Here is a 144,179-nt window from a genome sequence, read left to right as displayed (position 1 = left end):
GCTTTAATTTGCATTTCTCAATTAGTGATTAGACCATTTTTTCATTATGGTTATTCTTCTTTTTAAAAAACTATTTAAAGCTGTTGCCTATTTATCAATTTGGGAATTGCTCTTAGTCTTATACATTTGAATAATTTCTTTATTTATCTTGGAAATGAGACATTTATCAGAGAGATTTATTGCAAAGATTTTTCCCAGCTACCTATTTGCCTTTTAATTTTTACTATATTAGATTTGTTTATGCAAAAATTTAATTATATGTAAACAAAATTGTCTATTTTGCCTTGTTTGATCCTTTTTATTACTTTATTAGTCACAGATTCTTACCCATTTGTAGATCTGAAAAATAATTTATTCCTTTTCCCTTTAATTTGTTTATGATATGTGACCTTTTATACCCAGGTCTTTTGGAGCTTCATTTTGGTATATGGTGTGAGGTGGTGGTCTACATCTAATTAATTTCAGACTACTGTCCATTTTTCTCAGTGGCTTTTGTCAAATAATGAGTCCTTCTCTCAGTAACTAGGGCTTGGGGTATTCTCAAATACTATACTATTGTGTTTGCTTCTGCATATTGTATAACAAGTTCCACTGATCAACTTCTCTCCCTCTCCTTCTCCCACTCTTCTCTCTCTCTCTCTCTCTCTTTCTCCTACTAGTGTCAAATTATTTTAATGTTTACTATTTTGTAGTACAGTTAGAAATCTGGTACTGACAGATTCCCTTCCTTTCTACTTTTTTTCATGATTGCCCTTCAGATTTTTGACCTGAAGTATGAACTTTATTATTTTTTCAGGATCTATAAATATTCTTTGTACTAGATATGTAAATTAATTTATATGGTATTGTCATTTTTATTATGCTGGTTTGATCTATCCATGAGCAATTAATATTTTTCTATTTAGGTCTGTATTTCTGTAAAAAGTGTTTTATTATCATTGGATTTATAAAGTTCCTGGGTGAATAGATACACTCCCAAACATATTATTGCTTCTGAAGCAATTTTGAATGGAATTCTCTTCCTAGTGCTTCCTTCTGGTTTTATTGGTAGTATGTAAGAATTCTGATGATTTATGTGGATTTCTTTTATATCCTAAAACTTTGCTGAATTTATAGTTTCAATTAATTTTAAGTTGACTTTTTAGAGTTCTGTAAATATATCATATCATCTATAACAAATTAATTTTCTTTGTCTATGCTTATTACCTCAATTTCTTTCTTTCTTTCTTTTTTGTCTTATTGTTATATCAAGCATTTCTAGCGCTGCATTAAATAGTAGTGGTGATAATGGACATTCTTGCTTTACTCCTGATCTTATTGGAAAGACTTCTAACTTTGTTTCCATTGCATATAATGTTTGCCCTTCAATTTAGATAGATATTATTTGCTAAATTAAGGAAAGGTCTATTTATTCCTGTGACCTCTAAAATTTCTAATGGGAACAGATATTGGATTTTGTCAAAAGCCTTTTAAAGCATTATTTACATAATCACAGTTTTTATTTTTTATATTATTAAGATATTGATATTTTTAATCTTCCTTATGTTGTATCAACCATGAATTCCTGGTGTAAACTCAACCTTATTGTAGTGTTTAGAATATCTAATGTGTTGTAGCCTATTTGCTAATATTTTATTTATAATTTTTGCATCATTGTTATTAGGGATAATGGGCTATCTCTTACCTGGTGACACTGTTAATGGTTTTTTGTCTTCAAGATCTTCTTGTTGTGTTCATTCTTTATTGTTGAAGAAGACCATGGCATCAGAGAAATGATGACATGACTTGCACTTGACTTTGTTTTGAGTGAGGGAGGGCTATGCAGGTCACCAGCCTCACTTCTCCTCCAGAGCCATCTGAATCCAGTGACCAGATATTCATCAGGATGACTGGAGATGACTCAGGATGCATTGGGAGACCTTGGCCCCTTTAGACCAAGGTCTATTCAGGTATTCACCTAGGGTGAGGCAACACCCATTCATTGAATAGGCCTGTTTAAGAAGTCGCCAGGGAGTGGCCTCTTTAATGAAGCAAAGAAAAATGAAGACATCAGGCTGGGAGGGAAACAGCAACAGTTACTATTAATAGACTATACAGCAGATCTAGTAAAGGGCCCTTCTCACTAGAATGTTCAATGATTCTCTGAGTCCAATACTATATCATAGTCATTATATATACAGATCATAGATAGATTTCAGAATAAAAAAATCGTAGAGATCACTCAGTCCAACACCCTTATTTTACAGGTGAGACAATTGAAGCCTAGAGATGGCAAGTGACTTGCCAAATCAAATCACCTCTTATGTGTTGGAGCTAAATTGTACAGGCTCTTCATAACAAATTGTTAAATTTTCAGGGTGAATATTTACATTTTGGAAATCAGCAAACCCTGCAAATAATGAATTAATTTATTGTTTTGCTGATTTTATAGATAGGAAAATGTTGGAGAAAATATTAATGCAGATTAGACTTAAAAGTATATCAGAAATACTTTTCTTTTCCCAAGAAAGCCAGTTGTTAAACATTTATCAACATACCTCTTACACGTAGGAAGTAAATAAAGTATGGAATTGTACTTTCTAGCCCCAAAGTGGAACATAGACTAGATGATAATTATTTTGTACTGTCCAGATAAAGAAATATAGGAAGGGTTTAAATTATGTATATTTACAATATTTTTTGTTACATCAGTACTGGTAGTTGTTATGAAAATCTTGGCCTAGGGATCAGAACTAACTTTAACAGTCGTAAAGTGTACAAAGAAGCCAATTTAGAAGTAATTTTAGGAAAGCTTTTAAAAAATTAGAGCTCTTTTAAGTGGAATGATATGCTTCAGGAAGTAGGGAGTTCTCCATCATGGAAGGTCTTAAAACTAAGATTTGTAGGGTATGATTTTAGGGGGAACTTTTGTTCAAATATGTATTGTTAGGTTAGATCACCTCAATTTCCTCAAATCTGAGATTCTATGTGACATAAAGGTCTGTTAAACAATATTTGATAAATGAGTTTAAGCTTTTATTTAGGATTTAGTTATTATGCCTTGTTCCAACTTCCATATCGTATTGTTTGGCAATTAGAGTTAGATCAATATGTCTGCTATTATTTAAGTAAATGAGAAGCAGATGGTGGCTCAGGGGAGCCTGGATCAGGAAGACCTGAGTTCAAATCCAGTCTCAGACCCTTGCTAGCTATGTAACCTTAGGTAAGTCACTTAACCTGTGATTACCTGACAAAATAGACCCACTGGATCTACTGGATCAGGAAATGGCTCTCTTAATGACCCCAAATGAGGTCATTAAGGGTCTGACATGATTGAAATGATTGAACAAATTACCTTTGCTAGAAAAAGAGTCAGCTGTGAGAAGATTGTATGTATCTACTTTTCATAATTATCCATGCTTGAGAATCCCATATTATTGGACATAAAAATCATCCCAAAGTGTAGGGAAATTGCTTAGAAGGATACAGCTTCTATAGAAGTCACTTTCTGAGACTCAAACAGGAGTCAGAGTTTACAAACAATCCTTTTCCTTCCAACATTCCCCTCTTTTTTGTTTTTTTCCTTTCTCCCTTAGCTATGAAACGGTACTAAAATACATTAATATTTATTTTATAAAGCTGTTGTTTATAAAGTTCTTGTTCTTAGTTCACTTTTTCATTCTTTCTTTTATTTCACTAATTCTCTAGCAAGCTGTGGCAAAAACCATATCAAACTGACCACTTTTTATACAATTTACTTTTATGTTATCCATGGCTAACTTTTCTGTGGATCGTTGGCCCTTAATATGAGAAGGATTTCGCTGCTCTTTTCCTATGCTCTCTCTTCCCACGTCCTTCTGTCCCTCTCTTCCTCTCTTCACTCTCTCCATATACCTCTGTCAATACATATATGTATATATATATATATTTATATTTATATTTTTGCTGCAACTTACTAGAAAATTAATGTGTTAATGAAAGAGCAAAAAATTAAGAAAAAATAAACTAATGGGAAACATACAACTTTATAAAATTAATTTTAATATACTTTAGTGTCATATTATATTATTATGGCAGTGAGGTGGCATGTTGGATAGAGGGCTGGACTTGGAGTCAGGAACACCTGGATTTAAACCCAGTCTTAGACATTTACTAGTGGTGTGACCCTGAGCAAGTCACTTGAACTTGGTTTGTTCGTTTCCTCATCTATAAAATGGGGATAATAATAGCCCCTACCTCCCAGGGTTATGAGGATCTGATAAGATAATAAGTGTAAAGTATTTAGCACAGGGTCTGACACAAAGTAAATGCTATTTAAATGTTAGCTATTATTATTACATACACACACATATATTTCTAGTTAAATTGAATAATATTACTTCCTATATTTTTGGAAAAAATTTGAATTTATTTAATTATATGAAATTCTTCTAAGTCAAAGAACACATTTCTGAATATACAATAACACAAATTTTCTCTAGGACTATAAGCTTTTGTGAAGTTTCTGTTAAGCTTTGCATGTTCAACTTGGATAAAGGCTATCAAAACATTAATTTGTTTTTCATTATACTATCATATGACATTATTGGAGAAGCCCTATAGAGTGATTTTTAATACTCCCATTATTCCCCATTGGACTGGCGAATATTGTGTGTGTGTGTGTGTGTGTGTGTGTGTGTGTATGCGTGTATGTGTGTGTGTATGCGTGTATGTGTGTGTGTGTGTGTGTATATATATATATATATATATATATATATATATATATATATATGGAGAAAGAATGTATATATGTATATCTGTGAGGATGACAATTTCCTTCTTTATGTTACACAAAATCCACTGTCTTTGCCTCTTTTTGGGGTACTTTTCCACATTTGCTCTTTTTACTATACACAACGGTCTTCCAAGCAAAAAAATATGTTTTGGTCATATAGACCTCTTGGTGGGAAAGGCTTTATTCATTTATTTATTTATTTAGTGCAATGTTTCATTGTTGAAGATTGCTTGTGCAATTCAGAACTCCATTCTGGGAATTGTTTGTTTCTGCTGAATGAAAAGAATGATACATAGCAACTGCAATAATGTAAATTAAAGCAACACTAAAAAGCATCAAAATTTGGTCAAATGCAAGAACCAGTTTTGGTTCTAGAGGCCTGATAATGAAACATCCTACTTTCTTTTTGGTAGAGAGTGTGGTGAACCACAGGGACAGAATATAGTTGCTGTGACATTTTGTTTTGCATAATTGTTTTTCTTTATTGTAAGAAATGGGCTAAGAAGTGTTGTTCATTGGGAAGTGAGAGTGATACAGAAAAAAAACAGCATGCTTTTAAAATGTTCATTTCTCCTTCATGGAACCATCATGATTCTTCTGTGACATTTAAACAATGTAAGTTTTCTCTAGTAGAGTATCATTGATGCTATAAGGAAATGGTCTCAGGATTTTCTAGATAAATCACTTCACTCCTCTGAACTTCACTTTTCTCACCTGTAAAATGGGGACAAAAATATTTTCTAAATCATGAACAAGACTGAAACACAAACACAAAAAATTTTCCACCATCTACTGCATGGAAAGAGATTCATAGCCTGCAAGGTGCTTTAGATTTTTGGGTTTTTATTATTTTTATAAGATAGGTGGACTGGCTATGTAACAAGAGCAAGAACCAATGGATGGAGGAATTCAAGTTCTGCCCTGGTATCCATGAAATAAAAAGATCTAGAGAAAGAAGTCTAGCACAGCAGGTGGATCTTTTGAAAAGACCTACAAGAGAACGTGGATAAGCATTTCACCATGACTATTAAACAGAGTTGAATTATGAATTGCATTGTGGATGAAGTTGTGAAGGCTAAGAGGTGTAAAGTGCCACTCATGGTCAGTAGACTCAATAGGTGTCAGCTTCATGAATAAGGGAATAAATGATGTGAACCTTAAGGGACATGTAGGACTTCATCAGAAAAGAGGGGATTAGGTGACTTTCTAAACGGGTCTCCAAAGGTGGAACAGGTCTGCCTTAGGAAGTAGTGGGTCTTCAAGTAAATGGGGAAGACCACTTGTCAGGTGTGTTGTACAGAAGTCATTTGTTTGAGTAGTGGAAGGAGAATCTGGTTTCTTCCAGTTCTGAGATTCTGTGGGTGGACAGAATGCTAGGTGTAGGCAATGGCATGAATAAAGGTGAGGAGGGAAGAATGTGTAGGATGTGTTCATACTGAACAATCCAGTTTGATTGGATCACAGAGTATATAAAGGGGAGTAATGTGAATTAAGGTTAGAAAGGAAGGTTGGTGCCACATAATGAAAGTCCTTGAGTGCCAGGCTAATAAATTTATACTTAATTCAGTGGAGATGAGGAGTACCTGAAGAGTTTTGTTTGTTTAGCAGGGGAGGGATATACTGTGTATTTGGAAACTAGTGCTATACAGAATGAATCGCAGAGGGAATACACTAAAAAGAGAGAGACTTGCGGTGGATGTTTCAGTAATCCAGGTAAGATATGAATGAAGACCTAAGCTAAGGAGGGGCAGGAAGACGGAAAAGAAGAGACAGATGTGAGGTAGATTTCATAGGATTTGCAGCTCATTTTGCTGTGGGTGTTGAGGAAGTGAGAGTTACAGTATATCAAAAATGATACTGAAGGCAATATTACAAGAAAGTCAACAGGCTAGGATCCTGGGAAATATTTCTGAGAGCTGAAATGATTGAATGACAATCAATCAGCTAGGTGACACAGTGGATAGAGCACTGGGCCTAGGGTTAAGAAGACATGAGTTCAAATTTAGCCTCAGACAAGAGCTGGGTGACCTTGGGCAAGTCACTCGACCTTCGTCTGCCTCTGTTTTTCTTCATCTGCAAAATGGCAGGGGTTGGGGGGTGGGGAAGGGAAGATAATAGCCTCTATCTCCCAAGCTTCTTGTGAGTCTCAACTGAGACAATATTTATAAATGACTTAGCACAGTGCCTGGCAGAGAATGGGTATTTAATAGATACTTATTCCTATCCCACCTTAAGCTGAATTAAGCAATTTACAAAGAGTTCTTCATTTGCCTCTCGAGATGTAGACATGTCCAGAAACAGTATGGGCTACCTTGGAAGGTGATAGGTCTTTCCTGGCTGGACATTTTCAAGCATACCCTTGATGACCACGAAGACATTGGATATTGCCATGGTTTGGACTAGAAGTCTGCTGAGATCTCTCCCAACGCTAAAATTCTCTGATACCGTGACTGTGAAATGGAAAGATCAGGCAAATTGCTCAAGATAGGATCATAAATTTAGAGCTGGAACGACCTTAAAGGCCATCTGGATTAACTCACTCATTTTTACATATGAAGAAACAGCTTGAGAGAGATGAAGTGACTACCAGATCTTGCTAGTAGTAAGCAGAAGAACTAAGATTTGAACTCCACATTCAGAGTCCTTTCCATTATTGCACCATATTGCCTCCAGCGTTGGATAGTTCTTCTGGTACGAGTGGAGCTCTTTAACAGGTTTTTGTCTGGCTCAAGTGAGATGATGCATGCAAACCACCATTCCAACCTTAGAGTGTTATATAAATGTCAGCTGTTATCACAATTGTTGCAGTCTGCCAGTCTGTGAGATTGAGGCACTGAAGGGCTAGGAAGAGAAGAGGCGGTGTCACGGCTGTTGAATCTCTACCCTGTTTTCTCTGTAGTGGATCATCTGATAAAGGGGAGCAGTTGGTTGCTCTAGCGTTAGGAGGGGGCCACATGTGACCTTCTAAATCCTTGGCCTTTAGATTGAATCCAAATTTGCAGCCTTTTGATTGAATCTAAATTTCACAGAACAAATCCTTTTATTAAGCGGATTTGTTCTGTGAAGTTTTGATTCAGTCAAAAGACTGCCCTTGAAGGCCTAGAGGGCCACACGTGACCTTGAGGCCACAAGTTCCCCACCCCTGCGCCTTTCTCCTAAGGTCCTTAGTTGGCTGAGGGAAGGAATAAGCATTTATTAAGTACTGTGTACTTGGCTCTGTGCTAAGGGCTTTGCAAATATTATCTAGTTTGATCCTTATAACAACCCTGGGAGGTAGGTGCTATTATTATCCCCATTTTATAGTTGAGCAAACCGAGGCAGGCAGAAGTAAAGTGATTTGCCAGGGTCACCTATTTGTTAAGTAGGAAAGATCCTCCTCAATCACATTATTCAATCAGAGGCACTTTTAGTAAAACAAAAACAGCAAAAGATCCTACTTTGCTTGCCCTTACGTATCTGAGACTGGATTTGAGTTCACATCTTTCTGATCCTAGTCCCAGTGCTCTAGCCACTGTACCATCCAGTGCTCTAGCCACTGTACCATCCAGCTGTAAGCTAAGAACCAATGTGACATGGTGTTAGAATGCTAGACTCAGAGTCAGGAGGATCTGAGTTCAAATTGCAACTATTATCTTCATGACCCAGGTAACCTTGATATGCCTTAGGCAATTCACTAAGGCTTAGGAAGGGTATAGGAAGGCAGTTTGGTGACAGGTAGAGACTGGCCCTGGTGGGGAGAAAGCATAGGGTATTTGATGAGAAGCAAAGGAATGCATAGCAGCATAGATTGATACCTTCAGGGTAGCTTGCTTCGTGGGCTGGAGTGGGGAAGATAGAGTGGAATTGGGTCCTATCCCCTTGTGTCATTATAGTGGTGTATTAAGTGTCTGTGGATGTCTTGTGGTGTCAGTCAACAAGTGTTTATTACGTGCCTACTACAAAGCAGATAGATGCTGAGCTCCGAAGATACAAAGAAAGGGCAAAAACAAACAAACAAAAAATGACCAATCTCTGCTGTCAAGTCTAATGGGAGAGACAAAATATAAACACCTCTGTACAAACAAACTAGACAGATAGGATAAATTGAAGAAAATCAACAGAAGGAATCTGGGACTTGAAGGAAGCCAAGGAAGCCAGGAGGCAGAGATGAGGAGGGAGAGCACTCCAGGCATGGGGCACAGCAAGGGAAAATGCTCAGAGTTGGGAGATGGAGTTTCTGTTCAAGGAACAGTCAGGAGGCCCGTGTACTGGATTTCAGAGTACATGGGAAGAGGAAAAAGGCGCAAAAAGAATGGAAAAGTAGGAGGCCAGGCTATGAAGACCTTTTGATCCCAGAAGTGATAAAACAATAGAGTTATAAGAACAGTAATAGAATCACTGGAGTTTATTGAATAGGTGGTGACATGGTGCTTTAGGAAGATCAATCTGACAGTTTAGTGGAGGATGGACTGGAGTGGGGAGAGACTCGAGGCACAAAGAACAACAAGTAGGTTATTGCAATAATCCATATGAGTCCACCTTCATAGTTTGTGCTGCTTCAATAACTGCACCCAGCAAACGTGACTTGCTGATATTAAAGAGAAATAGAAAAAAAAATCTCATTGTGGTATGGAGGCTTTCAAAAACTATATTTCTCAATAGAGCCCAAGCTCCAGCAGGTCCCATCAAACTGGAAAGAGCTTCAGTAGCAGGTCTGCTGACTTTGGGTGTGTGTGTGTGTGTATGTGTTGTACAAGGACCAACATGCAAAGTTCAGAAAGGCTGATCACCAGTTTGGTGCTATAATGAATAATTTCCAGGTATTGCATCTCTTAAAGATCATTTGCTAGATTATAGTAGAGATATGATTGTGTCAGTGGTAAGGGTCAAAGACAAGAAGTCATGAAATATTTGTTTTTGCTTTATAAATTCTTGATTTTTCATAAAGTCATTAGCTTCCATCAGCTCCATTATAATCTTTAAGGAATTATTTACTTCAATGAGCTTTTGGACCTCCTTTTTCGTCTGGCCAGTTCTGCTTTTTAAGGCATTCTTCTCCTCATTGACTTTTTGGATCTCTTTTGCCATTTGGGTTAGTCTACTTTTTAAGATGTTATTTTCTTCAGCATTTTGGGGGTGCACTTTAGCAAGCAGTTGACTCATTTTTCATGATTTTCTTGTATCACTCTCATTTTTCTTCCTGATTTTTGCTTTGCTTCTCTTACTTGATTTTCAAAATCCTTTTTGAGCTTTTCAATGGCCTGAGACCAATTCATATTTTTCTTGGAGGCTTTGAATGGAGGAACTTTGACTTTTTTGTCTTCTGTTTGTATATTTTGGTCTTCCTTGTCCCCAAAGTAAAATTCTATAGTTTGATTCCTTTTTATGGTTTTTGCTCATTTCCCTAGCCATTTACTTGACTTTTGAGCTCTTTGTCAAGGTGGTTCTCTGCTTCCAGTGGGGGTGGGTGTACTATCAGGTGCTCAATCTCCCCACAATCTGTGAGCCTAGAGCTCTAGAAACAGCTGCTGCTGCTGCCCTTGCTGCTGCTGTGGCTGCCTTGGGTTCCTCCACCTCTTCCTCCACTGTGGGACTGGGGCCCAACCGCTTTACTCTCTCACAGGGGTCCAACAGGTTTTTTCCACTGACCTTTCAATTTGTCCTTGTCATTTTAAGGTTGTGAAGTCTGGAAACCACCACAGGTGCCAGAAATTTGGTCCCCCTGAGGCCTGCTCAGTTCCCTCTGTGCTGGTGGAGTCCACATTGGAATGCACTCTGCTCCCAGCATGGCATGATAAATAGTCCCTATTACCCTTCCAGGCTGTCTTTGGCTGGGGATTTCCTTCACTCTGTCATTCTGTGGGTTCTGCAGCTCCAGAAATTGTTTAGTGTCATTTTTTTATAGGTATTTGGCTGGGTTTGGAGGGAGAGCTCTAGAAAGACTCATCTTGGCTCTGCCACCCAGGCTAAACAAATTTTGAACAAGAATATGGTTGATTAGACTTCCAGGACCCAAGATAGTGGAGTAAGCAGTAAGTGGCTCTCACTTTCCCTTATGATCTTGAAAAACCCAGAAAATATTGCCCCCTGAAAAATCCTGGAACAGTGAAACTGGCAGAAATACAGGATGCAGCAGTTTTGTTTTTTTTTATCCCATGAAGCTAAGTAGATTAAAGGGAAAGGGCCCTCTTGCTGTGACTGAAGGGGACCAGTTCAGGATGGAAGGCATCCCAGTAAGCCAGCAGCAAGCTCCACCTCAGCAAGCCAGCAGGAGATCCTGAACTACAGGGTGGTAGAGTGGGCAAGCCCCAACAACAGACCCCCACATACCTTCACGTATCCAGAGGAACCAGCATATACCAGCATTGAGAACTACCACTTATACAGCAGACAAGCATCTACCAGTGGCTGAATCTACCCACACACTAGCATAGCTCCAGGTGAGGAGGTGGACCTCCAGTGGCCAGACAACCCCACCCCCACACTTCACCCCTTGAGTTTCAATGTAATTCTGGGGGAAACACAAAAAAACTCCACCTTGCCTTGGTACACACCAGTCACCACCACCAGCTCCAGCTCAGCACCAGGTAAGCTGCAACCTCTACAGTCTCTAGCTGCCAGAACTGGAGGCCCCAGCACAAGAAGCATGGGACAGTGCCCCCTGTGCCACAGAAACAGAGATCAACTTTAAAAGCCAGGAAAAAAACAAATACCATGAGCAAGAAGCATAGAAAAACAAAGACCACAGATTCTTGATTTTCTTTTTTAAAATTTAATTAATTTATTTGAAGACCATAGATTCTTACTATGTAGACAGGGAAAATCAAAACCCAAATTCACAAGAAGACAGCATCGTCACTATACCCACATCTGAAACCTCAAAGGGAAATATGAACTGGTCTCAAGCCCAAAAAGCCTTCTTGGAAGAGATCGGGAAGGATTTTATAAGTCAAATTAGAGAGGTAGAAGAAAAGTTGAACAATTCCTTTAAAAATATAATTGACAAAATGGAAAAAAAAACACTGAAGAAAACAACTCCTTAAAAAGTAGAACCGAATGAAAAAGGAGATACAAAAGCTAACTGAAGAAAGCAATTTGCTAAAAGCATATAGTGGATTATTATGCTATAAAGATTGACAAATATGAGGAATTTAGAGAAATGTGGGAAGATATATGAACTGATGCCAAATGAAGCCAGACAAGAGACCAACAAGCAGAATATCTATAATAATATAAATGAAAACAACTCTAAAAGGCAATCATCTCTGATTAACTGTAATGCTCGCAAAGAATAGATGATGAAACATATATCTCTTCTGAAGGTAGGTGGCATAGTGTGTAAGAACACTAGACTTGAAGTCAAGGAAGGCTATTAGTTTAAGTCTTCAGTCACTCACTAGCTATGTGACCCTGGGTAAGTCACTTGACCTCTGACTCAGTTTCCTTATCTGTAAAATGGGGATAATAGCAATAGCACCCACCTCACAAAATTGTTGTGAGGACCAAATAACATAACAGGTTCAGCACTTTATAAAACTTAAAGTGCTATATAAATATTATTGTCATGGTAGAGAGATGAGGGAATACACAGTGTTTTAAATTCTGTCTCTTTGTTACAAGGTAACAGTTCATTAGAGGAGGGAAGGAGTGCATATTTAAAGGGACCATGCTATAAAAAGCAAAAGGTATTGAGAAAATATTTTTTTAAATACCAGCTATCAAGTTAATTCTTCAGAATGGCTACCTAAATCTAGTATGCTGTTATTAAACTTTAGTGTGCTAGTTGCACATCCAAAATGTGGTATTTTTTGTATATCTCTTTTAGAAAACAAACTGAGGTCAAGGGACAGTCCAACACTATGGATCTTTTTTCATAACAAAGAGACAAATTTGAATCCACTGAAGCTGTTACCAGTTTTCATTGATTTTAGAAAACCACCAAGTTCAAGGCCTACTAGATATATTTAAAATGAGATTTATTTTTTAAGTTGGAAAATGTTTTAAAAGGTGATATTATTAAATGACAAATACTTTTTATAAGTACCAAAGTGCAATAATAAATTTAAAATATTTTGAAAAATTTTATGGCACTATATGTATGTCAGTTACGATTAATATTATTGGTAATAGTAGTAGTACTGGTAATAGTAGTATCTCATTGCTCTTTGTCTACAGTCTGTCCAGACAAAGTCAAATATTCATTGTGATGTGGGATGTTGCCAATTGGGTAAAATATAATGGTCCTTAGTTTTCCACCTCATTTCTTTTTAGTCTGGACCTGTGGTTTCTTCTATGGAGAACTCCTCTAGTAATGTAGTTTGGCAATTCGCACATAAATTTATTGTCCCTGTGAGCTGCCTGGGGTACTGAGAAATAGAAAATGACTTCCTCAAGGTCACCCAACCAGTGTGAATTAAAGACAGGACTTGAGGTGAATTCTCTGGAAGAATCATTCCCCTCATTCACTCTCCCAGTGTCTTCCCTCTGAGATTATTTCTGAATACATCTTGCACATAGTTATTTGCATGTTATCTTTCCCATTAGAATTTGAACTCCTTGAGGGTAAAGATTATGTTGTTACTTTTTCTTTGATATTTGGTGCTTAGCATAGTCCCTGACGTAGTAAGTGCATAATAAATCCTTCTTGACTTGACTTTACCACTTAGATCATTCTTATAGTTTCTGTCCTCTGTGGATTCTGCTATCTATAAAGATGTGAATTTTAACTGAATATTCTTCCATATTCATCCCATATGTGGGATTTTTTCCCTGTGGGTACTCTGGGGTGAATATGAAAGATTTTTCCTTGGAGACAAGTATTTTTCATGGCTCCTAGAGAGAAAAAGCTGTTTTTGTTTATTTGTCTTTGTACTCTCAGTGTCTAGTACAGTTCCTGGCATGTAGTAGGCACTTAATACATGCTTCTTGCTTGTTTACTTGCTGGATGGATCATTGACAATTTTTCTCCACCATGTGAGTTTTCAGGTAGATGATGTTGGGATTTCCAGATGGAAGTATTCTTATGTTATGATATTTGTAAGGTTCCCAAATGTCTCTCTCAATTATCCCTTATTCAATGTCTCAGTTGTCCATTTTGGCCTTTGTTCTACAAATTCTGCACCATTACTTCTGACTAACCATGTGCCTTCCATCAGTTTCACTAAGTTGGAGTTGACTTTCTTCAGGAAAATAATGTTTTGTTTTAAAATCAAGGTTTATTATTCTCTTCTTCTAGGGGTACCATATGTCTAGGAAAGAAGCTAATTTGGGTACCACAGGTGTACCAAGTCATGGAAGATGTGGCAGCTGGTCCACTTTACGATGTTGTTAAAACATATGACAATATAGGAAATTATAGGACAATTTGTTGTATAGTATCATATACCCGTATTCAGACTTGCAAACATGCTTTATGAAACTGTAGTGCTAGGTGGGAGGCATTTATTTTTCATTCAATCTAATTTGAAAACACTTACTAAACACTTGGGCAGGTAAGAGGCACAATGGATAGAGCACTGGACTTGGGCTCAGGAAGACCTGAGTTCAAATCTGGCTTCAGATACTTATTACCTGTGTGACTCTAGACAAATCACTTTACCCTGTTTGACTTCATTTCCTCATCTGTAAAGTGAGCTGAAGAAGGAAATGGCAAACCATTATAGTATTGTTGCCAAGAAGACCCCAAGTGGGTCACAAAGAGTTGGAGTTGACTAAAACAACAACAACAACAACACTTGCTGTGGGCTATTTGGTCATCTTGTATACTGAATGGAGAGGTGACCATGGAGCAAGGGAGACCTGTGTCTAAGTCCTGCCTCGAACACCTGCTGGTTTGTGAGATCTCAGTTAGTCTTTTAATTTCTCATTGCCCCAAAGAGCTCTCTAAGACTATAAATTGAAAAAGAATGCTGACTAAAATCAGCAGAGTGGCTCTCTTCACTGTAAATTCACTACACCAATGACATCCCACGGCTGGACCAAAAGTTCTATGCTAGTCAGTTTGTCAGGTACCATTTATTAGTTAAATATCTGCTATGGGCCAGGCACTGTGCTAAGTATGGGGGATGCTGTAGCACCAATGAGATACTCATAGCACCTACGGCAGCCATGAATATCCCAGCACAATTCTGAATTGTGAAATACCACAGACTTTCCACATGGAAGACGGAACCAAAATATTTATTTAGATATCAGAAAGCCAAATTCATCATGGTAACAAAAATCTATACACAATAACAATACAGAGAACACTACCATCCCCAAACCTTCCCCCTGCTAGGCTTCCCACAGCTCCATTTAATAAATCACAAGCTGACTCCCTTATAAACAAAATCACAAACAAGCTATTTCACTCACACTAGCCAGCTGCCTGCTTGCTTGCATCCTTTCTAGCTCTGACTGCTCTCATGACTAACTCCCTCTCAGCTCTGAACCAGCCCCACCCCTTCCTGTTCCACCCATTCCTGTTCCATCCATTCAGCAGACTCCTCCCACCACAGACTCCATGTAACTCAGACTTCCTTATGACCCAGGTAGGCCACATGGGCCTATTAATGAATGGGAAAGATATTCCCATTTAAATTAACATTACAGATGCAAAGAAAGGCAAAAATCTGTCTCTTCTTTCAAGGAACTCACATTCTAATGGGGAGACTACATGCAAACAACTATGTACAAACAAGACATAGCCAGGATAAAGTGCGAGCAGCTTCAAAGGGAAGGTATTAAGATTAGGGATAGGGAAGACCGGGAAAGGTCTCTTGCAGGAGGTAGGACTTCATCTGAGACTTCAGAAAAGCCAGAGAAGCTGAGGTGGAGATGAGAAGGGAGAGAATTACATGCATGGGAGCAGTCAGTGAAAATGCTTCCAGTTAATGGTTGAGGAACAGCAAGGATGTCAGTGTCACCAGATAGCAGAGTAAAGTGAAAAAAGACTAGAAAAGTAGGAAGAGACTAGATTCAATGCTTTGTATCCATGGTGTTGTGTAGAAGAAAAAAAAAATGGAAATAGCCATAAGATCATAAATTCACTCTAGAAGCCACCTCAAGGTCATCTAGTCCAATTCATTTATTTTACAGATGAAGAAATCATGATTTGCTTAAGCTATTCCTCAATTGACTACCTTGTTTCAAGTTCTTTGCTATTATAAAAATCATTACCATAAATATTTTGATGTATATAGTGTCTGTCTTATCAATAACCTCCATGGATTATAATCCTGGCAATGGAATCTTTGAGTCAAAGGATATGGAAGTTTTAGTCTTTACTTACATCATTTCAAATTGCTTTCCGAAATGGTTGAACTGATTCACACTCCACCAACAGTGATTTATGTGTAAAGAGGCACGTGAATGCCTCTATAACATTGATCATTCCCATCTTTTGTCATCTTGTCAATTTTCAAGGTGTAAAGGGAAACTTCATGGTGTTTTCATTTGTATTTCTCTTATTCATGATTTGAAGTATTCTCTAGTGTGGTTATTGATATTTTGCAGTTCTTTTTTTGAAAATTATTTGTTCATTTCCCTTGACATTTATCTGATGGACATTAAGACTTCAAACTCCTTGTAAGCTATAAGGATTTAGAGTGTAAGCTCCTTGAGGGCAGGGACTGTTTTATTTTGGACTTTATGTCCCCAGTGACTAGCACAGTAATTGGCATAGAGCAGATATGTAATTAGTGCTTGTTGAATTGAATTGAATTGAAGAATCAGGTCAGAAATCCTATTACTAGTGGAATCTGCAACAAAATTGTCACAATAACCTCTTTTTCTTGGCAGTCTTCCCATAATCTTTAAGGTCACTCTCCAGTTCTAACTCTACAATTCTCTGATCAATCTTGATTTGTCTTTCTACAAGCACTTGCAGACGTTTTCATGTGCCCTCACAGTAGCCAAGACCTTAAGAATACCTGATACTTCCATGAATAGGGTGCTGGGGCAAGCTTCTTAGTCAAATAAGAACTGAAGACATTCTATAGAATCTTTTTCTTGGATTGAATATAATACCTACCAAAAATGGAGCACCTGTACAGTAAGCTTACACTGAGGCAAAAGGGTAATGACCCTGGAATGCTGAATCTAGGGCAGAGAGCTCAGTGAAGACAGCTTATGATATGTCTTGTCATGATATTATTAGGAGACACCCTGTTTTCCAGAGCCAAGGCCCAGCAAGCAGGCTATGGCCTAAGAAAACACGGCAACAATCCTTTGTACCCACCCTCTGGATGAACTGAGGTCCCTGAGCTAGGGCAAGTGTCACCTACAGGCCCAGACATGAAGCCCTGCTACGAAGGGACTTTTGGTCACTAGACAACCTCACCTCACTGTTGCTGTTGTGTCTTACTACTGTTGCTACACTACGTTATTTGACTCTTTGTTTAGACATAAGTATATAAATCAGGGTTTAGCCACACTAACATGGTCCCCTCCACTAGGGACAGCACCCCCAGCACACGTGTCTAATCTGCTTCCTTGCTTGCAAGCCATTTCCCTTACTTTAAAATCAAACTTCTTGATTCCTGACTCTCCTGTATCTAGCCTATTCTGTTTGGCTCTGACTATCCATAGGTTAGAGACTGGTTCGGTCTGATTGATGATCTATAATACCACCAGGAATAATGCTATAGGATTTAATCCAATTGCCCTATATCCCAGAGGCAGGTAGGTATAGCAGTGGATAGAATACTTGGCCTAGAATCTGAAAGACCTGAGTTCAAATCCATCCTCATATAGTTATTGGCTCTGTGACCCTTCTCTGCCTCATTTTCCTTTTCTGTAGAATGGGGATAGTCATAATACCTCTCAGGCCAGTTTTGAGGATAAAATGAGATAATATATGTTAAGCTCCTTGTAAACCTTAATGTGCTTTATAAAGCCTTAAAGCTATATAAATGCTAGTTATTATTGTAATTATTATTATTATGGCAGCTAGGTAGCATAATGGCTAGAGTGCCAGGCCTGGAGTTAGTGAGACCTGAGTTCAAATCCAGCCTCAGATGCTTACTAGCTGTGTGACCCTGGGCAAGTCACTTAACCCTGTTTGCCTCAGTTTCCTTATCTGTAAAATGAGCTGGAGAAGGAATGGCAAACTACCTAGTACATTTGCCAAGGAAACCTTAAAAGGGGTCATGAAGAATCAGACACAACTGAAAAATGACTAAGAACAATTATTATATCTATTTTTCTTTCTGATGCTTGGATAGGAACTTTGTTCATTGACTTGTACTTTGAAATGTCAGAAGATTAGGGAAACCAATGTCATGAAATGGAAGGAAAGGTTGAGAGAGGATAACTCCTTAGGTAAGGCACAGGAATAACAATGAAAGGTTCAAACAGCATTATGAGGCTCTCCTTCAGTGTCTTAAACTCTGGTTAAGAGACATAAGGCTACAATATACTCTGTATCTCTGGAAAACCTAAGCTAGCTGTCAGATGGAAAGCCACAGCATGCAAGGAATTGAAGACTAGGAGTTCTGCCAGTCTATAAAAACAGCACCAGAATGAGGTTGAGGGGGGGGGTCCACTAAAAATAAGGCATCTCAATCATTTCTTGCCTACAAGGGAACTGGTGGGAATACTGAGTAAAAGGAATGTTCAATGAACAGGGAATGGGAATGCAGAAGAGCCAAAGGATTAAATCTTGTGAAGGTTCACTCCGCAGTTGGCAGTCAGACAGCTGTCTCTGGAGGAGATTCAATATGGAGATTGGCCTCTGTCTAGATTCTATTTACTCTGAGACTGAAGTTATTTGGAATATAATATTAGGAAAGATAGACTGTCACATGGCCTCTCTTGACTTGTATGTTATAACTTTCTTATCAGAAGAGAGAAATCAAACCTAGAGGCTATGACATTTCTGCCTACCACATTCCTGCTGGAAGTGCTGGGGAGAGATGAGCCACATGGAGAAGCTGCTCAGTTAGGGGAAGATGGACAATTTCATTTTGAAGCAATGAATGCAAGGGACTCTATAGTGGACATCCCCAGTGAGCCTCAGCATAAACTGGCCTAAACCTTGTCAAATCCCTGGCCAATGTCTGAAAGCAGCTTGCTTTGAGTAAATGATCACATCTCTTGGCCTTAGAATCCTTATCCATAAAATCAGGGAGCTAGACTAGATACCCTTTGCGGTTCTAGAATCCTATAATAAAGAGACAAAGAGACAAAGAGACAAAGCATCTGAAGGGGGCAATAAATCACAAACAGAAGTGTTTGGATTATCCACCCAGTGACTAGATACTTAGTGACTAGGTTAATATACGATGCCCTAGGATGCGGTGAATAAATGAAAAGACATTTACAATGTTCAAAGCACTATGGGATACATTTACAATTTTTTATATTTAGAAAAGCCGACAAAGAGTTCATATTCTGTCCTTGGGGAGTTTGTATTCTAATAGGAAGAGACAGCATAGATAGGAGGTTTCAATGGCAAGTCAGATGAAAAGACCACATTGTCCTTGAGTTAGAGCAGCAAAGTTATAGTTCCCCTGGGTGCATATTCTTTAACAGAATTTCCATGGATAAAAATCATATCCATTTGTATCCATTTCTGAGGTTGAGTCATTTGACAATGTCAAGGACCGTGGTGGTGAGAAGTTTCTTTTCTTTCCCAGTCTTCAGCAGCTGTGGCTGCTGCAGATGTTGTGGCTGTAGCATCTGCAAAGGTAGTTGCTGAGTAAGGTCTCCAAATGAGTTGCTCCCCTGGATAATGGCATTGGGCACCGAGCAGAAAGCAAGGCCAATGGTCTTGAGGGGTAGTGGTGCTGCTATTCCATGGTCTCTTGGGCACAAAGTCCTAGGTTGCTTTTCTCAGGGTCTGAAGGGAACTGGTGATGGTAGAATTCTAGAGACTGAGAGATCAAGAAAGTGTGACCAGATTGCTTTTATTGGCCTTTGGGGTGACCCTCAGCTAGTCATTCCTTAGGAGTTCTTTGTGTCCTGTCAACAAGGAGCAAGTGGACATGCCTGTATTTCTATTGACAGGCCTGTATTTCTATTCAGTTGGCTCCAAACAATGGCCATTATCCTGATGATACCATTAGGCTGATTAAGAAATTCCTAACATCAATCAGGAACTTCTAAGATCTACACATCTCCTCCTTCAATATACTCATTTCTTTGTGAGCTCAGCCACTCTCAGACTTAACCTGGCACACTTACATGGCAGTTCCTAAATTTACATCTCCAACCAGTCAGTTCTTCTTTCCTCTCCTCCAGCTGCCTAAATTCTTCCCATTCTTCAGACTCTTCCATTTAGTGGCAACTGCTCTCTCCAAAGCTACCAATCATCTCTTAATTGGCTAAATCCAATGGTCTTTTTTTCCAGTCCTGATCCTTTTTAACATTGATCTTGACCATTGATCACTTCCGTGTCCTGAATATTTTTGGTGAGTTTTCCTGTTACTGCTCTCTCTTGGCTCTTCTACCAGTTTCCTTTGTTGCATCATCTTTATTACTCCTCTACCTGTGGGTGTTCCCCAAGCTCTTACTCTTGGTGCTCTTCTCTTTTCTTTCTATTTTATCTTTCTTGGTGTTCTCAGCTTCGATGGACTTTAATTATTATCTCTATGAAAATGATTCCCAGATCTACATATCTAGTCCTAGTCTCCCAAGCTCCATTTCCTCATCCCCAACTGCCTTTTGTGCATTTCACACTTGATTTCCTATAAGTATCTCAAATTCAACATGTCCTAAACAGAACTCATTATCTACAACCCTCCTTCCCAACTTTCATATTACTATTAAGGATAAGGATACTTGGGGTGTAGGGTGTGTTCAGAAAAGAGCAGTATCTTTGGTGTGATGGCTGCTGAGCCCTTTGTGGGGCTTTTTCCACCTTTGGTGTCCACCTGTTCCACCCAACTCTCACCTGTGGCTCCAAGAAGCTGCAGCATGCACAGAAGCCACACCTGGTAAACTGTTTCAGCAGACAGGCCAAACCAGGTTGAGGGTAACCAAGGGGTCTCAAACCCATTGATGAGTGCATGTGAAGACTTCCTCTGGTGGAATGTGTGGATGAGAACAAATTGTTCCAATGGCCATGAAAGCAGCTGAAGCAGGCAATGTGAAGAGCTTAGAGCTTGGTTAGATACCCAAGACGCGAAGGTCATCCACTGCATCCTGAGTTATTGCCAGTCATCTTGACTCTGTCCTGCCACTGTACCATGATGAGTCAGGAGGAAAGAGTGAGACTGACAACTTCATGCAGCTCTGCCTCACTTAAATCCAATTCATACACGAATCAAAAGACATTACCCATTACCATTTTACTATTGTACCTCAAAGTCCTGTGGTGACAGGCAAGTGATAAAGCTGTAGGTGCGGATACACTGGGAGCTGTAGACAGAACCCTGCACACAGGCAACCCAGTCCATAGGGTCGTTTCTCACTGGAAGCAGCAGTGGGACTTGGCAGCCATTGGGTGTCTTAGCAGCCCTTTAAGGATCACACTGCTCACCTCCTGGTATGAGGAAGGGGGCTTGAAAAACATTGCCCTAAACATTGCCTGCTTACCTAACCCTGGCCTGATTATTGTGGCAGGTAGGGAATCCCACTCTGCCATCAAAACATAAAAAATGTACAAAATGTACAAAAACATCTGCAAAGATGATTCCACTCACCATGGGCACATGGAACATGCTCACACTTATAGACAGCACAAAATTCAGTAGACCTGAAAGATAACTGCTCTTGTTGCAAGAGAACTCAACAGGTATTGTATCCAAATAGCAGCCCCAAGTGAAACAAGGCAGGCAAATGAAGGCCAGGTTACTGAAGTTGGAGCTGAATGGTGCAAAATGTACGCTTGCCAAAAAGACTATTTTATGGAGAACTCACATTAGCAGGAGATCACATGGTGGTCAGAAGAAGGGATACAAGGACACGTTCAAGGTCTCTCTCAAGAACATTGAATTTGAAAATAAATAAATTTTTTAAAAAAGAACTTTGGATTTAATTGTGCTACATGGGAGACATTGTCACAGGACTGTTCAGCATCAGAAAGGGTGCTGTGCTCTATGAGCAAAGCAGAATTGAAACAGCACAAAGCAAACATAGCATGCACATATTTGGAGTATCCACCCCCAAAATTCATACGAACTATCTGGGTCCAACCTGTAGTAGAGCATTCCGAGCTCGTATTGGTCTGATCAGCCACACTAAAGCTTCACTTTGTCATGGTGATGTCATTTTGATCCTTGTTTGACAACAACCAACCAACCAAGGATACTCCCATTGACTCAGTCTCATGGTTTTGCAACCTTGGAGTCCTCCCTGACTCCTCATTCTCAATCACCCACATTTCCAATCAGTTATCAAATCTTGTTGCTTTTCCTTCACAATGTCACTTAAATACTTTCTTTTCTGTCCACTCAAACAGCTACCACTCTAGAGTTTAAATCTCAATCACTTCTTACCTTTGCTATTTCAGTGGTCTTCTAATTGATTTCCCTGACTCACCTCACCCTACAGCCAGAATGACCATCCTAAAGCATGACACACCTTGTCATTCCCCTCCCTATTCAACAAATGCCAGGCGTTCCTTATTACCTCTGGATTCCAACATAAAGTCTTCTCTGGCTTTTAAAGTTCTCCATAACCAGGCCCCCTTTTACCTTTCCATTCTTCTTATTCTGGATTCCCCTCCATGCATTCTCTAGTCCCATGATACTAGTCTACTTGTTCATCATACAAGATATGTCATCTCCAGTCTCTATGCTTTTGCACACATCTCCCAAACCTGGTATGCTTACCCTCCTCACTTCCACCTTGAGACATTCTTGATGTTTTTTTTTTTGTTTTTTTTTAAAGACAACACAAAGAACACCTTCTGCAAGTTACTTTTCCAGGTCCCTATAGCCTTTTGAGCCTTTCTCCCTAAGGCTACCTTCATTTTACTCTGAATTTTGTATACATCTATTTATTTAAATGTTGCCTTCTCTCTTTAGTATCTAAGCTCTTTGAGGGCAGGGACCATTTTTTTTTTTTTTGCCTTTCTTTATATCCTCACTGCTAAGCTCAATAAGTGCTTAATAAAAGCTTATTGAATGAATGATTTGAGACCAGTTCACATTTTACCTCCTCTAGAAAACCCCCAACAATTCCAGCCTGCACTGACCTCTTCTTCTGGACTGTGATTTCACTAAGATTTTAGTTACTCCATGTGTCTTAGCCTTGCTTCTGCTATTATCTTCTAACTTTTGCTAGGGCAGGATCAGGAATGAATGAAAAAGTATTTATTAAGCATTTATTATGCTCCAAGCAATGTGTGCAGCTCTGGGGATACAAAGAAAAAATAATTTCTTCTCCCATGGAGCTCATATTCTAATTGGAAGAGATGACACATACAGAGGGCTTATCTGTAGGGGTGATGGCAAGGCCCAGGAGTCCTTAGGATAGATGGGACATCTTCCCTGAAGAGCAGGTCTAGAGGCTACTGACACATTATCATTGGGAAGGAGGAAGTAATCCTAAGGGTAAGAGTGTTGTAGGATTGGAGGATGGAATTATTGCTAAATAGAAAAATATCATTGGTAGGAAGGTTGTGGTGTGGGGTCTGAGTGGTTCTCTTAATTCCAGCTCAGGCTGGGACCCTCTAAGCCTCAAGATCTGGGTAGACTAGGGTGGTGGAGGGGAAGGAGGAAGGCAAGAGTTGTCTTACTTGGCTTGTAAGGTCCCTTCTGGCTCTAAATTCTATGAGTTAAAAATTGGGGAAGGTGGTTTTAGTTCCTAATTTGTCTTCTATCCTATAGCCCATCACTGCTTTCTCTTCTCATCTCTCCATTCCTTGCTTCATTTTTAATACTTATCTGTAGTCTTAAGAGTAACCCAGTGATGAGTATATAACAGGACTTAATACATACTGATGAGGTTTAGGGTTGCTGGGGACCCCAAAACACCAACAGTCTGGGTCCTGCTTGAATGAATTCAACTCAAGCCTTCTTAAAGCCAAAGAAAACAAAGTTTATTAAAGATTTGCCAAATTGGGTTGGCTCTTAAGGAGCCTAAGCATTTGTGACTCTTGTATTCACAAGCGGGCCAGATAGAATCTCAACTAGACAGGGTCTGAGCTGGATTGCATCTGAGCACCTACATGGAGGTAAGGTGGTTCTAAATACAGAAAAGAGTATAGGAGGGATCTGGCGGGGGAGGGGTCTGGTAGTCCCGATGATGGGAGGAGGCGTTTAGAGAGGGTCTTGAGGAGAAGTCCTAGGAGAGAATCCAAGGAGGGTCAAAGGCTGGAAACAGCTGGAGGCAATCAGGAGATATCAGACAATGGAGGGTTTGGGTGGGAAGCAGGTGGGGCAATCAAGAGGTAACAGATAATGGCCACAGATTTGAGTGTGAAAGGCCAGGTTCTGTGGGGAGATTCCAGGAGAATTCAATTTGAGTCTGAAAAGCCAGGTTAAGAGGGGAGATTCAAGCTCAAGGAGGCTCCCAAAGTCTGAACTCCATCACATACCATACTGATATCTAATGTAGTATGAGGTATAGAAGAAAGGGATGTCTTCTGACAAGCTGTGTAACTGTGGAGAAGTCACTTCACGGAATTGCCGTCTTATCATGTACGGAATAGGGATGGTAGCATCTATAGGACCTTCCTCGTGTGGTTGTTCTGGACTTAAATAATAGGTAGCACTTATGCAGCGTTTTCAGGTTGGTGAAGCACTTTATACAGGTTAACTTTCTGATCCTCACAGAAACCCTGGGAGGTCAGTTGTCATTCCCATTTTAAAGATAAGAAAACTAAGACTGAAAGATATTAAGTAACTTGCCCAGGCTTTACTCTGCTAGCAAACACTTGAGATAGGATTCAGACTCAGGTTTTCCTGACTTTGAAGTCCTGTGCTCTATCCACCGAGTCACATAGTTGCTCAGTGAATGAAATAATATATGTAAGGCATCTACACATGCTAGTTATTATTATTCATTGTTTACTAACCAAGGAGTGTCCTCCCTATTCTTGAGCATTGGGAGGAATCTTGAGGAATGGGAACATTTACACGGAGGAAACTTTGCTCCCACATTGTTATCTATGTGCACTTTTACTCCTTCTGCATAATAATGCTCCATGAGCTTAGTCATTTGTGCTTCCTCCTCTTAGAGGTTTCCCTGTCTAAACAGTAGTAGATTGGGAATAGACAACAATTTGTATTAAAAAAAAAAAATCTGGTGGTTTTAATGGACTACAAGCTCAGCATGAGACAGATGTCAAGAAGGTCTTACAGGATCCTGGAGTCACAATTTTCAGGGATAAAGAGGCAATAGCCTATTATATAGCCCGGTCATCTCACATGTGGAGTATTATGTTCAGTTTTAGGCACTGCTGTTCAGAAAACACATTTGTAGGTTGGAGAGCACCCTGAAAAGGGAAACTAGCATGGTGAAGGACTATATAAGGGTCAACTGGCACTTGATCAACTAGGTGGCACAGTGAGTAAGAGCCTTGGATTCAGAGACCTGAGTTCAAATTCTGCCTCATACTCTTACCAGTTACGTTACCCTGACAAGTTCAATTAACCTTTCAGTCTCAGTTTTCTCATTGGTAAAATGGGGATAATAATAGCACCTATCTCACAGGGTTGTTATGATGATCCGATGAGATGACATACAGTGATTTACAAACCTTAAAGCACTATCTAAATGCTGTTATTATTATTATTTTTGATTGAGGGAACTGGGGATGTTTAGCATAGGGAAGACACAATAGCTATCTTCAGGTGTTTGAAGGATTATCATATGAAAGGGAGATGAACAGTTCTGTTTGGCCTCAGAGATTAGAAGTAGCAGGGGAAGTTGCAATGTGTGTTGGGAGGGAAAACTTCCAGACCTGTTATTGGCCCTCTCTAAAAGTAGGATGGGATGTCTTGGGAAGTGGGGAGAGCCTTGCCATTGAAGCTCTTCAAGCAAAGCCTTGAAGACTAACTAGCTAATTGAATGATTGATTGGTTGATATACTATAAAGGGGATTCTTGTTCATGTGTGGGTTGGAGTAAGATGACTTTTGAGATACCTTCCAACTCCAAGGTTATGAGACTCAGTGACTGCCATTTTTTCTGTAGTCTTAACATAAAGTGATGCCCTGCCAACCCTCACTTCTACGCAGCAGATGTAGCAGCCATGTGCTGATAGGAGTTGGGCCAGCCCTTCTCATCCCAGCCCCCAGCCACAGCCACCCACACATAAGACAGATGGGAAGCCTGAGGGTAAATGCACAGGAAGGACTGGAAGAAACTTCAGGGTTGGCAGACCATGTGGGAGGTGAGTGACTAGAGATGTTACACAGGAGAGGATCAGGTGCCAATACAGACAGCCAGAGTCATGCAGAGAGTGTAGGAGTGAGGCTAGGTGTGGATGGGAGCAAGGGAGCTCACCTGATGACTGGTACCATGTTGAGAGTTGTGGACCTGAGTAGGGGAACTGCACTGACCTATCAGATGCTTAGGGAGAGGCACCAGATGGGAGACTGGTTCAATCTCAGGATGTACTCAGATTAGAAATTTTGCTAATTGCTGTTGTCTGAGACCATGCTATGAGACCATGAACAGAATCTCTGAGAAGGGAAATGGAGCTCACTGGGAGGAATTTTGCCAATTGCTTTGTTAAGGGCTCAGATATGAGTCCTTATTGTTTTAAACCACTCTAATAACTTTGTTAGCCTTAATGCTTGCAGAGGGGCTGAGAGCCCTAAGAAAAAGACATGAACTAGATTCTTGTGTTTGCAGAGGTAATGATGAGTAGGGGTACAAGCAATCAATATTTTCAATGGGGGGAGGGGCTGAGACTGACCCCAGTCTGTTTCAAGATCTTACACAAAACGTACCCAAGGTTTTCTAATTATCAGGTGCTATAGCATGGAAGTCTTTGTTCATACTTGTGCCCTTCCTCTGAGGCACATAGTTGAGATTAATAAATGTGTTCAGTCCCCACCCCTTTACAAAAGGAAGCTGAGTCAGGGCACGGGAGATGAGAAAGAACATAGTACCAAGGTGGTTTATTTGCAAAGCTGTATACAAAAATACACAGTATCTGCCCAAGTGGGAGGGAACCCCTGATATCACACTCATCCTGTCCTTTTCCCCAGTTCCTGCCTGGGACTCTTACTGTTCTCAAAGGATAGACTTCCCTTCTAGAGACCCCAAGGCTTCTTTCTCAGCCAGAGGACCACTGACCTAAAAGAGAAAAGCCCTGACTCTTCTTAATCAGGAAAAGAGACTAAAAACATTCCTTTGGCTTCAGGTTTTCCACTCTGAGCCCAACAAGCTGAATTCTCTTGCAGTCTCCAGTTAATGCTCCCTTCCTTCTTTCCTATGCTGTCTCTATTAACCTAACCCAGATTAAAATGGGATTTCTTCTTACTAAGAGCCCCTTAGTCTTAACCCCAGATTCCAGAGAGCCTTGGAAACCATGTTAAAATACCAGCTCATCCACTGAAGGCAAGACAGCATCTCTCTCCTGATCTCTTTAGCATATCACCTTAGAGACCACAGATGATAAGTGAGACACTGACAAGAAAGGGGCCAGACATGTGCTCATCTTCCAGTTCTATGGAGTGGCAGCAGATGTAGTAAGGGAAGGACCGGACTTAATGTTCAAAGATCTGGATTCCACTTCCAGCTCTGCTCCCTCTAAAAGCTCTGTGACCTTGGGCATGTCACAACCTCTCTGAACCTCATTTTACGCATTTGTAAAAGGGGTGAATAGTTGACTCGCTGACTTCATGGAGTTGTCATAAGGAGACAGCGAGGCAGTGGATGTGAAAGCACTTCATAGATGCATAGTATAATGCAATAATAATAATGTAAACTCTTATGGCTACTAAAGATGGGATGATGACACTGGCAAGATTCTATCCTGCTCTCCCCACCCTCCACCTCCTTGCATGGCCAAAGCACTGCTGAGGACAAAGATAAGGAGCATTGCAAACCATTCTGGACCATCGAACATCAACATTTTACCAGTTGGGCCTTTTGGGGACAGGAAAAAAGAACCAGAGACATGGAGTAAATATTCCATTTGTAATGAAGATCAAAAGATGAAGGTAAAAACACACATATATGTGGGGCATGGGGCCCACACAAACAGTGGATCATCCCACCTGTTATAGGATGGAAACAATACACCTGCCGAGCATGCCTCCCTCTGGCCAGCTTAAAGGTTTGAGGATCTTAGTTTCCACTTCCATACTCCTCTCCACCCAGGTACTTTCCACTTTGCCTCTAACTTCTATTCCCCTGGTTTCCAACATCCTTTTTGCCCATACCCACCCACCCTGAAGACTTGTTGGTCCAATGCTTAATGCCCAGCAAAGAAATGGGAGAAAAAAAAAGTATGGAGGATGTAATTCTGAGCTTCTCTAGGTGTAATAGCTGTGAGGGCCCCACGGGGGTCCCTCTCTGACCTTCTTTTTCCAAGTCTCTTTCTCTCCCCTCTCCCACCCCATCATTGTTCCCCAGAAACAAATAGGATGGCTTCACTGGTCAACTCTTTACATGTACAAACAAAGAAAGCAGAGGAAACTTCCCTAGGCCACTACCCTCCCCCTCCCCCCCAAAAAACCCCCAGTTCTGGGAAAGCCGCCACCGCTGCTGCTGGAGCTGCTGGTCCAAATTCCTTCTTGCCTCAGGGCCTTTACCTGGAGGCCTCTTCCTTCAGCTCCTTGTTTTTCCGTACCTCTTCAGCATGTTTATCCTGAAAAGGAAAGATGGGAAGAGAGGGGTTAAGTGGCTCCTTCTTTAAAGGCTGTAGAGTAAGAGAATGGGAGACCAGGAACAGGTTCTATAGAAAGAGTGGCTGAAGTCATTTGAATTGCTATCCTAGCAGGGCCCTTGAGAGCCCAGGGAGCAGGCATGCCACCTCTGCCCTGTCTTCTGGCCACATCTCAGTTTGTATGTATACTAGTCTCCTCATCTGTAAAAATGGAGATAATGGCACACACCTCATGGGTTTGTTACAAAGATCAAATAAGATTTTATATATTGTTGTTGCTTTTATTCAGCTGTTTTAGTCCTGTCCAACTCTTCACTACCCCATTTGGGGTTTTCTTGACAAAGATACTGGAGTGGTTTGCCATTTCCTTCTCTAGCTTATTTTACAGATGAGGAAACAAAAGCAAACAGGGTTAAGTGACTTGCCCAGGGTCACACAATTAGTAACTGTCTGAGGCCAAATGTGAACTCAGGAAGACGAGTCTTCCTGACAGTGAGCCTGGTACTCTACCCACTGTGCTGCCCAGCTCTCTGCCCCTCGATTCTATCCATACATATATAATTTTGCAAACCTTAAAGCACTATATAAAGTCTGATTGTCATCATCCTTATCATCCTTATCATCTGGGTATAAAAGTCACTGTCCATTTATTCTCCCATAATCAGATTTTCTCTGTTATCTATCTGTTTATCTACTCTCTCCTCATCCAGGGTCAACCTTATAGGATCATCAACATAGAGCTAGAGGGGACCTTTGAATCCCTCTAGTTCAAACTTGTCACTTTATAGATAAGAAAACCAAAAGGTAGTAATCATCAGATGTGGAATTTGAACCTAGGTCATAGGATCATGGACTTTGAAATGGAAGGGACCCCAGAAGACTATGTAGTCCGATGCCCTCATTTTACAGATGAGGAAAGTAGGGTAACCTCTAGTAACCTCCAAGGCATTGGGAGCTAGGTCACATAACTAGGATTTGAGAACCTAGCACCTCCAATTCTAGAATCAGTACTCTTTTCTTTACATTACACTGCCTCTTGTCTGCTTTCGATCACTCTTCTACCTACCACGACTTCACCATCTCTCACCCTCTTATTCATTTGTTCTTTGAAACATTTCTACCTCTATGTATATACACATCTAATATGTATGTAGTAGATAGGCATGTGAATGTTTAACTGTTGTTGGGAGTCTTTGGGAATAATGAGGGTAAATTTGTGGGAATGCATGGGGAAGAAGTGCATAGTTTGTGTACCTTCTCTCTCTTGATTATTTCAAACTCATCATGTCTATAGCATGTTTGTTTTCTCCCTTGAAAGCAGGGACTACGTTTTACCTTTCTTTGTAGCCCTAGTGCTTAGCACAGTGACTGGCAAATAGCAGGCACTTAACAAAGGTTTATTGACTGACCCTATGTCTATATATTCAGGATACATGTTCTGCACTAGAATCTTCCTCCAATATCTCATCATAGTGTGGAGATGACTTTGGGTTCTCCAAGGCTATGCTAGTGGAGGTAATTTCTCACAAGTCCTACTAGACTGGAGAATCTTCCCCTATGCACTCAGTGACAGGTGGGCCTCTGATGTCTGAGGACAGAATTCCACAAGTTTGGAAAGGCTCATCACTATAAGGTTGGCTGTGTGTGCATGTGAATTTTTTTGTTTACTGAATTGTGAACTGGAGGAAAAACTGCCATCAGTAAGGGTGGGTGTGATAAGCTTTGAGTGAGTGGTGGGCAATAGGACTAATTCTATTAACAGAAGGATGCTACTAAATCCTTCGTGGAATTGTTAATGAGATATTAGTATTAGTAATAAGTGAGTACCACCTACATGTGACCAACCCAAGCATGTGGGTGAGGGATTGGCAAACATTTAAAAGTAATAAGACAACATTCTGACCCTTTTTTCTTCTGAGATTGTTAACTATGTGGCAACCTCAGCCTTGTGAGTGGGAACTAAGGTTGATCTGTCTCATCTTTCAAAAGTGGGGTACCAAAGTAGCACCGTGGTTTAGAGGACCAATGAATATTGACTTGAGTGGCCTCTGACTCATGTATTATAGGTGTACAGCATACTCCTGACTTAGGCCAGTGTTATAGCTAGCTAGCTAGTTTTGGGATGCCTCTGCTTGGCCTCATGGGGGTAAAGTTGAACTGGGGTGAGGACTGATGTAGGGATCAATTTCCTTCCTCTCTCTAGAAAGATTGTGAAGTGTGCTGGGGCAGGGTGGGGAGGTAATTACATATTCTGCCAGTCAGTCACTATACTAGATTCTTTGCTTAACTTTTAAGGAAAGTACTATGGGAGGACAATCGTGAAGTGATTGTGACATATAAAATAAAATGGATCAACAAAGCATATATACATATATATTTAAAAGAAATTGAAGTAGGGCAAGCCTGTCAGGTAGCCACTTCATGACATTTCCATCAGAACCAAATTACCATAGAGATATGTGAAGTCTTTTAGCAAGGGAATGGTTCTGGTCATTCTTAGAGAATAGGAGAACTTACATATGGCCTGAAATAACTTTCAAAAAAATCTTACTTTATGAATGGTTATTATTTTTTACAGCACCTTCATTTTAAAATATATCCTTCCCAATTCCCCACCCAGTAAGCCATCCCTATGAAACAATCTGTTGTTGTGGTTGGTGCTGAAATCTCTCCAGGTAAACGTTGTGAACAATGGCAAAGCATCTTGTGAGATAGTTTCCCCTCTTTCCTTCGCTCCCTGGCACCCCTCCCCTCCTCCCCTTCTCCTCCACTTTTTAGGCCATGAAAAGATGAATAAAATGGGATGTGACAGTATGACACCTCAGAACCAAGAAAAACTTGAGGGGTTTGGGCAAGAACTAAGGTGGCAGAGGTGACTGGCAGAGGCTGTTCGTATGGAGTCAGTCTTTTCAACAAGCATTTATTAAATGCTTCCTAAGTTCTAGCTACTGTCCTAAGCATTGGAGATCCAAAGAAAGGCAACAGCATGGTTGTAATTGACTGGGATCCCCCTGGGAAATCTAGTGTCATCATCTACTGTGAGTAGAGAGGCCATGGTAACCAGAGGGGCACCCAAAAGCCTGAGTGGAAGGTAAACACCTAAGAGGTATTTTCTTTCTACTTCCTATTTTCCCTACTCGCTATCATTCTACACAGAGATTCAACGTGAACATTTTCTGTTGCTTTTCTGCTGATCTCTTACTGAGCAGTGGTGTTCTTTGTTAAGCTTGATTCCTTGGGCTAAAAAGAGTTCATTTTCCACTGTCTTGCTGAGTATGATCTTAAATGCCTTTGGAGTTCTCTGTGTATGTGGAGAGTGGGGTGTAGTTCTGTGGAGATTTTATATTTTATATTTAATTAGTTAGAACCCCCAATTCTGGCTTGGTAGGTTGTTTTGCGAGACATTTATTACATATATTTTAAAATTACTCTTCCAACAAGCAGAGCCTTAAAGCCTAAATTCACGTGATCACTTTAATTATCTCTAGGAGAAGTATCTGGTTGTAATTGCAATGGCCCACCTGGAGAGTAAGATGCTGAGGGTCCCTGTGGTTTAACTTTCTTCTCACCCAGACGTAGGAGGCAAGGGCAAGGCATGAAGGGAGGGAGGAGCTAAAAGGATCTAGAGGACAGAGTCCAACTTCTAAAATGACCCAGAAGGCATAAACCGGAATAGTCTGTGAAGATTTCAACCCCACCCCTTTCTTCTCCTGCAGGGGTTTTGGGAAGGAAAGATGCCCGGCCAACGTTCACATTTGCCCTGTGAGATTTTGACACAGACCCCCTAAGTGTTGTGTTGCCCTTTTAATAAAGAAAAGGAAAAAAAGCACTTTAGCAAAAGCAATCAGAATGTTAACTGTGTCTAACACTATATACCATATGAGATCACTTTTTCAGTAGACCAATAATCACTTTGGACTTAGCACAGACACTCTGAATTAGCTGAACTTTCTTAAAGTCTAAGTTAAATGTAAACACAAATCTCTTTCTAGAAAGGTTTTAGAAATCCTGAAGCTCTGAAACAATATAAGGACCCCCTGGTGTGAGCCTCAGTGTAGGGTAGTAGAGATGACATTCATTCAATATATACGCATTCATTCATTCATTCACCATCCTTATATCGGAGAATGGGAGGTATGGAATTAACAGGGCTGAGCTGCTTCCTTCCTTTCCTTCTCCCCCTCTTTTTGTCTGTTGTGAATTCAAGACGGTGCTAGATCTCCTCATCTAATCTCTCATCCCAGAGCTATCATGCCATTTTATACATATTTCTAGCTATTTGGTCTTGAATCTACTGTCATACCTAAATAACTCCCTCCACCATCTGGAGTCCCTGAACATTCTTGGAATAATAGGACCCTAGGGATATAGATTGAGATCATCTACTCCAAACTGGAGTCATCTCTCCAAATGGATGCAGAAACTGAGCCTTGAAGTGGTTAAGTGACATGCCCAAGGTCACACAGAGAGAAATCTGCAGAGTAGGAATTTGAAACCAGGAATTTGATTTCAAATCTGGCCCTTTTCCAGTTGTCCTGTGCTGCTTCTGATCATTCATAACCTCCATTTCCAGAACTCCTCTTCACAATCACTGTTGCATCAGGTTGACAGGATAGCTTTGGGCTTGTTTTCCTCAGGCAGAAGACAGTCTAGCACTGGTCATTCCTTTTCTATTTCCTTTGAGAAGACCTATCTTGTTCTTCCCCATTGATTTCTTTCTCTAGGTGGCATGTTCCAGGTCATACTGCTGAAAGCCTGGAACAATACCCAAGTCTTCTACATACCCCTGGTTGGAACCCTCATTACCTTCATAAGATGAGGTTTGGAGCCTGCACTAACATCCCACAATGTCAGGCTCCTCAGGGGCCCAAGTGACATTGGCATTTTGCTTCCTTCAGAGAGGAAACAAACTCTGGCTATTGTAGCCAGTGGTAGCTATGTAACTTTGGGATCAGGTAGGGAAGAATGAGGGCCACGCTGCTCACCATGGGACGAGGCCACCGATCGGGTCCTGGGAGTCACCGCGCAGCGGGCGGCTCCTAGAAATAAAACACATAGCTGGAGCTGTCTCCTGGGAATAGCAGGAGGCTCGAGGTCAGCTACCCTAGCCTTGAGACCAGGGAAATGAGGCCATTATGTTCTTAGGCAGAAAAGGGTGCTATATAGGGTTTTGAAGCTGGAAGGGACCTTAGGGATCATCTATTTTCAACTCTGCCATTTTTCACATGAAGTAACTGAGGCTCCAGGAGATAAAGGGCTTTGTGCTAGGCCACACAGGCATCAGGTATCAAGGCTTTCTTAATGGAGTCCTCTTTCTGTTGGACCCCACTGACATGTGAGACCTACCTACTAACTCTTGGATTTCTCAGCTTTTGGTAACTCTTTCCTTTAGTGACCAAAGGCAGCAAATTGCAAGGACCTGTTCTTACTTCAGCCTACTTCATCCTGTTCTGAGAGAAATATTTTTCCTGACCTATAGGCACCTAAGATCATCATTCCTTGGAATTAAGCCAAGAGCTCAAGTCAGTTCAATATCTTTTCACTGATTCCATCAGGTTATTTATGGCTAGAGATGGGACTGAAGATCTGATAAGTATCTACTGCATAACTATACCTTGAGAATATGACTCTCCATGCCACTTTAGGAACCATGAAGATTTAAGTGCAAAAGGGGAAATGGATATCTTATGCATGTCCAGTATGTTTTAACCTATTTAGGAATATACTTTCATTATAAAATTTGTTTTTTTAATTTGTGAAATAAAATAAACATTTCTATAACATAGAATTTTTTCAAAAAAAAGGTGATTGCACATGAAACTGCAAATCTATTAAGTACAACTTCCTATTCCTTTTAAACGTATAATAAAGTTATCATGTAAATTTCTTTTTCCCTTTTTATTCTTTCCTCCCCCACTCTTACCCTAGAGATATGTGTGTGAGTATATAAATACACATATATTATATATATCTATATACATATCTATATGTATATATATAAAATAGGAATATATTTTTAATGGAATGCTCAGAGAATTCCACTTGCTTAAAAAATCCCAGTAACTAAAAGAGGTTCTTCCCTCACTCAGTAGGATGGCTACTCACCACATATGGAAGCAGGCTGCTGTCAAAGGCACTACAAGTTGCATTGGGACCTACTTACCTTCTCTTGCAGACGTTCCAACATAGCAGCAAGATGGGCTTCCCTGTTCTCCTTATTGGATTCCATCTTCTGTGTCAGTTTCTCCTTTGCCATCTTGATGAAGTTGTTATTTTCCTCAATGGCTTTCTGGATCACCTCCCGCTCATGCTCTCGCTTCTCAGCTAAGTGTTTCAGGAGTTCAGCTTCTTGGTACTAGGGAAGCATGATAAGGGGAGGTGGCACATGAAAATTAGTATGCTAACGCTATACCTGTTTGTCCTCACCTTAAACACGAATACTCCTGACTTTGAACCTTCCCTTTTGGCCGAAATTCAGAACAACCAGATTTATTTCTTGGGTTGTCCCACCACCCATGAACTTCACATCTTGCTGCTTCTTTTATCTCATTCTCCTTAATTTGCCCAGCTTCCATATCTCATGAGCTCTTGCATGCTTTTTTTGTTTTTCCAGTTTCATTATACCTTCTCTAACATGTTGGACTTTTCCTCAACCCCTTGTTGTCTCCTACAAGGCCCTATTGAGACAAAATATGGTAGAGTGGCTAGACCCCAGCTTTGGAGTCAGGAAGCTCTAGGTTTAGGTCCTGCTTTTGACATCACCAGGCGAGCCTGGTCAAGTCACTTATTCCCTCAGTGCCCCACTGCAACTCTGAGATTATAAATCACAGATGAGTGGCTGTTCTGAACCAGTGGAGAGAGTTTCCACACGGATGAAATCCTAGATCCAGAACAACAATGACAAAAACAGCTGAGGTTGATCCTTCATTTGGCACTCAGCCTATACAAAGACAGGAAGAATGGTGATATGAATAGAATGCTGAACTTCTCAAAGAAGTCTTCTTCTGACACTAGCTGTTTGACCATGGTCAAGTCAATTAACATCTGAGCCTTAGTTTCCTTGTCTGTAAAATGGTAACAATAGTATCTATAGTACTTTATTCAAGGGTACTTTTGAAGCTCAAATGAAATCATGTATGTAAGGTATATTGCAAACTTAAAAGCACTGTGTCAATGACAATTTTACCTATCTACATACACATATATTGATTATATATATATGCCTCATGTAGAATGACCCAAAAGTCTTAGTGCATTTTAAGCTTTAATAATTTAAAAATTTTAATCTATTTAAACCATTTTTAGCTTTAATAGCTCAAATTTTAAGCTATTTTAAGCATTTTTTAGCTTTAATAGCTTAAAATACACTAGACTTTGGAGAGACTGTATTAGAGAACATATCTATTAAAAATGTTGTATGATTGCTTTTTACTTGTCTATATCCCTTCCTTGATTACTTCCTAAGCTCTGTGAGAGCGGGAACTATGGCTTATGTTTCTCTGTATCCCTCCTCACCTTTAGTCCTGTGTCTCTCGAATAATAGGTACTCAGTAGTAAATATTTATAGAGGCAATTAGGTGGCATTACAGTAGGTAGAGTGCCAGGCCTAGAGTCAGGAAGGCTCATCTTCCTGAGTTCAAATCTGACTTCAGACACTTATTGTGTGACCCTGGGCAAGTCACTTCATCCTGTTTGCCTCAGTTTCCTCATCTGTAAAATGAACTAGAGAAGGCAATGGCAAACCAATCTAGCATCTTTGCCAAGAAAACTCCAAATGGGTCACAAAAAGTTGGACATGATTGAGAAATGACTGAAAAATATTCACAGATTGATTCTAGTTGAAACCCAGCCCTATGCCATCACTTCAAATCTCTTTTCTACTTCCCTTGCCAATCTTTTTGATTGACTCAGTTTCCTCCTCTTCTCTGTTCTAGGCTGAGTTTTATTTTTTTGTTTTCATCTATCATTGTGTGACCTAATTCTTCTCTCCTGTTCCCACCCCAAATATCCCTGCCCTTAAAGGGCACCTTTCTCCTAACTTTCTATTCCTTGGAGGGAGGATGCAAGAGGTGAAACTCACCTTCCGCCTCTCCTCTGCAGCTTCTAACTTCTTCTGGATCTCCTCCAAGGATGGGTCTCGCCGCCGGGGCAGTGAGGCATTGAATTCAGGTACCCCATCGAAAGAGGGTGGCTTCAGGATGACCTCAAAGGACTGGCCCGAGGTGCACTTATTCAGTTCTATGACTTCCATGTCAGAAATGACACACCAGTTCAGAGCCACAGTGTCTGCTGTAAGGAGCAGAGAAGGTGGTAGTCAGATGCTATGACCCAGCCATACTTGAACATACTGTTGTGTATGGTGTGTGCGTGTATGTGTTTGCATATGTATGCTCTTGTGCATATGCACACCTGTATGCCAGAAGACTACTGGGGGACCAAGGTAGTGATTTTTAACCTCCAAGAATTTCTTTCTGGTTTCCTGCTCGTAAGAGTTCTTAGATGTTTACTGCAACGATTTCGAAGACCTGATTCTCCTTTGCTTGTGTGTGGATTCCCCCTAAAACACCTCTATAAATGCATATGTGATCAATCAACCAACCAATAACAAACATTTATTAAGTTATTCCTATTGGGTATGCAAAGATGAAAACCAAACAGTCTCTACCTTCAAAGAGCTCATTTTCTAATAGGAGAAATAATATGTGTCTGTGTACATATGTACATACATATATATTTATATCCATATCTTCAAATAGCTTACTTTGTAATGAGAGAGGAAACACAATACACAATACATGTAAATACACATATGCAAATATAAAACACATACAAAACAGGAACAAAGTCAGGAATAAAGACCTAAGACATTTCTCTTTAATTTTGGTCAGTCTTGAGAAGCCGGGATACAAAGCTTCTAACCTAACCCCTCAGTTAGATGGATCTTAGGGAGCTAGGAGAGATTGTGATCAACAGAACGTAAACTCTTTAAAGGCAGGGACATTTTGTTTTGTCTTTGTACTTGTCCCTAGTAGCTAGCACATAGCAAATGTTTAATAAATGTTTGTTGAATGCTTTAAATCAGAGAAAAGTTTTAACCTGTCAAAGAGGAGCCACCTAGTCATCAACTGTGCATGGGACCTAAGCATCCCGAATCATGACAAATATCAGCATCAATGTCAATCCCATCAGCACCTTTTTTAAGCCTTTCAAATGTAAACTCTCCATGACATGGGCCAGCAAAAAACTCTGGTCATACACTGTGATATAGTCAACACTTGCTACATTTTTCTCCACCCACCATTCATCTACCTATTGTTTACCAACCAATCCACACACATCCTGGGTGCAATACTTCCAGCTTTTCCTCCTACTCTCTTTCCATTGTCTCCTTCTTTTTAACTCCCCTGCACCAACCTAAGATGGCTAGAAAAATCTTATCCAGTTAAGGAGGGCTGCTTCATCCAGTCTCTTTCTCTTTAAGCTAAATATGATCTTTCCTCCCTCTCCCAGAAACCTTGAAGATCTCTCATTGTCAAGGAACTGACAATCTCTTATGAATTTGTTACCATTCACCTCTCTTTGAGAGAGTTTAAAAGGCAACTTTGTTGGGACTTCCTAAATATTCCCTAGTACTATAGGCACACATTTATGTCTTCATCATGCTCTCTAGACTCTCATACTCAACTGGAATTAGAAGCAACCTCAGATACCATTTCGTCCAGCGCCTTCAATTTGCAGATGAGGGAACTGAGACCCAGAGGAGTTAAATAATTTGTCCAAGGTCACCCAGGGTATAAGTATCATAAACATGATTTGAACCTGGGTTCTCTGATCTGAGAGCCAGGGCTCTTTTCACTCTGTGTGGATGATATATATGTGCATGTGTGTATACAGGTGTGTATAAGTGTGTATGATGTACATATGTATTTATATGTATGTCACAGGGATTTGACTGTAATTTGGCAAAAGAAGAAGGCTATAGTATAGAATTTTGCTATGACATTGGGGTGAATTATAGGGGTACAAAGATCTCCAGGACCCTTGGCCATCGGCTTTCAGATTCAGGGTCTTGTCACTTACCATCATATTTATAGGAAGATTTATTCAGGGGATCAGCCAGGAAGCAGGAACAGAAGAGGGACACTAGGGGGAGCTCTTTCATCTTCTCTTTATAAGCTGTGGAAACATTGGCCAGGAATTCACTGAAATTGCAAAACACTTTGCAAGGTCTTCAGTCTAAGCTCAAAGTGTCCATGTGGGATCAAGTTGAGAGTAAATTTCCCCACACCCAGTAGCTCTGCCTTACAACTGCCACCCCCACATCCCCCTATCCCATCTCCTGCCATTTTGATTCCCCAGTCTATGAAATAGAGCTCATATGGTGAGTTTAGGGTTACCTCCACCATTCCCCAACACACATGCCTTTGCTCGCCTGTTAAATATACCCGAAATCTCAGAAGGGACCTTAGCCATCATGCATTATGATGAAGGAGAATCGCTGACTTTGGGTTCAAATACCAGCCTGGACACTTGCTACCTACGCCATATTGGGAGGTTTCCTCATTTGTAAAAGTAGACTAAGTGACCTTTGGAATATCTTCCAACTCTAAGTCTATATTCCAACACTGTCATTTCACAGACAAGGAAACTGAGGCTCAGAGAGGGAAGGTCCTACACGATGAGTAAGGGATCTTAGAAATGATTAGACTAGATGAATCCTCCTTCCCCTCTGGGCCTCCATTTCCTCAAAAATAGAATGATTGTTTTGGATCATAGATTTATTTAGATCTGGCGGAGATCTCCTAGGTCATCTAGTCCAGTTCCCTCATCTTATAGAGGAGGAAACATGCTCAGAGAGGTTGTGACTTGAGGCAGGACTGGAATGTATATCAAGTCCCTCAAGCTCCAAGGCCAACACTTTTTACTATTCCCCAATGAGTAACTGGCAGAGCCAGGCCCCTTTATGTTGCACTTTATTGTCTTCAGCTTACTGCACCTTCAGGGGTCCATCAGACACATGAGCTGTTGGGTGTTGGTGAGAGAAGACATTTTTCTCTTTCTTTTTCACCCCCTTAACTCTCTTCCTAGAGCCCCTTGCTTATTCCCTGGCAACTACTCTGAAACCCAAGCTTCAGAGTGGGGAGTGGGGAGCATCTCTGGGAAAGGATATTGAGATCCCAGGTCCTCACACCAAATCTACAGATCCCTACTCTGCTCTCTGGGCCTTTTTAGCCTGAATACTCCCCAGCCCTACTAACTCTGCTAGGAGGTCCCACTTCCTCCTTTCTTTGCCTTTAGGTCCTTAGGACAAGAACCTCATTTTGCAAGATACGTACATTTAGTCTAGTTCCTAGGGACAATGTACAGTTACTGTGGGATGTGTGAGGGGAGGAAAGTTCTCACTCCATTTTCATTCCTCTGTGGCTTGTAAGTCCCAAGAGTCCTCTGAGTCTTCCCTAGTGGGAAAGAGTGGGCCATAGAGTCGATGCTTATAAGGGGAGTGATTCTAACCCTACCCATTTGCTGAACTTGACACATAACAGTTCTGGCAAATGTCAGGAAGACATGTGAAAGACAAAGATCCTTCCTTTTCTGAACCCACAAAGTTCGGTTTTAAAATCTTTCTTCTGTCATTTACCAAAAAGCAGCATGGTGCCATGGGTACAGAGGGCCTGTAGACTAGTTTCTCATCCCATCTCTGACATATGCTGGCAATATGACCCCGAGCAAATGACTTACCCTCTCAGTTCTTCAGGCAACTCTCTTAGACTATATGTTACAGGAGGGTTGCTGATCTGCATTGGTGGAGGGAGTTTCCATACAAAGAATTTCTGTACACCAATAAAATCATAGACCCAGTCTATACCCTGTTACTTCCTCATAGCACACATTACATCTACCTGGCATCATAATAGTTATTTATGTACATATCTTTCACTCCCTGACATAGATTTTATGCATCCTTAAATTCCTCTCAGTGCCTTGTACAGAGTAGATGCTTAACAATTCTTTGTTGAATAAAGGACTTGGCGAGCTGTTCTGATCACTCATTGCCTTTAATGTAACTTGTTTAAATTAAGTTCATTACACATGTATTAAGCACTAGCTATGCACTGGGTGATATGGATACAAAGAAAAATGAAACAGCCTCTTCTCCCAAGAAGAATATTAGGAAAGAAGTCTATTAGGAGAGAAAAAAAAAGTCCACAAAAGAGCAAATGTAAAATATATAGAGTAAATAGTAAAGCATTTGGGAATTGCTTTTTGTTTGGTTATAAAAGCCAAGGTTGAATTTTGCTACGAGTTCATCCCTGTTCTCCTCTTGGGGTCCTGCATAGCTGTCACTCACCCTCCCCAAGTGGATAGAATCAAGGAGTAGGTAGGCCACATCTCACCCAATCCTACCCTAACCTATCCAATACATCTTTGCAAATTACCTCAGCATCTCTCTTACACTTCCCTTCATTTCCTATTTATCCTTATTGTATGGTACATACCTGCAAGAGTCATTTTATCCAGGGGGCTTGAGGCTGTTGTCTGCAATGGAGGGTCTGCCACAACCTGAAGCTGCTATAGCAACCTGAAGAAAGGAGAGTTTTGCCTGTTGGCAGGTTATCCTCATTTGTAAAAGTTAATCCATAATAAAGTTAATAGCTTCATTCAACACTATTCACAAAGGAACACTGGTTTCAAATAGGGGAGGGCTTCCCCAATTCCTCAATCAATCCATTAAAGAGCATCTATTAGGCATCCACATGCCAAGCACTATGTTAGGTGCTAGTGATACAAAGACAAAAGTAAAGCAGTCCCTGTCCCCAAAGAGCTTATGCTTTAATAGGGGACACAACATATACGTAAACAGTTACATACAAGATAATAAATCGAAGACAAGGTAACCTTTCAGGAAACGGTATTAACAGGCAGGAGGACAAGGAAAGGACTCATGTTGGAAGTAGCATTTGAGCTAGTGGTGGAGCATTCTAGGTGGTGGAGGGGAGGAGAGACAGTATTCCAGGCAAAGGGGGCAGGCAGTGCACAGGTACGTAGAAGGGAGATGGAGTATGTGAGGAATTGCAGAACTATAGAGGATATGAAAAGGAATACTATGGAAGAAGATTGGAAAGCTAGGAATGGGCTCTAAGTGCTAAGCAGTGGAGTTTATATCTGATTCTAAAGGTCATAGGAAGCCATGGGAGTTTAATGAATAGGTGAGTGACATGGTCAAACCTCTGGAGACTTTCTCTTTTACATACACCAACCCAGAAGCCCCAAGATTTCCTTCCCTCACCAACTATCCCTAATAAACCTTCATATCCAGGCATGAATGGGGCTTGCAGAGATGGCTACACTGTTGGTCTATTCCTAGGTTCTTCTTCCTAGTCTCAAACTCACAAGCAAACACTGAGTCCCTAAATCTTTACAAATTAAGTGGTATCCATTCTACTCCCTAGTAGAATGCAAGGTCCTTGAGGGCAATCACTGATTGCTTTCTTTTGTCTTTGTGTTCTCTATACTTAGCAAAAAAGGTGCTTAATAAATGCTGTTGGATTGGACTAGATTGCATTGGATTTGTAAACCCTGCATTCAAAACTCTGGTTTGCTCAGAAGCAAATGTTGGGAGCTGAATTAGAAGCCTGAATTGGCTCAAGAATTGACTCAAGAAAGTTAAATAATGGTAGAACTGGTAGATCCCAAATGAAAGAAATTGGGGGATATCTCCAAACCTGAGATAAAGTCCAGGCTTAGCTAACATCAAGCTCCTTCTACTTTCTCCATTATGCAATCTTACTTTCTTAAGTATAATTAACATCAAGTATAATGTCATTTTGTATAATGTGTAAAGTATAATGTCATAATGACATTAAGTATAATGTCATTAGTTATGAGAGTTTGAAACCTTCAGCTGGAACTTAAACCTAAAGGTGGCTTAAACTAGTTTAATATAAAGGTGTTTGTAATACTTGTAACAATGTCATCCCTCCAGTAGTATTTACATTTTAAAAGAAGACCAATAAAGATCATAATACTATAATATCCATAATTCATAATATTCATCCAAAGGGATGAATCTCTAATCGTAGTAATGAGGATTATAGTGGGAACTGTATCGTAAAACCCTCCCATTCATGAAAGTTAGGTTAGTTTTTCCTTAAAAGGTATTAAAACTGTCCTTGAAATTTGATCGGCTAATGACAAAACCTCCTGCTTACTTGGGTACAAAATATCCAGGACATCTAGAACTTATTCTTTAAAACAGCAATGTGAAGAAAAACAGAAAGCTGTCCTCTACTCAATCAATGTTTTTTCCCCAGTGAAGATCCCTTTCCTGCTCTGAACATCCCTACCCTGCTCTGGCTAAGTAAACCTCTTTTTATTGCATGTTAGATGGACTATAAGTGTCTCATTTTGTTCTGGTTCCTCACCAAATTACCAAGTGACTAACTTGAGTCAGGCTCAGACATTTACAATGGGAGGGAGACATTTAAGGAGCAGACCTTTCAAACCATCATAGAATTTTAGAATTGGAAGGCTTGAAGGCTCACATGAGAGTCCAGTGCTATTCATTTTAGAAATGAGGATACTGAAGCCCAGGAAGATTAAATGATGCATGAATTTTGGATAGTTGAAGGGTTGTCACATGGAACTGGGATTAGATTTGTTCTTTTAGGCCCCAAAGGGAAAAATGATGAGCAGTGGATGGAAGGTGCAAAGGGCAAATTTAGACTTGCTATCAGGACTAAACTATCAAGAGTTACACTTGCCTAGAGGTGAAACGGATTGTCTCAAGAGGTAGGAAGCTCATTCTCCTTGAAAGTCTTCAAGCAGAGGCTAAATCAGCTCTTGCTAGTTATGTTGTAGGTTTTTTTTGTTTGTTTGTTTTATTTTTCTGGAATTGATTGGACTAGCTGTCTCCCTTCCAACCCTAAAATCCTATGATTCTGGGATTCTGTGACTTGTCTAAGATGTTAGAGCTAATAGGTGGAAAAGAGGAGGCTAGAACCCAGGGGTCCTAGCTCCCAGTCCAGGACCTTCTCTATAATGCACTACAGCACTCAAGTAAGCAGCTATCTCCTTCGCTCATGTATGAAGTTGGCCCTGCCAACCTGGACACAGGGGCACATGACTTTGAAGAACCCCGAAATGCACTTGCCGATGTGTGATATCACTTTGGTCATGATGTTCTCTTTATACAATAACTGTGTTTATATAGGTTAATGAATTAACCTAATTGTTGTTGCTATATTAGTACAAATATAGGCCACTTCTGAAAAAGGCAGTTCTCTTTAAAAAGAGGGAGATTTATCATATGCATATGTGCTATAAATAAAAATGATTTAAAGCCCCACTGGATTTTAGATAAGCTGTGTTAGTGAAGCCACATAGAGTGATAGAAAAATTGAGGGAAGGTGAAGATTGTAAAAATAATAGACAATAAACTGTTTTATGATTTGTAAAGTGCTTTACAGACATTATTTTATTTGACCAGCTTTGAAAAGAAAGTACCTTTTATGAAATACCTAAGAACTCTGGTTCCCAACTTAATGGACAGACCAAAAATAGGAAGCAGGTAAGAGGCAAAGGGTAGCTAGGAAAAGAGGAATGCTTCAATGCACTTGCCATCTCCTATAGAGAGTATTTCCCAATTCCCCTAGTTGCTAGTACCTTCTTCCCAGAAATTATTTTTTTGTTTTATTTCTATAGATTTTATATTTAATTTTTATGTGCATATTCTTCCCCTTGCCCCACCCCAGTATAATACAAACACCTCTAGAGCAGGGGGTCTTTATATCTCTGGTGTTATGCATAGGTCCTAATACATATTAAGCCCTTGATGGGATGGACATCTGGGACTGACTTTGAACCCAGGTCTCCAGTAGCCATCCGTGAAGCAGTATGGTTCAGTCAAAAGAGCACTAGATTTGGTGCTTCATAAATGTTTGTTGAATGAATCAAGTGAAGGAGTGTATGCATTGAATTCATTGTGTAGGAGGAGCTTGAGACCAGGCTAGACTTCTTGCCTGATAAACTATGGCTTAAACTTTGCTTAAATCAGGAGCAGGTGATGGAGGATTTCATTGGTGGTTAGAGAAGTTTAGGGGGGAGCTCAGCATCTGAGGAACATGGTGGGGAGAAACAGAGGGAACTAGAAAGAGAACACAGATACTGCAGGGCTAGCTTAGGAAGACTAGCCCTAGGGAAGAGAGGAAACTGTATTAGATTTGGATGTCAATAGATTTCCGTGGTCAAGGGATAATGTTACTATGTGGTTTTCTAAGTCAATATGGAGTCTGAAGTGATCTTTATGTATGGTTCAGTGTCCTCAATTTCTATTTGAGTTTGACCCCACTGATCTAGACCTATTCAATTGAATCAACAAACATTTTTGTGTAACACCCACTATGAGCCAGACTCCCAGCTTGTAACATATAAGTTCCTTGAGGGTAGAATGTTTCATTTTTAATCTTTTATCCTTATCACATTGTTTGGTACATAGCAGGTACTTAATAATTGCTCATTGATTGATTCCTTGATAGAATGACTTTAGGGACCTGCAGACTGTCTTTGGTTCTGAGATTACTGGTCAGGGATACTTTGTGTTGGCCATTCTGGCTGCCCCCAAAGAGTTGAGGAATGTTTTGAATGGTCTAGTGGTTTGGTTTATGGAATACCATGCTGTGGACCACAGAAAGGCAGCAAGGTGGGGGTCATTGGGCAGCAGTAGGGAACAGGCAATTAGCAGAGGTCAGACAAGGCAACTGACCAAGCACTAAGGCAGATAGGTCAAAGAGTTCAAAGGGCACAGGCTAGATAGAGAAGGTATTAGGTGAGGAGTTCAGGACTCAGGGCTAGTCATCGTGTGGTACCAGCAATCAGAGCTCTATAAGGTAGACTTGACATGGGAACAAGATTTTAGCTTTGCCAAAGTCTTCATATTGCTTCATGCTAAGGAAGTACAAGTTCCGCTCCAGAGGGCAGAACTGTTACAGAGAAGCAGATTTAAACTTGATGTAAAAAAGGGGGAAAAATTCCTAATGATTAGAGTTCTCTAAGAGTGGAATGAGTTCCCTTGACCATGATGAGCTGACCATCACTGAAGTCTTAAAGATGAAGCTTTTGGGGAGAAATGCAGAGGGGTCCCCATTCAGGTACAGTGCAACCATTTGGTTTTGGTAGTCCCTTCAATCTCTAAGAGTCTATGAATTTTAAGGTAGTAACTAGTCCTGAGTCCTAGATATGTGGATTCAGCAAGAGGGAGAGGAGAGAGGGTGGTAGCTGCATAACCAAAATGACTCACATTTCTGGCTCAAGAGAGCCAACCTTGAATCTAGGAAGACGTCCTACTTCTGACCCATACAAGGTGTGTGATCCTTTGCAAGTTACTTACCCTCTCAGTGCTTTGGACCAGTCTATAGTCTATAGGCCAGTCTAAGCCTATAAATTGCAGGGGAAGTGCTGACATTCATTGCTAGAGAAAATTTGCTCACTTGAAGGCTTCTTGTACCAGTGAAATTACAGGTCCAGTTCCTAGCTCTTAAGGTATGCATGTCTGAAGTTAGGTTAGAATTCAAGTAATTCCACATTTGTGCAGCACTTAGAATGGACCAGTGGGAACTGGGGCTGAGTGCTAAGGGTGCAAAGCCAGAACTGAAATAGTCCTTGCTCTCAAGGAACTTCTACTTTAGGGGATAAAACAGATAGTAAATAGAAGATATGTGAAGGGGAAGGGAGCACTAGTGGCGGAAAGGTTGAGGGGAGAATCAGAAAGGGCTTCCCATCAGAGCATCAACTGAAATGTGAAGGGAGAAAATTGAAGCCAGACTAGGAAATGATGCAAAGGCAACTAGGTGGCATAGTGGATAGAACACAGCCCTGGAGTCTGAAAGACCTGAGTTCAAATCCAGCCTCAGACACTTACTAGCTATGTGACCCTGGCAAGTCACTTAACCCTGTTTGCCTCAGTTTCCTTATCATAAAATGAGCTGGAGAAGGAAATGGCAAACCACTCCAGTATCTTAGCTAAGAAAACCCCAAGTAGGATCAAGATATGACAGAAAATATTGAATGACAAGGACAAATAACAAAATAGCAACAAAAACCAATTTACATGTGGGGTAAAACAATTCTGATTGGTAGATCTCTGCTCCTCCCCATTGCAGGATCCTTGGGAGATGGGATGAATATGAAGGCAATGGTGATGGGAGAAGTGCTCAAGTAATGGCTAGTCTGAATGAGTTGGCACTTCTCCATCTCAGAGCACAGTACCCAAGGTGGAGCAAGATTAAAACATGGGGGTCACTCAGACTAACCAGCTGACTTTATACAGGATCTGGGAACTCAGATGGAAAAAATGCTTCTTTATCTTCGCTAATCTCTAAACTGTAATTTAGCATCTTCAACAGTGATTTAAAAAAACAACTAAATACTCTAACAAGATATGCACAGTCTTCACCAGTCTGCCCAAGGGACCTGTGGCACAAAATGGATAAGAAGCTCGACTTTGGAACTAGAAGGAACATCAGATGTTATCTAGTACAACCCCCTAAATTTACAGATGAGGAAACTGAAGTCTGGAAAGGTTAATTCTCCTCTTGCTCCTGTATCTGACTTCTGGAATTGAAGGTCATGCTGTCTCATCCTGAAACTTTACTCCGCACATGGGAGCTCCTCGCCCAGACGCGTCTAGCCACCCCTTCAGCCTTCTCAACCTGGAACTTCCTTCTGCAAGGCGCATGCCCTTCTCCTATTGGTGACTTCCTCCTGCAGCCTCCATTTTGTGGAGGGACCGAGGCTGCTTCTCATTCCATTCCCAGCCCTGTTCTTGACTTATAGACTCTGAAGCCAGCCTCCTGGGGTTGAAATACATATGTTCCCCTGCCCCTCTTTTCAGCATTATTAGATTGTAAGTTCCTTCAGAGCAGGACCTTTCTTTCCTTTTGCTTGTATTTATATCTCCAGTGCACTGTGCCTAGCCCTGAGCAAGTGCTTAATAAATGTTTACCTTCTTTCCCTTATTAACTTGCTTAAGGTCACAGAGGGAATCAGGAAGGTGAGAGCATGGGCTCCTCCCTGGACAAAGGGACCCAGAGTTTGGGAGAAGGGGAGGATCCCTGCATGAAAGCATAGTATCCCTAGGGAGAGAAATAGAATCCCCCCAAATGGCTGACTTACTCCCAGCCTTTCCCCTATCCCTGTCTTGGGAAAACAAAGGAGCAGCAGTAGAAGTCAAGGTCCTTCGGTGCCTTGCTGTTTGAGAAAGGGATGGGAAGGGGAAGAGGTTTCTTTGCTGTGGTCATTGAGGTTGGTCTTAAGGGCTTCTGTGGTCCTGGAAAAATGCGAGGCCTTTTTACGATGTATTTGATGAGAAGGAAGTAAACTGCTACTATAGATATTCACTGGGTGAACTAATGACTTCTGAGACAGGTTGTTATGGTCTACACACAGACAAAGTAATTTCCAATTTCATTAATACAGAATGTCCATCTAATACCATCAATACTTATTTTAGGAGGATGTCCTTCCTAGTGATTCTAATCTACTGCTCTCAGGCTAGGCTTCTGGTAAACAGATAAGGAAATTTTGACATCGAACCTGACCTATTTTTCAGTTTCCTGAGGTGCTTCTAGGTTGGCATGAGGGGTGGGGAAGTGGTTAGGATTCCCTTTGGGCCCTTGGAAGAAGCTCAGTGGATACTTCAACAATACATGGCCTTGAACTTAACCTCTGCGGGAGAACAATTTCTTCCTCTTTAAAATAAGAGAATTGAATTAGATCACTTCTGAGGTCTCTTTCTGACACTACTCAGTAATTTGTTTATTGTTCTATTAATGATCCTGACACTCTAGAAGTTCCATGAGGGCAGCCATGGAATCTTCTCCATAGTAGGAGTAGGACTTCATATCCTTATCCCTGTTTCTGGCACAGTGCTCTACAGAGTGTAGACATTTAATAAATGGTTATTGAATTGAAGTATGCTCCTGTGATACTCCTCATATAGAAGATCACTAGTCACTGATGTCCTGGGGCTGGTCTCCCTATTCAAACTCTTTAGGTTTAGCTCTTGGTGAGTATGAGAGTAAGGAGGGAGGAGGCTATTAGAGCATTTTCTTAGAGATAGCGCTCAAGTGACCTTTAATATAAGTAATTGTCCTTGTGAAAATTGGGGGTGGACTGGGTATCTTGTTGAGTTATTTGCACCCTGTGATAGATGACCCTTGCGGCATAACTAGGGTGGGGTCATGGAACTTTGTCCCAGAATGGAAAATTTAGAAGGTACCAACCACACTGAACCAGGGCACGTTTCTTCCCCTAACCACCTGGCCTTGGTGACAGTGGTAACTGCCTTGTAACTTGTAACAGTAACTGCTTCCACTCTCTTCAGCAACTTAGAAAGCTTAAGATATCCTAGTAATGTTTCATCTCTCAGGCTTTTACATTCCCATCTCCCAACCTGCCTATGTCTGCACCACAAACATCCTGTCCTTCAACAACATAGAAACTTCCTGGTTTCCTGGAGCTCACCCTCCCATTCCCCTTTTCCCTAGTTAGAAAAATTACTAGTTACAATATCTCTTCTTATCCCCTTCCTTCTCTGGATAGAAAGACAGGTATCTTATTAATTTAATGATTATGTAGGAATGTGGGTTGTACGCTAAATGCCCAGCAGTACTCAGGAGGCTCCCTGACTGGCTGAGGTTTGGATTATACTGGTACAATAGTGAATACACTCTGGTCCACCACACCAGGTAGGTGAATGAGCTTGGTCTAAAGGGTTTGGGTAGATGAATCCCAACTTAGCAAAGGTGGGGTTGGGATGTGGCAGTATGGGGGTGTTCTAGAGTATGAGTCATGACTCTTTTTTCATGGCCATGAACAGACCAGATACAGCTGTGTGGGCTCACAGCCAGCAAGTAAATCCTGCTGGCTGTGAGTTTGGTTAGGGGAACTTTAGGTTGCATGGAGTGACAAGCTGGAAACTACCCAGTTAGGCTGAATAGAATGCTTTTAAACACACTTCTAATGATTTTAATTTGGAAAATTATTTCTGGCTTTATATTCTCATTCATATGTAAATCAATATCCTTGCTTATACCCAAGATGGCTGAGAAAGAGGAAGAGAGAAGCTAGAGTTGGACATTCAGTTAGTGGAGCAGAGACAAGCAAAAGGGGTGAAGGAAGTGAAGATTGGATGCTATAGAATGGAGAGATCCAGATGGTTTTAGGGGGCCAAGAAGGTCAAAGGGCTTTTATGTGGCATATTAGAGTATTGGGCTTGAGTCACAAAAACAAATTCAAATACAGTCTCAGATACTTACTTGTGTTACTATGGACAAATCACTTCTGCCAGCTTCAGTCTACTCATCCAGAAAGCAGGGAAAATGATATTGCTTACCTCACAGAGTTGTTGTAAGGTTACAATGAGATTTTTGTAAAGTGCTTTATAGACCTTTAGAAAGTTCCATATAAATGCTAGTTATTATTATTACAAATAATAAAATTTAAAAATCCTGTCTGTTCCACTTGTTCCCTGTGTGATCTGGAACAAATCATTTCATTTCTCTGGGCCTTGCTTTTCTCATCTACAAAATGTGAGGGGTTGGGAATAAATGACCTCCGAGGTCTCTTTCATTTCTAAATTTATGATCTTAAGATCTAGGTCTGGGAACCCTTGACTGCGATACGTCCATTAATAGGTATGATAGGTATGTTAGGAGCCAGTCCTGAAAAGTAGAATAAGATTGAGGAATAGCATATGATAATTCATATTCTTTTTATCATAGCCTTGGGCAGCTAGGTGGAGCAGTGGAAAGAGTATAGAGCCTGGTGTCAGAACTCATCTTTCTGAGTTCAAATCTGGCCTCAGACACTTACTAGCTATGTGACCTGTTAACCCTGTTTGCGTCAGTTTCCTCATCTGTAAAATGAGCTGGAGAAGGAAATGACAAACCACTCCAGTATCTTTGCCAAGAAAACCTCAAATGGTGGCATGAGAGGTTAGACATGACTAAACAACAAAAACAAATTCAGAGCCTTAAGAAGTTTTAGGTTATTTTAATTTAAAAAAACATTGTGAAAAGAATTAAATAGATGGAGATTAGAGACCTAGAGTCCAAGTTGGGGCAGAAGGTAAGCCTGTGGGGCATTCAGGCTGGTGGAAGTGAGAGGCTAGTGAGAGGAAGATTGTGTTCTATGTATTTCTTGACTATGGCAATATATGACTTAGTTCAAATATAAAACTATCTACATTCCTAGAACCAGTGCTGGCCCTGACACTAACTATGTGATTCTGGGCAAATTACTTTATTCCCAGCCTCAGTGTTCTCATTTGTAAAATGGAGACAATAATTCAATTCAGTAAACGTGTTAAGCACCTACTATTCCCAGGGTACAACTGGCATACAAACACACACACACACACACACACACACACACACACACACACATACACACTTGCTCAAATGATAGACCCTATCCTCAAAGAGTTTACATTCTCATTCTCCTGGATAATAATATACTTACTCTGTTCTATAAGTTGTTGTCAGGAGTGTTCTTCATAAACATCAAAGGGTATATAAATGTATTCTTACTATTATTAAAATGAAACAGAGACCTCTCTGTGTGGTTTCAGTAGCCCAGGGGCCTAAAAAATGTCGCAGCCAGGGGACTATCCATGGTGCTGAAAATTCCTACCATTAAGTCATTCCTTTGGGTGAAAGCTTTGCCTCTAGAAAAACTCCTATTCAAATGCACTTCTATTACTTTTGGTCTTGGGTAGCAGAAGCAGTGAAAGCTGATTTCAGGGTTAGGGTAGGGTTAGCTCATTATCACATTAGGAAAGAACTAGGGCTAGAGAAACTCAGAGAATTTAGCTCTCTGTCCTCTGCTCTGGTTGCTGGCCACAAGCACATTAAGAGCCTTGCTTCATTATGGAAGACTGCACACACCTGCTGGTCCTTATCCATTCTCACCATGAAACATAGTTAACTAAAATCCCGACAGAGAACAAGCTACTTCTGTCCTGCACTCAGCTATTCCCTCTGTTATGTGGATCTGCTTGTCAGTCTGGGCTCCTGAAGTTTTTCTTCAATCTGTCTATACAGGTCCCATTCTCTACTCAAGACCTCCTTCCTCGTTTGAAACCTAGATGTGGATCTCTGCCCATCTACTTGACCTGTATTCCTGAGGAATGCCAGTTCTGGCTAACCTACTTGAATTTCATAACTTGCCAGGTCCTTTAGGTTGTCCTGGCAACCTGAACACTGACCTTTTCTTTTTTTTTTCATCTTCTCTGTTCATATCACATCTGTGTTAGGCAGTGCAGATGGACCATTAGCTAGATTTGGCATTGAACCAGGAGGAATAGAGTGGTCAAGATTACATTTGGGATATTAAATAGCCTTTCAAAGATCCCAACTTTCTGTCTGACACAAAAACACATCTCTTTAACACAAATTTCTTTCTGGTTGAGGGGCTGAGAATCATGGAACATCCTTATCTCTAAAGAATAAAAATGGAAACCCACACAGGTGACCAGTGAAGAGTCATTCAATCAACAAACATTTATGCTAGGCTTTGGGGATAAAAAGACATTCTATAAAACCCCAGCTCCAGCCCTCTAGGAGCTTATATTTTATTTGGTGGATACCACATACTGACAGAAAACGAAATGTAAGATATATGCAAAATGACTGTGGTAAAGTGAGGATTGACACCCGGTGAAATGAGGAAATGACTTTTGAAGGAAGTGAAACTTGAATTGAACGTTGAAGGGAGCTTTATGTTCCAATAGGTGCAGATCAGTAGGGAGAACATTCCAGGCACTGGAGATAGCGGGTGTAAAGACATAGGTCCAGGAAATGGAAAGTCGTATACATGAAGTAGCAAGCAAATCAGACTGGCTGGAAAGTGGAGTAATTTGTGGAGGAGTAACATATAATCCGCCTAAAGATAGTTCAGAGACAGATGGTGTGGACCTTTAAATGTGAAACAAAGGAGTTTATAGTTTTATAGTTTATAGTAGGGATTCCTTTTGAGTATAGGTTAGATTAGATGGCCCCTAAGGTCCCATCCAACTCTCAAGGTCTTTTATTTTATCTGATCTGTAATGGTTAAATACTAAAGTTTCTCTAGCAGGGGAGATTCATGATGGGCCACATGGAAGGTCACAGTAGACTATCCATAATGATTTGCCCACAAGCAATGGGATAATACATATTGTCAAGGACATATGTAACTAGAAAAGGAGGTGGGCTGTTCATGGAATGAAAGGCACCTGGGGCAAAACATTGACAGATGGAGTATCTGAGTGCTGCACTGTTACCCATAGAATATTCAGTGACCCAGAAGCAAATTTAGATTGCATCCAAGAGATTCTCTATGAAGAATTTATGGAAGAACAGAATCAAAAAAATCATACAGGATGAGAAGATATGGATAATTTGTGATCTTTATCCTTAGGTGATAGGGGAAAGAGAAAGGAACAAATACTTATCAAGTACCTACAATGTGCCAGACACCTTGCTAAATATTTTACAGATCTCATTTGATCTTTACAACAATCTCAGGAGGTAAGCACTAACATTAACCTTATGTTATAGTTAAAGAAACTGAGGCAAATAGGTTAACATTATTCCCATGTTTCAGTTAAGGAAACTGAGGCAAACAGAGATTAAGTGACTTGCCTAGGGTCCCATAGCTAGGAAATGTCCAAAACTGGATTTGAACTCAAGACTTCCTGACTTAAGGCCTAGCATCTTATCCATTTTGCCACCTACCTGGAGAGTACCCACACCACTCAGATCTATTGATATATGGAAGCAAAGGTTAGAAGGCATCCCTACACCTGCTCTGGGTATACTAAATGAGGCCCCTGTTTTGATATCTCTCACCATTACACAGATCTATCTGGTGTACCATGCCCATCTGGCATAGCTTCTGATCCAGAGCTTCCTTAGTATACAGGGTAATGAAGAGATAGAACATGAAGCTGGAATTTTGTTTTAATTGGGAGGAAAGTATGGTATGATGGAGCAAGGTGAGGTGTAAGTAGTGGGGCTCTGTAGTTGGAGAAGACATTTCAAGGTATGGGGTGGAGAAAGAGAAAATTTTAGAGCAAAAAAGAGAGAAAATGCTTTTATTCTTAAAATCAGTATATGAAAGTCTTTTCTCCCTTCTTTTTAGATTTTCACATATTTCCATATATACAAAAGAGGCAACATGGAAAGAGGACAAGACTTGGATCTGGAAGACCTAGATTTATGTTCTTGATTCCACCAATCATTACTGTGTGACCTGGATTAAGTCACATAATCTCTTTAATCCTGTCTCTTCATTTATAAAGTCAATCAATTAATTGCTCAATCAACAAACACTTACTTATTACCTACTATGTGCCAGGCACTGTGTTAAATAGGTGCCAGAGACATAAAAACAACAGAAAACTCCCTGAAAAGGTCCCTTCCCCAAAGATGCTTACATTCTATTGGGAATAACTTACCCATCAGGCTACACCAAGGGGTTGTTATGAGGATCAAATGACTATGAAAATGTTCAAAAATTGTAAAGTACAATACAGAAGTAAGGGGCAATTATGAGTACGTTTAATTCAATTCCACAAGTTTCTACTGAGCACCTACTATGTGCAAGGTATGTACATACTCCCTATGTACAAAGGAGTACAAAGACAAAACCAAGCAAACCAAATTATGAGTAATATATATTCCTGTTTCAAAGCTAATGCAAGTCTATAAAAGCCACTTTAAAAGAGATATATATGTATATATACATACACATATACATAGGTGCACATATGCACATACATATACATACATATATATATACATACACACATATTATATATATATATATTTCAATCCCTTCTCCCAATTCTCCCATCTTTAGAAAACAAAACCAAAAAGCCAAACACTGACATTTCTCAGGGCATCTTGACACCTCTTCCCCTAGACACAATGGTTTCAAAATTTCCAAGACATTTTCACCTATGAATGGTAGGGAGCAGTGTGAAAATGTTTGAATAGTCAGGAATTGGGTTGTGCTAAGAAAAAAAGTGGAGGGGCATGGGGTCCTAGAATTGTTTGATGAACTCTGTGGATGATGACAATAATATCTGAATGTTCAGCACCGTGTAGATAGAATATCGTTTCTTCTGTTCTCCTTCCAGATGGTTGGAATCATGTTCACTTTCCTTTGTTCTCTCTTCATAGCTGTCTCTCCTTTTTTATTTCCACAAACCAATGAATTTCAGGGTTGGAAGATACTTCCAATCCCCCTTATCTTGAAGGAAACTGAGGCTCAGAGAAATGATGTGATTTGTCCAAGGTCATATAGCTAGTAAAACAGATTTAAACCCAGGTTCTTGGACATAACTATTCTATTGCTCCTCAGCCAGATTCCTTTTTCTCAAACCTTGTCATCTTTTTAAAAATGTGTAACTGTCCACAAAGCCACTTTTCCTTAACATCCCATCCTTTGTCTGGCAGAATAAAAATTTCCTGTTTTGATCCTCAAAGGGACTTCTTCATTCTATCCTTAAATCTTTTTATTGGCACCAAAATAGCTTTTAGATGAAAAAAAGCCAACCTAACAACTCTTGCTGGAGCACAACTCTTCCATTCTTTTAAGAATCTTGTGCAGACAGTACAACACTGAATGCTTCCTTTAGTCTTAGCTACTTCTTCAAGAAACATTGTCCCACATCACAAGAGAGACATACCCTGAACTCTATTTGAAATGAGATCTGAGTTACTCATAAGTTCCTAGAGTTGGACTCTTAAAGATCATTTGGTCCAACTTCCCACTCAATACAATAATCATTGACAGGTGGTCATTTAGTCTCTGCCTGAATACTTCCAGTGATGAGAAGCTCATTATCTCACTAGGCATCTCATCCCATTGTTGGACACCTTTAATTGCTAAACCTGGAGGTGTATTTTTGTGCTGGGGTTAAATGGTACAAAATATACCTAGAACAAGGCAAAGAAAGGTAGTGCTCTTGGATCCTTTAAATGGTGAGGGAAAAGATGAGATCTGAGATAGCTTCACCTATTGGTGTGGCTGCCTGGGAGAGAAAGTTCCACCTTACAACTTCATATATAAAATAATTATTCTGGCTAATTATTTGCTAAGATTAGTTATTTCCACATTATTGAAGGATTTCAATTACTATCAGCACCTTCTAAATTTTTGTAACCAAGGACAAAGCCCCAGTTGCCCTATAGTTAGAAAGCTCTTCCTTATACTGAGTAGAAATCAGACTTATGAGGACAACAGCTCTCTCTGTAGAAATATTCTTTGTTGAGTCTGAGCAATGCTTATAATTTCCCAGTGGTTGGACGAGTTGTCAGGTGGTCAGGAAGAGATCACAAATGACAAAGATATTGAGCTACAGAGGTGTGACTCTCAAGTGATAGAAGAGTTTTAAATCTGATTTGACTAGTTAAGTGTAGGATTCTGAAGGGGGTAGAGACTGACACTAAAGAATGAGATGATATGGGCTAGCCTCTCTTTGGACTTTTTGGGAGTGGGCGTAACAAGCAGGTTCTGAAGGTCAGACTTGATTTCCCTCTCTCAATCAATCAATAAACAAAAATTTATTAAACACTTCCTATGTACCAGGCAATGCACTATGCCCTTAGAATATAAAGACAAAAGTGAAATAGTGCCTGCCCTCAAAGATCTTACATTCTAGTGGGGGGTGGGGCGGGGCTCCTGGCACTCTAATTCTAATCTAGGGAAAGCCTTAGCATCATGGCTTCCTCCTTTATTTAACAAGGATGATCTCATTTCTCAAAGCATTCTATTTAACTGGTGTGGAGATGGCTGGCTTTCCCCAGAGATGGCTACAGTATCTCCAGAGTTGAGACAACTCTGTTTTCTCTAGGTGAGTCAAAGTACCCTTTTTTTCTTAGCATCTTAACACATAGCAGCTCCACCTGACCCTAAATGCACTCATACAATTTGGCTCCAGTCATTCCCACCCAATAGTTCATTTTGCCTTGGGATTCTCTGGAAGCTCTGCTAAGTCTATCCAAGGGAATAAAAGAGGACAGAGTCCTTGAGCTAGGGAAAGCTAGGGGCTTCTCAATCAATACTGCTGTTGGAGCCCAGCTGGGAGAGGGAGGTCTTCCAAGTGAAAGCACCTAAGAAAGGGACCCTGGGACATTCCTCTACAGGATACTCCCAAGAGGGCACTCAGGGACATCTTTCAGAAGCATTTCACACTGTGCAAAGGATTCAGAGATGCTCCATTTTTGTACAGTGAGCACCTACATTTCACAGAATCAGTACAGGGGGAGTAGAACAAAGGAAGCCTGGCCACGTGTCTCCTGTATCCCATAGCTGGACATTCCTGCTTTTCTGGTAGCACACCTAAGATGCCCCTACAGATGGCTGAAACAGTGAGGTCAGAGTTGGGGTGCTCACTCCTGCAGAAGTGAAGCTGTGGGGGCGTGGTCCCTTTCTGTTCCCTACAAGTGTGGAACCTACAGGGGTCATTCCACATGTAGGGGCACATTGCCCTCTGGCTGGGGTGGGGCAAGGGGGTGGGAAGAAAGAAAAGCCTCCACCAAGGAAGGAACTGATATTTCCTAGTGCAATGAAAGCCAGATGGAAAAGTAACGTAGTATAAAGGTAGAGAAAAGGAGACAGGAGAGGAAAAATAGGAGGGGAAGAAGGGAAGGGAAAAAGAAACAGAGGAACAGAAAGTGAGGTGGTGGGTGAGGCTGAATAGGTGAAAGAAGTGGCTTCCCACTTGATACAGTGAGGGGATCAGAAAAGGTAGAGGGGGGAACAGGACAAATTACAAGGAGGGACTTTCAACAGCTTTTCTCAATAATGCCTTCTGTGCAAAAATCCCTCATGGACATAAGAAATTAAAGAAATCCAAATTGACTCCCCCAAGTGACTCCACCCCTAGCTCCAAAATGGGGACAAAGCTTGGAACCTTGGCTTTTTCCTCTACAGATACTCGTTATCTTATCCCTGACACTTCCCACTGCTCCAAGAATCCAAAAAAGTTTAATGGAATGAGTGAACTAGAAGCAACATAATGGACTCACTATTTGGCTGCTAGTCTCCCCCTCCCCCAACCTCTCCTATGATTTTAATTTTTTTTTTTAAGAAATGCCCTAAGCATTGGTATTTGTTTTCTACTTACCCCAACCCAGTTAGTGGTGAGCTGCTTGCTTCCTCACTCCCTCAATTAGTGGTGCTCTGGGCTTCTCTCAACATCAGCACCACTGTTCGACTCTCAACATGACATCATCTCTGAGTGCTGTGATTGGACAGCTGCAGGTTGCTTGGCAATTGGACAGTATCTTCTGGAGGAGCAGGGATTGCCTAAGTAACTCTTGGAGAGCCAGGGAGCTAGAGGATGATGTCACACAAAGAACCTATTTTCTAGGTTGTATGGGGTTTGGGGGCAGCAGAGGTAAAGGTGGGGAAGAAGATGGAAAGTAGGAGTGGGGATAGGATTATATAGCTCTGAAACAGTCATGGAGGGTAAATGATGAATGATATAGAAAAGTTTGGGCTTTTTTGCAAATCTGGGGGTGGGAGAGTATAAAATATAGAAGAGGAATGAGGAGAACAGATGAACTCTAAATATAGATACTGGGATTTTTTAATGCCCTGCTTCCAGATATATGGGGAGAACTAAAAGGAGGACATAAATCCTTGCTCTGGAGGCACAAGGAAAGATAAAGGAAAAGTGGGTCTCGTTCAGTACTGTGAACAAATACATGCTTTTCCCCTTGTCAGTAACAAGAAGTCACAGTAGGAAGAACACTGGACTGGGAGACAGGAGCACCTGGTGCTTGTCCCAATTCTACCTTGAGCAAGCTGTGTGGCATTGAGGAAATCCCTTTCCCTTTCTGAACTTCAATTTCTTTATCTGTAAAGTGAAGAATGGAAGGGGATCAGATTTTTAAGCTCCTTCTGAGGTCCAGTGACATACTTCACAATTGCCTTTAATTCAACTTATTTTAGGTGGACCCATGAGGTTCACAAGTGGGTCATAGAAACATCTCATAGAATTGGTTGTGATAATAGAGGTTGCTGTTTACACCAGACTGAGATCATACCGACCTCTAAGGATAAGAGCCTGCTGCTGATGGGGGTTGTGGGTGGAAGGCAGGGAATGGGCTATGGGTGTGGAAGGTTTGGAAAGACCATAAAAGGGATGTTGATGGTCCATGATGAAGGAGTGTGCCAGTGCATTATGAGGAAGGGGAGTGCTGGTGAGTCAGGTGTATTGTTGAAACTTGAGACACTGATAGGGGGTTGGGGTAAGTGACTGCCTTTAATCCATCCTCCTGTGACATCTGCTGTTGGGGGATAGTAAAGTCAGGACCTGGACAGACCTGGGTGGCCGGTAATTGACTGGTTGGGGATTCCAGATCTACAGCACCTCGTAGCAAAGCTGGTTGATTGTGTTGCATGTGATACTGTCTGAAACATATCTTGAGGGTTGGTGCAAATTCTGCAAATATGTACAACAACATACAGTGAGGCAATGCTGCTTCCATTGGTTCCTGGAGTCATATGTAGCTAATTTTAGATTTATCCAGATCCTGTTACTACTGTCTTACAATGAGAAGGATGGGGCACAGATCTGTGAGCTCTCTAAGATGGCATGTTGCTATGTACCAGGGGTTTTGGGTAGGGGGAACAACAAGATCTCTCATACAGCCCCACCTCTAATATCTATGAGACCTTGGCAAGTCACTTAACTTCTCTGGGCCTCAGTTTACTCAGTTGTAAAATGAGGGGGTTATATTAGATGACCTCTCAGCTCTCCATTTGTGATCCTATGACCTCTGTAATCCTGTGATCATTGTCCTCAGCTCACAGAAAAGTGAGAGACATCTAGAATGACTTTAGGGTCAGAGTGGTATAAAAAGATATCCAAAATATGTTGGGGGAAAATAGAAAGAAACTTCTCTTCTCAATCAACTTGAGTTGAGACTTGAATGCTTAGGGAGTCATGAGAGGTCCAAATGAGAGGCGTTGGCAAAGTGGGTAGTAGGATATGCCAAATGTGGTAGTGGGTAGAAGATGGCAATGTGTATTTGAGGGGTGTTGCTCAGAATACCATGGCCAAACCATTTCAGGATTTGGAAGAGGGGTGGATCCCATCTTGCAGTCTGCGTGTGTGTGTGGAGGAGGCAGGGGCTTAAATTATTTCCTTTGTCTATGTGTGGGACATATGGCTCCCTAATGTATGGAAGCAGGAATCTTAGGAATACTTTTGCAGACTTTGACATGTGAAAAGAAGAAATATGCAAGTTATTGATTAACTAGGATGCCAAGTAGCTATCTATGGTTCCAGACTTAGAACAGTCAGCTTAGCAATCACTCAAAACTGAGTGTTGAAGTCCTAGTGGATGGGGATAGGAATTACTGGCAACCAGAAGTATTTCATACCCTATCCTATTTCATCACTCCAGAGGGACCACTGTTGGGGATAGTGGTGGTGATGAGGGTTGCTGCTGCCCTCACCCCTACTAGGTTTCTAGGACCTGGAATTAGAAATAGAGATCATTCATTTTCTAGTAGGAGGAGAAAATGAGGCTAGTGACTCCAAACAGCCCTTCCTCACTTAAATCTAATTCACTTGCATGTCTTGGCATCACCTCTCTATGTCGTGGTCCTCTTTGAGAACGAAGGACAAACAATAATCATAACATACCTTAGGATAAACTAAGGTCATATAGCACTTTTACTTTTAACTGTTCCCTTAATAATCATGTGAGATAGCTGGGGCGAGTATGTTTAGCCCCATTTTACAGTTGAGGAATGTGAGGCCCAGAGAGGTTAAGCAATTTGCCAAGATTACACTGCTTACAAGTACTAGAACTCCCAGCCAGGGGATCTAGCTCCAACACCAATATTCCTGGGCCTGGACCACCTGACCGGGAAACTGCGCTATAAATGATAGGGAGGTGTGGCTAAAATAGTACTGGTAGTTCTGTGCTTCTGGTACCTTAAAGGTTAAATGAGCTTCAGGAGGCTGTCCCGAGAGTCTCGCTACCACTGCTTCTATAGGAAGATGTCTTCAGAGTTCCTAAATCCTCAGAAACACACTTTGGACAGAAAACAGAAAGGAAAGTACCTGTCTATCAGTTGGGGAATGGCTGCACAAATTAAAGTATATAAATACAATGGAATATTATTGTATTATGAGAAATGAGAGGGCAGCTAGGTGGTGAAGTGGACAGAGCACCAGGCCTGGAGTCAGAAAGACTCATCTTTCTGAGTTCAAATCCTGCCTCAGACACTTACTAGCTATGTGACCCTGGGCAAGTCCCTTAACCCTATTTGCCTCACTTTCCTCATCTGTAAAATGAGCTGAAGAAGGAAATGACAAACCACTCCAGTATCTTTGCCAAGAAAACCTCAGATGGGGTCAAGAAGAGACAGACATGACTGAAAAATGACTGAACAACCACAGAAATGATGAATATGAAGAATTCAGAGAAACATGGAAAGACTTGTATGAAGTAATGCAGAGTGAAATAAGCCGAACTGGGAGATGATTGACTCTCTGAGTACACCAATGTAAAGGGAAACAACATTGAAAGGCTAAAACTCTGACCAATGCAATGACCAATAGTGACTTCAAAGGACAGATTACAAAGCACATCTCTTACCTCTTAGCAAGAAGTGGTGGACTACAGGTATACAATCAGGCAAACAGTTTCAGATATAACCAATGTATTGGCTTATTTTGCTTAACTATTATTTGTTACAAAGAAGAACTCTATCAGAGGGAGTGTCATTGGAAACAGACAATGAGCAAAGGAAAAATAGGAAAAGTAAATAGTAAAATTTAAAAAGGCAAAAGAAGGGTTTTGGGAGACTGGTCCATGGCTATGTTGGGGCACCCTCTGAACTCTAAGGTCCCTTCCATACTACAGTGTTGGTGAGGAAGCAAGAGCCCAGAAGGAAACTATCTCCTTGTTCAGACCTCTTCTCTTCCTCAATGCCTCTGCCTGTTTAGTTGGTAGCAAGACTGGGATAGCAAAGCTGCAGACCAGGGCAGCCCTCTTTCCATTGACATCTATTCCTAAAGCTTTCCCAAGAACCTCTGTGCTGTGTTGAATTTGTGAATGCACGGTAGTGAGTGGCAGCTGGAGTAGGAGCCTAGCATTTTCAAACTAGACAGTAGATTTAACCTCCAGAGATATTATGGGAACACAGTTTATCTAGGGCTGATCAGCTAGATCAAGGTTCCTAAACTTGGAGTCCATGGATTTCCTAGTCAGTGAATTTTGATGGGGAAAATTATATCTTTCTCACTAACCTTTAACTGAAATTTAGTACACATTTCCTCCAATTATTGAAAAACATTTTGAGAAGGGCTTCACCAGATTGCTATTTTCATGACACAAAAAAGGTTAAGATACCCTGATCTAGACCAATCCTCCCATTTTACAGATGAGGAAATTGAGATTTAGGGAAGTAGAGTCATATAGGTAGTGTATAGTGGACTGTGGATTTGAATTCAAGTATGGGCCTTAGGCATATCTTGAGAATGGTCAATTGCCATAGAGATCATTTATCAGTGATTTGAAGAGCATTTGTGGTTGGAGAGGCAGGATAGTGAAGGGCTTGTGATCATGCCCAAGGTTGGAGGAAATGGTGACATTTAGCCTGCAGAAAGAACATAGGTGGGACATGAGAGCTGCCTTCAGGTATTTGAAGGTTTGTCAGACAGAAGGATTAGATTTGTCCAACTTGGCTCTGAAGAACAGAACCAGAAGCAATGGATGGAAGTTATAGAATGGTATAGTTTAGTTTAATATAATTTAAAACTTCATAGGAATTACAATTGTCCACGAGTAGAATGGGCAGCCTTGGGATACTATGGGTTCTCCCTCTTGCCCCTACCCCCAATAGAGGTTTTCAAGGAAGGGCTCAATAACTATTTAGGGACATCACAGCTAATAATGCATAATAATAATCAATCAATCAATCGAGTGGGGTTACAAAAAAGAGGCAAAAGACAAAGAGTTTACAATCTAATGGGGAAGACAACATGCAGACAAGTATACACAAAACAAGCTGTAGCCAGGATAAATAGGAAATAATTAACAGAGGGAAGACACTGGAATTAAGGGGAACTTGGAAAGTCTTCCTGGAGAAGGTGGGATTTAGTAGAGACTTAAAGGAAGTCAGGAGGTTGGTAGTTGGAACAAAGGAGAGTGTTCCAGGCAAAAATGCCCAGAGCCAGAGCTGAGATGGAGGGTCTTGTTTGTAGAATAGCCAGGACACCAGTGTCATTGGATCAAAGAGTACTTGTCTGCAAGTAAGGTGTAAAAAGACTGCAAAGGTAGAAAGAAGGGTTAGGACATGAAGGGCTTTGAATACAAACAGTGAATTTTGTACTTGTTCTTGGAGGCAATTGGGAGCCACTGGAGTTTAGGGAGTAGGGGAGTGACATGATCAGACCTGTATTTTAGGAAAATCACTTTATTGACTAGAGGATGAACTGAAGTAGGGAGAGACTAGAGTAGGGGTGGGGAACCTGTGACCTCAAGGCCACATGTGGCCTTCTGTGTCCTCAGCCTTTTGACTGAGTTCAAGTTTTACAGAACAAATCCTTCTTTTTAGGAGATTTGTTCTGTGAGGTTTGGATTCAGTCCAAGTGTCACACTTAGGGACCTAGAGGGACACATGTGGCCTCGAGGCTGCAGGTTCCCCACCCCAGGACTAGTCAGGCACCCCTCCCCTAGCAGTCTATTGCAATAATCAAGGCAGAAGTAATGAAAGTCTATACTAGAGGGGTGACAATATTAGAGAAGAGGACATATTTGAGATATGTTGCAAAGGTAGAATTGACAAGACTTGGTGACATATTGAATATGGGAAGTCAGAGATAGTGAGAAACCCAGGATGATTCCTTGGTTGGAAGTCTGAGGGAATGGGAGGATGGTGTTGCCCTCTGTAGTAGAAGGGAGGAGGGAGGAAGAGATTAGGGAGAAAGATAATGTTTAGGACACATTGAATTTAAGATGTCTGCTTAGCATTTAGTTTGAGATATCTGAAAGGCATTTGGAGACGTGGGATTGGATGTCAGCAGAGAGATCGGGGCAGGAAATGTAGTTTTGAGAATCATTATTATAAAGATGATAATTAAATTCATGGGAGCAGATGAGTTCACCAAGTGAAGTCGTATAGAGGGAGAAGAGAAGAGGGCCCAGGACAGAATCTTGAGAGACACTTACCTTTTTAGAGACATCTACCTTATTAGAGAGTGTGACTTGGAGGAGGATCCAGCAAAGGAGACAGAGAAGGAGAAGTCAGATAAGTGGGAGGAAAATCAAGAGACAGTGGTGGCCTGAAAACCTAGAGAGAAGAGAGTATCAAGGAGGAGAGATTGATTGGCACTGTTAAAAGACTGCAGAGAGGTCAAGGAGAATGAAGAATGAGAAAAAGTCATTGGATCTGACAACTAAGACATCATTAGAAACTTCGAAGAGAGCAGTTTCAGTGGAATAATGATGTTGGAAGCCAGATTATAAGGGGTTAAGAAGGAAGTGAAGGAAGTGAGAGGAGAGAAGGTAGAGATACCTATTGCAGACAGCATTTTCAAGTTTAGCTACAAGGGGCAGAAGAGATATAGGATGATAGGTATTGGGGATGAAAGGATCAGGCCAGGAGAGGCATGATAGGCCGTCAGAAATGAGCCAGTAGAGAGGAAGAGATGGTGATTGTTTGAAAATAAGTGACAGTGGGGATAACAGAGGAGACAGCCTTTTGGAGGAGATAGGATAGAATGGGATCACCTGCACTAAAGAAGGGTTAGCCTTGATAAGGAGTAAGGCCACTTCATCATGTGAGATAGGGTGAAGGAGGAGAGAGAGGCAGAAGGTTCTAGAATGATGGGAGATGAGGAAGAGGGGAGGGGGGTAGTTTATGGCAAGTGATCTCAATTTTTTTTTATAAAATATAAGATGAGGTTCTCATCTGAGAAAGTAGGGCGAGGGGGAGCCATGGGAGGTTTGAAGAGAGAAGAAAAGCTTTGGAAGAGCCACTGTAGGGAATGGGAGAGTAAGTTGATAAGGGAGGTATGCAGCTTTGCCAGGCAGCAGTAAGGGCTCAGTTGACATTGTATAATACAGATTTGAAGTAGATCAGAATGGTTGCATGATTTTCTCCACCTTCATTCAACAACACATGTAGGAATTAAAGCAGTGAATGGCAAGAATGATCTGAGATTGAAGTTGGCAGGCCCAGGGTGATATGATTTAAGAGAGGAGGATATTGTAGAGTTGAATTGGTTCACCAAGGTGTCAACCTTGGGGGGAAGAGGTGAGAGTGGTTAGTGCATGGGAGCTGGCCTGGGAGAGGGGTCAAAGAACTGGATGGCATGGTGTGGGTGAAGAGTTGGGTTATATAAGGGAAGGCAGAAGGAGAGGTGACAAGCCAATAGTCTATGGTTGGATAAAGGGATTTCAGAATTCTTGAACATGAAGGTAGTACATTTGTGTGCGATGGCAAAAATCATGGAAATGATCATCTTTCTATGTGACTGAAGTGGGATGGAGGATTCACTCATGGGAGTTGAGTAGGTTGAGGAACTGAATGATTAGAGCATTTGAAGGAGAGCCAGTATGTATGTTGAAATTCCCAAGTATGAAGATAGGAGTTAGGGAGGAGAAAAAAATTGTAAACCAGTTATCAAAGTCATTGAAAAAGAATTGAAAGTGACCTTGGGGTCTGAAGTCCCTTCCAACTTAAATTCTGGGATTCTATTTTTACAAATACAGAGTTCTTTCCATTACACCTTGTTATTCTCTGTCAGAGGATCATGGGCATATATTTTCCCAAAATTGCATGAAATTTGTTTGTGTTGTTATGTTTGTCCTCTGTTCCTTACCTGTGAAGCTTGCGGATCAGCTTAGATATGCACTAGGTGCTTCCAGCTCTAAAAAGCCTCTCCTGTCATTCTCAGTCAACCATACAATATGCATAAGGCATGACTTGGGTTTGTCTTTGAAGTTTGTTCTCAGGAAATGCTAACAAGGAGAACTTGCTGTGCACAAAGAGACACGGGGGTCTGGCAGAGCCCTGGTGCAGCCAGTTGCTGGAAGGCAGCTGTCTTGATTGGTCCAGACAGATTCATCAGGCTTCACCTGGCTAGAGATAGAAATAGGCCTTCAAAAGGAGATTGAACCCAGGGCTGCAGGGGAGAGGACAGCTCTTGTCATATCTAAAACTTTTTCAGCTGAGCTTTCATCAGTAAAGGAATATCTGATGAGGCAACTCTCTACATGTACAGAGCCACACTAGCGCTCTAACTTACAATCTTAGAATGTTGTACTGAGAAGTGACTTGCCTAGAATTGAACTTAGGTTTTCCTGATGCTAAAGCCAGCTCTCTATGTACTGAGCACCTTTTTTTTTTTTTAAAACCATGGCTGAGATGCATTGCCTTGTTTTGAGAATCCTTAGTATCCTTCAAAACCCACCTAAAATGCTACATCCTACCTAAAAGCATTTGCTGGGGCCTGATTCCCTAGTGGTTGGTGCCTCCCCTCAATTACTTGGCACTTATTTTTGTCTATATCTTTTTCTCTGTCCCTCCCTCCCTCCTTATCTCTCTTTCCTTTTCCCTGTCTCTGTCTTTCTCTGTTTCTCCATCTCTCTCTTGTTCTCTGTCTTTCTCTTTCTCTCTGGTTCTTTTTCTCTCCTTTTCCCTGTCTTTTTCTCTCTGCCTTTCTCTCTCTTGTTCTGTCTCTTTCTTTGTCTCTCTGTCTGCCTCTTTGTCTCTGTCTCATTTCCTTCCCTCTCTCCCCACTCCCAATGTAAGCACTGTTTCATTTTTTGTCTTTATACCCCCAGCACGTAGTCAGAAAGACCTGACCTCAGGTCCTGCTTCCTCCATATACTGGCTGAATGACCCTGGACCAGTGATTTAACCTGTCAGTCAGTGTTCTTGGCAGTCATCTTAGACTATATATTGCAGGGAACTTGCATTGGTAAAGAGTTTCCTCTTCCCAGGAGGCGCCTATAGCAGTTAAATCACAGGTCCAATCCATATCTCTTTTTTCATTCCCAAGTCCCAATACAGTGTGTGTTTAACAAATATTCATCGCTTGAATTTGGACCTGAAATTCCAAGTTCACCCTCATCTCATCCGCCCCCTTAGGCCTATTAAACTTTGATTACATTTGAAATGCCTCAAAGAGAATGGAGAGGGGGGCAACCAGCAGGCTTGCCCATAATCTGGTGTTACAGCTATTTCAAATGCTCTTTAGCGGCTCAGGCACCAGAAGAGAAGAAGAGTACTGTCTACCAGGTTACTTGAGAACAAGATCCACCAGTGGATCCCCTTCTCATTCCCTCCACATGTACTTCATGGTAAGCCTAATAAAATATTGGAAGAGGGAACTCTGTTCCTTGCCCCCGCCCCATCCAGGCTAGAGGATGAACAACTTTCAGGAATGAGAACACTTCACAGCTGGGCCAGACAGAATGCATCTAGCTCCTGAGGAAGATTCCCAAGCTGGTGAGCTGTCATTGGCTCTGCCTATCGGCATGATGTCATCAACTTCCAATTATAAGTCAGTTTCTCCCTCCTCATTGGGGGAGGTGTGTGAGTCAAAATCAGCAGATGATTAACTCTTTGTGGATCATAGGAGACTGTAGACATAGACATCTCTCCTGTACATATGGGTGTGTACTTATGTATAACATTTAATAAATATACTTATATATTATATAAATATGCTTATACATTTAAACATTTTATTGATGTTTTACTGTCTTTCTCCATACCCCCATCATCCCTCTTAACAAAGGAGGGCATGTCTAGTCATTTATGCCTAATTCCATGCCTCTGGTTCACTACTTTTCTGTAAAGAGGAGATCATAAATCATAGATTTAGAGCTAGAAAAGGCCTCAGAGGACATCTGTTCCAACCTCCTCATGTTAAATAAACTGAGGCCTCAGGAAGGTAAAGCCACTTTCCAGATGCCCCCTTTCCCCTGTGAGCTCCAGTATTACAATAACCAAATGAGTCATCTCACTATATGGAAAAAATAATTGGTGACTTCTCCTCATCTAGCTGAGGCCCACAACACGTTAGACTCTGCCAGAGACTGGCTGTTGTAGCCTTGACCAGATAGATTCACCTCTTCAAGCCTCAGTTTCCTCTTCTGTAAAAGAAGGAGAGTAGATTAGGTGATTTCTGAGGTCCTTTAAAAAACTATAACACTTTAGAGTTCTAAGAATTACAGAATTTCTGATATGGAAAGTATTTTAGGGGTCCTTTAGTTCAAATTCTACCTGAAAAAGAATATTTACTATATCTTATTGAAGAAGTGGCTATATAGACTTTATTTAAAGACCTCTAATGAAAGACAGCCCATTCTCTGTCAAGGCAGCCCATTCCTATCTGAGGAAGTTCTTAAGTATTAGCAAGCTCCTTCCTTCCTTCCTTCCTTCCTTCCTTCCTTCCTTCTTTCCTTCCTTCCTTCCTTCCTTCCTTCCTTCCTTCCTTCCTTCCTTCCTTCCTTCCTTCCTTCCTTCCTTCATTTCTCCCTCCCTTTCCTAAATCTTCCTCTCTGCAGAGGCACAGACCTCTCTTCCACTCATCGTTCCTACCTTTATTCTCTTGGGCCAATCAGAACAGGTTAAATTTCTCTTTCAGGTGATTTTACATGTTTAAAGACATCTAATGTGTCCCTATAAGTCCACCCTTTTCCAGGCTAAACATCTCCACTTCTCTTAATTGAGCCTTATGTGGCATGAGCTGAAGACCCTTCCCCATGCTGGTTATCTACCTCTGGACATTTTACTGATTGCCAATGTCCTTCCTAAGATAGAGCCCCCAGGTTCAGTTCAAATATATTTAAGAGAAAAAGGTCTTTATATAGTCTAAGCAATAATTCCTAGATGATATTTTGATGTGTCAGAGGTACATTAAACTAGTGTGAAATTTAAAACCACAGTATAAAAGTGACATAGGTGGTATATTATGAGAACTAAGAACCAAAGGGCTGCAGGACTGTAATTATGACATCTAGTTTCCACTGGCCAGTTAAAGGTTTTTAAGAGAGAGAAGATGTGAGTGGATTTGGTAGCTGACTGGGTGTTAGATCTTTGTCTTTTCTTGTCCTAGTGGAAAGAGCTCTAGATTTGGTGTCCGGAAGACCTATGTTTAAATCTCACCTCTAACACCAGTTGTGTGACCATGGACAAGTCTTTTCAGCCCTCTGAACCTCAGGTTCCTCATCTGTAAAATGGGGGTAATAAAGCCTATTGTACCTGCCTCACAGGATTTTGAGACTCAAGTGCAATCGTGCATATAAAGTGCTTTACAGACTATTGTTATATAAAATGTCAGGTATAATTATTTATTTGGAGATTATAATCTCTTGGACCCCTTCTTAATATAAATCATCAATCATGCAGGTGAGAAATCTCAGATATTTTTATCTGGAGTACCACAGAAGCCACTCATGATAAGTCATGAGGAGGTATAAAGGTACAAACAAATGACTTACAAGTTAGACAATTAGGTTTTCCCTTGCTCTATATACTTACAACTATCTATCTCTAAAGCCATTTTATTCTTACCCTTTCCCCTTTTTTCTTACAGTGTAATTATTTTTCCCTGTCTTTCAGAACAAACTGGCATCGTCATCTTTGAGTTTGAGTTTAGCTTCTAAGGTTTTGTTCTAAAAGTACTCAGTGCAGGCCTAGCGCACAGTAGGAGCTATATAAGTGCTTATCCCCTTCTGCCTTCCTTTCCTTTCCCTCTCATCTTCTCTCTCTTATTTTCCCTTTCTTTTCCTTGTGTTCCCTTCCCTTCCCTCATGTTCCTTTCCTTTGTCTTCTCTTCTTTCCCTTCTTCTCTCCTCTATCCCATCCCATCCCATTCAATTACATTTATTTTAGTCTCCTCCACTAACATTGATATGTAGCTGTTCACTACTATGCTAGACTCTGGAATAAAATAACAAAAACAAAATAGCACATGTACTCAGAGAGCTTAGTTCCTATCAGGAAACAATTTATTCACAGGTGAGTAAAAAATGAACACATGCAATTGGTTGTTGCCCTTCATTCTCGAAGAGGACTAAAATGACATCACCATGATGAAGTGAAGTTTCAGAGTATCCGACTGTGGTTCATCAGACCAGTATGAGCTTGGAATGCTCTACTATAGGTTGGGCACAGGTAGTCCGTGAGAATATTTGGGGTGAATACTTCAAATTTGTGCATCTTGCACTTACTTTCTGCTGTCTCAATTCTACTTTGCTCATAAAGCTCAGCAACCTTTCTGATGTGGGCACGCCATGTTGAGCGGTCCTATGCCAGTGTCTCCCATGTTGCACAGTCAAATCCAAAGTTCTTGAGAGAGACCTTGAAAGTGTCCTTCTATTACTTCTTCTGACCACCATGTGATCATCTGCCCCATGTGAGTTCTCCATAAAACAGTCTTTTTGGCCAGAGTACATTTTGCATTTGAACAACATGGTCAGCCCATCGAGTTGTGCTCTCTGAAGCATAGTTTGAATGCTTGGCAGTTCAGCTCAAGCAAGGACTTCATTGTCTGATACCTTATCCTGCCAGGTGATCCTCAGAATCTTCCTAAGATAGCAAATGGAAGCAGTTCAGTTTCCTGGCATGGTACTGGTAGCCCATTCATGTTTCACAGGCATACAACAATGAGATCAGCACAACGGCCCTGCAGACCTTCAGTTTGGTAATCAATCTAATACCTCTTCTCTCCCAAACCTTTCTTCAGAGTCTCCCAAACCCTGAGCTAGCTCTGGCAACGTGTGCATCAACCTCATTGTCAATGTGTACATCCCTGGAAAGTACACTGCCAAGGTAAGTGAACTTATCCACAGCATTCAAAACTTTTCCATTTGTTGTAATTGATGTATGGATGGTGTGGTGGTGGCTGATGGGTGATGGAACACCTATGTTTTCTTCGTGTTAATTATTGGGCCAAAATTAGCACAGGCAGCACAGAATTGATCCATTCTTTGTTGCATCTCAGCTTTAGAGGCTGCACTGAGTGTACAATCATCTGCAAACAGAAAATCATGCACCAACACTCCTTCCACTTTGGTCTTGGCTTGTAGCCTTTTCAAATTGAAGAACTTACTATCAGTATGGAGTTGACCTTGATGCTATGCTCATCCTCATTGAAAACATTTGACAACATGGCTGAAAACATCATGCTAAAAAGCATGGGAGCAAGCATAGAGCCCTGTTTTACTCCCCTGGTGACTGGGAAGGCACAAGAACATTGTCCACCATCCAGAACCTGGGCACACATTCCATCGTGAAATTGATGTACAATACTGATGAGCTTCTCTGGGCAAATTTTGACATAATTTTCCATAAGCCCTCACTACTAACAGTGTCAAAGGCCTTGGTCAGACCTACAAGCATTGTGTATAGACCTCTGTTCTCTCCTGGCATTTCTCTTGGAGTTGTTGGGCAGCAAACACCATATCGACTGTTCCTCGGCCCTTTCTGAAGCCACATTGCCTCTCAGGTATATGCCCATCTTCCAGGGGAAGGATCAGCCTATTAAGGAGGACTCCAGCAAGAATTTTGCCAGCAATGACTAAGAGAGAGACTAAGAATTATCATAGCAGGAATGAGGTTGTTATATGTTCGACCTTCATCTTCAAAGAAGACCATGACATCAGAGAAATGTTGACATGACTTGCACTTGACTTTGTGCTGAGTGAGGGAGGGCTGTGCAAGGGAATGAGAGCAGTAACAACTAGAAGTATCAGCAAAGATCTCATGTAGAAGGTGGCACTTTAGCTGAGCCCTTGAAGAGAACTAAGGTTTCTAAGGCATGGAGGTGGGAAAGAGCAATGTTGTACATGGGGGTGTAATGGTTAGGGAATTTGCAGATCTTCCCTGCCCCTTAAGAGGCCCATGTGATCTGCTTCAAGCATTGGCCCAGCCCACAGCCTGATGCCCATGGTATGGTGGAAGGAGCTTGCTGAAATGGAGGAGCAGGAAGGGTGGAGCTGAGAGAGAGTGAGGCAGAGCTGAGAGAGAGCAGCTAGTGTGAGTGAGAGAGGGAGGGAGGAGTTTTGCCTAGGGGAGCTTGTTTGTGGGGAGCTCTGGGGATGTTGGTGCTCCCTGGATTGATGATGTACATAAACTTCTTCATGACCATGGTGGAACTGGTTTTCTGGTATCTGAATAGATATTTTGGTTTTGCCTTTGAAGAAGAGAGGTTTTTATATTTTGCAAATTTACCCTGGAAATACACATGCATATTCATAGTGGCTGCTACGGGTGGTATCACATTGGCATTACAGGAGAACAGCAAGTCATCCAATTTACTAGAATGTAGAATGGATGAAAAGGAAACTCCTGGAATCAATCTAGAAAGATGTGATGAACCCAGATTGTGAAGGACTTTGACAAACAAGAGAGTTTATATCGTACTTAGAGGAATTTGGGTGCTGCTGAAACTTCTCAGACAGGGGAATATTATAGTCAGACCTACGCTTTAGGAATATCAATTTGCCCAAGATCTCTCCGAAGAGTTCATATCACATTTTCCACTATGAAACTGAACAACTATGTAGAATATAGCTTTCTGGATAAACCCAACCTTGTTTCAAACCAAAACCTCTTCTCCTTCTTTAGGAAAATCAAAATGTTTTTCTCTATACCTAACACTAGTACTTTTTTAAAAAAATCTGTCAACCCCAGAGTCATTTTGTCTCTGGGGCAAGGCAGAAACACCCATCTATCCTTTTTCTGTTTGTTAATAATCAACCCTTGCAGTTATTTAACATAGAGTCACAGAAACCACAATGACACCAGTGATGTTATACTAGTGATGTCACCAGTGATATCACACCATGTCAAGATTCAGGAAATTGTAGGAATGGACATGGTTATGTACCCATTTAAGAGAAAACAATGACTTGAAGGTGAATGCTGGGGAAATGTGAAAAGATGAAAGATATTGTGTTGATCAATAATGGGAGGTTGTGAAGGATGTGGTGCAGATGGAGCAGAGTTGAGATCATATTATTAGGATCTTTTCAGATAATCCAAAGGAGAGATGAGGATAAGAGGGAAGAGATAGAGACAGAGACAGAGAAAAGGAGCTAGAGACAGAGACAGAGAGAATACTAAAGACTTAGAAGAAGGGAATAAGGAGGAGGGAGGTGGATAGAGGAGAAGGTGTGAGAGAGAAACAGGAAGAGAAAGAGAGGGAAGAAGGAAGAGAACAAGGTACACCTTCTCAGGATGAACTGGTAGAAACTGAAATTTCAGTTTAAAGAAACTAGGGAGGCTTCTGGGGACACAGATTAGAGGAAGAAACAAAGAAGATGAGTCAGGAAATGTCAGTGAACAGAGATCAGATAACGCTCTAGCTTTGAGAAGAGCATTTTGACCTGGCTGAAACAGAAAATTCCTTTTCTCTTCTAAAGAACAAAAGGGAGCTAAGTGAAATTATACTTCAGACTCTGAAACCTTGTCACCTTGCTCACCAGCTTTCCCCTACTGGATCAAATTGTCTCCATTTGAGAGGTTCCAGCTCTTCCTTAAACTGTATAGTAGCTGACGTGCACAGAACGTATAGCATATACCACTCACCGGGGTCATGTGCTAGCTGGTGCTATCTTTTACACTGTTGTCCTGGATTGTCATGTGTGTTTACTTTTTCTTTCCCCAATTGGTTGGTAAGCTCCCTAAGAGCAGGATTCCTTTCCTGCAGTCAGTAAATATATAATTATATTTATGTAAATACATAATTGTATTTATGTAAATACATAATTGTATTGAATACATAAGTTCATTCCCTCTGAATGTAGCAAAACTAGCTGTGCACTTAATTGAGTTGACTGTACATGGGCTGTGGACAGGGTTTGGGCAGAATAATAACAAAAATAATAGTAACGGTGGTGGTGGAGGTGATTATGATGATGATGATGCTAACTGGTATATAGCACTTTAAAGTTTTTGGTGTGTTTTAGGTAAATGATCTTTTTGGAATCCCACAACAGTCTAAGGAATTAAATTGTCCCCATTTTACACAGGGAGAGGAAACTGAGGCATGGAGAGTTTAAGTGATTTGTCCAGGTTCACAGATCTGTTAAGGAGACTGAAAGTCTCATCTCTGAATCACAGGTACAGCACTTTATTCACTGTCACAGTGTTTTGACCAGGAAACAGGTTTTAGAGTTGGAAGGAATCTGTTGTTGAGTTGTTTCAATCAACTCTGCGTGACCCCATTTAGTGTTTTCTTGGCAAAAATACTAGCATAGTTTTCCATTTCCTTCTCCAGGAAGGAATCTTAGCTATCATTTAATGTAGCTCTGTCACTTTACAGAGGAAGAACAGAGGCCCAGAAATGTTGTAATGGTATATTGGGAAAAGTATAGAACCTGGAGCCAAGAGAGACTTATCACTCATTCTGACTAGCTGTAGGATCATGGGCAAATAGCTTCAGCTCAGTGTGCCTCAGTAAAATAGTGAGATAAATCCTTTTCCTCTGTATTTCGTAGTGTCGTTGTGACAGTCAAATAGAAACTGCTTGGCATTTCAAGTTCTTCATAATCTAGCCCATTCCTCCCTCTCCTGTCTACTTACATGGATCTGTTTTCCATTCCTCCAACATGTCACTCCATCTTTTGTTTCCATTTCTTTCATAGACAGTTCTCCATGCCTGCAATGCTCTGACTTCTAACTTCTGTCTCTCAGTTTCCCTGGCTTCCAACAAGACTGAGCTCAAAGTTTACCTTTTGCAAGAAGCTTTTTCTGGGTCCCCTTGCTCCTCCCCCACTCCCTCCATCTGCTAAAGTCTCCTCTCCAAGGTTGCCTTCCATCCTCACTTATTTACCTATGGTTCCCCCATTAAATCTAAGCTCCCTGAGGGCAGTGACTGTATTTGTCTTTCTCTGTATCCTTAACACTTCAGCAGCATTTAATGAATGCTTGTTAATTTACTGACAGCTTCAAATGAAATATTGGATAGAAAGTACTGTAGAAATGTCAGCCATCATTGCCATGTGTCACACAAAGAAGGGTACTGCTGGAAGAGAAAAAGATTAGATTGGGACCACAAGTACTATGTGAATCCACAAGATTTCAGGCATGGTGGTGGGGCCAATAAAAATGTAAGTAAATGGGTAAAAATCTGTCAAAAGGGCAGCAAGATGCCCCTCTATCTCCCATAAGGATCATGGGATCATAGACTTAGAGCTGGGAGAATTCTCAGTGGTCATCAAGTCAAATAACCTCATTATATACATGTATAAACTGAGGCTCAGAGAGATGCAGCTATGGTCCTTCCTCTCTTGGGAGAAGGCTTTTTGGAGAGGAGAACTAGATGGGAAAACTTGAAAATTACCTCAGTGTTGCTAAATATTTGTTGAATCCAATTGATTCCCATCTGTAGGATACAGAGAAGGAAGGCAAGTAATACAGGAGAGGGGACTTCTGTGCAAGAAAGACAGAAAGACTCATGTCTTTGCATCATCAGTTTATGAGCTAGAAGGGACATTGGTGATCATTTCTTCCAACCCCTGAATTTCATAAAGGAAGAAACTGAAGCCCAGAGTCCCACAGGTCATACATAGCTAAGTGAGGATTTGAACCTAAGTTCTCTTGACTCCAAAACTAATACTCTTTCCACTGTACCATACTGCCCCCTTTAATAGGAAAGAGCTAGAGTTCCTTTGTATAGACTGTCCCACATGCCTGGAATATAGTAGCTCCTCATCTCAACTTCTTGGAAACTCTTGCTCCCTTCAGAGCTTAGATAATGTACCACCTCCTACAAGATGCCCTTCCTGATTTCTCCTGTTATAAGTGCACCTCCCAAATCACTTTGCATTTCTTTTGCATGTATCCTCTGTTTACTCATCTGTGAATATATTCTCTCTAAGATCACTGAGGTCAAGGACTTAGTAATTTTTTTACTTGTATCCCCAGTGACTGGCCTATTGCAGGAGCTTTACAAATGCTTGTGGATTAATTGATGGGAACCTTTGAGTAGTCAATGTGGAATCCTGAAAATTTGTTTTTCCCTTCTACAAAATTCTGTCTTGGCCTTTCTTCCCCATAAGAAGGGAAGGATGGGAAGGGATAGGGAAGAAGCATTTATAAAGGACCTACTACTGGTCAGGCACCATGCTATGCACTTTACAAATATTATCTCATTTGAAGGTCAATGAGATCATACATGTAAAGCTCTGCAATGTTCTCCACAAAAAATACAATTTAAAAACATAATACTTGATGATGCCCTACTTAGTTTCTACTATTTCCTGCCTTAGGATCATTTAATTTGAGCAATTTGGAAAATTGAATTAAGTGAGTGAGGATGCTGTAATCATCAGCCCCCTCTCAGATGTGCATGCATGTGGGACTCCTTCCACATGTATATGGACTCTTAATGGCTGCCAGGAGATGGGTGGGCAGGAACTAAATTAAGGGTGAAAGACAAGTATACTGGGGCATGTGACAGTAGGGGATGAGTCAAGAAACAGTGAGAGAAACCAGGATTGAGGGAGGTAAAGCAAAAATGAGAGCATTGGATGAAGGCACACAGATGACAGACCCATCCAATTTGCAGATGACACCAAGCTGGGAAGAATAGTTAATAAGATGGATGGCAGAGTTGGGATCTAAAAAAATATCAACAGTCTGGTAGGTGGGCGGAGGCTAACGAGATGAAATTTCCATCTTGGTGCTTCATTGTGGCTGTGATCTCATTCACATGATGCTGTAGTGGAAAGGAGGACTGGATTTGCAATCAGAGGACCTAGATTTGAAATCTAGAACTACAACCTATTGTCTGTGTAAATTTGGGCAACTGAATTCCTATTTATTGGCCTCAGTCTCCTCATTTGTAAGATTACAGATTTAGGACCCAGAAGGCATTTTAAAGGTCATCTAACTGTTGGTCTCCCTGACTCAAATCTCTCCCCACTCCAGCCCATCTTCTATTCAGCTGTCAGATTGTTCTTCCAAAAGTGAAAGACTGACCATGTCAACCCTCTTAAATGCCAGATGGCTCCCTGTTGCCCCCAGGATCAAATAGAAAATCCTCTGTGTGGTTTTTAGAGTCTTTCATCACCTCTTCCAACCTTTCCAGTCTTCTTACACCTTAGTGCCTTGTACACTGGAATACAGTGACACTGGTCTTCTTGCTATTTCTTGCCCATCATACTCCATCTTCTGGCTTCAAGTCTTTTCATTGACTGATCCCTCTTATCTGGAATTTTCTCCCTCATCTCTACCTTCTGACTTCCTTCAAGTCTCAGCTAAAATCTCACCTTCTGCCTGAAGCCTTTCCTGATCCCCCTTAATGCTAACATTTTCCCTCTGTTGGTTATCCCCAATTTATCTTGTATATAGCTTGTTTGTCCATGGTTGTTTTCATATTGTCTCCTCTACTAGCCTGGAAGCCTTCTGAGGGCAAGGTCTGTCTTTTGCCTTTTTTTAATTTTCCAAGCATTAGCACAGTGCCTGGCACATAGAAAGTACTTAATAAATATTTGTTGACTGATCTAATCCAACTCTCTTATTTTACAGATGAAGAAACTGTAGTCCATACAAATTAAGTCACTTGCCTAAAACTACAAAGCAGAGGTACAATTTAAACGCAGATCCTCAGACTCCAAATCCACTATTCTTTCTCTTTTGTTATTCTGTTTGTTTTGTTTTTGTGTGGCAATTATGGTTAAGTGACTTGTCCAGGGTCACACAGGTAGTAAGAGTCAAGTGTCTGAAGCAAGATTTGAACTTGTCCCTCCCGACTCCAGGGCCGGTGTTCTAGCCACTGCACCACCTAGTTGCCCCCTCTTTTGCCATTCTGAAGTGTTGGATAGTTTGTTCTCTCCATCGCTGGAATGATTATGAGATCATAGACCTAGAGTGAGAGGGACATTGAAAATCATCTAGTCTGACAGCCCTTCTACCTCTAAATGCAGAATTTTGTAATTACTTCGACCCTGCAGTTGACTTCTCATCCTCTTGAATAGTCTTTCTAAAACTCTTCTACAAGGCATTCACCCAGTGAGCTGGGTACATTCTTCTCCCTATAAAGCATGCTAGCTCCCCATCTGGGACTAGGACATGGAGTCAATCAACCACGTTTATCACTACGGGCCAAGCACTGTGCTAAGTCATGGTCATTTGTTTTTGAAGAGACCTGGTAACATCACAGGTGATGCCTTGACTTGCAGGTGAATTGGATTTAAGTGAGGCAGAGTTGCTCAAAGTTGTCAGCCTCACTCTCTCTTGCACAGTCACAGAAGTCCAGTGCAACACAAAAACTGAAGACAACTTGATCCCTGCCCAAGCTCTAAGCATTCCCACAGGGCCTGCTTCAGCCCTCTCCCTAGAGGATGGAATGAATTGTTCTCATCCACCCATTCTGGGGGAGGGACATGTTTGGGGTAGCCATCCCCCTACCTTGTTGATGGATTTGAGGTCTGTTGGTTACCCTCAACCTGGTTTAACCCATCTGCTGAGACAGTTTTACCAGGTTATGGCCACTGCCTGTGCTACAGCTTCTTGGAGCTGAAGGTGAGAGCTGAGTGAATCAGGAGGATACGAAAGGTGGAGGAACAGCCCTAGGTGTTCCAGGAGGGCTGGCAGGTCAGGGCGATACAGACACAATGAATGAAGCAATCTTGCTTACAAGGAGTTTATGCAACTGCTCAATAAATATTTGTTGACTGACCAATGGGGAAGACAACAAGTATAAATGCAGGGTGCCCCAATAGTCTCACTGCAGTTATAGGCTGTGTGTGTGTGTGTGTGTGTGTGTTAGGGGGTGTATGTGTATACAAAAGAAGAGCTAACAGTTGCAGCCACAGAGCCTGCAGCTGTCCCCAAATGCACAGGATAACGTAGTTTAAGGCAATTACTTTCCAAACTTATTCCTCAGAACAATCCTTTGAGGTAGATGGTGCAAACATTATTCTTTCCATTTTACAGAATACAAAATGAGACCCTGCAAGGTTAAATGATTTTCCCACTATAACATATCTATGTGTCAGTTCAAAACTCAGGTCTGTTGACTTCATTTCAACATGAGTCATTTATTAAATGTCTGTGATGTGCCTACCATCCTGCTAAATGCAGGGAATAAAAAGATAAAATTAAAAAAAATAGAATCATTATCATAAGTTTAGAGCTAGAAGGCATGTCAGAGGCTACCTTGGCCAATGCTATCATGTCATAGAACAGGAACCAAAGTCTCTAGGGAATGAGGAACTTGACCATGGTAGTACATGTGGGATATGTTAGAGGTGGGATCTGAACCTTGGGCACATGACTCCAGAGCTAGTTTTCTTTTTGCTATACCATGCTTTCATTCCATTCTACCCAGGATGAGATGATGGGAAGAGTGAGCCTGTGTGTAGCCCAAAGAATATTTGTGGTTTTTGTGGAGCCAAACAGTGGCTTGAGTTACATGGGCTCTGAGATTCCTAGATCAACTTTCACCCTGAGGTCTGTTTGCCTTGATCTGGGTATACAAGTGATGTCAATAAAGTGGATATTTTACAGTCTCCCTTGGGTACCAAGGCTTTTGAAAGGAACCATATTCCTCAACCTCAGAATTCTTCTTCATGGCCTTTGCAAACAGTCCCCAATTCACCTAAAGCACTGTCTTCCTAGAGGCAGCTAGATGATGCAGTGGATAGAGTGCCAGACCTGGAGTCAGGAAGACTTATCTTCCTGAGTTCAAATCTGACCTTAGACACTTACCAGCTGTATGACCCTGGGCAAGTCACTTAACCCTGTTTGCTTCAGTTTCCTTGTCTATAAAATGAGTTGGAGAAGGAAATGGCAAACCACTCCAGTACCTTTGCCAAGAAAACCCCAAATGGGGTCCTGAAGAGTTGGACACAACTGAAACCACTGGACAACTACAGCACTGTGTTCCCAAAAGTACGTGAGTGAAGAAGTCTCCTTATGCATAGTCTAAGAGGCAATTGGGTAGATTTGATTGGTTCATGAGTATGTATATTTGCAAATGGAGAATTAAGTGGGCCCAGAAATCAATAGGATGAACTAGACTACCATGTTTTCAACAATCCCAAACCACTCCCTGGAATCAAAATCCATCTTTTAAACACCACTAGCTAATATTCTCCTAGGGATGCTATCTGACTGAGAAACATCAAATACCACAATTTGTAATCAGGTTGCTGAGGTCACCCAAAAAGTTGCAGGTCACCCAAAGGGTGGGGGTCGATTTGCTGCATAGTATTAGCAGTGATGAATTTTATGTAAGAAGTCACATAAAAGCTATGGAATGTTGCATTTAGAGTGAAGATTTGTGCTAGTCATTTTGGCCCTGATAATTACTACTTGTGTGCCATTGGACAAGTCTTCTGGCTTCATTTTCTTTACCTTATAAATGAGAGCTTTGAACAAGGATAACAAGATCATAGAGTTAGAGTTAGAAAGAACCTAGGGATCATCAAGCCCAAACCCTCTCATTTACAGATGAGGAAACTGAGACCCAGAAGTCTTAAATGGCTGGCCCAATGTCAATAGTAAGTCACAGGGTTACTTTGAACCTAGGTCTTCTGACTGAATGAACACCAAGGTTTCTTGTAGTTTAAAATCTATAATCCTGTGAAAATCCATGACTCATTTATCCATACCTTGTTACATTGCATTTCAGCATCTTCCTCTCCACTCCCTGGATGTTCACCTTATCTTACCCACACACACCACTTCCTGGCTACCTCTGTGCCATGCATGCTGCTGAGTGCCATTCTTTTCAACTCTAGCTCTGAGAACAATAATTAAATTACCACCATTCTTGGATCAATTGATAGTGCTCCCTGACCACCACTCCCCTAAATGTATTATCTTCCTTTATTGGAATATAAACTTAGAAACGAAGACTGTCTTATTGCTTGTATTTTCACCCTCAGTGCTTAACAGAGTGCCTGGAACATAGAAAGTACTTAATATATTCTATTTCATTCATTCACTCATTCATTCATTCATTCATTCATGTATTGGGAGAACAGATAGCCTGTGGGCTGACTTGGAACAGAGGACCTAAATCTGAATCCCAATTTTGCCACTTATCATCTGAAGGACCTTACATAGATCACTTAACCTTCTAGCCTCAGTTTCTTCATCTGATAAAGGGTTGGGCTTAGATGGTCTTTAAGTTCCCATCTAGCTTTAGATCAGTGTTCCTTTGAGATATTCTGATCCTTACCACAAGAAAGGTGGGAACCCTGCTGTTTAGCGAGTATTTTGTTTGATGATGGGGTAGGATGTCAGGATGGGCTAATGAAGCTCCTCCCTTTGCTCCCTTATACTTTCTTCCCTTCCCTCCCCCCTACAGTAGTCCAATGAATATTTATTAAGGGCTTCCCATGGACAGTTAGGTGGCACTAGAGTGGTGGGGCTGGTATCAGGAGGATCTGAGTTCAAATCCAGCATCAGACACTTACTAGCTGTGTGACTCTGGGAAAGTTACTTAGTGCTGTTTGCTTCAGTTCCCTCAGCTGAAAAATGAACTAGAGAAGGAAAAGACAAACCACTCCCTTATTTTTGCCAAGAAAATCCCAAGTGGGGTCACAGAGAGTCAGGCACGACTGAAACAACTCAACAAATATGCAAGATACAACAGACAATGATAACCAGTCCCTGCCATCAAGGAGCTTATGTTTTGCTGGTGTGGGGTACCAACATAGAAATGAATAAGAATATAAATGGCAACTTGCAGGGGAGAGCACACTAAGGACTTAAGGGATGAGGGAAGTCCTCTCTCAGAAGGTGATATAGGAACAGAGCCTTAAAGAAAGCTAGGAATTCCAGGAGGTAGAGGCAAGGAAAGGTTGTTTCATAGGTGTACAAAGGGGTTTTTGCAAATAAGCATCATGAACAAGGACATGGACAGGTACATATTCAGGTAGGTTACAATATGCAGGATCATATACATTCATACAAACCTGTATGAATATTGCATTAAGCTCTGGTCACAACTTCAAGAGCCCTGAGCTTGGGGGGGGGGGGGGGAACTCTTAAACATTAGGAACCAAGTAAACAATATTCCTTGGGATTTTATGAAAAGAAAGTCTTCTTTTCAAAAGAAGTGAAATCTGTCAGCAACCATATGAAAAAAATCCAAATAAGAGAAGTACAAATTGAAAAAAATACTCGTTTCATCTAATACCTATCAGATTAGCAAAAAGGAAAATGGAAATTCTTGGTAAAGAATGGAGATAGGGTGGAAGGCAATGAGAGGTAAGGTATTCTAATCCATTTTTAGGAACTGGTCCAATCATTCTATTTGTAATTATATGCGCTGAAAGTCACTACACTGTATATATTCTCCGACTCTAGCTAGGTATATTTTGCCCAGAAAGTCAAAGATATGGATGAATCATGATGGGAGTGGGGTTTAGGGGTGGGAACCAAAGGAAAAGGTCCAATGTACAGGCATGCCTTGGAGATACTATGGGTTCAGTTCCAGACCACTGCAATAAAGCGTGTGTCTCATTAAGGCAAGTCACATGAATCTTTTGGTTTCCCAGTGCATATAAAGTCATGTTTACACTATTTTTTGTTTTTGTTCAGTCCTTTTGGTCACGTTCAACTCTTTGTGACCTCATTTGGGATTTTCTTGGCAAAGATACTGGAATGGTTTGCTATTTCCTTCTCTAACTAATTGTACAGATGAGGAAACTGAGGCAAGCTGGGTTAAGTGACTTGCCTAGGGTAACCAGTTAGTAAGTGTCTGAGGCCAGATTTTTTAACTCAGAAAGAGTCTTCCCTACTCCGGGCCTGGCATTCTCTCTGCTATTCCACCCAGATGCCCATGTTTACACTGTACTGCAGTCTATTAAGTATGCAACAGTATTGTATAAAAACAAACCCAACAACAATGTACATACCTTAATTAAAAATATTTATTGCTAAAAAAAACCAAACTGCTAACCATCATCTGAACCTTCTGCAAGTTGTGATCTTTTTGCCGGTGGAGGGTCTTGCCTTGATGCTGATGGCTGCTGATTAATCAGTGGGGTAGCCTAGCTTTCATCCTGTCTCAGTTTTCAATATGTCATTCTCATTAAGCTTAATCATTTCTAGTGTTTTATTTAAAGTGAGAAATGGGGAGGAGGGGACTCTTCCTTTCACTTGAACACTTAGAGGTCATTGTAGGATTATTAATCAATCTAATTTCAATATTGTTGTGTCAAAGGGAATAGGGATTCCAGAAGAGAGCAAGGAACAACAGGACAGTGGAGCAATCACAATGCCACAACATTTATTGATTAGTTGACAGTCTTCTATGGGTGTGATTTGTAGCCCCCTAGAACAATTACAGTGGTAACGTAAAAAATCACTGATCATAGATCATAGATATAATAATAGTGAAAATGTTTGAAATATTGTGAGAATTACCAAAATGTGACACAGAAACATGATATGAGCACATGCTGTTGGAAAAAAATTTCTGATAGATTTGCTCAACATAGGGTTGCCACAAACATTCAATTTGTAAAAAAAAAAAAAAATGCAAAATCTGTGAAATGCAATAAAGCAAAGCATAATAGAACAAGGTATGCCTGTATGCAAAAATATTTGTAGTAGCAATTTTTGAAATGTCAAAGAACTGCTAATCAAGTGACTGTGTAATTAATTATGCTGTAAGAAATGACAAGCATGAAGAATTCAGATAAACTTGGGAAGATTTGTACCAACTACAGTTATCCCTTCCACATCGTGACTTTCCCTATTGTGGTGCCAATATGTTGTGGGTTGGCTTAAGAAACTAAATGGGAATTTTTTGAGAGTTTTGCAGAACCCACAGAGGACATGTGAAGGCTAGCAGAAAACACTGAAAAAGTTTAGTAACTCAGAAATGCATAAAATATATGTACAGTATTGTAAAATGTCAACATATTTTATCTTGTAATTCCATAATAATTCAGACTTCTTTCCTGGTACTAAAGGAGAGCCAAACATTTTACTTGGATTTTCTGGATCCTGAGGGCACCATACCTCTAATCCCCAAGATGTGGAAGGGATAACTGTAAAGCAGAGTGAAGTAGGAAGAATCAGGAAAACAATTTATGGATTGAGTTTGATGACATAAAGGAAAATAACATTGAAGGTCTTCAGAATTCTGATCAATGCAGGGGCAAATCATGACTTCAGAGACTGATGGTAAAACCATCTGTGCCTCCTGCCTCTTGACAGGTGATAGACTAGAGGAGGGGAATGAGGGATATGTTTTCATACAAGTTTGATGGAGTTTTTGGTGTTGTTTGATTCTACTTATTTGTTACAGGGCAGAGTTCTGCCATAGTGATGGGAAAGTCATTGGGAAGTGATAATGATGCAAAAAAAGTGTCAATTTAACTGTTCCTCTTATTTTTTTTTAAAAGAAAAGCAATTCTGGTCACATTGATCCCTTTTATAGGAAGTTCTGTGGAGCAATAAGAATTAAGAGACCTGGGTTCAAGTCTTGATTGGACAAGTCAGCCCCCAGGGCCTTAGTAAATGTCAGTTGGAAGTTTTTTTCTGGTGTTGGCTGTAATGTAGCTTAGTGCACCTACAATTATCCTGGGCTATTAGTATTCCTGTAGAGAGCTTCAGTGAGCAGCAAAAACTGGAAGAGCCTGAATAGCCTTATAGATCAGCAAAGGACAGCAGAGGGGGGCAAAAAGTCGTGAGTCAGAGTGACTGGAGCAGCAGAAGGTCCCAGCTCAGCAGACCAAGTAGCTCACCTCCCTGAGATCCCTAACCAATATCAATGCCTAAAGGCCTTTCTAAGAGGATATCATTCCAGCAATGAATGTGCCTCTATAGGCATGTCCGCTGAGCATACATTTTCCCTAAATATGTGCTTCTTTATTTGTATTCTCCAACTACATGTATTCCTAACACATTTAGCATTCATGAGTGTTCCTTGATCATGTGTATTCTTTGAGTGTGTTTCTCCCTCTGTGAGAAATACAGCAATTTGGGGGGTGGGGGGGACTTAGTCCTGTGTTTATGGGGAAATTTTTCTTTTCCCTTATTTTGCTGTTTTTTTTTTAAATTCATGGGCTCTTTACTGGATCTGATTTAAAAAAATATATATTGATTGAGACTTGTGAACTATGGTTTTAAGTAAATGTTGACAACAAAGTGCCTCAAACCTAGAGTAAGCCTCCAGAAAACCATATGGTGGGACAGGGAGGTGCACACACACATATTATATATATAATGTATATATATGCACACAAGTATGTATGTATATGTGAATTTAAATCTATTATAATTAAGGGCTTAGATACACATGTTTGTATGCATGTGTATTTATATATAAGATTTAGATTTAGAAAGACCTAAGGGAACTGTTAAATGAACTACTGAATCACACATTGACAAATGAGAGAATAAAACTTTCATGGTGACATTCTGGTTGGGAGAAAGGAGGAATGGTTTAGTAAAGTACGAGAGATTTCAGAAGGGAGTCAAAAGATGTAAGAGAACTGGAGGGGAATTTGGTCCTTTATCAAAGACGACTTGATCAAGATTATAGATTTTCCTGAGGCATTCAGAAAAGGAACCTAGAGGACAATCTTCTACAGAAAAATTGAAAATCAGAAGCACCACCCTAGGGGTCCAAAATGGGGGCTAATCTATAAACATAAAGGACCAGTAAAAAAAAGAACTTCAAAGGAATCTATGGCAGGATCAGATGGCTATGGGGAGACTATTGAATTAGAAACTGGGGATAGTTCTGGAGACCAGCAGGGAATGACTGAATAATGTGAAAATTGGCTCTAAAGCAGTGATCTCATCAACCCTGGGAATGGAAAGTAGCAAAACATTAGTCTGCACTTGGGAAGGTCAGGCACACTCATGTCCTAGTGGGGCTATGAATTGGTCTAACCATTCTGGAAGCAATTTAGTGACCAAAAGTCACTAAACATTTGACTTAATGATACAACAATTTTTGATGTGTATATATCTCTGTGTGTGTGTGTGTGTGTGTGTGTTGTGTAACTGATTCAAATGTTCTGTTCTGCTATGGAATCCTACAAAGTTCCTCTTTTCCTGGTCCTTTATGTTTTCTTGGACCGTTGGCCCCTATTTCTGACCCATACGGTGTTGTTCAGTTATTTCAGTCATGTCTGACTCTTTGTGACCCCATTTAGGGTTTTCTTGGCAAAGATACTGGAGTGGCTTGTCATTTCCTTCTCTACCTAATTTTACAAATGAGATAACTAAGGCAAACAGGATTATGTAACTTGCCCAGTGTCACACAGTTAGTAAATATCTGAGGACAGATTTGAACTCAGAAAGATGAGTCTTCTGGATTCTAGGTCCAACTCTCTAACTACTGTGCCACCTAGCTGCCCAGTAATGCAATTTTTTTATATACATATGCATACATATAGACAAAACATATATGTGTATATGTATACACACAGATATATACACAAAGGGAGGTCAAGGATAGAGAGCATAGACCATATGTATAAGAATATTTATTGCACAAATTTTTATAGTAGCAAAGAACTAGAAGCAAAATAGGTGGACATCAATTTAGGCATTACTAAACAAATTGTGGTATGTAAATGGAATCAAAGATTATTACAGCTTAAGAAATTATCAATATGATGGATTCAGGGAGGGCTGAGAAGACATATGAAATGATGCAGAGTTAAATGAATGGAATAAATTAACCAGGATGACAATTTATGCAATTGTGATAATAGGAAGAAAAACATCTTTGATAGAGCTCAGAACTCTGATCAAAGTGGATCAGTGGTGACTTCAAATGACTTATGAAAAACATAGTTTCTACCACTTGAAAGAGATGACAAAACATAGCTTCTGCCATTTGAAAGAGAAGTATTGAATTAGAAACGAAGAATGAGTTTTGTATTCCCAGATATGATCAATGTGTTGCTTTGTTTTGCTGTACTATGTTAAAATTTAAAGGTATCTACTTAGGGTGGAGGAGAGAGAAGGGCATCTTAGTGGGTTGTAACATATATATACATATATATACACATACATACATACATACATACATACATACATACATATATATATATAAAAGGCATCAGTAAACCATTTTTTTTTTTTAGGCAAAGAAGAGAGGAAACAGCCAAAATGGCAGAGTAGGAACTTTAAACAATTTTTTTATCAGCTCAATAAATGACAACAAATATGAACATTTCAATATACAAAGAACATATAAGATTCTAAATGAAACTATGAACTTCTATTATGTACAATTTTTGAAAAGTATATATTAAATTTAACATGGTAATAAAACTGCCCCATTTATCTATGTCCCTTTCTGAACCTCCTATTCTTTTCTGTGTATTTTAAAAAATGTTTCATTAATTTTTTTCTTTCTTTTTTCCCATCACAACACACATCAACTCTCCCTACCTATTTCTAGCAATAAATACCATCGTCTACAATAAATAAGTATAAACAAGCCAAACAAAGCAATGTATTAGCCATGCTGAATATAGTTCATTATTCACCTTAGTTTACCTCTCTTTATCAGTCTCCTGAAATCAGGATTGATCACTGCATTGACTAGAGTTATGAAGTCTTTCAAAACTGCTTTTCTTTACATTTCATTATAGTTATTGTATAAACTGTTCTCCTGATTCTTCTCCCTTTACTCTCATATAAATAATCTCAAGTTTCTTTGAACCTGATGTTATTGTCATTTCTTATGGCAAAATAATATTCCATTCCATTCAAATATGATAATTCACTCAATTTCACTTCATGGAAAGCCACTTTGTTTCCAGTTTTTGCTATCATAAAAAATGTTACTATAAATGTTTTTGTATATATCAGTTATTTCCCTCTGTCTTTGACCTTGTTGGCCTTTATGCTCATTAGTGATATGCTGGATCAAAGCGTATGTACAGTTTAGTCTGTACATTTGGTCTGTCATCCCAAATTGCTTTCCAGAATGGTTGAATCAGTTCCATATGTCCATAGATAGTGCACAAATATGCCTGCACTTCCTCAGGTCCTCCAACAATTGCCATTTTACTCTTTTGTTAGTTTTGCCAATCTGATGGGTATGTGGTCAAACCCAAGGGTTCTTTTAATTTGCATTTGTCTTATGTGATTCAGAGCACTTTCATATGCTTGTTGATAGTTTAAATTTCTTCTTTTGAAAAATGCCTGTTTATATTCTTTGACCACATTTATGTATTGAGGAATAGATTTTGTAGAATAGGAACTTTAAGATAGCTTGGGAACTGAACTAGTTTTATAAAAGCTCACTTACCAGACCTGAGGCACTGGGGTTAGACCAGAAGGCTCCTGATTCTCACTCAATTCAATAAACATTTTTAAAGTGACCACTATATGCAAGGTATTATGTTGGATGCTGGACATACAATAACAAAAGGAACCAGTTCTTACCCTGCAGATACTTACATTCTACTGTGTGTATGAATGTGTATATGTATATATGTATGTGTGTATGTATATATGTGTGTGTGTGTGTGTACATATACACAACATATACCAAGATAAGTAAATGCAAGGCATCACCACATATAGCCTTTCCAAAGCCTCTGTTCCAAACATCTTTTGTGAGGTAAACCCATCTCAGAGTGCACAGCAATGGATGTTTTTGGAACAGAGACTTTGGGAAGGTGAGGTGAAGGTGGCTGGGATTAGATGGACTCCCAAGGGACGGTTACAGAAATCTAAGGTCATTTGAGGAGGGAAAGAGCAGAAACAACTTAGAAAATCAGGGACAATGTCTTGGAGGAGGTAACATCTGAACTGGGCCTTGAAGCAAAACTGGGATTGTGAGAGGTTGAAATGAAGAGGGTGGGATTCCAGGGATGGGGGAATGTCTAGTTCATGAAGGCATGTAGTATGAGGTAAGGCTGGAAAGGCAGATTGGGTTCCAGAGGGATTTAAATGCCAGGTCAAACAGATTATTTTGTTGTTTTCTTTTGTTAAGTAAATTTAGTAGAATATAAGTTCTTTGATGCCAGAATCTGTTTTGCTTTTATACTTAGCACAATGCCTTGCATGGGAGAGGTAATTTTTAAAAAATTTATGGGTTTTTTTTTTTATGTCACCCTTAATCACTGGGCTCTTAACACTTTAGCTGAATTGAAATGAATTGAATAGAGGGAATAGGGAGTCAGGGGAGGCCTTTGAAGTGAGACAATTTAAAGTATGTGGTGTAAAGGAGGTCAGCAAAGAAATGTTTGACATAAAGAGAGGAAGGAGCATCAGGGAGATGGCATGGCCCGAACTGGGTTTTAGGAAGACCATTTTGGCAAGTGTAGAGGCTAAATTGGAGACAGGAGAGATTGGAGACCAAAAACCCAATTTGGAAGCAATTGTAGTAGTGCAGGTGAGAAGTGATAAGGGTCAAAACTCAGGTGGTGGGATAAAAACGCTATCCACCTGTGGAGAGAGAACTAAGGAATTCGGAGTGCGAATCCAAGTATAATGTTCTCACTTCCTTTCTTTTTCTTGCTTTTTCTTTGCAACTTGACTAATGTGGAGATATGTTTTGCATGATTTCACATGTATCATTGATAGCATATTGCTTGCCTTCTCAGTGGGTGAGGGAGGAATTGGAATGAGGGAGCGAGAGAATCTGAAATATAAAATTAAAAAAAAAGTTAAAAATCAATAAATAATAGCTTGAAGAAAGAACACAGGTGGTAGCCTCAGGAATGAGGTTCAGGAATGAGAGAGCAAGAGGGAGGGACGGGTGGAGGTGGGGAGACAGAGAAAGGGGGAGAGGGGAAGAGGGAGTGAGAGGGAGAGGGGGAGGGAGGGAGAGAGAGGGAGGGGGGGAGGGAGGGAGAGACAGAGGGAGAGAGGGAGAGAGGGAGAGAGGGAGAGGGAGAGGGAGAGGGAGAGGGAGAGAGAGAGAGAGAGAGAGAGAGAGAGAGAGAGAGAGAGAGAGAGAGAGAGAGAGAGAGAGAGAGAGAGATTATGGAAAAAGAACAGAATCAGCCACATTTGGCAACTGATTGAGACAGAGGGTGGGGGGAGGTCCGAGAGGGAAGAGTTGAGGGGGATCCATCCGGTTTGTGAAGCTGTAGGAAGGAGGGGCAGGAACCCGACCACTCCCATAACTGTTCCCTCTGACCCTGCCCTTTCAGATAGCTCCTGCTCTATCCTTTTTCACCTCACGTTGTTCCTAAACTACCTCTTGGATGGAGAGCATTATGCAAATTCCAGCCATCCTAGTAACCATAGAAACCAAGCCCTCTCATCTTCATCCCTGCAGTAAGTTATTCCATGGCAGAAAAGACCCACCCAGCTGACACCCACAAACAAACTAGAATAAACAGCAGGCAGATCAGGAGACCTTCTGTGTGTCAGATGACATCAGCTTTTAATCTAAATGTATTCCCCAGAGCCCAGCTCCTGATATGGAGATCCTACAGTTTATGGAAAGGAGCCAGACCAATTATGGCTGAAGCCTCCCTCTAACCCTCCCTCTTGGAATTACCACATCTCTCCCTTTGTGTCCAGCTAGGAGGTCATTCCTTTTGGGGTGACCTTTAGGGAAGAAGATGATCCAATGCCTCTGTCAACCTTTTAGCTTAGTTGAAATCTCTCCTACTGCAGTCCGAGCCCCCATCCCCACTAGACAAAGACTCTAACTATTTGATCTCTTTAATCTCAACAGTTCTGAGAAATCACCAGTGCCCTGCTGTGTGACAATGCTTTTGTTACGTATTTCAGAGTTGTTGATTTATTTTATGGACATGAGACTGTGACCTCTTTCACAGCAAAGGATTGTCTCTAGTCTTTCTTTGTATCCCCACCCTTAGCACAGTTCCTGGCACATAGTAGGTGCTCAATAAACTGTTTTTGGCTGACTTGTTGCCTGGAGAGATGTAAGGTTTGCCAGTCACTAAAACAAAGCACAAATGTACACCCCGGGCAAGGTTTGAAACTTGTAGGGGCCTGGCCCTGGGCTATTGTCCACTAGAGTCTTTGCTGTTATACAAGCCACCTGATTTATCACAACATAGATATATAATGGAGAGCAGAATTTCCTGGCATTAAAATATGCACATTTACTCACATACTCAAATGGTTCTATGATCTCATTGAGTTGTTTGTTCCATACCATATGATTACCCATGTGCTCTTGTAAAAGGTCGTATTAAATAATGTCCTTTGTTTCACTGCTTATGTACTGCATCCTAGAGAGCTTCCTGACATACAGTCTCCCAGCCTCTCCTTTGTCTCTACTCTGCTCTCCATAAGACACCTGGCAATAGGACTCTTCGGATCATAGGTGCAGGGCTGGAAGTAGGATTGGAACCAAAAAGGTCTCCCTTGCTTCACAGTCAATGCTCTTTCCACTGTGCCAAGCTATCTCCAACTCATCCAAACCCCTGGTTTTGCAAATGAGGAGACAGAGAGGTGAAGTGATTTGCCTAAGGTCACATAGCAGGTTGAGAGTAGTGTGGTGCAATGGAAAAGAGGAAGGGACTCCTGCCCAGAACACCTGGGTTTGAGTCTGGATGTCATCATTTAATAAAAGTATGACTAAGGACAAGCCATGACCTTTCTGAGTCTCATTTCTGTTACCTGTCCCATAGTCCCAATCATTTATTTTTTGATAACATCTCTTGGATATGGTCCCTCCTGTCTAGTCATGCAAACTCTAATTCAGGCCTTTTCACCTCCTGCTTGGGCTATTGAAATAGATTCCTAACTATCCCCAAAGGGCTACAAAAATGTACATACCCTTTGACCCAGAAATGTCATTACTAGGTCTGTATCTCAAAGAGATCATAAAAATGGGAAAAGGACCCATATATGCAAAAATATTTACTGTAACTCTTTGTGGTGGCCAAGAACTGGAAACTGAGGGGCTGCCCAACAATTGGGGAATGGTTGAACAAGCTGTGGTATATGAATGTAATGGAATGCTCTTGTGCTATAAGGAATGATGAGCAGGCAGACTTCAGAAAAACCTGGAAAGACTTAGATGACCTGATGCTGGGTGAAATGAACAGAGCCAGGAGAACATTATACACAGCAACAGCAACATGCATGACAACTGACTTTGACATTCTATTCATCATTCAAATTTCTTCATAACTTGATTCCTTCCTATGTTTTCAGTTTTCTTACACCTTATGTGTAAGACAATATGTAAACAATATTCATGCATAATTGTTTACACATTGTTTCCCCTATTAGATTATAAGCTCCATGAGATCAGGAATTATTTTTTGCCTTTCTTTGTATTCCTATAGCTTTGCATAGTGCGTGGCACATTGCAGATTCTTTTTTTTTTTTAATTCTATTTTTCATTTTTAACACAGTTGATGACAGATAAAACAATTCAAACTTTTGGTCAGGTGATACTTCTTTTTAAAGCATTTACAATATGGATCACAAAAGAATTTTTTTTTTAAACATTAACCAGCTGAGACACAAATAATATTTATGTTGCTAACTTCATAAGCTCTTGACCTAATTGTCTCCACAGTATCACTAAGAATTAAAGGACTCTAACTTATTGTTGTTGGTCTAAAGTCCCATGCCTAATAGCTTAATTTTAGACTTAACCTCGGATGTTCCCCTATCAACAATCTATAATTTAATAGATCTGGTATTAAGCTTACAAACCTTTTGACTATAGGAAATTGCCACCAATAGTAAGGACATTGCAGGGATACAATATCTCCCCAACTTCATGTCAATTCCAGGCAGGATTAGATTGTCCACTTGCATTCAGTCAGGCTTAAAGTCTGCCAGGTGTCAGTGGGGAAATTGAGTCAAGAATCCTACCTCGGCCCAGGCTGAACAGCTGCTCTCCCACCCTTCCCATAAGATCACCTTTTGCAGTTCATACCAGCATCTCACAGGCTTACGGGCATCATGGATTGGAGCCTCAGACCACCTTTCTTCCTATCCATACCTGGAGTTAGACTCAGAAGAACAGTCACTTAATAGTCCCATAGCATCTAAAAATGGCAAGTTCCAATAACCAGGTTTCAGATATGATTATAATTTCACTTTGGCCAAGGAACATCTTTTGAGGCAAGTCTTAAGTGGCTTACATGCCTTTCTATATATGTTCTAGTTCCTGATTGAATAACAGTCATAAAATCAAATTTACCATTAAAACCTTAACTTTTCCATCAATGCCAAATTTTACCTGAGGTTACCTTCCTCTAGGAAATTTAGACTAAAATTCTTTTCCCCCAACTAAAGATATCATTGATTTATTCTCAGTAATTAATTCAGTCAATTGTTTTAATACTAATTGCTTTTATCTCACTTTGTAATATGTCCAATTTTTCTCTCCATCACTCCCCTCCCCCTGCTTCCTAATACCTTGCATTCTGATTACTCCTTCCCTCAATGTACCCTCCCTTCTATCTCACCCCACCCTTCCCTTATCCCCATCTTCTCTCTTTTCTTGTAGGGCAAGATAAATTTCTATACCCCATTCCCTGTATTTCTTATTTCTTGGTTATACATAATAAAAATTCTTAACATTCATTGCTAATACTTTGAATTCCAACTTCTCTCCCTCCCCCCCTCTTTCCCCAGCCCCACTGAGAAGGCAAGCAATTCAATACAGACTAAATATGTGTTGTTTTGCAAAAGACTTTCATAATAATCATGTTGTGTAATACTAATTATATTGCCCTCTGTCCTACTCTATCCCCCCTTATTTTTCCCCCCACAATTGACCTTGTCCCTTCTTGAAAGTGTTTATTTCTGTTGACTCCCTTCTCCCATTTGCCCTCCCTTCTAACATTCCCCTCACCCCACTTGTCGCCTCCTCTTCTACTTTCCTGTGGTGTGATATAAATTTTCATATCAAATTTAGTAAGCATGTTATTCCCTCCTTCAGCCACATGTGGAGAGAGTAGCTTCATTTTTCCCCTCTCCCCTTCTTCCTTTTTTCCTCCATTGAACAAGATTTTTTTAATCTCTTTCATGAGTTATAGCCTTCCCTGTTCCATTTCTCCCTTTTTCTTTCTGTTATTTTCCTCCTTCACCCCTTAATTTTTATTTTATTTTATTTTATGTTATGTTTTGTGTGTGGATATCATCTCTTCTGATGCAACACATCCTGTACTCTCTATCTATATATGTGTATGTGAGCATGTGTGTGTGTGTACGTACAATCTCTCCATCTACCCAAATATTGAGAAAAGATTCAAGAGTTATAAATATTTTCTTTCCATATAGTAATGTAAACAGTACAGCTTTAGAGGGTCTTTTATGATTTTTCTTTCCTGTTTACCTTTTCATGTTTCTCTTGATTCTTGTCTTGGGAAGTCAAATTTTCTATATAGATCTGGTATTTTCCTCAATACAAATGATTGAAAGTCCTCTATATCACTGAATGATCATTTATTCCCTTGAAGTATTATACTCAGATTTGCTGGGTAGGTGATTCTTGGTTTCAATCCCAGTTCCTTTGACCTCTGAAATATCCCATTCTAAGCCCTTTGATCCCTTAATGTTGAAGCTACCAGACCCTGTGTTATCCTGATTGTATTTCCACAATACTCAAATTGTTTCTTTCTAGCTACTTGCAGTATTTTCTCCCTGATCTGGGAACTCTGAAATTTGGCCACAATATTCCTAGGAGTTTCTCTTTTTGAGTCTCTTTCAGGAGGTGATCAGTGGATTCTTTCCATATCTATTTTGCCCTCTGGTTCTAGAATATCAGGACAGTTTTCCTTGATAATTTCATGGAAGATAATGTCTAGGCTCTTTTTTTTGATCATGGCTTTCAGGTAATCCCATAATTTTAAAATTGTCTCTCCTGGATCTATTTTCCAGGTCAGTTATTTTTCCAATGAGATGTTTCACATTATCTTCTATTTTTTCAAATTTTTGGTTTTGTTTATCAACTGCTTGGTTTAACTCATAGTCATTCATTTCAGTGAACTCAATTCTCTCTTTCAATGAATTATTTTGTTCAGTGAGCTTTTGAACCTTCTCTTCCATTTGGCTAATTCTGCTTTTTAAAACCTCCTTCTCCTTATTGCCTTTTGGTCCTCTTTTTCCAATTGAGTTGCCTCTTTTTAAAGCTGTTATTTTCCTCAGCACTTTTTTGGTTCTCCTTTAGTAAGCTGCTAACTTGTTTTTTAAAGTCTTCTATTACCTGAGCCCAGTTTAAGTTCCCTTTGGAGGCCCTGGAGGTAGAGGCCTTGACTTCCTCTGACAGTATGCCTTGTTCTTCCTCATCTGAAAGGATGGGGGGAGACACCTGTTCCCCAAGAAAGTAACTTTCTATGGTCTTATTTTTTTTCCCCTTTTTTGGGCATTTTCCCAGCCAGTTACTTGACTTCTGAGTTTCCTCTCCACAGCCACTTAGCCTCCAGTTCCGCCAAGCCAGCACTGGATAAACTGCTCCAATCCCTGAGGGTATTTAGGCAGGGTCAGATTAAGATCAGCTGCTCAGGTTGGGGCAGGGCAGCCACACAGGGCTCAGTTCCCTCAGGGGGTTTACAAAGAGACCTTCAACAATGGATGTGGGCTACTGCCTGCTTTGGGATCCCAGACTGCTGCTGCCTCTACTGCTGCCACCTGAGGAGGCCCAAGTTACGGGGATACCCTGCTCCCTTCTCGGCCAGTAAAAAGACCCTCTCACTGACTTTTGGTGCCTGTAGGTTGAGGGATCTGCACTGCCACTGGAGATTCTGTCTCTGAAGCCTGCTCAGATCTGCTCCTCTTGGTGTTGTGTGGCCAAGACTAGGCTAGGCTCTGCTCTGGGTCTGGTGGGACAGACCTTTCCCATCAGTCTTTCAGGTCACTCTGGGATAGAAATCTCCTCCACTCCATTGTTCTGTGGCTTCTGCTCCTCTAGAATTTGTTGAGAGTTCTTTGCAGGTAATTTACAGACTGTGGGGTAAGAGCTAGTGTATGTGCGTCTTTCTATTCCACCATCTTGGCTCTGTCCCCCCATATTGTAGATTTCAATGAATGTTAGTTGACTGGTTGACTGACCCTGCATGCACTCTAAGGTACCCTCATACTGATGCACACATGATGCTCCACATTTCACCTGTCTTGTCACCCTTGTCACCTCTGTCTCGATGAATCCATGGCTTGCACATGCCACCATCAACAGGATGTCTTCCCTAGATTCCTCAGCTCTTCTCACCTTCCTTTGAAAGGGCACCTTCCATTTACTTGAGGTTGTCTCTTCTATCTATTTAATTTCTCATATCTATGTTTTCTCTATTAGGATGTAAGCTCCTTGAGAGCAGGGACTATTGTCACTTGTCCTTTGTATCCTCAGCACTTTGCATATTATAAATCCTCTGGAAAGAGTTACTGATTGACTGATACCTCAGAAAGTGTTTTTGTAAATTATGAAGGGTGATAGCAAGGTGAGCAGTTACTATTTAGTGGTAAAAGTAGCACTAAGAACCCAGATCTCCTGCCTCGTGGCCACCATGCTTTTTACCATAAGGTACCACGATGTCAACGTTGAGTTCATTGGTGTCTGTCCTCCTTCTGCCAGTTCAGATTGCAACCCTTCTGCTACAACTCAGTAGTTCTGATAATTCACCTGGATCAAAAACTTCCTCACCCTTAGGCTAACCCAACGATGAGGGTGTCTTGAATTTAGTGAGGCTGGTCCTCAGATAGTGGCCATACAGTTCTTTTTTAGGGTCTACTAGAAATGTTTTTGGCTGGGAATAATAACTGCTCACATTTGTTATTATACTTTAAGATGTGCCAGATATTTTTCCTGCATTTTCCCATTTGATAGACATAATCACACAATAAGCTAGATGCTAGTACTATCCCTATTCTACTGAGTAAACCAAGGCTTGGCAGTTAAGTGACTCACCCAGGGTCACAGAGCTAATAAGCACCTGAAGCAGGATTTGAGACCATATTTTCCTGACTCCAAATCTAGTACTCCAGTGGTGTAACACTGCCTCGCTCTGATAGAACTTCTAGAGCTTATGCTCCACTGGGATGGTCTTAGAGGACTGAGGGTCACCTAAATAGCACATGAAAGCAGGCCCTAATGTATGTCTCATGACTACAACTGTCATGTATAGAAATACTGGACAACTACGAAGCTAAAATTTGTTCAAAAATACTAGGGGCAGCCAGGTGGTGCAATGGCCTGAAGTCAGGAAGACCAGAAGTTCAAATCTGGCATCAGATATTTACTAGCTGTGTGACCCTGGGCAAGTCACATAACCTGTTGGCCTCAGTTTCTTCCCCTGTTGAGTGGGGATAATAATAGAACCTACCTCTCAAGGTTGTTGTAAGATATTTGTATAGCACTTAGCACAGTGCCTGGCACACAGTAAGCATTATAGAAATGTTAGCTATAGTCAAAATTATTTGTTAATTTGTTCCAAACTTGTTAGTTCATGGCTTTGTACAGGCAGTCGCCAACTTTAAAAAAGTTTGCTCCAAAAGATTCCTCCTGAGATGACTCTTTAGAATTTAGAAGCCATTTTCCCATAGAAGCAATGGACAACATGGTGGTTAGGGTCTCAGGACAGGCTTGCAAACCCTATTTAACCCATAGAGTGTCTGAGATATAGGACTATGCCATAGTAGAACAGGGTTCAAACTTGAATAGTCAGGGGCCATTCATCTGTACAGAAGGATCCCTATGGGCCACAAACTGACTTAGTTTTATGATGTAATATTATCATTTTAATGTGTTTTTCTTTGGTTAAATATTTCCCAATTCCATTTTTAATCTGGCTCTTGCAGCACGTAGGGAGTGTTGTGGGCTGTGTGTTGGATATCTGTACTAGATTCTAGCTACCACTTGTACCCAGGTCTCTGGGAGAACATGTAGTCACTTTTTCTACATAATTCTTTGTTTAAAATGTGTTGCAGCCTGCTTACGCCCACCATGCACCTCCCATTGCCCTATGGCTGAACATCAACTTGTTTTTCTGAGACTGCTGTTATTCCATGATTCACAACTATACATCTGGGAAATTATTGAGGGGAAAAACAAAGGATTAGTTCAGGTTTCCCTAGATTGTACTGTTGCTGTTCAGCCGTGTCCAATTCTTTGTGACCCCATTTGAGGTTTTCTTGGAGAATATACTATAATGGTTTGCCATTTCCTTCTCCAGCTCATTTTACAGATGAGGAAACTCCAGGGTCACATAGCTAGTAAGTTCTGAGGCCAGACTGGAACTCAAGAAGATGAGTCTTCCCTAGATAGCCATCCCCAATTCTAAAGCAGCAAACAGCATGGCTAATTAGATGTCCAGTATTTATTGTCATCATGTCATTGGTCCAATCTGTGATACAGTAATTTTATTTTTACATGCAGCATGTGCATCATATGGTACATTGGGGTGCTTTAATCAATGTGTACAATATGCCTATACCCATTTTAGAGAGATTAGAACATGATTGTAGAGGTTCATGTAGGTTTTATCCCATAAGACATCCTGCTGGTTATTTCCATCATTTGTCTGATATTGAGTCCATGGTGAATACCAGACCATGTGGTTAGGATGTCATTCTTATACAGACATGGGTGATGCTCCAACTATCCTCCTTAAGACATGGTTTTGGGCAACATGGTAAGGTGTAAATGGGGGCCTGCTCATAGATGAGCTAAGGCTAAGAGCAAGGAGAAAGTGAAGAGAAGGGGCTGAGAACTGGGCTGTGGCAACTTTCTTTAGGTACTGGGGAAGGGAAGAGAAGGAGCAGTTCTACTTGGGTGAACAATCAACCAGAATGCCAGAGGACTCATAATCACATGTGCTACTCACCTCCTGACAGACATGATGGACTCAGGAGTGAAAACAAGCCTAATTTGGGTTCATGGACAATCTGGGGATTTGTTTTGCTTGACTTGCATGTTTTTAACAAGGATTTTACTTTTCCTGCCTTCTCAGTGAGGGAAGGGGAGAAGGAGGAGAGGGAGTAAAGGTAAGTCTTTGAGAAAATAAAATAAAATTTAATTAAAACAAAAAAAGAAGGGCCAGAGAGGAAGAAGCATGTGGAGCCCTTTAAGGTGCTGAGCCAGCAGCAGCTGAGCATAGGTTAGGCACTCAGGCTTCTTCTGAACTTAGCTGTTCTCCTGCTCTTTAACCTCTCATACTCTATCTAGTCCTAGGTTCAGCTCTCAGTTCTGCCAATTACTAACTGAGTGACCTTGGGTAAGTCACCTCACCTCTCTCCATAAGATGATAGATTTGGAACGGATGGTCTCTGGGGTTGCTTCTGGCTTTAGATTCTATGACCCTAATACACAGAGAGCAAGTTGGGAAAATCTGGTGACTAAACTGTGAAGGGATTCCAGGATCACAGACTCTCTTGGGGATGGAAGGGACCTTGAAAGTCATCTATTCCAAATCCCTTATCTCATGGATGAGGGGGCTGTTGAGTGGCAGCTCACATCTGCAATCCCTGGTACTGGGGGAGGCTGAGACTTGGGGGGTTCTCAGCTGCAGTGGGGCTAAAGCACATTGGGTGGCTATGCTAAGTCTAACATTAATATGGGGAGCTCCTGAGAATGATGGGGAGACACCAGGCTGCTTAAGGAGGAGAAAACTGATTCAGGCCAGAAAAATGGGGCAGGCTAAAGCCTTTGCACCCACTATCATTTGGTTTGGGCATTGGTGTAGCTACTACACATCTGGTCTGGATGAGAGAGGGAGACTTAGTTTCTAAAAAATAAAATAAAAATAAAATAGAATAAAATTTAAAAAATTATGCAACCAAGACCAGTAGAGGGGAAGTGACTTTCCCAGGGTCACATAGGTAGTAAGTGGTGGAGCTGGATTTGAACACAGGCCTTGTGAATGGAGAGAATATTGGGCAGATAGTGGAGAGGTAGAGAAGGAACAGGAACACCAGGGAAAAGGCAATGGGGAGAGTGGGAACGAGGGTCATTGAGTCAGAGAAGGGAAAGATTTAACTCCAAGGCCCTTGGCCTTAGAGCTCTTCCTTGACCTGAATATGGAGCGGACAGAGGCGCAGGGGTTCAGGGGGAGTGTCTGCCCGTGTACCCCCTATATAGAAATAGGGCCGTACCTCCCCAAAGCGGCCATGGAAGGTGTAGAGGTGGGCCTGCCTCTCTGCATCATAAAAGGAGAGCTCCCCCTCCTCACACTCTAACTCTACACGAAGGCGCTGAGGCAACACAAGGCCCAGGGGTGAAGCCGAGGGATCGGATGCCACACAGTGGTCGCCATCCACTCCTCGGGTGCGGCAGATGTACCAGAAGCCTGAGCGAGCATCATGGTAGCAGCTGTGTGAGTGCCCATCCCCACCAGACTCTCGACGAGTCCGAGCTACGCCCACCCGCCAGTTATGGAGCCCACCCAAATCCACCTCCCAGGTGTGGGAGCCATGGGAGAAGGCCCGGGAGCCCAGCAGGCAGGGGGAGGTCGAGAAGCGCTCAGGGTTCTCCACCTGGACCCGATAGCCATGGTTGGTGACTCTGGTGAGGTCATCTGAGACAGAGAGCCAGCCAGCTGCTGTGTTGGGGTCAAAGCTGAAGGGCACTAGGAGAGATGAAGAAGAAAAGGGATTTCAGCAATCTGGCCCACAGACTCCTTGACATTTAACTCATCCCACTCTACTCTGTCCCTTCTGACTCTCCCCACCCCCACCCCTATGATTTTATAGGCATATGGGATTCCTCATGAGGAAATTCTCTTTGCCAGTGGAAATTGGCATCTACTTTACCATTTATAGTCTGAGAGAATTGCCCAAATACCAAAAACCTAAGAGGTCACACAGCTAATGAATGTTGGAGGTGCAGTTTGAACCCAGGCCTTCCTGGCTCTGAAGCCAGCTGTACAATTACTACCATGCAGGCTTTTCCAGATTTCTTACAAACAGGAAATATCTGGTCAGCTCCCTTTTGGGTTAGAAGCAACAATTACAAAAATTAGTAAAAATTAGTACTGTCCCTATCCCAAGAAGCTCTGGAGTAGGTGTTCTTAACTGGGGTCTATGAACTTGGTTTTTAAACTATTTTAACAGCAATTTCAGTATAATTGGCTTCCTGTAAAATCCTGTGTATTTTATACCCTTAAATACATTATTCTGAAAAGGGATCCATAGGCTTTACCAGACTGCCAGGAGGTCCCAACACAATGAGAGTTAAGAACCCTGGCTCCAAAGAAAATGGACCTGTCCCAGGGTTCTTGCATCAATGAATGAGGGTGAAAATGTTGCCTTCCAAGGTTATAGCACTGACTACCGAGGAATAGTCAGGTCATTCAGTGCCCCATGTAGTTTGGAACAAGCTCCAGGCTCTGGAGGGGTCACTATCCTGAATTCTATGATGGCCCCCGTGTCCCTGAGGCATAGAAGGTCACTTTTGGGAGTGTGCATCTGATGGGAAGAGAGTCAAGGTCTTTGAGCAAATAGATCAGTTCTGGGGTTCAGAGAAGGATTTCATTCTATTGCCAAGAGGTCCTAGTATGTCAGACCTGAGGAATGAAGGTTAGAAGGCATTTGTTGTTGTTTAGTCTGGGGTGGGGAACCCATGGCCTTGAGGCCATGTGTGGCCCTCTAGGTCCTTCACAGAGAAGTTCTGGATTCAGTTGAGGACTGCACATGTACTTGAGGACCTAGAGGGTCACATGTGTCCTCTAGGCCACAGGTTCCCCACATCTGGTTTAGTCAATCAGTTGTGTCCAATTTTTAGAGACCCTATTTGGGGCAAAGATACTGGAGTAGCTTGCCATTTTCTTCTGCAGCTCATTTTACAGATGAGAAAACTGAGGCAAATAGGGTTAAGTGACTAGCTCATTGGACTAGGTATTTGATATTTACTTTTGGGGTACAGAGTTCCCCAGCTGCATTCCTTCCCTGCCCCCCCAGGAGGATGTGAGTGCCTTGTGGATAGGAAGGGTTTAATGTCTCTCTTTCTATCCCCATCACCCTGCACAGTGCCTAGCATACAGTAGTTGTATAATCCGTGTTCAGCTGAACTGAAGGGAATCTCACTCCCTGAGGGATGTCATATATAGAGGGCATGTTAAGATTTCTGGGCCAAGGGCTAGATGTTAGCAGTTACTATTGCTTCATGTATCTGTCTAGCAGAACTACCCATCTCATTAGTGCTTCTGTCCTGGCTATCATCAGAGGCTGGCTCTAGTGGGTGGTCCTGACCTGGTCCTAGGGATTGCTTAAGACCATAGCAAAAGCTGGAGATCATTCTTTATCATTGGTCACATCTTCGAGGAGGACAAATATATATCAAGATCATACACACACACACACACACACACACACGAAGGTTGGCCTTCAGAGTGAGATATATATGTATATGTGTATATATAGAGTGATGTGCATGTGTGTATATGCATGTTTTTATACACACACAAAGGCATAGTATGGAAGATCAGATAGTAAGAAGCACAACTGGGAAAGAAAGAAAGAAAAAAGGAAGGAAGGAAGGAAGGAAGGAAGGAAGAAAGAAAGAAAGAAAGAAAGAAAGAAAGAAAGAAAGAAAGAAAGAAAGAAAGAAAGAAAGAAAGAAAGAAAAAGAAAGAAAGAAAGAAAGAAAGAGAAAGAAAGAAGAAAGGAAGGAAGGAAGAAAGGAAGGAAGGAAGGAAGGGAAAGAGAGAAGGAAAGAAAGATGAAAGGGAAAGGAAAGGAAGGAAAGGAAGAAAGATAGATAGATAGATAGCTCTGAATGCCAACAAACACTGTAGGGGACTGTGCCTCAGAGCCCAGGAGTATTTCCTGTAAGCAGGTGCCTTCTCTACCCTAACTACACCCTGTGGTCCCAGGCTTTTCCTCTCCCTTTTGTGTCATGTTCCTCCATTAGAATGTTAGTTCCATGAAGGCAGGGCCTATTTTGCTTTTGCTTATATTTTTATTCAGCTAACTCAGCACAATGCCTGGCAAACAGTATTTACCTGATGAGTGGTGATTGCCTGCCATCCTGTTAGACCTGCTTTGTGACGGCCTGCCCACCTTGCACTTCAGATATCAGGATGAGATGACCTCTAGGGAAGGGTACCTTTGAGGTCTAATGTTCTCTGATTCCACAAAGATCCCTAAGACCTTGATCATTCAGACTAATGCAGTACAGCAAAGTTCCTTAACCTAGGTTCTGTGACCTTGTTTTTTAAGAAATATTTTGATGACTGAATTTCAACATGATTGGTTTCCTTTGTAATCCTGTCTATTTTTTATTTTGTGCATTTAAAAACATGACTCTAAGAAGATGTCCATAGGCTTTACTAGATTGTCTAAGGGGTCCATTACCCCCAAAATGGTGGAGAACCCCTGCACTGTAGGGATCTGAACTGAGCACCTCCAAAGCTTGTTCCCTGAAAGGCTTCTGCTGCTGCCATCTTGTGGATACTCTTACATCTGCATGGGCGGGCATCCTTGTTCACTCGCAACAGCTCCCAGGCTGGAGTGGGCTTTAAGTCTTGGCTGCCACACCTTCCAGCTGCACCCCCTGTTAAACCTCCTACCAGGAAGAATCTGAGCTTGGGTATGTGGGATAAGCAGAGTGTGGTGAACAAGAGGAAAAGAAGAGGGTTCAAGGCCACGGAGGCAAGAGAATAGAGATACTAGGGATGACAAAGGTTGGGGGGGTCAGGAGAAGGTGATGGTGTAGGGAGTAAGAGAGAGACATAAGTAAACAGAAAGGCAGGTGACCTTAGGGACTAGTGTCCTAACAGAAGATGTTAGTGAGGTCATTGAGTGAATAGTGGGGGAGGGATGGATCAGGTAGGCATATCTCCCTCTAGAAGGTAAGCTCCTTCAGAGTAGGGGTTGATTCATTCCTTGTTTTTGTGTGCCCAGCACCTACCTAGCAAGCCAACAACAAGCATTGTATTAAGGCCTCATTCTGTGCCAAGCACTGTGCTAAGCTCTGGGGATACAAAAGTTAAAAAGTCCCTGCCTCAAGTTTACAGTCTAATGGAGGAGAAAACATGCAAACAGCTATGTCCATACAAAATACATATGGGTGATTTCAGAGAGAAGGCATTAGCATTGTAGGGGGTTGGAAATGGCTTCTTACAGAAGGGGGGAATTTGTTGGGACTTGGGGGAAGTCAGAGGAGCCAGGTGGTGTAGGTGAGGCAGGAAAAAGTCAGTGAAAATGCATTCAGTTGGGAGACTGAGTTATTTGTGGGAGGAATGCAAGGAAGCCGGTGTCACTGGATCCCAGAGTCGGACGAAAATAAAGGGTCAGAAGGATGGAAAGGTAGGAAGGGGCCAATTTATGAAGGGTTTTAAAAGTCAAACAGAGGATTTTATATTTCATCCTGGAAGCAATAAGGAGCAAGTGGTTTTATCAAAGAGGGAAAGGACATGACTGGACCTATGCTTTAGGAAGAGCATTTTGGGAGCTGCGTGGAGAATGGACTGGGGTGAGAGCAGAGAGGCCAAGAGTGTATTACTATAGCCCAAGTGTGAGATGACAAGGAGTCTATACCAGGGTAGTGAGAGTGTTAGAGCGGAGAATGGGACATATACAAGAGATATTGCAAAGGCAGAATTTATAGGGCTTAGCAACAGATTTGGGGCAGCAAAATGGCACTGTGGATAGAGTGCTGGTTCTGGAGTCAGGAAGACTCATCTTCCTGAGTTCAAATTCAACCTCAGACAATTACTAGCTGTATGACCCTGGGCAAGTCACTTAATCCTGTTTGTCTCCATTTCCTCATCTGTAAAATGAGTTGGAGAAGGAAATAAGAAACCACTTGGGTATCTCTGCCAAGAAAACTCCAGATGGTATCACAAAGAGTTGGACAGGACTGAAAACAACTGAATGACAAGCAATAGATCAGATTATGGGGTGAAGCAGGAGAGTGAAGATTCAAGGATACACCTAAATTGAGAGCCTGGGTGACTTGGAGGGTGGTAGTGCCCTTGATGGTAGTAAGGAAGTTTAGAATTGGGAGGTCTCATAGAGGGTGAGGGTACAGAGGAAGACAATAAGCTTAGTTCTGGACATGTTGAGTCTAAGGAGTATCTCCTTCAAGATGTTCAGTAGACAGATGGGTATATGAATCTGGAGGTCAGCACAGCAGTTAGGGCTGGATAAACAGATCTGAGAGTAATCTGCAGAGAGATAATTGAATTCATGGGAGCTGATGAAATCACCAAATGAAGCAGTATAGAGGGAAAAGAGAAAAGGACAGAGACCAGGACAGAGCCTCGGGGGACACTCACAATTAGGGGGCATGATCTGGATGAATATCTAGCAAAGGAGACTAAGGAGTAGTTGTCAGAGGAGGAGAACCAGGAGACAGCAGCTTCCAAAAACGTACAGAGATGATAGTATCAAGGAGAAGAAAGTGATAAACAGTGTCAAAGGCTGCAGAGAGGTCAAGAAGAAGGATGGAGAAAAAGCCATCAGACTTGGTGAGTAAGAGATCGCTGGTAACTTTGTAGGGAACAATTTCAATCAGAGCCAAGCTGTAGAGTTAAGAAGAGCGTGAGGGGGCAGGAAGTGGTGGCACCTATTTTAAATGATCTCCCCAGGGAATTCAGCCATGAAAAGGGAGATAGCTAGCAGGGCTGGACAAATCAAATGCAGGTCTTTAGAGGAGGGAAGCAGCCAGAAGACAAGAAGAGACTGCAGAGTAGTGAAAGAGTAGGGATGACAGATAAGAATCTAGCTTCTAGAACTTAGTTGGGGAGATTTTGACTCAACAGGAGGAAAAAAGGTGAGAGAAAGGGTTTTTATTTTGATTTAAAGGCTAGCATCCACTACTGTTCAGTACTTGGATGAGGTCTTTGTCAGAATGGGACCAACTGAAAGAGTGTGGTGCCGGAAGAAGCATAAGTTGGTTTAAAGTAGAAGTCACCTAGATGGCAAATAGGAAGCTGGGGGTATCTCATCCTGCTTCCAGAGGCACCTTTCTAGCCACCTTCAGCTTTTAATCCAAAAGGCAATTATGAATATTATTATGAATATTCATAATAGAAATAACATTAATGTTAATTTAATCCTAAAAGCACTCATATGCTTGAGATAAAAAGAGGAAATAAAAAAAAATTAGGTCCTGTCAGCTGGTTGGGTGGTAGAATCGGCAACCAAGATCTCAACAGACTAAAATGTTGGGCCAAATCCACTAAGATGAACCCTAACTGGAATGTGATGGAAGGCATTTACATTTTGTCAGGATAAGCTTGCTGCTGCTGGCCTACAGGATCTGGAGGGAGAGGCGGATGGGGAGAACTGCTTTCCCCTCCCTTCCCCCTTCCCTATTCCAGAATCCTTTACTGTTCTCCACTTCCCACATCCCTGCTTTGACCCCTTACCACCTTTGAGTCAGTCATCATCACAGGAGCTGCCCCAACCCTTTGGGTAGGAGGAAGCCTGGCAAGAGGACCCTCTCTCAAAGTCCAGGGCTCACCAGCAGCTATGTGATAAGGCTGAACCACAGTAGCAGTGGCTGAGTCAGAGCTGGTGGGAGGAACATAGTTAGAGCTTGGAGAGGACTGGGGGAGCTCTCTGCTCCCCGATGGAAACAGCTTACACAAGTTGATAGAGCAAAATTGTCAGCAAGGTTTGAACCAACAGATTTCAATCATGCTCAGCTCATAGCAACAACCTTCAGTAGAAAATGGTCAAGAATCACCTCGACTTTCTGCTGCAGTTTTATTTCCCTTGCCTTCCTAGGTCCTGTTTTCTAGATTTTTATAATAACCTGTTCTGGAGGCTTTCCAAATTCTCCACCTCTTTCTCCAGGAAATCCCAAAATGTGCCTCAGAACTAAAGAGCTTCTCATCATGGCAACATAGAGTGGGTTTAGGGGACACACTTGTATGTCACTGTGCACACCCAGAAGCAAAGTCACATAAGTTTAGAGCTAAAAGAGGCCTCAGGACATCTCATTTTTCAGTTGAAGAAACTGAGGCCCCAAGTTAGGGAAGTAGCCTGCTCAATATAATGCCACTAGTTGGGAGCAGAGGCAGATCTCAGGCCTGGACCCTTATTCCAATGAACTCTTCACTATTCACTGCTTTCCCCACCCCACCCCCCTTCCCTCCATTCTGGAGAGTCCAAAGACCCCTCCCACTCACCAGCTTCAATACTGCTCAGCATCTTCTTCCAGACACGGTACTGCAGGGAGTCCAGGTACTTGCTGACATCAATAAGCATTCCTGGTTGTATGGGCTCTGGCTCAGTTGTGCAGGAAAGCCTAGGCAAAGAAATAAGGGGCAGAAGGGGCCACAAGGGCACTGGTGGGATGAAAAGAAAGGAATGGGGGTACCTTCTCTCTCTTGCTACTTGGGCTTCTCTGACATTTTCAGAGCATCAGAATTAGAGAACTCAAAGGGACTTCAATGGCCTTTTAGCCCACCCTGAACCTAAACAACAATCCTCCCTGAGTCCCGATGTTTTTTCTAAGACCTCTAGTAAGGGGAAGGGAGAAGCTAGATGGTGCAGTGGATAGAGGGCCACGCTTGTAGTAAGAAAGTCTCATCTTCCTGAGTTCAAATCTGACCTCAGACATTTACTAGCTGTGTGACCCTTGGTAAGTCACTTAACCCTGTTTGCCTCAGTTTCCTCATCTGTAAAATGAGCTGGAGAAGAAAATGGCAAACCACTCTAGTATTTTTGCCAAGAAAATCCCAAATGGAGTCATGAAGAGTCAGAAGTCAGACTGACTGAAACAACTCAACAACAGTGAAGGGAAACCTACTCAATGTTCCGAGGCAAACTATTTCTATTGTGATTTGGACAGCTCCATGGTTGAGAAGTTCTACCTTGTGTCAAGCCCATCAAAGTGTCTCTTCCAGTTGTTGCTTCTAGTTGTTTCTGCTTGGCTCCAGGAGACAGACTATGCCTACTCCAGGGATGGAGAAACCTTTGGCCTTCAGGCAATGGTGGCCTTCTAGGTCCTTAAGTGTAGCCTTTTGACTGAATCTACTAGAATTTTGATTCCTTCAGAAGACCATACTTAAGGACCTGTAAAGCCAGGTGTGGCCTGAAGGCCCCAGGTTCCCCACCCCTGGTCTACTCTCTCTTCAATGCAGCAAACTTCAATTCCCCAAGGACAATTATCATGTCTCCCTAAGTCTTTCTCTTTTCCAGGCTAAAAATTCCCATTTTCTTCAATCATTCCTCATATAACATAGACCTGAGGTCCCTTCACTTGCTGGCTGCCCTCCTCTGGTAGCAACTTGTTCTACTTGTCAATGTTTTGCCTAAAATGTGCCTAGAATTGAATCTTATACTCCACATACAATCTGACCAGGGCAAAGAATAAGAGAATTATCATCACCCCCTTTGCCAAAGGACTGCCTTCCCTTTTTTGACTTCCAGATTGCTAACTCAGATTGAGTTCACTTCACAAAAATTCCCAAAGCAGCCACAAGGTGCTCTGCGCCAGGAGTGAGGCAGGTGGCCTGAAGGCTGCAGGTTCTCCGTCTCTGCTCCAGGCACTCTCCCTAGTGCTTTGTTGGAAAATCACAATGGGCAGCTCAGGCAAGAGAATGTCACTCCACTGAAGCGATCTAAGATGCTCACATCCTATCTGAACATCCTTCTCCTGCTATGACTAAGTGAATCTCCTTTTGCTAAATGTTGAATGACCTATGAGTGTCTCATTTTTTTACAATATCATACCTAAGGGACTAGTCCAAGTCAGGGTCAGCTGAGAGCACCTCGAAAGTCAGACCATTCTCCTGCTGAACAGGTAAAATGATTAGAAAGCTCTTCCTTATATTGAACTGAAATCTATCTCCCTATAACTTTTATCCAGTGGTCCTGGTTCTTCTCTCTGGAGTCTATTGAAGTCAATAGAATAAATCTATTGCTACTAAATAGAAACTCTCTGCATTTAAACTCAATACCATTTAATCCAGAGCTGTACTCCCTTGGGTTCTGAGAGAGAAGGGACTTCATAGGATCAGAGACTAAAACATCATAGATTTAGAGGTCATCATGTCCAATTCTTTCATTTTATAGAGGAGGAAACTGAAAGGCAGCTAGGTGACACAGTGAGTAGAGTACTGAGCCTGGAATCAGGATGACTTGAGTTCAAATCCAAAGTAGATACTTACTAGCTGTTACTTAGTAAGCAAGTTACTTAGCCTCCATTCACCTCAGTTTCCTCAACTGTAAAATAGGCATCATATTAGCACCTACATCCCAGGGTTGTTGTGAGGATCACAAATGAATGTCTGTAAAGTGTTTAGTACATTGTCTGGCACATAGGAGGTGCTTAACAAGTACCTTTTTCCTTCCTTCCTTCCTTCCTTCCTTCCTTCCTTCCTTCCTTCCTTCCTTCCTTCCTTCCTTCCTTCCTTCCTTCCTTCCTTCCTTCCTCCCTCCCTCCCTCCCTCCCTCCCATAGAGGTTAAATGACATGCCTAGGGTCACACAGCTGGCAAATGTCTTGAACAGGATTCAAACCCAGCTCTTCCCGACTCCAAGTCCAGCACTCTATATGGGCAAGTCTGTGATGATCCTAATTCTTCCCCTAGTGCTCCATGGAGATGTCGGGCCAGTGTGCTAGGTGCTTTGATCTATCCCCAAAGTTCTACTGCTTCTTCTCTTGTTACAAATAGTGACAACAGAAGCCCCTGGGAGAAAATAACTTTGTAATATACTCTACTGCTAAGCCATAGAGGGGTAAGAACACTCAGGTCAGTCCTAAAACCATGGCTCAGCTTCACTGAAGGAAACATCCTGAGTAATTGTCCAGTGGGTGACATTCCCTCAATGACACTGGAGGTCTCAATAATCACACTACTCTAATATTAATAAAATATGAAGATCTTCCCTGTCCATTAACAGGCCTATTTGTCCCCCTTTTCCCTTGGGACAGGAGCAATTTTCCCAGGTCTAAAGTTACATAGGTATTTCAATCACAGCTGTGATATATCCTGCATCACATAGAGCCCATTGGGGGAGGAACTTGCCTAGGGAGGAGCTTGCTTATGGAGAGGCTTGCTTATAGGAAGGCACACCTTTTGGTACTACACTAATTAGGCACTGACTGAGTCATTGAGAGTTTTGATACTTTCTGGCTCTAAGCCTATTAGTTGAAAACTATATATACTGGGAGGTTAGTATTTTACTCTGGGGGTTCAGTTATGAGAAGGACCTTTTGATTCCTTAGATGTGACTCTGAGTAGCCATTTGTTAAGAGCCCCCCACCACTCAGAGGTGTGTGTTCTCTCAGTCCAGTGGTGTATGCAGGTGATTGTATTACTTTGTTCAGCCAGTAGGAGCCCTGTTTATTGAATCTCTGTGCCAGTTTCTCTGCTCATATTTTCTACTTATCTGTAATTAAAGTAAGTTGTTGACCCCTTTAAAAGTTGTTTTTCCTTTAGCAAAGCAGATCAAAGAACCTGTGCTAGTGGGCCATCCTGGATGTGCTAAGGTGCTTGCTAATTCTACTACCTCCCCAGTTTCTCTAATGCTCATGGGCATCTATGATTAATACTGAAAGAACTAGGCAGCATGTACTCCTTATAAATGACTAAGCCCACTGGTTTCTTATTTAGGGCCCAGTCCTTGTGGCTCTACCCCCAGATAGTTGAGTCCAGGAGCTTCAGAAACCCATGGTCTCCAAAGTTCTTGGGTCACTGCTGTCTTGGGTACTTGTATCAGAAAAACATGCCCCTCCTAACAGAGCTGAGCTCTTCAGATCTGCTGACCTTTCTGGAAATTAAGCAGGCTCTGAAAAAGCTCATGGTGGGGTGTGTCTATAGGGAAGGATCATTCTCAGAATAACAGGGTAAATAACTTTTTTACATTGAGTAAAGTGGGAGTCCTCTTATCTGATTTAAAACCATTCCACCTTAAAGTCAGTCATAGCAGGAGGGCAGTGTGGTGGGGGAGAGGAGGGACTCTCAGTTACAGAATGAGAGCAAATGAACTGGATATGGATTAGACTTAGGGTTCAAGGACTAAGACCTACAGGGTGGGGAACAAGGGGTGGGAACAAGGGTAAAATAAGAAAGCAGGCTTCAAATCCTGAGGGTGGATCTGTATTTTACAGACTTCCTGTCCTCCTCAAACATTCACTGTTGTGTAGTGGTCATTTTAAATGCCTTTCTGAGGACTCCAAAGGTGGTTCTGGAATGTGCCTTCAATGAGCTTTGGTTACTGCCTCATTGAAACTCTTTTACATGCCTAGGTGTGGCTGGGGCCACAAACAGGGACAGCTAAATATACTGTGTTATGATTCTTTTAACATGGGAAAATAGGACAGGGAAGGGAAGGGAAGGGAAGGGAAGGGAAGGGAAGGGAAGGGAAGGGAAGGGAAGGGAAGGGAAGGGGAGGGAAAGGGGGGGGAGGGGAGGGGAGGGGAGGGAAGGGGAGAGAAAGAGAAGGGAGGAGAGGGGAGGAGAGGGGAGGAGAGGGGAGGAGAGGGGAGGGGAGAGGAGGGAAGGAGAGGGGAGGGAAGGGGAGGGAAGGAAGCTGTATGATTCATTTGTCCTCCATTTACTTCTGGCAACTTACCTACGCTTACGGCTCTTGTGTTTCTGAAAGAAAAAAAGAACATACATTAAAGAGTACATCTAGACTCAGTAAAAACCACCATTTATCTGATATATGGTGTGAACCTAACTGAGGCCCCAGAAAAATTTCACTCAGTTTCCAAGCCTGGGAAAGTGAGGGTGTCACAGCTCTACTATTTGTTGTCAACCTTCTGCCTGAACTGGGGGTGGGGAACCTTTGGCCTGGAGGCCACATATGACCCTCTAGGTCCCTGAGTGCAGCAATTTGACTGAATCCAAACTTCACAGAACAAATCTCCTTAATAAAAGAATGTGTTCTATAAAACTTGGACTCAGCAAAGGCTGCACCCAAGGACCTAGAAGGCCACACATGGTCTCCAGGCTGCAGGTTCCCTACCCCTGGACCCTAAACAGACTGGTCCACCCATACATGCAGAGACATTTTGAAGGCCATGCATAAAGACTAAACTCACAGGACAACATTTTTGATCAGAGGTAAAGAGCCTTTTTTCTTCTTTCTATTAAAGGCCAACAATTAAAAGGCAAAAAAGTCAAGGAGCCTAATTAAAAAGCCCAGAATGAATTTGTTTATTTTTAAAGGGAAAAATATAAGATTCAACAAGCATTTATTAAAGACCTATTATGTATTAGCCACTATGGCTACCAAAGTAAAAATAAAATCATCTCTGCCCTCAAAGAGCTTATGTTATATTGGAAGGAAACAAAAAAGAGCATAGATTAGTGAATATAAAATATTAAGTAAATCTTCCTGAGTTCATATCTGGCCTCAGACACTTTCCAGTTGTGTGACCAAGTCACAAGTCACTTAAACCTGTTTGTCTCAGTTTCCTCATCTGTAAAATTTTGAACTGAAAAAGGGAGTGGCAAACCACTTCAGTAACTTTGCCAAGGAAATCTCAAATGGGATCATGAATTGTCAGACACGACTGAGCAACAAAAACAAAATATGAAGTAATTTGGGGAGGTGGGTAGAATAGAAAGTAGCCTCCAAGAAGATCATGAAAGACCTCATGTAGGAGGTGGCATTTGAGCTGGGCCTTGAAGCAGCTAGATGGTACAGGGGTTAGAATACTGGGCCTAGAGTCAGGAAAATATGAGTTCACATCCAATTTCAGACACTGATTGTGTGACCTTGGGCAAATCACTTACCCTTGGTCTGCCTCAGTTTCCTCAACTATAAAATAGGAATAATAATTGTACCTAATGCTCAGAGTTTTTATGAGGATACAATGAGATAATATTAGTAAAGCATTTAGCACATAGTAAGTGCTTAATAAATGCTTATTTTTTTCCTTCTTTCCTTGAAGGAAGCTAGGGATTCTAAGAATGAGAAGGGAGTGAATTCCAGGCTTGAAGGACAGGCTAAACAGAATATGGAGGAGATGGAATAATATGTTTAGAGAATAACAACTAAACCATTTTTTGTTGGATTACAAACTGTTCCATTCATCAGCTCTTAAAATGAAAAGTGGAGAGACCCAACCCTATTCAGTAAATACGACAAACATCTCCACTTCAGGATATAACACAGGGAGGAGAAACAAGGAAGAAATTAAGAGGGAAGATGTAAGACAAAAGAAGAAAAACGTACACAGCAAAGATACACAGGAAAGCATTTTTGTAGACTAGCATCTCTGCATCTTATGGCCTTTTCCAATGCTGTTGCTCCAGAGCCCAGGGATGGAGAATTTACAGCCTTGAGGCCACACATGACCCTCTAGGTCCTCATGTGTGGCCCTTTGATTAAATCCACTTGAGAACTTAGACGGCCACCTGTGGCTTCAAGGCCACAGGTTCCCTACCCCTGGTCCAGACCTTCAAAGAGATGTTACCTTTTTGCAGCTGTTGGCCTAAATGGAAATGTCTCCTTTTGGTGCTGGCCTCACAGGCTCCCCACCTCTGAGTGACATGCTCAACTAGTAAACTTCCATGCCTGTGGGAGCTATATTCTAATTCTATTCCATATTCAAATTCATTCTATTAACTTTAGAGTATTAATTGAGTTGATCATTAACATTTTAAGCCATTTTTTAGACAAGTTTTTGAACTCTTTCTCACAAGTCCCTATGAAGTAGCTAGGAGAATTACTTCTTTGCCTAAAAATTAAGAGCTACACATAAAAAAAATGTAATCAGTAAAAGCCCAAACCCAAACCAGCAAACTCAGGACCTTGAATTTGTTATGACATATAAAATGTTTGACACAGATAAATATGAACTTACAGAGATTTTTTTAAAAAAATCTACATATAATCCACAAAAAGTATTAAAAAATGAAGAACTTACAACCATGAGCAGAAAGTGTTAAAGCCCCCACTTCCCTCCCTGGGACAGACTTCTTCCTCAGTCCTCCTCATCTTCTGGGACGCCTATCTTCCTAAACCAAACCCTTTGCAGCTCAGGGCAAGGCAGGGCAGGTGAGTTGGGTGGGATTCAGAGGATAGGGGTGGAGAGGGATTTGGCAGAAGAGAGGGGAAGATCAGAAGGAAAAGGAAAGGATGAAAGAAGGGTCAAGGAAAAGGGGATGAAATTAAGGAAAAAGAAGATGGGAGTTACAGGTCAGGAGTCAGCCAGAACTTATTGGTTTACTGAGCAGCCAATGGTTCAGCTGGACAAAAGGCTCTGGTACGTTAAGTCAGGTGTGGAAGTCACCAGTACTCTTTATTTTCAGTTCACATAGACTCAAAGAAATGCCCATCTATTTAGTGAGGCATTTGACTTTTCTCAGGCCTCTTTTTCCCTACCTATTCTGTGAATGGAGGTAATGATATTTGTACCTCCACAGCTTTGTTACACAGGAAAGTGTTTTGTAAATCTAAAAGCACTCTAGAAATCTGAATTGTAATTATTTTCTGCTTCTGCTCACGTCTACAGTTAAATCATCCCAGGCAGATTAGTATTTATTCTAATCTTTACAATCTCTTCAAAGAAGCAGATCCTAAATCAGTTGAATATTGACTTAGAAAACCACAATTTAACATTATCTATATTATATTGTATTTTTACCTATTTTGTTAAATATTTCCCAATTACATTTCAATGGTCATAAGCTTAATTAACACCTCTGCTCTAAATCATATCTTCTGAACTACCTGGTTTTGCCTCATATTCAGTGAGTTATTATATCTTCTCTAAATAAATGTCTTTTGTTTCAATTTAAATCTCCTTCCTTTTTTTTTCCAGTAGGTTTCTGAGAGAAAAACCAGCTTGTCTGTCTTTTAAAGTTTTGGCATATGACATCATCATTGTGGGGAAAGATTAGTGGAGAAACTCCCTTTACCCATGAAAATCAATAACTGAGGGATTAAATAATTTGCCCTTATTCACACAGTTGGTGTGTATCACAGGAAGGCCTTGAAACCAGGTATCCCTGTCCAAGGCTAGCTATCTATTCACTGTCACACTCTACTTATTATTTTTGCCAAATTAGCTCAATTCCCATAGCACTCCCCACACCAATTTAAAAAAAAATTTCTACTAATTTCTGCTGTTCTTTTATGGACTCCATGCAGGGGAGCCAAACCTCTGGTTAGACCACACAACCTAGATGGAGTATGGAAGATACCTAATCCCCCAGAACCTTTTATGCTTCCAGTTCATTCTCTCTGTTCCCTGGCATCAGCATCACCCAAAGCAGCCCCCAGTTTCTCTATGACAGCAGAGGAGGAGAGGAGAGAGGAGCAAGCAGGCTGCTGTAAGGATGCTAGGCTTCGTGCAAAGCTCTTGGACAACGTTGAGACTCACAGGGAGCACTTTTGTCATGAGCAGTTTCTACAAATCCTAAAACTCTGGAGCAAGGAACCCTTTTTATCAGGAATATCTGCTGGTCAGCACCAAAAGTGGGGCACAAGGGACTGGGACCAGCCAGTGCTGCTGGTCTCCTAGACACTCTTCATACAAAAGACTTCATGTTCATTCCAACCAGCCCTATAGAATACTTTCCATCCCCCAGGCCTCAGGGCTGAGCCTCTTACCATGAGAAAGGAGATGTCATCTTCCTTCATCTCCATCTGTAGCCGCCCGATCTCGTGAGCCAAGGCCTCCGTCTCTTCTGCCAACTGTTTCATTTTTTCTTCTACCTGCCTCAGTTTCTGCCCCGCCTCCTCAGTCACTGCATCCAGGGCTGCCCGCTCTTCTACTCTCAAGAACTCTCGGAGTTTCTCAAACTCCTGCCGGATCCTGCCCTGAACCCAGGCAGCTTCTACCTAAGGCAGATGGGGGAGAATATGAGCTGAGCAGAGAGGTTATAAGGGTCTGGGAGAAGGTACAGAGAGACATGGAGACAGAAAAGGAGTGGGAACAGAGAGGTTTGTTAAGGCTGAGGAATACTGATCTTGAATCTTTGGGTGAAGTTCTGTGTTTAGAGGCTGAAAAGGATGATTTGTTAAATAAATGGATTAATTTTTCAAAACCTCAGCAAGTAATGAGAACAACAGTTAAACAATTGTATAGTACTTCACAATTTGCAAAGTTTTAAATATATTATCTCATTTGATCTTCACAACAACCTGTAAGGCAGGCACTATTCTCCCCATTTTACAGATGAGGAAGTAGAGACTGAGTGAGGGCACATTCACATGGCTATTAAGTGTATGAGGCTGAATTTTATCTCAGGTCTTCCTGACTTAAGGTCCAGTGCTCTACCTGCTACTCACTGCTTCTTAAACTGTCCTGACTCTCTTACTTAGAGTGACCCCATGAGTTTAAGAAGTGCTAAAGAGGTCAAGAGTGGAAAAAGTAAGAAGCCCTGCACCATACCACCTAGCTGCCTTGCTATGGCAAATACAGCACAATAAGGCAACACAGCTCAGCTGAGGACTAAGAATGAGTCTAGGAATTCAATGAAACAAGAACTAGACTGTAAATGTTTGCTGAACTTGGCATTACTGGATCTGAGATCAATTCTCAGCTACTGCAGTTTCTAGCTATGTGACTTTGGACCAACCCATATCCTTTTTCAGTCTCAGCTCATCATCTCTATATCAAGGGGCACACTGGAAAAGTGTCAGGAGCTCCCATCTAGTGGTTCTTGAACCCCTAAGGTGTTCATGACAATGATCCAGGAGTCCACACTAAAAATTCATTAATAGTTGCTTAAACAGTAAATAATGTCAAAGGATATTGAGGGCAGTGTATTAAAGTACCCTGAGGGTTCACTTCTTTTTTGTTATTGGAAGGGGTTTGAAGACCAAAAAACATTGGGAACACCAGATAATCTATGAAGTCTCTTTCATCTCTCCATTTACAATCTTCCACTGATGTGTACATTGAGCTCAAAAGTTCCAAAATCAAAGGGGCCCATGAGCAACTCTGCTGAGATGAATACTTTGCATTTCCTTCAGGGTAGGAGGTAACACGAACTGTGGTCGGGTGCCTCAAGATGTGGGTTCCTTGGCCCTGTTAATGGATGTCATCTAGGGTAGGGGTCAAGAAGGGCAGAATGTGGCCAACACTTTGTAGTCCCCTGACACAGGTAAGAAAGGCTCTTGTCTGCATCCTACTCAATGACATGCAGATTGAGTTAAAAAGCAAATACAACCAGTCAAGTTGGATCATGCTAGAACTTTAGGGTTTGGAGGCAAGATTCCTCCCTAGTCTTCTAGCACTGAGGCTTGCCACACACACACACACACACACACACACACACACACAAGTTGGGTCCACAGACATTGAAGAAGATCAGAACTGGAGGACACAACTCTGAGGTCCACTAGTCTAACCTGAATGACAGCCTCCCTGGTCTCTGCTTAAAGACCACCAGGGAAGGAGAATGGTATATAGTAAAGAGATTATAGGAGTTGGAGTCAGGAACATCTGGGTTCAAAAATGGTCTCTGATCCTTGCTACCTGGGCAAGCAACCAATCAACAAATATTAAACACCTGCTATGTGTCAGGTACTATGCTGAGTGTTGGGAATACTACTGTCATTTAAGAGCTTATAGCAATCCTAAAACTCTGGAGCAGAGAAGCCCTTTCAGAAAGAGTACCTGTTAGTCAGCAGCCAAAATGATGCTGGGTAAGAGTCTTCTCAGAGTCTCAGTTTCCTCTTCTGTAAAATGTATAATTTTACCTCAAGTACCTACTTACAGGATTAACAAGATCATACTTATAGACCTGGAGGGGACCTTAGAGATCATCTAGTCCTCTAGTCCAATCCCTTCATTTTATAGATGAAGAAACTGAGGCCCCCATAGAGACCCAATGGCTTGACCAATGTCATTGTTGTTAAGTTGTTTTCAGTTGTGTCTGACTCTCTGTGACCCCATTTGGGGTTTTCTTAGCACAGATACTAGAGTGATTTGCCATTTCCTTCTCCAGCTCATTTCACAGATGAGGAAACTGCAGTAAGTCACACTACTAGTAAGGGTCTGAGGCCAGATCTGAACTTAGGAAAAGGAATCCTCCTGATTTCAGGCCCAGCACTCCATCCACTGAGCCATCTAGTTGCCCAGGGTCACATAGGTAATAAATGGCAGAATCGATATTTGAATCCAGATCCCAAATTCATCCCTCTTTTCCCTGTACTTCTTTTTTGTCTTGAGGCTCAAATGAGATCAAATATATCAAGTGCTTGAAAGCATTTTTTAAGCACCTACTATATGCCAGGCACTGTATGCTATCCAAATGTCAGTTATTATTCAAGCCTTCCCATTGCAGAGTGAGGGATTCTTCAGAAATGTCAGGCAGTACATGCTGCCCAGCTGCCACACAACTGTGAAAAGACTCTGCAGTCCCATGGCTGGGCTGTGACAAGGTCTACCCTCATCACAGAGAAGGGAAAATCAAGGAGATGGCACTGACTTCCAGAATTTCTTAACAGCACTGTCACCACTGAGGATGAGTCCTGACAAAATACGCCGGGATATGGGGACCTGGCCTTTGTTACAGTCTTTCAGGGAGGCAACACTGCTGACAGGGTCAGGCCACATTACAGTTAAGCCTCTGGACCCAACGGAACTGACATTTTCAGGGAGGAAGGAAGGATATGGTTTTGACAGGTGAAGAAAGGCCCGAACGTCTGCAGGCTGCCCCTGACCTTATCAGCTTTGGCTGTTATAGCCCTTCACTGTTTGGCTCTGTTGGAATTGCATGAGCTCTAGCTGGGCATTTTTTTTTTTTTAATTTTTTTATTTTTTTAATGTTTAACAATCACTGCCATACAATTGCGATTTTATCCCTCCCCACCCACCCCCCACTACCTCCCTCCCTCCCCACGACTGCATACAATTCTGTATAGATTCTACATATACTTTCCTATTGAGTATATTTTCACTATAGTCATGCTATGTAGTCAGACTAAGATAAATGAAAGAATCCGTATTACAAATCAGAACATGATACACAAACAGATACACATACACAAACATGATCTGCTACATTATGTGAGTGACTTCCATATTTCTCTCTCTGAGTGTGGAAGGCATTTTGCCTTGAGGTCCACCATTGGGATTTTTTTTTTTTTCAGAAGTTCTTGTGTTATTACAAAAATCTAAGTCTACCAGAAAAAACTCTCACACACTGTGGTTGTTGCTGTGCATAAAGTTCTCCTGGTTCTGCTCCTTTCACTCAGCATCAGGTCATATAAGTCCTTCCAGGCCTCTCTGAAGTCTTCTTGTTCATCATTTCTTATGGCACAATAGTACTCCATTACATTCATATACCATAATTTATTCAGCCATTCCCCAATTGATGGACATCCCCTTGACTTCCAGTTTTTGGCAACTACATAGAGTGCTGCTATAAATATTTTTGTACATGTGGGACCCTTTCCCATTTTTATGATCTCTTGGGGATATAGTCCTAGTAGCGATATTGCTGGGTCAAAGGGTATGCACATTTTTGTAGCCCTTTGGGCATAGTTCCAAATTGCTCTCCAGAATGGTTGGATGCGCTCGCAGCTCCACCAACAATGAATTAGTGTTCCAACTCTCCCACATCCTCTCCACTAGCTGGGCATTTTTAGAGTTTCTATCCAAGGTAAGCAGTATGGTAGAGGAGAGAGGGCAGTGGACTTCAAGTCAAGAAGACCTGCCTCAGAGACTTACTAGCTTTGCGACCCCTAGGCACAGCAGCTAAAGTTGCTGAGACTCCATTTCCTCAAATGCAAAATGGAGATAATGAAGATAAAATGAGATAATGTATGGAAAAACCTTCGCAATTCTTAACATGTTATGTAAATGTCAGCTATTACTATTAATCAACAAGTATTAATTAAGTGCCTACTGTGTGCCAGGCACTGTGCTAGGGACTGGAGGATATGGAGACAAAAGCTAAAATCCCTGGCCCCACAACTTTACATGTAACAACTTACTATGTAACCTTACATGTAACAACAAATATACATATAAGTAAATACAAAGTATCTTTGCAATTTCCTTCTCTAGCTCATTTTACAGATGAGGAAACTGAGGTAAACAGGCTTAAGTAACTTGTGGAGGGTCACATAGCTAGCAAGTGTTTGAGGCTAGATTTGAACCCAGGAAGATGAATCTTCCTGATTTCTAACCCAGTGGTCTATGCAGTAAACCACCTAGCTGCTCCTAGATGGCCACTACTAAACAACAAAATTAAAAGTACACGCCAAATTAATACAAAGTAATTTTGAGATGTACCGCCAGCAACATAAGGGATCAAGGTGTGACTATACATTCTAAATTGGCTACCCAGTGCCATTAACTGAAAGACAATGTTGCACAGTTGGCAGAAGGCTGGCCTTGGAGTCAGGAATGTCTAGCTCCAAATTTTGACACATTGTATCCGTGTGACTGTGGACAAAATGACTTAATCTCTCACAGCCTCAGGCTGCTCTGCAGGACCAGAGGCTTAGCCTAGGGTCCACAGATTTCAGGGAGCCTGAGAACTTGGAAGGGGTAAAAAAAATGACATCTTTATTTTCACTTGTAATCCTACGTATTTTATCTTATTCATTTTAAAACAGTTTTCTGAGAAGCTTCACTAGACTGCTAGGGTAAGGGTACATAACACACATGAAAAAAGCTACTTTTGGAAATGTATAGAAATTAGTTGCCCATTTGTATAGGTAGAGGGAATTTCTGCATTGGGGGTTCTCCACACTGATGAAATCAGAAATCTGGATGATTTCTGCCTTCCCCAATCACCACTATTAGTTATCTGTACACTCACTTATAGACTGGGCTTTTAGATACTCCAGGTCTGAAGATAACACCCGTGAAGGATTCTATTTAGGGCATGTACGCACAACCAGCTTCACGAGCCTCATGAAGCTGAAACCTGCCAGAGAATTTAGTTTGAGGTTCTTAACAAGGAGGCCAATAAAGCTTGTCCTATGAGAAGAGTATGGAGCTCTCCTCACTAAAGCAATAATTGTACCTAATCGGAGGGCTTTGGCAGTTTCATTGACATCGCTCATAAACTCTATCGCTGAATGGGCAGACTAAGTCACTAACAAGGAGTTCCTGGAGCACCACAGGTCTAGCAGCGCTGAAACCCCGCCCCCTCCTCACGACTGGCTTTTGCTACAGGACAGAAACAGGTAGAGAAGGGCACCACAGAAACTCCTATGGTGGGCTACAGTGGAGGGATAGAATATTTGTTGTGTTTATTTTGTGCCAAGCTCTGTGCTAAGTGACTCTAATAGGAGAAGACAGTATATAAATGGGTGCTGAAAAGGGAGGGACAGAGTAACCAAGGTGGAGAGATGGAGAAGACCAAAGAGAGAGCTGAGCAAGAGTGAAGCAAGCATGGCTGGGACCCCTTAAGAAATGGTGGTCCCCACATAGAGGGCAAATGGCCACATTAGAGATGCTTAGAATGTGCTAGAGCATAATCGCAACTGTAAAAGGCAATACAGACTACTGAGAAATACTAATGTTTTGGTGCGTAACAGGAGGGAACTGGCTCTTTGTTTTTCTTAGCAAAGGAAGTTCTAGACCTTGAGAGACAATGCTCCTGATAGAGATACAGAAGTGTTGCAAACAGTGGCTGCAGGAGCTGGGCTACAAACAGGCATTGCGAACATCAGGCATCAGCAATAGCCTCCTTCCCTTCTAGGAGAAAGGAAGCTTCTTGAGGGTAGGGACTGTTTCATGTGCATGCGTGTGTGTGTGTGTGTGTTTGCTTTGTATCCCCAGTGTCTCACACATAGTTGGTACTTAACAAACATTTATTAGATTTGTTAAAATTCTCTACAGATGAAGACAAAAAAAAAAACCAGCTACAAAGGGCATGTTCTCACTGAGATCATAAATGTACCATTATTCATTTTCTCTTCCAACAGAAAAATGTACTCTTCATTATCATCATGAACAACAACATAAATAAATATATAATACAAATAAATCAAACACAAATAAACATCTGCATAACACTTAATATGTGCCAAGCACTGTGCTGAATGTCTTCAAATATTATTTCATTTAATCTTCACAACCCTGGGACATAGGTGCTCTTATTATTATTGTTATTCCCATTTTACAGATGAGGAAACTGAGGCAGACAGGTTAAGTGATTTGCTCAGGGTCACATAGCAAGTGTCACCTAGCTGTCCCTGTAACAATCACCACCACAACCAACTAGTATTCATAAGAATTCTGGTCCAAGGTAACCAGAAAAAATTTTTAATAGAAATTGTTCTTACAATTCTAAAGGACTTATGATGAAAAATGCTATCCACTTGCAGAGAAGGAGCTGCTGAAGTTGGAATGGAGACTGAAGCATACTATTTCTTACTTTCTTTATTTTTCTTGTTTTTGGGGGGCGGATGTTTTCTTTTGCAACATGGTTAACATGGAAATAATTTTGCATAATTATACACGTATAATCTATAGCAAAATGCTTGTCTTCTCAAGGAAGGGGAAGGAGAGGGAGGAAGAGAATTTGCAACTCAAAATTTAAAAAAACAATGTTAAAAATTGTTGTAACAGGTAGTTGAGAAAATCAAATAAAAAAAACAAACTGATCTTCAAGAGCCTGTAACCTTCTACTTAAGACAGAACAGAACATTTTAAATGAAATTTAAACAAAGGTTTTGAGAAGAAATTCTGAAAAGAAATGGCTTCTTTATTAGTCATAGGTCATTGTTCCCTGCAAGCTGTACAGAGACAGAAAACAGGTCTGGCTCTGAATTGGGTAGCCAAACAGCAGAAAGGGTCTGCCTAGCTGTATTTCATATGCACTAGTGAGGAGAAAATTGTAGGAGCTCAGGCAGGTAGCCAGGGAAGTGGCAGCAGCCACATGACATTCAATGCAGGCTGGTAGCAGCCGGACACATTCTATATCTCATAGCTCTTCATCCAGTGCTATGGCCAGCTACTGAGCTGCTGCTATCTCACAAAGAAAATATAAAATAAGAAGTCAGGTATTAACAGGTAACCTCATATTTATCTTCAGCACCTACCAAGGAAGCTGTCCCCCAAATTCAAGGCAATCTAATAAGTATTTATAAAGCACCTAGTATGTTCAAGGCACTGTGCTAGGGTGTTTGGGTATACCAAACTAGCTATATACATATATATGTATATATGCATATACATACATATGTATGTACACATATATGTATATATGCATATACATACATATATATGTACATATATACACACAAAGACATGAACAAAACACCAGTCCTTTGAGCAGTCAGATTTCAGAAAAAACCTGGAAAGACTTACATGAACTAATGCAAAGTGAAGTGAGAAGAACCATTAGGAAGAGTCCTTGAACAGCAGTTAAGGAGAATTGTAGAAGGAGCAGATGAAATGCGGGAAGACCGGTTAGGAGGCTACTGAAATAAACTAGGTGGGAACAAGGATGACTACAGCAGTGGTTAAGAAGAGGAAATAGCCCAGATTTATAGTCCTAATCTTCCAAGCTCCATCTTCCATTCATTTGTTCATTTCGTTCAACAAGTATCTACACTGTATTGGCTCTCTTTTCTTCCTCTCACTCTGTATTTCTAGCTCTGGCAGAGACTACCCGACAAGCCTTAGGACTCCTAAAACAGAGGGATGTAGAGGGAGAAAATTTGAGGTCCTTGTAGAAAAAGCCACATTATGTTAGGGCCAGGTAAAAGTATGACCCTCTTTTTTATGTTATCATATTAACCAGAATCAGCACCTACCCACCTCCTCTGCCTACCATCCTGTTTTCCCTTTTGTTTTCTGTCCTGGGCAGAAGGTCTACATTGCACAGTTTTCCCGATAGGACACTTACTTGATTATGCTTGACGATGGCTTCATAAGAACGACGCATGGCTCGGAAAGCTTTGGCCTTCTCCCGAAGACAGTGCTCCATATTCCTGCACTTTGCCTGAATGAGAAGGAAGATAGGAAAAAAAGGAGGTCACAAGTCCAATATGTTCACCTTTGCCAATCTTTCATTCTCCTGGATCCTCATGACAAGCAAGTATGTTGGCTGTTAACATTTCTATAATTCTATGTGATTAACAAACAGTAATAACTCACTTTGACCTATCACCTTAAGGTTTACAAAATGGTCTTTTTAGGAAAGCATTATAATTGTCATTGGACCAAGGTGGAAACTGAGGAACAGAGAGTTATGCGATTTGCCTGGAGTAATATAGCCCAATATAGATGGTAAATGCTAATCAATCAACAAGCATTTATGAAGTGTCTACTATATGTCAGGCACTGTGCTAAGAACTAGAAAAACAAATACAAAGAAGGCACAGGGCACAGCCAGCACCAAAGTATAGAGACAGGAGATAGAATGTCATGTGTTCAAAGAATAGAGAAAAGGCCAGTTTGACCTGATGGTAGAGTAATATATATTCTCCATCGGGTGAGATGGGAAGAAACATACAATGAAGCTAGAAAGAATGGTTAGGAGGCAGAACCAAGATTAGAATTCACATCTTTTGAATCCAAGACCAGTATTCTTTCTACTAGTGACTCTGAGGAAGTCACTTAACCTCTGTCTACTTCAGTTTTCTCCATAAAATGGGGACAGTAATAGCATCTATCTCATAGGGTTGTTATGAGGATCAAATGCGAGCACTTAGCACAATGCCTAGCATGCAGTAGGCACTTAATAAATGCTTGTTCCCTTCTCCCATTCCACCACCATACTACATTGCCACACATTAACATTCATATATAGAAAACCATTTAAAAGTTTTTGAATTATATCTGAGAACCAAAAAGTGTTTCAGAAATCATTTGACTCAATGCCCTAATTTCACTGATGAGAAAGCTGAAGCCTTGAGAGGGAAGGTGATTGGTCCAAGGTCTCACATAGCCAGATCATGACATATCTAGACCTAGAACCAAAGTCTTTTTGAGTTCTATTCATTCAGAGTTCTATTATATCATAGAGTCATCTAACATAAAATAGCTCTTACTACCTCTGAAGTGACTTGGGTAAGTTACTTCGCTTTCCTTCTCTGTGACATAAGGGAGTTGGATGAGATGGTCTCTGAGTTCCCTTCCAGTTCTAGAGCTCTGATCTCATGATAAGAAATCATCAAAATTATTATTCTGTTTTGATCATTTAAATGAAAGTCTAATGCACCATATGGTACATTGTGTAATTTTAAATTAAAAATATTTGTTATATATGCTACTTGTATACAGTGATAAGAGTTTCCATCAAGCTATTTGATTCATTAAACATATTTGTTGTACATACTACTAGGGACAACAAGAATAGTTTCTATCAAGGATGACTTCTGGGGTCCTTTGGATGTGGGATCTCTGGGTCCTGCTAATAAACAAGACATGACTGAAGGCAGCAACACAGCAAGGTAAATGTTTAATTGACAGATGGATTATACCTATATTTATGCCTTTTCTTCTAAGTGTATTTGAAAGCAGAATGAAAGATTCATTTATCTTAAAACTTATTAGAAAGTTGGTAGCCCCAAAGAAGAGATATAAGAAACCTCCCTCACCTTTGAAAAGGCAGGGGATGATCCATTTGGAATACTGCATATAAAGTAAGACTCCTTTTTGATATGTCAGTCAGCCAACTAGCATTTATTAAGCACCTATTGTGTGCCAGGCACAGTGCTGAGAGCTGGGGATTCAAAGAAAGGCCAAGGGGAAAAAAGTCCTTTATCTTAAGAAGCTCATAATCTATGAGGGAGACAATCAGGGTTGCTAGAGTCAATTTGAACCTGAGCTAGTTGTTAAATTTTTCAATATGGGCATTTATATACCTCAGAAATTAGCAAATGCTACAAATCAGGGCTTGATTTATTATTTTGTTTACTGTCTAGACTTGAGAACATGATGGAGAAAATCTTAATAATGCTATTCAAGTTAAAAGTGTGGCATAAGCACATTTTTCAGAGAGTTGGTTATTTCAACAACCAACTGTTGACAACCAATTGATATCAAACAGCTCTGTGCAAATAAGATACATGATGCAGAAAACAAATTTGGGCTAGTCTCAAAAGTAAGACATTAAGATTAAGTTGGACTGAAAGTTTTCCTGCAGAATGTGAGACTTTAACTGAGGCTTATAGGAAGCCAGGGAAGCTAGGAGGAAATGAAGCAGGGGAAACTTGTAGGGTTGGGGATTAGTGAAAATGCTCAAAGTCAGGGAATGAAGTGCATGTTCTGGGAGTAGGAAGGAAGCCATTGTCACTGTATCACCGAGTCCACAAAAGGGAGGAAAGTGTGTAAAGTCTGGAAAGGTGGAAAGAGGCTAGATTACGAAGAGTGAAGAATTTTATATTTGATCCTAGAGGGGATAGGGAGCCATCAGATGGGGGTAGAGTGGAGCAGTATGTTCTTTTGGAAGATCACTTTGGCAACTAAATAGAAGAAGGTTTGGAGTGGGAAAATACTTGAGGAAAGCTATTACAGTAGTCCAGGAATTAGGTGATGAAAGCCTGCTCCAAGTCAAAGGAAAGAATGGGACTTGTATGGGAGATATTATGAAAGTAGAAACAATAGGATTTGACAACTGGTTGGATATTGGGATGTAAGAGACAGGGGAGTATTGAGATGACACCTAGGTTTTGAGCTCAGGTGACTAGGATGATGGTACCCTCAACCATAAGAAAGGGGAAGGTTTGGGGGGAAGGGTAATGATTTCAGTTTTGGACATGTTGAATTTAAAATGCCTGCTGGATATTAAGTTCAAAATGTCTAACAGGCAGTTGGAGATCTGAGACTGGAGGTCAGGAAAGAGATTAAGGCTGGAGAAGTAGACTGGAGAATCATCTTGAAAGAGACAATGAGAGCTAATGAGATCACCAAGTGAAATCATATAAAGGGAGAAAAGGACTCAGAACAGAGTTTTGGCATACCCCTACTGTTAACAGGCATGACCCAGATGATCTAAGAAAGAAATTAGAAATGGAGCAGTAAGGCGGGTAGAAGAAGAACCAGGAGAGAGAAATTTCACAAAAACCTAGAGAGAAGAGAATATCAATGGGAAGAGGGGAATAATAATCTCAAAGAGGTCAAAAAGGATGAGAATTAAGAAAAGGCCATTAGATTTGTCAATTAAGAGATTATTAGTAGCTTTAGAGAGAACAGTTGTGGTTGAGTGACGAGGTCAGAAGCTATACTATAAAGACTTAAGATAGTGAGAGTAACATAGAAACACTTGTAGATGACCTTTTCAAAGTTTTGCCACAATAATGGGAAGAGTTATAGGGTGATAGAAGGGATGGATAGATCAAGTAAGGGGTTGTTTTTTGAGGATGAGGGAGACATGGACATATTCGTAGACAGTAGACTGGGAGTGATTGAGGATTGGTGAGAGAGTGGGAATGCACAGGGGCATTTTGCTGGAGAGAACAGGATGGAATGGGAATACTTGTAAACGAAGAGGAGTCTGACTTGGGATGGAGAAGGACACCTCTTCATGTGAGACAGGGGTGAAAAAGGAAATAGTGGAAGAAGGGATATATATGAGTGATATGAGATAAGTAACAGGGGAGAAAATCTTGGTTAGTCTTTCTTAACTTTTTTCTTCAGCTTTAAATTTTTTTTTATTATAAGGTATGGTTGGGGAGTGGGAAGGGACACAATGGGAATGTAAAACCAAAGGTGAAGTAAAATCAAAAGATAACACTTTTTAAAACAAGGAAGTTGGGTATTCCACTTTAGATGTTCTATTGTTTAATGAAAATTGGGCTTTCCAGCTTTCACTGGTTAATTAAATCGCTATCTGTCTTCCTCCACCATTTCATCTTGTTTCATATTTGTATAGTACCCATGTGGTGTTAAAGCTGGTAGTATAATGTGATACATCTCGAGAAATTTACTAGATAAAAAGACCTGACCTCTGGTAAGATTTGCAGATCCCTTCCAATTTCTGCGGTTTTCAAATTTGCAGAGCTACTCTGGATTCCATATAATATTACATGTACATGCCTTAAAAAATCATGTTAGAGGTTGGGCATAGCAGCACACCATTGTAATCCAGGCTACCAGGGGAGGCTGAGACTTGTGAACCCCTTGAGTTTGGCAGTTCTGAGTTCTAGCAAGGCTAAAGCTGAACAAGTATCAACGATCAGCCTGACACCAACATAGTGATCCCCTAGGAGCCGAGGCCCACCAGGCTGCCTAAGGAAGGGCCAACTGGTCTAAGTCAGAAAAATGGAGCAGGTTAAAACCTCTGGACCCATCAGCATTGGAATTGTCTCATGAATGGCTGCTGTACTTCCAGCCTAGGCAAAATAGGGATACCCAGTCTCAAAAAACAAAATGTTAAACTGGTTACCCGACTTAATGAGGCTATGAATCTTTAGTAATACAATCGCTGGAGAATCAAAATGGTAGATGGCCCAAAGGGCATGACAGGATTAAGGAGATGATAATATAGTAGCAAAGATGACTGGTATACAAGTGGCATAAAATATTTTATGCATGATCAGAAAAGAAAGTGCATCAGTCATGTAGTAAGAGAAGATAACATGGGAACAGCCCTGGGCACTTCACTGATAATCCTGAATATTAAAAGGTTCATGGGAAGATTACATTAGGCAGATCCTCTGTAAAGTATTTATAAGATAATACAGATAAGAATCCTATAGAATGAAAGGATTGGTAGATTGGCACCACTAGAGGGAAAATCTGTATCATGCTCATGGACTCATTTTAAAGTACTGAACTCAGTACCAGCCTATCCCAGAACTTGGCACATAGTAGGACTTTCATAAGTCCTTGGTGAATGACTGATTGAATGCTGAAGACAAGAGTGTACCTGTTTTTCAGCAAAGCATATGAAAAACATTGCTCATGAGAAGCTTGTAGAGAAATGTGGACTAGCTGGCTGCCTGCCAAAGATGGGGTAGACAGGATTCTTGTATCTGATAAGAGCTTGAAACAATGATTCTCTAAGAGTGGAGGAATGTATTCCAGTGATTAAGGTTATTTCACACTGCAGTGCATAAAAATACAATGCCAGAGGACACCAGCATTAAATTAATGGATTGCTACATGGTCAGGGTTGTTCCCTTGAACATTTGTGCCACACAAGATTTTTTTTTAAAATGGCATTTAGGTATTAATAAATGGAGGGGCAGCTAGGTGGTGTAATGTATACAGTGCCATGCCTGGAGTCAGGAAGACCTGAGTTCATATCTGACCTCAGATACTTACTAGCTATATGACCCTGGGCGAAACACTTAACCTGTTTACCTTGGTTTCCCTTATCTGTAAAATGAGCTGGAGAAGAAAATGGTAAACCATGCCAGTATCTTTACCAAGAAAGTCCCAAACGGGGTCATGAAGAGCTGAGCATAACTGAAATGACTGAACAACAAAAATTAAGAAGTGGTAGGTCCCTCATTTACATTTCCAAAATAGCATTAATATGGACCCTCAATCAGAATGTGGTTATAATTATGTTATTGAGAACTAATTGGTAATATGGTATTCTACCATTTTAACATTTCATCTGGTACTTTGTAGATCATATAGGTTTATGAAAGTGAAACATTGGTCTGGTATACACCTAAGCTAGGGGGATCCTAGGATAAAGTCACCTATGACCATCAACCTTGTAAATGAGCTTGATTTCTGAAGCCAACCCAGGCTTCCATGGGCGTGGAATGACCTAGAATGGCCACTGTTCCACTTCAACTTCTATGACATCTATTCTGTGGTTTCCTGTTAAGTTCAATTTTCTCCATAATGGGCCTACCCTTGAATGGGCCTCTGCTTCCATAATCTTTTGATGAGGCCAGGACCCTGATCTCTAAGAGCTTTCTCTAGACTATTCTGGACATCACCCCTTCCACAGTCTCTAAACCCTGCTCCTTATTACAAAGAGCAAAATGACAGACAGTAATAGCTTCCCCCTAAATATGTTTATTATAGGGGCAGTTAGGTGGCACCATAGTGCACAGAGTGCCAGGCCTAGAGTCAAGAAGACTCATCTTCCTAAGTTCAAATCCAGCCTCAGACACTTACTAGCTGTGTCACTTAACTCTGTTTGCCTCAGTTTCCTCATCTGTAAAATGAGCCGGAGAAGGAAATGGCAAACCAGTCCAGTATCTCTGCCAAGAAAACCCCAAATGGGGTCAGGAAGAGTCAGTCAAACATGAAAAGTAACAGAATAACAATTCAGGTAGGCAAACAGCTGATACCTGCCAGGTGGCAGATGTGTCTACAAATGGGCCTGGATTATTGTTACTCCAAAGCACTCTATGTATATAACGTATACACACACACTCCACTCCCCCTCACCCCCAAAGACTTTATTTTTGTTAAAGTGCTTGGAAACAAGTCATTTAATGATATGTTTCATTGATTCTCTAGACATGGCAGGTTGGATAGGGAACAGCCCAACTTCTCCAACAGATCTCCTTCAAGTAGGTTCTCCCTCCAGTTCTGTAAGCTATCTACTTCTTACTGTCACATGCAGTTCTTGGTCTTGTTCTCCCATGAAGAGCAATATGCTCTACTGTAACTGCTAGGTGGTGTGGTTATTCCCTTTTTATAGACGAGGAAACTGAGACTCTGAGAAGTGTAGTGACTTGTCCAAGGTCATCCAGTGTCTGAGGCAAGATTTGAACCCAGGTCTTCATGATGTCAAGTGTAGTCCTCTTTCTACTTCCCAATACTACCTCTTTTTCCAGTTTTCAAGATTACTCTTCTACAAGTTCCTATATGACTTTGCACAGTTCCTTAAATAATCTAAGCTGGTATGGGGAACCTCAAGCCCTGAGGTCACATGTGGTGTTCTAGATCCTCAGGTGTGGTCCTTTCCCTGAATTCAAACTTCACAGAACAAACTGAGGTCTCAGCTTCCCACCCCTGATCTAGGCCTTAACCAAATGAAGCTCAAATACTTTCCTAATCCATAGCCACACTATAGCTCTCTAAATTTTTGAAGAACAAAGTTAAAAGAAAAGAAGAGAAAAGAAAATAAAAGGAAAAGAAAGAAAAGTCTCAGCCTTTTTCCATGTCCCCTGGAATGATTGGACACAACCTCCTCTAGTAGGCAACATTTTCCTTTATTCTTCTTAGGCCTAATGATTCATTCCCCCACAATTTCCTTTTATGTCATTTGCCAGTGTTTTTTCACCTTATATTCTACTATTGTGATTTTAGCATCAAATATGTCTTCTCTACCAAGCCAGTCCACTATCATTAAGCCATGAATTTTTTCAGATGTGGTTATGAGTTTTGCTGAGCTGAGTCAGACAATACCACCAAGTCATAGAGCTGAAAAGATCCTTAGAGATATATGACATCAAAGTCTAAAACTCCCTGGTTTTAAATCCAAAGAAACTAGGCCCAAAGAGGAAGTGACTCGCACAGAGCTACAGCGTTAGCCAGTGACTGATCCTGAACAAATCAATGAGCCTTTGGGGTCTCAGTTTTTCTTTCACTGAATTATACTGTGAGGGAGGGAGGAAAGCACTAGCAACTGTGAGGTCCATGACAGCTTCATTTAGGAAGGAGATGGTATTTGAGCTGAGCCTTGAAGAAGGTTAAAGATTCTAAGAATTAGAAGTGAGAGCACAATGAGCTCAAGGCATGAGGAACAGTCTGTTCAAGGGCAGACAGAATTTTGCATGTGGAGGACAGCAATCACTGAATCAGATGATCACCAGCACAGGGAAGCAAAGGTAAAACTCTACAGTGGGAGAGGTGATACTGGCCATGTCTGGGCTTAGAGGACCAGAGGACTTAGAGCCTGTCTCTACCACTCCTTAGCTGTCAGATATCAGGCCAATCCTTCAGGTTGTCTGGTTGTCAGGTTTTCTCATGGGCAAGATCTGGACTGTGCAATCGCTAAAATCTCTGATCTCCCTGCTGTTAGTCTTTGCGCTCTCCAGTCCCTCCCTCGCAGAGCTACCAAAATGATAATTTAAGGCACAAGTTTGAGCATGTTACTCCTCTTGAACCAAATACAAACTCTCCTGTTTGGCTTTTATGATGCCCTTAATCATCCATTTTTCTTTTCCAAGCTTAGTCAGTTAATAAGCAATTATTAAGCATCCATTATGTACCAGACACTGGTACATACATACATATATACATACATGGAAAGGCAAGAAATCCCTGCCAAGGGGATCACAATCTAATGAGGGAAACATCATGCAAACTATATGTAAACAAGTTATATACAGGATAAATAGGAAATAATGAACAGAGGGAAGGTGCTAGAATTAAGAGATTGGGAAAGGCTTGCTGGAGAAGGTAGGATTTTAGCTGGAACTCAAAGGAAGTAGGCAAGATAGGAGGAAAAATACTCCGGTCATGGGAGACTGCCAGGGAAAATGACAAGAGTAGAGAAATGAAGTGCCTTTTTGGAGGAACAAGGAGGCCAGTGTCACCAGATTAAAGAGTACATGAGGGGACATAAGGTATCAGAAGAATGGATTTTATATTTGATCCTGGAGATGAAAGTCACTGGAGTTTTTTGAGGAGGGAGCGATATGGTCAAATCTGCACTTTAGGAATATTAATTTGATAGGTGAGTGGAGGAAGTACTGAACTGGGGGAAGATTTGAGCCTGGGAGGCCAACTAGATGGCTACTGCCATAGTTCACAAGTGAGGTGATTAGGGTCTGCACCTGGGTGGTGTCAGTGTCAGGGGAAAGAGGGACCACATCTGAGAGATACTGTGAAAGTAAAAAATGACAAGTCTTGGCAACTGATTGGATATTGGGGGTGGGGGTGAGAGATAGTGAGGAGTATAGAACAACACTAGGTTTTGAGCCTGGGAGACTTTGAGGAATGTGGTGCCTTTGATAGTAATATAGAAGTTTAGAAGTTGGGAGAATTTAGGAAAATAGATATTGAATTTAATTATGATTTCCTTTTCTCACACTTCAGTCAAACTAGTCTACTTGATATCCTTCACAAGCAAAATTCCATCTCCCACCTCCACACTTCTGAATGGGCTGTGCCTCATGCCTAGAGCTCACTCGGTTCTCACTTCCAATTCTTATAATCTTTAGCCTTTTTCAAAGCTCAGCTCAAACATCACCTCCTAAATGATGCTTTCCTGGACCTCATAGCTCCTAGCATTTTTTTTCCTCCCCTTCAATATTATCTTGTATATATTTTGCAGGGGCAAGTAGGTGGTGAAGTGGATGATGCTGGGCCTGGAGTCTGGAAGAATCATATGACTGAGTTAAAATCCAGCCTCAAGATGCTTACTAGCTACGTCACCCTTGACAAGTCACCTAACTCTGCCTGCCTCAGTTTCCTCAACTGTAAAATGAGCTGGAGAAGGAAACCACTTTAGTATCTCCGCCAAGAAAACCCCAAACGGGGTAATAAAGAGTTGGAAATAACTGAACATTGATATATTTTGTATATTATGTGAATCTATTTACATTGTTGTTTTCCTCTTGTGGAATGTGAACTCCTTGAGGTCAGGGAATACAGTATTTTTATTTTTGTATCCCCAACACCTTACATAGTGATTGATAATATCCTAAGGTTCCATCAATCACTAACTAGCCTTTTTATTCTATTTTATTTTACAGATGAAAAAACTGAGGCAATCAGGGTTAAATGACTTGCCCAAGGTCACATAGCTAATAAGTATCTGAGGCTGGATTTGGACTCAGGAAGATGAGTCTTCCTGACTCCTAGGAAGTGATAATAATTCAGTCTTCTGGGAGAAGCTTCCCCAGACTGCTCTATTATTTAAACTTTCTTCCTGAAGACACTTTGTCTCCATTTTCTAGGCTGTTCCACTATTTTTCTGAGTTCCTGACATTTGTATATAGAATTACCTTGTGTGCTGTATCTTACTGAATTCTGGGAGAGGCTTTTGTCCTTTTCTCATTTGGCTCCTGCCATCCTTCTCTGAAGCCTCTAGTCTCACCTACATATCCTCTTACATAACTCCTTTCTAGTACTGAGACTCACTCAGGAAGCAGTCAGCAGCTATGGATAAATAATACCTAGGGCACAAGCCCTTTAATAAGAGGAAAGATTGAATAGTGGAAAATGCACTGATTAGAATCAGAGGACCTGAGTTTGAGCCCTGCTTCTGTTACTTACTAGCTGTGGGACCTTAGGCTAGTCATTTAACCAGAGTCTCAGGTTCCTCTTCTGTAAAATGATTGTATTAGATGGCCTCCTCTAGCTCTTTTAGATCCTGGACTCATTAGATGTAGCACTTAGTAAGTCAGTCAACAAACATTTAATGAATACCTACTATGTGCCAGGCATTACACACGTGCCCACCCTGTGCCTCTGGCCAGACAACAAGCTGTTGTTATGATCAATTATGTCTGACTCTTTGTGACCCCATTTGGGGTTTTCTTGGCAAAGATGCTGGAGTGGTTTGCCATTTCCTTCTCCAGCTCATTTTACAAATGAGGAAACTGAGGCAAACAGGGTCACACAGCTAGTGTCTGAGGTCAGATCTGAACTCAAGAAGATGAGCCATCCTAACTCCAAATTCTCTATCCATTGCACTGCCAACCTAACCCCAAAAAGCTTTTAGTAAGTGCCTACTATATGCCAGGCCTTGTGGTAAGCACTGATGAGACAAAGAAAGGCAATTAACAGTCCCTGCCACTGGGGAGCTCACAGTACAACAATATGCAAACAAACAAGATATATCCAGAATAAACTAGAGATATTCACCAAGGGGACAGCATTACCATTAAGGGGGAATCAGGAAAGGCCTCTACACAGCATAGTATCTGAAGACAACTTTACCTGCTGTCTTGGCTGGGATCTGCACATACTGCTTCTCTTGATATCTTCCTCCCCACTCCCCATCTGCAACGGAATATAAGCTTCCTGAAGGCAGGAGCTGGTTTGTTTTTGTCTTTTATCCCTAGCACCTAGCACACACTTAGTAAACGCTCTTTGAGTTGAAGTAATATTGGGTACAGGAATAGTGGGAAATTCATCCAATATGGCACAGACTTAGAGCTGAAAGATACCCTGGAACTCATCTAATCCAGCTCCTTTAACTTTACATTGGAGGAAACTGAGACCAGTAGAGGTAAAGGGCCTTGCCATCCAAGGCCTCACAGGTACCCAGTTCCAGAACTAGAATTTAAGCCCAGGTCCTCCAAGACAGACAGAGTCAGCCCTCTTTTTATACTACTTGATCATCCAAGCTCCTCTCAAAGGAAAGAGTTTTCTGCTTTTTTTCTTTCCCAGAGCCAGGCCTTCACTTCCCAGCCTTTTCCAAAGCCTGATGCTTTTCTGACTCATCTTCATGTGTTGTCTTGCCTCATTAGAACATAATTACCCTGAAGGTAGGGGGTGTCTTACCTTCATTTATTAATATCCCTGGAGCTTAGCACAGTGCATGGCATGAAGGAAATGTTTAATGAGTGCTTTCTTAATATCAGCACCAATCCCCTCATTTTATAAATAAAACCATAGGTGATCTGTCCAGAGTCACACAGGTGGCTGAGATAGGTTCTGAACCCTTTCACTCCAGATCCAATGTGCCATACACTGAACTTTTCATGTAACTTGTTCTCCTCCAAGGAAAATGAATGGGGCATCTCCTCCTGAGACTCATTCAGCATGATGGCCCTGAAACTATAATGCCCTGGTTGGTAAATCAGTCAGTATGGATGCACATGGTCTGCTGTATCTGCTTGATTTCAGACCTCTGATGGTGCTTCACATCCCATTTAACTAACACTTAATTCCCTGTAACTGGCTCCTCCCCAAGGTTTCCTCTTCTTACTTGGGCAAAAGTAAGCAAACCACTACTTTTACTTCTAGAATGTCTCAACAGATTTTCATAGGGCTCGACTCTTCAACCCCTGGGACATTCTAACCATTCTCCTCAGATCACTACTGCTGTATTTGTGTTGTGTTAGCTTCTATGGATCTTGTATAGATGTGGTTTATTTCCATGTTGTCTCTGGGTTAGATTGTGAGCACCTTGTGAAAATGGATTGTTTCTGCCATTCTTAGGATCCTCAGGCATGACTCTGAAAGGGGGACAGATTTGGATAACCCTGGAGAGCCATTTGCAGCAGGCCCTCTGCTCAGCATCTTATTTAATATGTGAGTTCTAGTGATGGTGGGCAGGAATGCTAAAAAGTGGCAGAAGCTGACACCACACCTCTTGCCCAGCCAAGGAATTTAATGAAAATCTTATAAGCAGTATATTCAGAAGACACCTTTTCCCTTGAATTCTTTCCTTTCCTTTATTCCCTTTCCAATTATTAAAAAAAAAAACAAAAAACTAAGACCTGGGCAGGGTAGAAGGGGACTGCTCTGACCTTTTTACTTCTTACCTCAAAAGGGGAACTATGCAACAGGCTGGAGGGAGGAGGGTGGAGGGAAGGAATCTCAGCTGGTGTATTTCAACCTGCCAGGCTTCCCCAATAACAGCTAAAATAATCTCTAAAAGAGATTATTCTATCATCTTGTAGGGGTACACACTCATATAGAGGTAGTGTGATTGAGAAGAAAGAGTATTGAATTTGGGTTCGAATCCTATCTCTGACCCTCACTCCCTCTGAATGTAAATTTTCCGATCTGTAAAACAGGGATGATAATACTTGCATCACCTACTTATCTCAGGATGTAAGGAAAATGTTTTATTAATTCTAAAGCACTATATAAGTGCAAATTGTCATTCTGCCATAGAATAGTATGTAATAGCGTTAGAAAGGAGCAGGCATTAAAGTTATTTAGTTCAACTCCCTCGTTTTATGAATTAGGAAACTAAGATCCAAAGGGGAGAGGCCAGCCCATGGAAACTGGAGTAGTAAGTAGAAGAGCCCTCAGACACCAAATCCTATTCCTTTCCGCAAGAAAGGCTGAGAGAGCCAGGAAAAGCTTCCTGTGGGACCTCTAAGAGTCCCTAACAACTACGCAATAGTGCGTACGGGGGAAGGGGGACGGAAGGGATGAGGTCAGTAGAGCGGGAACAGAGGGGTTAGACAGGGGGCGGGGCCAAGCTGGGCCCGGCCAAGTTCAAGCTCAAGCTCAGGGGAACTCCGGGCTTGCGGGCAGCAGCTGGGAGCCCAGCCCCAGGCGCCAGGTTTTAAGCGCGATGCTGCCTCCCCGAGTGCGCCCTCCCCGAGTGCGCCCTCCCCGAGTGCGCCCACTCCAGTACTCCACCCTCGTGGCCGAAGTCCCCGCTGGTGGCCCCGGGGCGGCCCCTCTCACCCGGTAGTCGCGGGCCGTGCTCTGCACGGGCTGCACGCGGTGGCCCTGGTGGCGCGGATCGCCCTGGCACGAGCCGCACAGCAGCTCCTTGTCGTCCAGGCAGAAGAGGCTGAGCTGGCCATGGTGCAGACGGCAGAAGCGGGGCCCCCGCGGGCGGCCCGGGCAGGCCTCCTCGCGCAGCAGCTTCTCCACCAGGTTGTTGAGCGTGTGGTTGGTGCGCAGCCCCGCCGGGGACGCCCGCTCCTTGCACACCGGGCAGGCGGGCGCGTCCTGCAGCTCCCAGCAGCGGCCCACGCAAGCCCGACAGAAGTTGTGGCCGCAACGCAGAGTCACCGCGTCGCGGAACGGGTCGTAGCAGATGGCGCAGAGGAGCTCTTCCTTGAAGGAAGGCGACGGCCCCACCGAGCCGCCGGCCCCCGGCTCCATGCCTCTGCCCTGGGTCTGACTCGCCTCCCCGAGCTCCCAAACTTTCCAAAGTGTGCGTGGCCCCACCCCGCGGGTGACTCAGGCGTGGACTCACCCCACCCTACACCACCCCACGCATTGCTCTGAGTGACACTGCAGCTGGCCAACCACTGTGGGGACGGTTTGCCCATTTTCCGTCAGCCTTGCTTCTCTTAAAGCTACTGCTTTCTGGGCGGGGCTGGAAGGTGCCCTGCGGGGGATAGGAGAGGCCTGGCGCCTCCATTCCTTTACCACACTCCACCCTCACCCCTGCCCATTCCCGCAGTCTGCCTAGCTGAGATGAAATGCAGAGGTTCTCCCCACCTCTCTAGCAAAAACCCCAATGCAATGCTATAACTCAGTTTCCCACCTGGGATCATCAGCTGAGTGTCTGGAAACCCTTCCCCTTCCCTCTTAATCCCCATCCCAACTCCAGTGGCCAGCGCACTGAGGGGCTGGGTCTGAGATGCAGGAGCTATGAGCAGCGGTCTTGATTTTGAATGTACTCGTAACTCATCAGAAGCGGGGGTACTCCCTCTGTCGGCGGAGAATGCAAACACCCTACCCCATTCATCCTTGTTTGGTTTCTGCTTTCAAAATGCTTTTATGCCTATCTCCTCCTTTTGCAGGGAAAATGGAGGTACAATACGATGAATCTGGGACAGTTCAGTGACCCAAGTGGGGAGGAAGTGGAGGTGATGAAAATATATAGATATAGAGAAGATATGGAATGGATTTAGAGTGGAAGAACTATTTATTTGTACCTCTCAAAGGACAGTTAGAAAGACAGCGCAGGCAGTGAAAGGAATATCTAGGTTCAGTCCTGAGTTCTGTATACAAATGATATCAGTCTCTGCCTCTATCCTATCATTGGAGAGAGTTTCCACACTGGAAATTCCCTGCATCCATGAAATCATAGGGGAAAAAGGCATCTGTAATCATTTTACTTTATATGAAAATTAATCAGATAAAGTGGATCTGACAATCAAAATGGAAATAATCCTAGTTCTCTAAGAACTAGAAGGGAGCCAAAAAAGTTAATCCCATCCCTGGACTAGACTGTGGATTAAAGGGAGAGAAGATGGATAGTATCTGGGAACACTAGGTGTACGGGGGGATTCTATCTGAGCCAACCTCTGTATTGTTGGCAGAGTGAAGTAAACTGCTTGAACAATGTGAACTAGCACTGATGGGACTTTACTTTACTTTGTATAACTCATTCCCTGAGATGCTCTCTTGGTGGAGAATGAAAGAAAAAGCTAGGATCCAGGGGGGAAAATTTTATGGGAAAAAAGAACAATCCTTTATCCCCTAGTTAACCCTAATATTTTTTGATACCTAGAGTGGGGTCACTAAAAAAGGGACTTGTGAGATTTAGTTACTAGCAAATGACCAAAAAAGTATACTTGTCTGGGGTCTAGTACATTAACTCATGTCTTAGTCTCTGTTTGGATGTCCCATTATTAGCTCAAAATCAGCAGTGCCAAAACCAAATCTCTCACATCACTCCCTGTAAATGGGATTTTCCATTCCTAAAAATAGCATCCTGATAGATTGTAAACTCCCTGAGGGAGTTTTCATCTTTGTAACCCCAGCATTTGCCACAGTGCCTAGTACTGTAATAATATTGACTTCTAATTCCTACCTTTATTTCATAGAATCATGGGAATTTTTTCCTAGTTGAAAGAACCTTCTAGAACATGCAATGAATAGCTAAAAGGAATCCCTATCCTAACATCCCTGAAAACTGGACCATCCAACTGTGAAGTCTATAAGCCTCTTATGAAGAGGAATCTATTACCCTACCAGGTAGGTCATTCTACTTATACACAGGTCTAATAGGAGAATTTTCCTGACATCAAACTTGAATTCATCTGTTTTTAACTGTTATTCCTTGCTACATTCTTTGGGGCCCTAATAAAATAAGACTAATCCCTGTTCCATTTAACGGATCTTTAAATATTTGAATTCTATCTTATTTCTCTATGAGTCTCTTTTCTCTAGGCTAAACATCCCCAGTTCCTTCAAGATTCCTCATATGACATGAACTCAAAGCCCTTCACCATCCTGGTAGCCTCCCTTTGGGTGCTTTTCTGTCTTCTCAAACAGTGATGGGTACAATTGAGAATAATACTCTAGATTTGGTCAGATCAGGGCAGAGTACAAAGGGATTATTGCACCCTTAGTACTGATAACTATAGCTCCATTGATGCATCCCAAGATGGAAATAACTTTTTGACTGTCTAATTACATTGGGCTTGGGGTCCATAAAACTCCACATATTCACACACACACACACATACACACACACACACACACACACACACACACACACACACACACACACACACACACACACACACACACACACCCCCTACCATCTAACCATACCTCCACCATCCTGTATTTGTGCAGAAGACTTAAAATTTTTTTGTAAGGAAGATGAGATTTGATTCCCCCCCACCCCTCACCCCCAGTTAATGTAGTCAGAATGTAGTTGAGCTTGAAGTTTTCTTCAATTCAATTTTATTTAATTTTCAGTTCTGAATTGTCTCCCTTCCCCTCTCATTGAGAAGGCAAGAAAAAAGCCCATTACAAATATGTATAGTTATGCAAAATAAATTCCTGGATTAGTCATGTCAAAAAAAAAAAAAAAAGAGAAAAAAATATGCTTCAGCCTACACTGAGCCTATCAACTCTCTGTCTGGAGGTGAATAACATGTTTCATCATGAGCCCTTTGAAACTGTGGTTGGTTGATGAGTAACTAAATCTTTCAAAGTTGATTATCATTACAATATTGATATTATTGTATAAATTATTTTCCTGGTTCTGCTCACTTCATTTTTGCATCAATTCATACGAGTCTTCCTAAGTTTTTCTGAAACTATTCCCTACCTCATTTCTTATAGTATTTCATCACAATCGTATATCATAACTTCCTAAACCATTCACCAATTGATGGGCATCCTCACAGTTTCCAATTCTTTACCACTACGAAAAGGGTCGCTATAAATATTTTTGTATGTATGGATCCTTTTCCACTTTCCTTGATCTCTTGGGTATAGACCTAGTATTAGTGTGGCTAGACCAAGTGGATGCAGGATTTAATAACTTTTTGGGTATAGTTTCAAATTGCTTTCCAGAATGGCTGGATTAATTCATAACTCTACAAGCACTGCATTAGTGCACCTGTTTTCTTCATCATGACATTTTTCTTTTTTTGTTACCTTAGTCAATCTGATGGATTTGATATGGTACCTCAAAGTTGTTTTAATTAACATTATTAATGATTTATAGCATTTTTTTTCACATGCTTGTTGATATCTTAGATTTTTTTTCCTCTGAAAACTGCCTCTTCATACCCTTTGGCCATTTATCAATTAGGGAATGGTTCTTTTTCTTGTAAATGTGACAGTTCCCTAGATATCTTAGAGATAAAACCATTATCAGAAAAAATTTACTGCAAAGATTTCCCCTCTCCCCTCCAGTTTCCAGCTTTTATTCCAACAGGTTAAATTGGTTTTATTTATGCAAAACCTTTTTAATTTTATGTAATTAAAATTATCCTTTTTACTTCCTGTGAACCTCTCTTTCTCTTGTTTGATCATGAACTTTTTCCCTATCCATAGGTATGAGATACCAATGCACTAGTACCCAGTACCAAATTGTTTTGATCATTACAGCTTTGTAATATAGTTTGAGATCTGATACTGCTTAATCTCCCCTTCCCATTTTTTTCATTGAGTCACTTGATATTTTTGAACTTTTATTCTTCCAGATGAATTTTGTGATTACTTTTTCTAAGTTCTATAAAGTAATTCTTTGGTAGTTTGATTGGCAGGACACTGAATAAGTAAGACAATTTTGATAGCATTATCATTTTTATTATATTGGCTCAACCTACCTATGAAAATGAATAATTTTCTAATTATTTAGATCTGTGTCTGTGCAAAAAGTATTTTGTATAATTGTGTTCATGTAGTTCCTGTGTGTGGTTTTGCAGGTAGACTTGCAAGGATTTTATACTGTCTATAGTTATTTTAAATGGAATTTCTCTTTCTATCTCTTTCTACTAGATTTTTTTTGTAATATACAGAAATATTGATGATTTACATGGGCTTATTTTGTATCCTGAAACTTCACTAAAGTTGTTAATTGTTTTGATAAGTTTTTTCATTGATTCTAGGGGTCTATAAGTAAGTCATCAAATTATGGTCAAACAGTGACGATTTTATTTCCTCTTTGCTTATGCTTGTTCCTTCAATTTCTTTTCTTGTCTTATTATAGCTAGCATTGTTAGTACAATTGAATAACAATGGAGATAATGGACATTTTTGTTTTACCCACCTACATACTACCCCCCATCGTTGGAAAGGCTTCTAGCTTATTCCCATTATAGATAATGCTTGCTTTTGGTTTTAGATAGATACAACTTATCATTTTAAGGAAAGCTCCTTATTTCTTTGATTTCTGGTCTTTTAAACAGAAATGAGTTTCAAATTTTGTCACAAAGCTTTTTCTACTTCTGTCAAAATAATCATATCATTTTGTTGGTTTTATCATTAATCGTCGGTTATGTAAATAGTTTTCCTAATATTGAGCCAGCCTTGCAGCCCTGGTATAAATTCAGCCTGGTCACAGTGTATGATCCTTGTGACATCTTGTAGTCATTCCCTTGCTAATATTTTATTTAATATTTTTACATCAATATCACAGAAATTGGTCTATAGTTTTCTTTCTATTTTTTAAACTCTTCCTGGTTTAGGTATCAAGATTATATTTTTTGATGCTCTAAATCACTATTGATTAGAGAGATGCAAATCAAAACAACTCTGAGGTACTACATCACACCTATCAGATTGGCTAACATGACAAAACAGGAAGATTGTTGGAGAAGATGTGGAAGAGTTGGAACACTAATTCATTGTTGGTGGAACTGTGAGCTGATCCATCCTGATCCAGCTGATTCCATCCTGGAAAGCAATTTGGAACCATGCCTAAAGGGCTACAAAAATGTGCATACCCTTTGACCCAGCAATATTGCTTCTAAGACTGTATCCTAAAGAGGTCATAAAAAGGGGTAAAGGTCCCACATGTACAAAAATATTTATAGCATCTCTCTTTGTGGTGGTCAAGAACTAGAAATCAAGAGGATGCCCATCAATTGGGGAATGGCTGAACAAGTTGTGTTATATGAATGTAATGGAATACTATTGTGCTATAAGAAATGATCAACAGGAAGACTTCTGAGAGGCCTGGAAGGACTTATATGAACTGATGCTGAGTGAAAGGAGAAGAACCAGGAGAACTTTGTACACAGCAACACACACACACACACACACACACACACACACACACACACACACACACACACACACACCACAAGCCACAGTGTGGGAGGAATTTTTCTGATAAACTTAGTCCTTCACAGCAATGCAAGGACCTAAAACATTCCCAAAGGACTCTTGAGGCAAAACGCCTTCCACATCCAGAGAAAGAGCTATGGAACTGGAATGCAGAATGAAAACCTTTTTCTCGTGTGTTATGTTTTGTTTTGTTTTATGGTTTCTCCCATTCATTTTAATTTTTCTATGCAACATGACTAAGGTGAAAATATATTTTAAAAAAGATCATATTTTTTGTTATGGGATGAATTTGATAGAATATCTTCTTTACCTATTAACAAAATAATTTATATATTTTTGGAAATAATTATTCCTTAAATTTTTGATAGAATTCACTTGTAAATTCATCTCTTCCCCCTCATGTTGGGAATTTACTTATGACTTGTTCAATTTTTTTTTCTAAGATTAAGTTGTTGAAACATTCTGTTTCTTCTTCTGTTAATTTAGGCAGTTTATATTTTTGTAAATATCCACCCATTTAATTTAGATTGTCAGTTTTATTAGCATGTAGTTAAGTGAAATGACTCCTAATAATTGCTTTTATTTCTTCTTTAGTTACGCATTTATCTTTTTAATTCTTGATCCTGCTAATTTGGTTTTCCTCTGTTTTTTTAGTCAAATTATCTAATGAATCTATTTAATTGCTTCTTTAAAAATAATTCTTAGTTTCATGTATTAATTCAATGATTTTAAACTTTCAATGTTGTTAATTTTGCCTTTAATTTCTTAGGATATCTAGTTTGGTGTTTAATTGGGAATTTTTCAGTTGCTGGTTCTCTAGTTTTTTTAGTTGCATGCTTAATTTGTTTATGTTTATTCTCTCTTTTATTAAAGCAACTCCTTAATGAGAGAGGGCAAATATCTAAGCTTTTCTTCTTGCCTAAGTGCAAATAGGGTATGTGTGTGTCTGCGTGTGTGTGTGTTTCTGTCTGTCTGTCTACATGTCTTCTGTGTTTGGTTTCACAAGTACCAAGACAAAATAATTTATTTTCCTACCTGAAGGGTGAAGGGATTTCCAGTCAAATCCAGGTTCCTAATTCCTATGGGGAAAGAGTCCCATGTATTCTCTCAAGAGGTCAGATTTTCCCTATGAGAGAGGATGCTTAATTTTCTTTTTCTTTTCTTTACTGTATTTGGGTTGAGGGACACATTTTCAAGTACCAAGACAAGGTGGTAATTATGAGAACTTCACAAAATGTTACTTGCTTGTTAAAGTTATGTTACCATGAATTTGGATGGGTGTAACTTCTAGCCTCAATTGCTATGGTAGATCTGTATCCTTACTGAAGGGTGGTCATTGCCACATTTTTTTATAGTTATCGCCAAATAGACTTTGCCAAAAATGCCAAAAAAATTTACTGAGGTCAACAAATGATTAACTGGAGAAAAAGTGAAGGGAGGGGAGATGTAACTTTCTCCCCCTTGCAGCTCAGCAGATAGAGCAACAGAATGTAGCAATACCTGATAAGGTTGTAATATGTTAACAAGGTCTTGAAACACCCTAGAATCCCTTTATAAGGTGTGAACACCTTTCTGGTTGAATGAAAAAGAGACCAACTTAATTGTCTAAGAAAACAAATTAGCCATGCCTCTGGGAACTTTAAATAGCTAAACTCTAGATTAATTTCAAGTTGGTGAGTGGGAGAGATTGAAAGTCAGGAGCTTATTGTGGAGGAGGCCCTGTTAGGGGGTAAGGAGGCATTTTCTTTCCCCTCCTGTCCCCTTGTTTACCATGTAACTTTGAAGCGAAGCTACTGGCCCAGTAGCCAACATTACATCCAGTGAGTAGCGGAGATACATAATCTAGTTACATAGAGACAGTCATTGGAAGGAGGAAATAGCTCCAAAAAGCTTAGTACTTGGCAACAAACAAGAAAGTTGAGTTAGTAGCAGAATCTTAGAATCCGGTTGAGCAGCCCATCTAGAAGGGATCCTATAAGCTAGT

General features: G+C 41.1%; 2 protein-coding genes and 1 long non-coding RNA gene across 7 annotated transcripts; 1 reads left to right on the top strand and 2 right to left on the bottom strand.

The window, feature by feature from the left end:
- Positions 1-27,741: 27,741 nt before the first annotated feature.
- On the bottom strand, positions 27,742-65,512 carry STMN4 (stathmin 4). 4 transcript variants are annotated; one of them, XM_072644069.1, is made up of 7 exons: positions 65,343-65,512; positions 40,942-41,024; positions 38,525-38,620; positions 36,525-36,733; positions 34,608-34,799; positions 33,430-33,483; positions 27,742-28,426 (listed from the first exon to the last, which is right to left on the bottom strand). In XM_072644069.1, exons 2-6 carry the CDS (start codon positions 40,952-40,954, stop codon positions 33,463-33,465), a joined length of 531 nt encoding a protein of 176 aa, XP_072500170.1. In that variant the 5' UTR covers positions 40,955-41,024; positions 65,343-65,512; the 3' UTR covers positions 27,742-28,426; positions 33,430-33,462. The 4 variants fall into 4 exon arrangements, with proteins under 4 accessions (XP_072500170.1, XP_072500163.1, XP_072500159.1 ...); XM_072644062.1 differs by lacking the exon at positions 65,343-65,512 and adding an exon at positions 57,618-57,717; XM_072644058.1 differs by lacking the exon at positions 33,430-33,483 and having other exon boundaries at positions 65,343-65,483.
- Positions 65,513-97,671: 32,159 nt separating this feature from the next.
- Positions 97,672-136,893, bottom strand: TRIM35 (tripartite motif containing 35). 2 transcript variants are annotated; one of them, XM_072633860.1, is made up of 7 exons: positions 136,385-136,893; positions 133,952-134,014; positions 123,048-123,143; positions 114,835-115,065; positions 110,842-110,864; positions 106,447-106,565; positions 97,672-99,936 (listed from the first exon to the last, which is right to left on the bottom strand). In XM_072633860.1, exons 1-7 carry the CDS (start codon positions 136,808-136,810, stop codon positions 99,365-99,367), a joined length of 1,530 nt encoding a protein of 509 aa, XP_072489961.1. In that variant the 5' UTR covers positions 136,811-136,893; the 3' UTR covers positions 97,672-99,364. The 2 variants fall into 2 exon arrangements, with proteins under 2 accessions (XP_072489961.1, XP_072489962.1); XM_072633861.1 differs by lacking the exon at positions 133,952-134,014 and having other exon boundaries at positions 136,385-136,892.
- Positions 136,894-138,393: 1,500 nt separating this feature from the next.
- LOC140520141 (uncharacterized) lies at positions 138,394-143,084 on the top strand. The gene is made up of 2 exons (XR_011972409.1): positions 138,394-138,637; positions 141,595-143,084. It is a non-coding gene; the product is annotated as an uncharacterized lncRNA (long non-coding RNA).
- The last annotated feature ends 1,095 nt before the right edge of the window (positions 143,085-144,179 follow it).

This window comes from Notamacropus eugenii, chromosome 1 (genome assembly GCF_028372415.1).
Source record: "Notamacropus eugenii isolate mMacEug1 chromosome 1, mMacEug1.pri_v2, whole genome shotgun sequence".
Taxonomy (NCBI): domain Eukaryota; kingdom Metazoa; phylum Chordata; class Mammalia; order Diprotodontia; family Macropodidae; genus Notamacropus; species Notamacropus eugenii.
Note: the sequence above shows the minus strand (reverse complement) of the source record. Positions and strands in the feature narration are given on the sequence as shown.

Bases quoted from the DNA above. Each gene is read 5' to 3' on its own strand.
- TRIM35 (XM_072633860.1), bottom strand. From the start codon at position 136,810: ATGGAGCCGGGGGCCGGCGGCTCGGTGGGGCCGTCGCCTTCCTTCAAG. The intron at 123,144-133,951 runs GTAAAGTTGTCT...CTTCTCATTCAG, and splicing joins GATCCCAGCCAAGACAGCAG to GCAAAGTGCAGGAATATGGA. The intron at 115,066-123,047 runs GTAAGTGTCCTA...CATCTGCCTTAG, and splicing joins CCATCGTCAAGCATAATCAA to GTAGAAGCTGCCTGGGTTCA.
- STMN4 (XM_072644058.1), bottom strand. The intron at 36,734-38,524 runs GTAAGTGACAAG...TGCTCCTTACAG, and splicing joins ATCTTCCTATAAATATGATG to CAGACACTGTGGCTCTGAAC. The intron at 28,427-34,607 runs GTAAGTAGGTCC...TTTCCTTTTCAG, and splicing joins TGGAACGTCTGCAAGAGAAG to GATAAACATGCTGAAGAGGT.